This window comes from Silene latifolia, chromosome 7, assembly GCF_048544455.1.
Source record: "Silene latifolia isolate original U9 population chromosome 7, ASM4854445v1, whole genome shotgun sequence".
NCBI classification, from domain to species: Eukaryota; Viridiplantae; Streptophyta; class Magnoliopsida; order Caryophyllales; family Caryophyllaceae; genus Silene; species Silene latifolia.
This window is the reverse complement of record NC_133532.1, coordinates 115,183,030-115,286,080: the sequence shown is the minus strand read 5'-3', so window position 1 is coordinate 115,286,080 and position 103,051 is coordinate 115,183,030. Positions and strand designations below refer to the sequence as shown.

The window sequence follows — 103,051 nt, the reverse complement described above, 5'->3', positions numbered from 1 at the left end:
CTCCTTTTCCCTACCGGACCACCACCAACCCCTATCACTAGCGATCCCACCCACCACAGATACCACCCACCCCAATAGACGATAATTACAGGCACGACTGCACTAACAAACCACCCTTTACGCAGCCCCAATTAATTTCGATAACGTAAAAATTCTCGTACGGCCGCACACCACCATCTTCTCTATTCTCTCATGCATGTTAAAATTCATTAATTGAACAAAGTGACAAGACAATTTGATTGATATTAAATATCAAATTGACAAGGAATATGGATATTGTATTGGTAATCATTTTCATTTTCATATAGTTGAAGAAATACATACGTACTGCAATTTGCGTCAAATAAAACAATGAACTTGCGCACTGCAATCTGTCTAATATCAAGCAAATTAATGTCGTTTTTTTAATAAATCGAAGTAACAATTTGTCCAATAAGATCCATAATTGATGAACTTGAGTAAAATTTAATTAGGTTTTAGGAGAAAGGGGAAAGATAAAATTAAGGTTTCTTACTTGAGGGAAGGGTGGTGTTTGGAAACATTATGAAAAAAATTTATGTAAAAGAGTAAAAGTCGTATGTGAAAGAGTAACACCGTTGTAAAATCATTGGAAATTAATTCCCGTTTGGCAACCAAACGAGGCCTAAAATAATAGGATCCCACCTAAAATTTTGGTAGAATTGGTTAACTATTAGTATAGACCCCGTGCAATCTATGCACGGTATATATATAGTATTTTACTTTTTTTAGTGTATTATTTATATATTTTAAATTGATAATTCTTTTATTTTTCATGTTTCTTATCATTATATTTTGATTTGAAAAATTAAAATTAGATTTACTCAAATTAAAATCGTAAGAAATCGTGAATTGAGTATTTTAATGGAAGTTTTTCTTTTACCATTGATGGGGCATATTCTGCACCCGCTGACCAAGTCAACATATTGAGCAAGGTCAAAGATATCCACAAGCAAGTCAACGACTTAGACAAAATTTAACCGACGCACAGCCACGGCTGTCTCTTGGGTCCCGGCCGGGCAACCAACAAATGGGCACACATCCGCGAACTCATATCCAAGACCCCTCGGCGAGTCAACAGGGCCCGCCGGCCTGCCATGGGTCCCTCGGCCGAGGGTAGATCAGTCTTTCCACCTGCTAGCCACTTGGCCACTTGGCCACTACGTGACAAGAGGTGAAAGTCTATAAATACTCCTCAACTCTCATTGAGGAAAGGATCCACAATTTAACCTAAGAATCACTATTCATCTGGTAATATCTTCCTTATCTCTCTACAAAATACATTTCGCCAAGTAACGACTTATCTCTCTAAGTTTACTGACTTGAGCGTCGGAGTGAGTTCGCTCGGTCCAAAGCCGAGCCCTCGGTTTGTTCACTGTTTCAGGAGACCGAAAGGAGGATTCAACCAAGAGACGTCATTCTACAAGCACGGGTGGTAACAAATAACTGCTCTGGAATTACACCCGGAACAATTGGCGCCGTCTGTGGGGAAAGATACTAGAAGCTAGTCACATTCATTCCCAAACAAAAAAAAACACAAAACAAAAAACCCACCCAAAAAGCTAAGAAGATGTCGAAACAACAAGAGGTATTCGTGACTGACGAAACCGAATTCTACCAAGATGATACCGTCCACAATTCTGGAGTTGCGCAGCCCTCCACCGGCCGGGTAAGTCAACCGGAGTACGGGATGCCAATAATAGCAGATACGCCGCTGGCCGCCAACCAGGTCACCATCATGGGACATGTGGTTGATGCAAAGAAAAACGGCTACTCCCACCTAATTGGTAGTACGCCGGCTCACACCGTCACACCGACAAGAGCGGCGGAACCCGTCCGGAAGACCAGGGCCCGTAATGTGACTCCAAGAGACTTGAATGGAGCACCGGAAGAAGCCGGCCCCGTCAAGACGCCGGGAGCCCAAAGTGCTAGTGGTAGACCCGAGTCCTTCCCGCACTCACGGGAGGACGGCGTCGCCGCAAAGACCGACGAGGCATGCCCTGCAGGAGTGAAAGAAGTCCGACTCGCCGCAGTCGAGAAGGAGTCCGACTCACCGAGTCGAGAAGAAGCCCGACTCACCGTAGTCGGAGAAGAAGTCCTTCCCGCCACGGGGAGAGAAGCCGGACTAGGAATGCGAGGAGCCGATCGCCGCGTGTCGTTCGACACGTGGTCGACACCCCTCGGTGCCTACGTCCTTGAAACCGCCGCGCCAACCAAGCTAAAGTTGCCGGCGTTCACATACAAAGGGGATAGCGACCCCACCGACCATGCCGAGGCCTTTGAGTCGTACATGTCGGTGTGGGAACAACCCGATGAAGTCTTGTGCCGAGTCTTCCCAACGACCTTGCACGGATGGCTCGAGTTGGTACAAGGGGGCCGCCCGACGGCTCGGTATACTTGTTACGCCGACCTAAGGGACGCTTTTTAGCCCAAGACTCTTGCAATAAGAGAAGGGCCGTGGAGACATCGGATCTCCCGACTATCGGACGAGGGGAGCGAGTCTCTAAGCTATGTGAAGAGGTTCGACGCCAAGGTTCGAGATTCGAGAGTCAACCCCGAACTGGCGGCCTTCGCACTGATGAAAGGCCTCCTAAGGGGAGACTTAAAAAACGAGCTCATCAAGTACGGAGGCCTGGGCCTAGACGCCGCCAGGAAGATGGCCGATCAAGCCATAAAGGTGGAGGACTACCACAAAACCTGGGTAGGCCCCAGCGAGGCCGGGCACTCAGAGAGAAAGAGCCGCCGGGAGGACAACCCGGATGAAGGACGCCGTGACAATAATAGGTCACGGTCGACAGTCCGCCAGAAATGAGCTCGGCGGGCGCCGGGGAGTTCGGGAACGTACTACCGTGGCGGCATGATCACACCCCCCGGTCGTATCCGCCGCCGAGGTCTTCGCCCGAGCAAGAACGAGGGCCGAAGGGGAAAGGCCCCCTTAAGCCGAAGGAGACGGTGACACGAGCCAAGATCGTGAGTACCACGGCCACACCGGCACCTTATCGACAACCGCTGCATCATCAAGAATGCCATTGAAGAGCTGATCCGGAAGGGGAGCCTCGGCAAGTATGTTGCCAAAGGCCAAAAGACTGATGCCGGCGGTTCAAATAAGAAGTCCGTCTTTGAACGGATAGGAGTGATCCATGTTGTCATCGGCGGCAACGAGAACGGTGGGTCCGCTCATGGGCACAAACGACACCTGAACGAGCTGTATCAGGCCATCAAATTTGTGCCCAAAACAGCGGTCTCCGCTTCCAACATCCCCGACATGACTATTGGGAAGAAGGACTACGAGGGAGTCATCGCCCCTCACAAATACCCACTTGTAGTCAATTTGGACATATCCAACCACCTGGTCAAGAGGTGCCCGATTGACACAGCGCCTACACGAACATCATGTTCGGAGTGCTTTCTCAACCTCGGTCGAAGGTTGAAGACTTCACCCTGCGCACCAATCCGTTGTACGCTTTTTCCGGGGCCGGCCTGGTACCCCGGGTCGATCGGGGATCGCCCGGTGATGTTCGGCGAGGGGGGTGCGGCTAAGAATGTCCTAGCTGAGTTCGTGGTCATCGACGGCTCGTCCGCCTACAACGTTCTCATAGGCCGAGTCACTCTAAGCGAGGCCGACGCAGTGATGTCCATCCGGGCCCTGACACTGGTGTATGTCTCGGACCGGGGGGAAGCGCATAAGCTCGTCTCCAAGGACGAGAAGGACGAGGTGGTCAACGTCCAAATATCTGCCAGAGAATGCAACATGCAATCCCTCAAAGTGGCAAAGAAGTCAGAGAAAGGGAAAAGCCCATCCTTACAACAGGAGGGCGACCCCATGGATGCAACTGACGGCTAACTGGGAAGGTCCTTACAAGGTGGTCGAAGAAATAAGGCTGGGTACACACCAGCTGACAGACATGGAGGGTGCGCCTTTGATGAGCCATTAGGACACTGACGATCTCAAAAAAAAACTTTGTATAGCGGCGGAGGTGCCCGAGATAACTGTGGGCACCCCGACGCATGTTTATATCTAATGACGAATCGTCCAAGTTTTCCATCAAAGTGTTCATTTCCCCCCATAGTCACTATCAAGAAGCAGACGCCACGACAGTCACCCCAAGAAGTAGACGCTACGGCGAAATACCCCAAGAGGTAGACGCCGCAGCGAGCCACTCCAAGAGGTAGACGCCACGGCGAGTCACCATCAAGAAATAGACGCCATGGCGATCACCCCAAGAAGTAGACGCTACGACGAATACCCCAAGAGGTAGACGCCAGCAGCGATCACTCCAAGAGGTAGACGCCACGGCAGTCACTATAAGGAAGCAGGCGACACGGCAGTCACTACCAGCGCAGTTGATACTCGCGAAAACGATCAACATGCCTTAGAAACGTTAAACACAGTTGAGATACGCACCATAAACTGCCTCGGCCAGGCCGAGGCGGAAACAAAAGAAGCGCTCAATTAATAACGTAAGAAGACAACTCAGACGAAGACAAGAAAAGACCTCGGCCAAGCCAGAGGCAAAATAAGCAAGCTCTTATTAAAAGTGATAACAGGTTACAAGTGAGGAGAATACAGGCGACGGCCGTCCCCATAAGGATAAGCCAAAACACAACCTACCAAAGTTGTACAAAATACAAGGAAAAGGAAAGCAAAAGGTTACAGACATATCATTTGAAGCGCCAAAAGATGGCGGGGAGGAAAGGCTTAATAATTGGCTCCCCGAACACTAAAGCTATCCGAGACGCCGGGTGAGCCTCGATGACGACCGCCCGTCTCCCTATGCCTCAAGTTCTTTGCTTGTCATCAGCGGTGTTAGCGATCATCTTTGATGGGCGACCTAGAAGCCTGTCTTGGCCGCCTCGGCTTAAGCGGCCTCAACCTCGGCTTTCTTAGCGGCCTCGGCCTCGGCGGCCTCGGCTGCCTTCATCCTCTCGGCTTCCTCCTTGGCCGCCTTAGCCTTCTCAGCAAGCGCTGCCTTCTCCGCGGCCGCCTCTTCCTCCTTCTTCACCCTTACCTCCTCCTTGGCCTTCTCCTCCGCGGCTTTCTCCTTAGCTTCGAGCTTGTCGTCAAACAGCTCATCAAATTTGTCCCACGGAAAGGAGCCATCAAGAGGGAAGAGCTCCCCAATCACTTCCCCGGCGGCTTCTTCGGCCGGTCCCTTTATTGGGCGCACATGTTAGGGAGGATAACGGTTTGGAGCGTCTCAATGTCCTCCTCCCTTTGGGTGATGATAGCATCCTTGTTCCGAACCACCTTCCCCTGGGCCTGAAACATGCCCCTCCATTCGTCCCTCTGCGTGCGGTAAAGGTCGGCGTGCTTCTGAACAAGGTCACGCCCCTCCAAAGACTTAGCGGCTTCACCCGCACCTCGATCTTAGCTCTCTCAAAGAAGGACCTCCTTTTCGGCGTCCTCCCCCGAGTTTTCTCTCAAAGACGGACGCCTCTTCGACCTCGGCCTTGGCCCTCTTAGCCTTCTTGTTCGCCGCGTCGAGTTCAAGCCTTAGCCGCTCGAGCTGTGGGGCAGCTTCGGCCATGGTCTTCTCTTGCTCCACAATAAGAGCACCGGCCGAATCAGCCCACTTCGCCAGTAACCTGATCAAACTTAGGCCCTCCGACTTGATCTGGAGAGGGGTAGGCTTCGGGAAGGAGGTGACAACGGTGGCGTCTTGACCACTTGCCTGCGCAGTTTTCTCCTCAGCACGCCGTTCAATAGTGTGACCGGAAGACGGCAGCGGTTGATCTACAAAAATTCAATTAAAGCATCCGTGTCAATATACATGGACATACCGGAGAGCCTGTCATCAGGAACGCCTAATGAACCGGCTAAGTCTGAGTCACAGGATAGATCTGTACCATGCTTGGCCTTCTTGGGCGGAGGACGTGTTTCCTTCCTTCAGACGAGAGGGCGGAAGCATTAGCGCGGGCGGACTCTTTCCTCTTACGGACAAGGGGAGATCCCTCCGCATCGGAGTCCCCCTCATTGGTAATGTCAACAACCACCACCGTCTCCTTCTGGACTGAAGGGATGGGAGGTGGAACGGATGTCGCCGTCGTCGCCGCCGAAGACTTTGTTTTTCGCGTTCGGCGCGGCATGTTACTAGCAACCTTCGCCTGGGCCGCCTCCACATTCAAGCCTTTCAGCTGCTGATCCATGAGATCATTCGGCGACGTTCTGCGATCACGGGCTAGAGCCTTAGGATGCAAATCAGCAACGGTCTTATCCTTGTGCAGCCCCATTCTCCGGAGGATATCCTCAGACAGGTCCGGTCCAAAGTGGTCTGCAAAGGAAACAAAGCAAGAGTTAAGTAGAAGAAATAAATCAAAATTCAAGAAACAGAAACATTGAGAGCAGAGATGGGCATCACACCGACCCCACTCACCCTGCGCTAAGGCCGGTATGAGGCCGACATGGCAGAGCAGCTCATCCTGAAGAATGATATGCGTTGGGGGAATCCATCTTTTCGGCACCCCACTCTTATCCGCCTCAAAAAGCCTCATCGCCAGCTTCTCATTCGCAGTAAGAGGGACCTTGCTGGCGTCCATCTTAAGCTTTTTCCGGGTGACCCATTTGTCATGCTCCGCCTTAGTCTCGCACCGCAAATTAACTTGGTGCTGGAAGGACCGGCAAATGATAGTCATCCTAAGACCTCAACGTACACCCACCGATCTTTCCAGTCCTTGCAGGAGGAAAGCTTATCAACGGAGACGTAACCCGGCTCCGTCTGCACGCTATACCACCCAACGCGACCAGGAAACGACGGCCGAAGGTGATGAAGCCGACGGAATAAATTAACCATCGGGACCTCCCCCTTGAAGAGGCAGAGCCACACGAAGCCGACTATAGTCCTAATGGCCAACGGGTGCAGTTGGGCCACGACGACGTTCATGGCCCTAATGATGGCCATAACGTATTCATTCAGCGGAAAACCGGAGCCCGTACTCCAGTGCTGGATATACACGCCGATGCAACCCGGGGAGGGCAAGAGACGGCTCGACCCTCCTCGGGGATAACAATTTTGTATCCCCGCCGAAGTAGAAATGGCCCTCGAAAAGTGTCTCACCCGAACAATCGGCGAACTTATGGGTCCAAGCACGGTCGGGGCCGACCTTTACAGCGCCGCCGTGATCCATGACGCTCGCCTCCCTCATTAGGATGAGCCCTTTCAAAGATCATCACCGTCATCATCGTCGTCATCATCAACATCATCATCGTCCTCCCAATCCTCCAAAACTTTTGGATCGACTTCGGGAGAAGGAGACCTAGGGCCCCCAGACCTTATCGGGACGGCGTCTAGTATCTCCTCCTCATCAAGACGAGACGGGGAACTCCCCGGCGCAGGTTTACTAGGTCTGGCATCAGCAGAAGACATGTTTACAACAAAACTTACAAGTTAAAAAGAGAAAAATTTGTTTGTTTACCTTGAAGAAAAGCACTAGCCGAAGTAACGACTCTGAAGATTAGAAGAGAAAGAAGCCCTTGAAAGTTTAGAGAGAAGAAAATTTTAGAGAAAATGAAATTGGTGGCCAATTTCGGGGACTAACGCCTATTTATAGGGGAAAGCCCATGAAGAACGACTCAATCGTGGCACGACCCATGAAACGTCGACCAATCGGCGAACGTACACGTGTCGGACATGCAACCACGGAATGTCAATCGTTCTGCAACAGCTTGAACGTCAATCAATGCAAATGATGACCAATCGTCTTCAACACGCCCCTTCATATCTCTCTCGCCTATTCATCTTCCTCAACAAACTCCTAAAGTATCTGTTCTCCGCCGGCCACATGATCAACCAAGCTAGGTAGCACCGGCCGGGGGCAATCAAAAACAACCGGCACTCTCAACCCTGGTCTCGGCCAACGTCACTGTCTTGTCCACATCGGATGCCCTTTACACATCCATGTGGAGGGGGGATATGGTACGGCCTAAGCAGAACCACGCCGGGGCAGAAAAATTTTGTCTTCCGCAGAATATACGCTCAACATACATCGAAGCCCATACCACGGCATAGACTACGCTGGGGGCAAATTGATGGGGCATATTCTGCACCCGCTGACCAAGTCAACATATTGAGCAAGGTAAAAGATATCCACAAGCAAGTCAACGACTTAGACAAAATAAACCGACGCACTGTCGGCTGTCTCTTGGGTCCCGGCCGGGCAACCAACCAAATGGGGCACACATCCGCGAACTCATATCCAAGACCCCTCGGCGGCGAGTCAACAGGGCCCGCCGGCCTGCCATGGGTCCCTCGGCCGAGGGTAGATCAGTCTTTCCACCTGCTAGCCACTTGGCCACCTGGCCACTACGTGACAAGAGGTGAAAGTCTATAAATACTCCTCAACTCTCATTGAGGAAAGGATCCACAATTTAACCTAAGAATCACTATTCATCTGGTAATATCTTCCTTATCTCTCTACAAAATACATTTCGCCAAGTAACGACTTATCTCTCTAAGTTTACTGACTTGAGCGTCGGAGTGAGTTCGCTCGGTCCAAAGCCGAGCCCTCAGTTTGTTCACTGTTTCAGGAGACCGAAAGGAGGATTCAACCAAGAGACGTCATTCTACAAGCACGGGTGGTAACAAATAACTGCTCTGAAATTACACCCGGAACAACCATGTTTTTGTGTTATTTTATATACTCCATTCTATTCTAGATAAATGTCCCATTGTGTGAATGACACAAGAATTAAAGAGAAGAGTTCAGTTTTCCATTTCAATTTGTTTTGTTTGATATCAAAATACAATGGAGTGGAATATTAGAAATTAGTGATGTGTCGATTTAAAATCTATAGGTAATTACTCTATAAAAAAAATAGTGATGTGTCAATTCAATAAAATTCACTATATATATTGCGCATGCATTGCACAGATTTATACTAGTTTAAATGAAGAGTTGATTACTTGAATTTTTTTTCTTCTATTAATACACACGATAAATGTGCCATAAACAACTAGCCAAAAGGTGATTACTTGACCTTTAAGGGATGTGAGCCTAGGTAGCACGAATACTCCTACTCATAGGCAATTCTGAAGGAGGTGGAGGGGATTCACCAAAACCCCCTTTGTTTTTAAGAACAAATAGGTTTGAGTGCAGTAAAATATAATTATGTTTATGTTGTCTTACTGGTAAAGACTTTCATTCCCTTCCTCAAGACCCAGATTCGACTCTCCGTGTTCCGTATTTTGTAACTTGCAATTTATGCCTATTAAAAAATAATTACATAGACTAAATAATACTCCATACCGACTATAAACTAGATACTCCATACCGACTATATACTAGATACGATTATCATTTTAGGTTTTTTACGTTAACTTCGTATTGTAAAAGAAATAATAACTTCAGCTTTAGAAATATTTTTGTCCAAACTACAACCTCCATCGCCATAATCTTTCTCCAAACTACAACCTCCATCGCTATAATCTTTGCCCTAGCGCTACCTTAAGGTTTAGGGATTTGTTGTTTCCCGCATTCCCTAGGTTCAAATACTAAAATCGCCCGTGCTCCTACTAATCAGTCTTCTCGTGTTCGACACCGTGGGACACACAATTAGCGTGTCAGATACCTATAAACACAAGGAATGAGATGTCTAAAGACTAAAAGAGATTGATTAGAAGATGAGTTTGGGTGAGAATTAAAATGAATTAGGGGGCGTTTGGTACGGGAAAAGGTAAGAGAATGAAATCAAGAAAGGGTAAGAGAGGGAAATAAATGGGATCATCCATATTATACTTGGGTGTTTGGTTGACAATTAGAGGAAAAGGGAATTAAAATCCAGCATCCACCACCTCCACCACCATTACCCACCACCATTACCCACCACCTGCCAGGCTGCCACCATTATCTACACCGACACCACCACAAGTAGCGGCGCCAACGATCTTCCTCACGATACCCCACGACGAACCTAATCACCGCGCCTCACGCCCTCAACAAACACCACAATCCCGACCTCAAACACCTTATTCATTCTAAAAAATCCACCACAACCTTTCGAAAACCCCTCCCCCACCCCTTAAAACACCAGGTCTGGTGTGGCCGGCGTCGGGCGGTTGCAGTGGTGTGGCCGAGGAAGGTGTTGGTGGTGGTTGGTGGGGTGGGATAGTTACTGAAGGTGTTGGTGTGGTGTTTAGTGGTTGAGGTTATGGGGTAGTGTGGACATGCGGCGTCCCTGGTGGTGGTTGTGTCGGTAAGGTGGGTGTAGGGTGTAGGTGGTAGTGGTTAACAATGTGAGAGGGTGTGGTGGAAATAGGGAGTAAGAGGAAGAAGGGATTATGGGGTTATAGGCTTACCCGGGGGTAAGGATGAGAATGGTTTTGGGGGTAAGGGGGGTATGAGTTACCCTTTCTTTGTGTCAAACAAACAACAACAAAATGAATCAACCATTTTTATTCTCTTTCCCTTTCCTTATTCCCCCCAACCAAACGCCCCCTTATAGTTAAAGTCAAAATTTACCTTTAGTTATTTAAATTCAGTATTCAGTATCAAATATACATCGACAAAGTAAGATCGTGTTTTATTTATAACTATAAAATATATTATTTTGTTATATTTAAATAATGTATCCCGCATAAAATTTCATGTATCAATCTATTATACGTATGTATCCGTGTGTCATTTTACTTGAAAGTGAACTAACCAATACCAAAATTGAAATGAAGTTAACTTAAATAGTTAAACCAGTCTTCATCAATTCAAAAACAGTCGAGCCATTCCAGCGCCGCCCACTCCCCTTTCCTCGGCCGCCATGGAAGACCACCACCACCAACAACCTCTCCTCAACTACGAGCTCCGTCTCCTCCGCTGCACCCTCTCTCCACCACCGTCAAACACCGCCATCACCACCACCACCACCATCGCCGCCTACCTCCCTCTCATCGACGAAATAATCACTCTCATCGAAACCGGTCGCTACGTCGACGCTCTCTCCTCCACCGCCACTCGCTCCGTCTTCCGACTCGCTGACTCATTCGTCTCGTCTACTCCTACTCAGTTCTACGCCGAGTTAGACCGCGCTGTTGAATCGTTTTTAATTGATAGAGATGACGATAAGGTGTTTCTCGTTGTTTCCGTTGCGGTCGCGGCTCTTCTCGCTTTCTTGCAGTGTAATTTCACCGGGTGAGTAGCTTACGACACACTATACTACTAGTCATTATAGCTAGCATTTAACTTAAGACGGTTTTAAATGAGATTTTATGTCACGGAGTTAGTGTGAATTTGAATTGATCATTGTGTAGAATTTATTTGAATGTTGTAGGCCGGTGATTGAGCTGCCTTCGGTGCCGTTGCCGTGGTTGACTGTTAAGGCGGGAAGTGATTGGGAGGATTGGGCGCGAGTTCAATTGATGTCTGCTGGTTCTGATTTGTCCGCGAAATTCGAGCATTTACAGGTACTTGAAGAAAGTTTTGCTAGATTATACCTGATTTTTTTGGCTCATTTTGCTAGTTGTAGTTTTTTTCAGTCTATTTGAACTGTATAGTGAATGCAGATAACTGTGCCGTATAGTATACATGCCACTATATAGTGGTTAGCGAAAAAGCTAGATTAGTACGCTTTTGGAGTAGAGTTTTACAGTATGTACTAGGTGTTTTCCGATTGAGATAGCGAGGCTTTTGGAAGTCAAAATATACAAGGAGTGACTAACTTAAGATATATGACTGGTACCAGTGACTGAAATAGTTGGCTTTATATCATTGAGGCTGAGCTGGAATCACAAAATTATACTCCTAGCGTAGAAGACTGAACTAATTGGCATAGAAGACTGTCACCAAGATTTAATTCTATGAAGAAAAGTTGCATCGAAGACTATCACCGATATTTTAATTTTATGATGCAAAACTTTGTGCTTATATATTGAACGCTAGAATAGTTTTCAGTAAGGCACATTTGTCTTTTTCTAGTTCGAATAGGTTTTGAATAAGCTTTGGAGGTCTCCTTTACCATTCTGCATCTTCGGCAAGTCAAGAGGAAGAAAGAATACATAGTTGCCTTCGTATTTTGGAGGCTCAATTTTAATGCCAAAATAATAGTCTAGAAACGGAAATAATTGGCATAGATTATAGAAGATTGACACCAAGATTTAAGTTCCACGATAGAAAAGTTTGTGCTTGCATATTGAAAAACTAGATTGTTTCACAGTAAGGTTCTTGTATTGTCCTCTAGCTTTGAATAAACCTTTGGAGGTATTCGTATCCTTCCTCGTGGTGGACAGGGGTCACAGGGCTATAGGAAGATACAGGTATACAGTGATATTTTAAATAAATAGAAACAAGGCATTAGCTCAAGAGAAATAAAATATATTTTCTTGGGTAATGTTCAAGACTTGTCATCTGTCGATTTATTCTCGTATATTGTGTATTGTTAGACATTTCATTCATGACCAAATACTCTCCTATGATTAATGCTAATGCTTCATCACTTGCAGTTTCTAGTGTTTGCTAAGATCTTGCTCATGAAGACCAGAGATTTGTTATTTTGTGAAACTGCAATACATGGACTTGCAACTAGTACTTGGTGGTTGGCTAGGCTTATTCTTCTACAACAACATATTTTGGATGAATGCTGTTCTTCTTTATTTGATTTACTTCAAGTCTTCATGGCTGAATGCTTAAGTCGTTTTGGCGATGCGGAGAATGCAAGAAGCTATTGGGGTGCTTTGTTAGATGAAGATGAAGCTTTAACCATTGTATCAATGGTACAGTTGGAGGCTGGACTTGTCGAGCGTGCCTTTAAACGTGTTGACCATGCAAGGTAGGCTCTTGTCCATATTGCTTGTCTTTTACATTATACTGTATTGTTTTACATATTGCTTGTCTTTTGCATTATAATTACAGGCGATATTTTAAAGCAGCAGCATCAGCCGTGGGGTTCGATTTTTCTGTTAGTGGGGCTCTTGGTTACCGCACTGTCCACCAGGTAGTATTCTGGTGAGATATATTTTTTTTTCCGGATATCTGAAATGCTGCATCTCCTCTGAAAAATGGCTTTCTTATCTTCATATAGGTGGAGCCAAAGGCGCAGTGGGTGCTTGTTGCAAATAAAAGCTCATTGCCTACTGCTAGTCCTCCACTAGCAAATGGCTCTCAACAAACAGATCCCTGTAGTGATCCGAATACGCAACAAAATCATGAAGAAATGAACGAGATTTCAGATATTTTGATGGCTCCTAGAATTGTGGGTAGTGCTGATGAATCAAATGCTGTCTTGAATGTAAGTCAGAATGGTCATGCGTCCGGAGTAGCCTTAAAACTGAGTCAACAGGCAGTGATTCTCGCGGAATGCCTTTTACTAGAAGAAGGTGCTCAGTCAGATGAATTGCAAAGTAAGCTTTCTTTACACAGGTAGAGTATTAGTTTTTGTCAGTGGCAGCTAACTGTTAACTTTGTTGAAAATAAAAATTAGAAGATGCTAGTCTTATTGCAGTAGAAAGCTCTGGGATTCTTAAGGAGTATGTTCCCTTAATAAAAAAATGTTTATTATTATGAGACATGCTTGAATGTACTGTAATTTTTTGAAAATTTTTTCAAGATAGAACCCAAGAAGAGCATCTGAGGTCTAAAGATAATTATGGATAAGCAATTTAGCTCCTCTCAATTCTCTCCTTCCAATAATTGGATGCTACATAATCAAAGTAAAGTCTTATAGTTATGACCTACGCACATCCTTTTTGAAATCAGGTTAGTGTCTATTAAGGAGTAACAGCATCATGGTCAGTTGTAATCTTGATGTTTCAGGTCTATGGAGTGGCAGCATAATTTCTATTTATTGTTTAGTTGATCCTAATTCTTAATGTTTGTCCCTGTACCATGTCAATGTTTTGTGATTCAGGATGGGAAATGGCACCATATATCGAGACCATTGATTCTCAGCAGTCATCATGCTATAGTGTAAGTTCGACAAACTCGTGAAAACAATTTTTGTTACTTGCTATCTGTGTAGTTTAATCGTGACATATTGAACTGTGTAGTTTACTAGTCTTTGACTATTATTTTCCATACTATTGTCTAATTGCCTCAAGAAAAGAATCTATCATTAAGCACTGTTAAGGACTATGTGTCGTTGCTTTGTAAAGATGATTGAGAAATGCGGCTGCTATTTATTCTTTATGCAAGGCTATGGGATATAGCTTGTAACCCACAAAAAGTGAACATAGTTCATCATTCATGCAACAACTATAGCCAGAGACCAAGACAAGGCCATGACGATCGATTTTTAGATCAGAAATTGTTAAAAGATTCGATATTATGATTTCTCAAAACTTCATTTCTTAATTCTTATAACAATTACTGAGAATCTGTGTCCACTAGAATGTGCACTAAATGTGTTGTATGTGAATGACATATGTTTGGTTTATGGGAAAATATGTTGCAATTGATGAGGCGTTTTGGTTTTAGTGGCAGTTTCCTAATTTAGTTTAAGACAAAAAAAGCGCTGTAGTCTTTTGATAAGGAGGTAATGGACTCGGGAAAAGTGCTGTGGACACCTGTGAAATCACATAAACTGATAAAAGTATAAACGAGCATGAGCCAACCTTCTAAGGAGGAGAAAGAGGAGATTCTATCCTATAACAATTGGCTATAAAGGAGTAGCCTATTACTTTCTAAACTAATCAACTTTTTTTTCTTCTTTTTTCTAATCAATGTGGAATACTCACATGTGCCGATATGGACCCTCCATATTAGGGTTTCCCTTTCACATGTGAGGTCCCTTAGTAACGAGACTGGAATGACAAGTATAATCACACAGGCGCTACACCAGCTACATAAATGATCCATTGGAGTGGCAATCGATAATTCTCGTGATACATACCCTACAACAGGGGCACATATGGGCCCAATTTTGTTCATCAAACCAGTCATAGTTATCAGCTCTTACCATGTGAAATCACATAGAATGACTCTAGGCCACACACACGAGGAGGAGAAAGAGTCTACTTTATAAGTGTAAATGTGGTTTCACTCCAAACCAATTGGCTATAGGAGGAGTTGCTCGTTGGCTTATTAAGTGCAGATATGTTGATGTTTTTTTTAAAAAAATAGTTTATGGACTTATTGAGTTGCTTTTGTTGCAATTACTGAACTATCTATTGTTTCAGATTAAATTTTGCTGCAACGTCTTGCGCATAAGGTGGGAGTCCACCCGTAGTCGGACTAAGGAGCGTGCCTTGCTGTTGATGGACAAACAGGTAATATAAACATACTTCCCACACTAGTGTGTATCTTGTGTCTCAAGAGAATATATTTCTTTCTTTTTTTCTTTTTTTTTTTTTTTTTTAATTGAGGGTTGGCTATTTGATATATATAGTGTTTTTATTAATTTTTAAAAATTTATTTGTTCTTTTCGGATTTATTACACGTTTTTACCAACTTTCTTATATATTAATACTTTGGTTAACTTTTAAGGTATTCCGGACCCTTAAGTTTTACTTTGGTTTTCAAAGTCGTTTTAATCTTTATTCTCGTTTTAAATTCCAAGTTTTTATAAAAGAAATCCGGACTTCGATTTTAAAATCTATAAGTTTACCTTGACTTTTGTATTATGTTTCACACTTTCACTCCCCTTTTGTTTTTCATTTTTCCTTTTCTATATTTTCGCTTTTTGGAGGTGTGCGATCACCCATGGACGGTTCCAAAGGATGATTCATGTCTGCCGACCCCAAATCATTTTGGGATTAAGGCTCTGATGTTGTTGTTGTAATTGTGGGTTGGCTATTGAGCTAGTTTTTCTGTTGTAGAAAACCATTTAGTAATTCATTATACATTATGCTACTCTCTGTCCTCTTTGTTGCATGAGTGCATTATATGGTGTCGTTTCTTTTTCATCTTTTAATTTGCCTTACTGTTTCATGGTGAAAGTTGGAGAAGTAATGCTAGCTGGAAGTTGGTCTGGATTTTGAAAAGATGGCTGTATTGCCTCTAAGATTTAATTCTGTTATGGGCCGACTAATGTTTCTACAGTATGAGTAGGGCTGTAAACGAGTCACGATAGTTGAGCCAAGTGCAGATAGTTGAGCTTCAAAGGGGTTTGGGTTCTATATCCAAGGGTGGTTTGTTCAAGATTCCTTGTGTTTACTCTGGACTCTATTAAGCATCCAGGTGTTTTAGCTCGCCTGATTTAGTTAATTGAACAGAGCACCCTATCCGTTCTTTTTTTACTTCCCGTATCAATTTCTACATTTCTTACAAGTAGTATCAAAATCATAAGAAGTGCAAGTAGTCAACGGGATTTAATATCTTATAATCCGCTTTAAAAAATAAAATTTACGGTTAGTGGTCGTTTGAGAATGATTGATCATGACGTTGTCCTTAATGCTAATTTATTCGCAGTAGTCATATTCTTCTCATGACTTGTAAATGGTAAGACTGTAGGAGTTCCAGGGTTTCTTGTATTTCCCTGAATCACCTTCTTCCGTTTTAAAACTTGTTTAGCTTAAATGATCTAATCACCAAACTCCCTCCTTTCCTTGTTTGTATACATTATTACAGGTCAAAGATATTTATGAGCCGTCACCTCAGGTGCCAGAGAGGGTTTATTCGTGTTTTGGGGTTAATATTCCTGCTGTACCTTCTCTGAGAAAGTATGTCTATTTCTTATATTTCTGAATTTGATGTACTATACTTCTTAAGCCTGGTATAGAGTATTTAAAATTTTAAATTGGAGAGTAGCTTTGAAAATGGTCATGTTTAATTGTCATACTCTGTACTTGTCGATATTTATCTATTTTCTCTTCTGTTGTTCGTTCTTCAGGGAGTACGCTCAGCTTCTTGTTAGTCGCGGTTTGATTGGAGAGGCACTCAAAATATTTGAAGATCTAGAACTCTGGGATAGTCTGATATACTGCTACCGGTACTATGATGATGACCATCTTCCACTATTTTTGGTGATATTTTTACTCGATTATTTAAATCAATGAGTGATACTAAATGATATTTATATTGTAGCCTGTTAGAGAAGAAAGCTGTAGCAGTTGAATTAATTAAGACGCGGCTGTCGGAAGCTCCTAATGATCCAAAGTTATGGTATGTATCTCTCAATGTTGAAAAGCTCAGTTACAACATCAAGGGAATTTTTTTTGTTATTTGGCGGGGCTTGCTGTTTGCGTGACAAGGTTATGTATGATAAGAAAAAATAAAGTTATAATACCTTATTTATCCTAAAAGAGAAATTCGCTAGCATTTTCTGAGTTTTTATGGATATGAAGTTATACCATGTGCTTCTAGTTTCATAACAACCTTTCTTATGGGTAATGGATGATATTAATTAAAGGACACCAAAGGGATGGCAAACGTATACAAAAGGCGAAACAGATGCTCAAGCCCTTAAGCTCTAGTGAGTATTATTTGCAACAAAAATTAAATTCAATGGGAATTTCATGAACACTTGTAATGTTGCAAAGTTGTAATAAATGAATTCGCTTTCTCCTAAACTTTGAATACGAGCTGTGGCTGATACCTTCGGCTTTGGTGCCTAGGTTTGTCAGGTGTGCTATGTCATATTAAGGCTAGGAAAAGGGTCATGCTAGTAGTTGTGTACTCGAGTATTAACTAATGGGTGGAAAAGGTTGTGTTAGAAGGTGTTTTCCTTTGCTTATATACTCCTATGTTCAGATTTTACATTCTCAAATTTTCTCTCTTGCTTGTTGAGTATGGTTTTGTGAAACTTATCATTGTCTCCCTTTGGAGTAAGTTGGGTCCATACTTGAAAGGCTAAAGATCTACTGTCTACTTGGAAGAGAAGAATGAAAAAAGGTTGGGTTGCCGAAGTTTGGAAGACGGTTCCTTGGCTATTTGGTGGCGTACTTGGACTGAACGGAACAATCATAATTTTGATGATGTTGCCGCTATATACAAAAGTTCAAGTTTCAGTTTTCTAATAAGGAAAAATTACAAATAACCACCACGTATTTGCGTATTTTTACAAATTACCACCATGTATTTGTTTTTTTACAAATAACCCCCCAACTTAAGTGTATATTCCCCGATTACCACCGTATTTTTATCCCGAGCATGGTTATTCTTAATTTCCGACTTGTTAAGTGACAATTTAAATGAAATACCAAAATTGCCCTCATTTAATCACACTAACATAAAAAAAATTCCAAATCATCCACCCAAATAACACAACATTTTCCCAATTCAATTAAGAAACCCTAAATCCCCAAATTCATATAATAAATTTCCCCAATTCATTTGCTTCTCATTCCTCAATTCATTTCTCATTCCTCAATTCATTTGCTTCCGTTTTGTGTCATTTCACATCTTCATATCTTTTCTTCAATAATCAAAATAAAGCTGCTCCTCCATCAATTTAAACGAGGTGTATAAGCAAAACCAAATTGCTGGTGGTGCACGGCGGAGACGGGTTTGGTTCGTGGCCCGCTATGTTAATAACGGAGCAGCTCCAATCGAGAGAAGGTGACGGTCACCCGGTTGTCGTTTTCTAAGTTCGGTCGTTGGTTCAACGGAGCAGCTATGGTGTTCGGTTGAAGAAGTTGCTGGTTGTGCGTTGAATTGACGATGCCGAGACCGATGCCATCGAATTGGGATTTGCAAAAGAAGCAGGCCGTGCGTCGGATGTGATAATTCTTGGCAGCAGCAAAGTAGTTGCAGGCTATCAAAGGCGGCTGATTTCTGGTTCAGCTTTGGGTCAATTAAGGTGGAGCGAGTTGATTCTGATGTCGAGGTTTACTACTGGGCTCGTGGGTAGCAGTACCGTAGCACCGGGATCAGGTTGCTGCTAGACGTGGTCTGCCCAATTCATTGTGATTTGCCCTCATATAATGAATTGAGGAGTGATAAGCAAATGAATTGGGGAAGTTTATTATATGAATTTGGGGATTTAGGGTTTCTTAAGTGAATTGGGAAAATGTTGTGTTATTTGGGGGGATGATTTGGAATTTTTTTTATGTTAATGTGATTAAATGAGGGCAATTTTGGTATTTCGCCTAAATCGTCACTTAACAAGTCGAAAATTAAGAATAATCATGCTCGGGATAAAAATACGGTGGTAATCGGGGAGTATACACTTAAGTTGGGGGGTTATTTGTAAAAAAAACAAGGGTTATTCTACGCGGTAACCCTGTGTTTTTTTGAATTCTAGCTGGTAACCCTTCATTTTTCAACCACCCACATGGTAACCCTGAACTTATCAAAAAAAGTTCTCCGTGACCCCCAACTTTTATTCCGTTAAAAAACTACGTTAGTTTGCATGTTTATTGGGACTTGGGCTTGTTTTTTAGAGTTCAAATGCTTAAATGGCCAACTAACTATGGTCTTCTCAACTCAATTAAATAAATATACCCCAAATTTTCCTAACAAATAATTATATTCTAGGTGTGGTAAGACTTAAGAGTATAATTCATAATCTTTTTATTATCATTATTATTATTATCATCATTTTTATTGTTTAACAAAGAATATTAAAGTAGTAAAAATACCGATCCACATCTTACCTTTGTTTTTTTTTTTATAAAAATAATAATAATAATATAATATCAATTATAATCTAATATAATTTATAATAAAAACAAAAGTAAGATGTATTTCAATATATTTACTACTTTAATATTCTTTGTTAAGCAATAAAAATGATGATAATAATAAGAATGATAATAAAAATGTTATGAATTATACTCTTAACACACCTATAATATAATTATTTGTTAGCAAAATTCGTGGTTTATTTATTTTAATTGAGTTGAGAAAACCATAGTTACTTGGTCATTTAAGCATTTGAAGTATAAAAGACAAGCCCAAGTCTCGATAAACATTCAAACTAACGGAGTTTTTTAACGGAATAAAAGTTGAGGGTCATGGAGAACCTTTTTTCATAAGTTCAGGGTTACCATGTGGGTAGTTGAAAAACGAAGGGTTACCAGCTAGAATTCAGGAAAACACAGGGTTACTACGTAGAATAACCCAAAAAACAAATACGTCGTGGTAATTTGTAAAAATACGCAAATACGTGGTGGTTATTTGTAATTTTTCCTAATAACTATTGCATCTTTGGAGCCTTATCCTTCACCCGAATTGAAAATCGTCTTCTCTTTTTTTTTCCCCCTATGTAGATAAGATTACGCTTGATAGTTTGAGAGCATCCCTCATACAAAATTCAAGTTTCAATTTTTAAACTATTATATTTGGAGCCTTATCCTTCACACGAATTGAAAATCTTCTTTTTTTTTTGTAGAAAAGATTATGCTTGTTCGTTTGAAAGCTTAACCATCCATCTCTCATTGTGTATATGGGCGTTGCATTTAAGATGTCTTTTTGTATATGACCGTCACCCCCATTGTCCTTTTGTAGATGGGCGCCACCTCTATGATATCTTACTTATAAAAAAAAACATCTTGTAATCATTGAGACCAATTTTCTTGACATCAATGCACCAGCTATTTTTTGTATGTGCAAGTAACCCTAACGTTTAATTATGATTAACATAATTTGTTATGTTTATGGCTCATGTTTCTTTTCATTGTTTTTCTGCATTTTGTCAAATTCATAATGAAAATATTCTATTTGTTTGGCCTTTTGAATTAGATCAGTAGTTCATGAGATGCTCAATCCTTAGTTGTCGATTTTTTCCATTCTTCACTTCTTTTGATTGGTCTTTCTTATCAACTTGTCTATTTCACAGGTGCTCATTGGGTGATGTAACAAATGATGATGCTTGTTATGAGAAAGCTTTAGAGGTCTCAAATGATAGGTCTACACGAGCTAAGGTGCTTTCCATGACAACTCTTGATCCAACAACTTTTTTTCGCTCTATCACAGCATCACTTTCTCTATTAATATAGTGAACTTATGATTTAAATTAAATCATATTGTTATTATAATTCCCTGATAGCTGATAGCTGGTGGCTGTTCTTCTTCTTCCTTCAAAGGGAAATAAACTAGTGGTCAAGAAGTGAATGTGTTTGTGTCAGACTAAAATAGGTTGAAAGAAGATGGGACATAGTTTTAGTGTCCAGTACCAATTCTCTCATTACATGTAATGGCAATCTTCCTTCTATTTTTTGAGATTTCCCTAAATTTCTTGGCGCATCCAAGTTCATGTAGCTGTTGTTTGTTTATTGAATAACTCAATAATTTTTTCCCCATAACGTTTGTGTTACGTCTGCCTTAATTACCCTCTTACTCTCTTGGAGTTTTGTGGCTGCTTCCACCAAACTTTGCCTCAAGTAAAATCCAATCCTCTTCTCTGCCTGTCATTTCAAGTCTTCACTGGCATTTCTATCTTAGGTGATATTTGTAGATTTATGCACATTCTTGCTGATAGGCTGTCCCATTAATAGTCGCTCATGGGGGGTGATAATGAGTCGAGCAGGACACGAGCTTGGCCTTGCTCGACTTGAGCTCAATTGCTCATGAAGCAAAATTTGAGCTCGAGACGATCTCGCCCGAGTTTGAAAAAATTTAGATCATTCTCAAGCTTGGGAGCTTGAGCAGAGCCAACTCCTGCCTGTAGATAATTGTTTTTAAATTTTTGTTTTTTTTGTTTACTTTCCATATTTTCAAAAATAGAATTTGAAAACTATTAGAAAATATCGATTAAGAAATGAAGTGATTAGGGTGGAGGTGAAAGTGGCGCCAATAGAGGACAAGTTGATAAGATGACGGGGAATCGACTAAGATGGTTTGACCATGTGAGAAGGAGACCTATGGATGCATCATTTTGGAGGCTCGAAACTTCAGGAACAGAAAAGGTTGCAGTAGGGGTAGAGGGAGACCCAAAAAAGCTTGTTTGAAAGTGATTGAACATGATACGAGATTTCTTAGGATTGAAGAGTTTGTGATGACGGAGAGAGCACAGTGGAGGGAAATGATACATGTGGATTTTTTTTGTATATGTTCTTATTTGAACTATTTATCGTCTTTATCTTAACTTTATTTGTTTACTTTTGAGATTTATCAAACGTTTAACTTGAAAACTTCTTATATAATCATACTTTGTTGATTTTCCGAAACATTAGCTTTCTATTTTCAAAACTATTGTTATTGTATTTTCAAACCTATAAGTTTAACTTGACATTTTTATCGTGTGTCACTTCCCATTTTCTTTTCACTCTTCGCTTTCTATCTTTCGCATTTTGAGGTGTGCGATCACCCATTGACAGTTCTAAAGGATGATTCATGTCAGCCGACCCCAAATCATGTTCGGATTAAGGCTCTGTTGTTGTTGTTGTTGTTCTAGAAATCGAAAAATATTAGACAAATTAATGAGAACATTTGATACGGTGATACAAAGATATAATCATAATAAAATATTATTTTAAAATAAGAGCAAGATATTATCTATTAACACAAGCTCGAGCCGCGAGCGAGCTTTTCGAGTCGAGCCAAAGTTACTTGGCTTGACTCGTGAAGTTCTCGAGCCAAGCCGGGCTTTGACCGAGCCGAGCTCGAGCTCGAGCTGCTCGCAGGCTGTCTTGTCTCATTGTCAGCCCACTCAGTAACATTATGGACAATAGGATGAGACATGGGTGTAGTAGTTAGTAGATCTTATTCTGCCGCCTGCTATTTGCTATACTATTGTTGAGTGAGATTTTTTCTTTCTAAATGGTAGAGATCTCTTGCTCGAAGTGCATACAACAGAGGGGATTTTGAGAGGTCCAAAGTTCTATGGTACGACCTGTTACTAGTTCTTGTTGTTTTTTGTACTGAGATCTGGCTATTAGGCTCCCAAGATTATCATTCTCCAGCTTTGGTGACAATGTTTTCACACAGGGAATCAGCCATGGCTTTGAATACACTCTATCCAGATGGTTGGTTTGCTCTGGGATCTGCTGCATTAAAAGTAGGCCTTTTACATTCCGACTCCCCAATTTTTTTTTCTCGTCTTATAATTGCATGATAGGAATTTCACGTTTTTGTGATGTTTTATATCCTCCAAATCCTCGTGATATCATCTAGTGCTGCTTCCAATTATGCAGGCAAGAGATATCAACAAGGCAGTAGATGGTTTTACTCGGGCTGTTCAACTTGATCCTGATAATGGAGAGGCTTGGAATAATCTCGCCTGCCTGTATGAGCCTGTTGACCTAATTGTCTTTAATAGCTCAATTATTCATGATTTTAAATATCATCATTTTGTCTGTCTTGCTGTTTCCCTCTTGTCCAGTTTTGGGTTTTTTCTCCACTCTTGAATCATTATCCAATGTAAAAAGTACTGAAACACAATATACTGCTGATTATTAGTTTATCATTTGAGTTAGTATTATTTGGCTTACTCACCAATCACCACCACCTCAATAACAAAGCATACGTCCCAAAATAATTGGTGTTGGCTACCTTTAATCAGTATAAGGCATCAGTGCTAGACGTTAAATCAAATAAAAGGTAGAAATGGTAAGATTAGTAAATGAGAGTGCAGTAAAAGGCAAATGGAAAAATTGAGATTAAAAGCTATGTAAAATATTGAATAGGCAAGATAAGAGAAAGAAAAGCAGGAGAAAATAAAGGACAGGAAAAAAAGGAAATAACATGAGCAGAAAAAAGAAAACAATAGGAACTATAGTTTGAAGGTTAATAGAAAATAGTCATAAGGCATCCCTTGTTTCAGATGTGCCATGCTGTATTTCTAAATCTTTATCAAAGGTGATGGAAGAGGTATGGTGTGGTGGACACATAATGAGCTAACTAAAGCCCTTTTGCACATAAATGAGAAAGTAAAGGTTCTAGAGAAAACACACCTTCATGATTAAGAGCCGAATTTCGTTGTGGACTTAAGTATCATTTTGGCCCTTTGATAAGATTTGTGTTAAGGAACTGAACTTTTGCATTCCACATGAAGATCATATTGCTTTTGCCTTAAATGGTCTGCCTTTTGTTTGTATCCTTTGCAAACCTTCCTCCTTGTATTGCAATTGAAGCCTTCTGCACCTTTTCGTCTTTTATATTATTGGCCAAGGGGTTGGAATCCATCTATCTCTTTCTCTTCTAGCGACCACGGGAACGGAAGCGTTTAAACGGTTTCTTTTATTTACTCTTTAGTCTTTATAATCAACTCAACAATCAGATATCAAATTCTATCATCTCATCTTTGTTATCACAGTCGATAGTATTCTCATATACCCAAACTAGACTGTTGATTTTGGTAGGCGAGGCGATTCTAATGGCATGTAAGATATAGCAAGTTCAAAAGTATAACAAAGTTGGGGAGGCCAGATCAGTGGAGCGAAGAAAGGGGAATATTTTTAGTTTTGTACGAGCTCAATCAATATTTTTTTTTTTTTAAATTTCTCTCCTTAAATATGTTGAAATAAATCTCAAAAGACTCACTAAACTCTATGATTTACGGGCTTCTTATCTTGTGAAGTAGTAGCCACTCAATGCAATTTTTTACACGATTTTAATACTGGGTCATATGGAAACCACCTCTTTGTGTTGATAAATTACAAAGTTTTAAGTTTTAACTAAGGAGATTTATTGGGCTGTCAGAAACTCGTAATTCATACTGACAAATGACAAATTAAGAACAATGAGAAAATCGGATCTGTGAAAAGCCAAACGTTTTAGACTGTGATGACAGTTGAGAGATAATACATCTCTGTATACAATGCTGGCAGAATAGTACGTCTTTGGGGATTTCTGCATTCTGAAATCCTTGTGAGATGAGTAATTGCTAAATGGCTGTCGACATGTTTCTATCAGCCTGCCGCGTACCACCTTCCAGTTCTTAAAAAGTTTGATGTAATTTACTGTCGGGGGGAACCCTTGCTGACGCACAAATCACTACAGATTCTGTTAGCTTATTCTCTCAGCTTGTGTCTTGCTTAGAAGTTTCTGTTTCAGATTAAGACTTTTATTTTGCATGTGTATCAATCCATTTGAATCTCTGCCTACATTCTTATTATTTCGATCTGATATATGTATGTGTGCATTTCTGTTGGACTATTTATGCATTGTTTTGATGGGCGCTCTATCGTTAACAGACATATGATGAGAAATAAGAGTGAGGAGGCTTTCATCGCATTCAAGGAGGCGCTCAAGTTTAAGTGTGTCATTTGTATTTCTTTTGAACCCTCCCAAGCTGAGATTAAGTGTTCTTTTGCGCACAGCTTTTAGTGACTCCTGTCATTTAACTTCTTGTCAGGCGGAACAACTGGCAAATGTGGAAGAACTTTGGCCCAGTTGCGGCGGATGTTGGAAATCTTTTTGAGGTCAGCCCTTAAGAAGCCCTATATAACGCTCTCTGTAAAAAAAATTATACCAAGGTGGCATTATTAGCATCACATTCTTTCTGTTCATACGAGTCATACCAATGTGGCATTAATTAACATTACGTTCTTTCTGTTCATAAGAATCATACCAATGATATTCAGTGTGTTGAGAAATTAACAAATTAACGATCTTTTGATAGATAAGGTTCTGGCTTATTTTTGAAACATTCTGGTAACAATGGATTACATGTATCATTAACACTATGGATGAGATACTTCCATTATTTGAATTTAGTAGAGCAAAGTGTACTGTATAAAACTTCTGGTATATAATTAGGGACGAGACACAGGATCAGGAGATTCACGACCAAGTTATAAAGGTTGTGAAGGTTATCTGTCTTGCCACAAACGTTTGGAGACTGTGTCTGCTGAGTTTATTTCCAACGGCTGAGATAGGCCACAACTATTGATTCCGAGATCCAGGCCAAGACCGGGAATCTTACCTTGATTGAACTTGTTCCAAAACTATACGACTTAGATGTTCGGCGAAGTCAGTCATGTGTCCATTGATTGTAAAAAAATGTAAACCTGGGGTTTTTCACTGATGTTCAGTGTAGTCAGTCGTGTTGTCCATTGACTGCTTGTCCTGTAAACCTGGAGCTCTCACAGTGTTCGTGTAGCTAGTCATATAGTCTATTGACTGCTTTTTGATTAAGGACACCACCACTTCTGCTAGGGATTTTCGGGATAGGATCCCTTGATTCTCTTTCTGATGAGGTAGCCATATAGCATGTGAGTTGTTTTCTCGTGTCAGCTTTACATACAACGTATGTAACTTTGCCGAGAGCTGAGCTGCTAGGGTAAAAAATAATCTGTGCTGAAGAACAGTATCTCGTTTTGTTGTTAATTGGTAAAAGTAAGAGCAAACGCAAATGGAGGAGAATAATAATAAAAACTAGGCGTAAAAATACGCAAACTGAGTAGTAGTGCGCAATTGCGGATCACCAGCTATGGCTTGTACAGACGGCGCCTTAAAGCATTTTGTCTAGTGCATCAATGAGTATTGAGCCTGGGTGCCTCCGAGTTGTTCTTTGGTAAACTATAGATATTGAATGAAATTGGCTCTATCCTCTGACTGGCATATGATGCCAAATGTCTCAATGTTACACTGAACATGATGCGTTTGTTTTCGTTGCTTCCTTTTCTATTTCGTGTGAAGTACTCAAGTCTAATTAACTGTTCCTCTTTGCAGGCTGTGAAAGCAATACAAATGGTTTTGGATCTTAGTGGCAATAAGAGTTATGATGGAGAATTGGTGGAGAGATTGATGCAAGAAATGGAGAGGCGAGCTTTGTCTCAGGCTACAGCTACTACAGCAAGTGATACAAATTGTACTGCAGAGACAGCTTTGCAATCTGAGTTTTCAGAGTCAAGGGAAACTAAACTCTTGATGGAGTCGCTTGGGAAAATTCTTAAGCAGGTGTGTTAATCATTCTTGTTGCTTTCTGACTTTCTCTATTTGAAGTACTTTTAAGAGGCCAAATGCCCCAGAGATTTTCAAATATATTGGCATGACGAAACCTACTGTTGATCTCTACACTTGAGTAATTGAATTGAGTGGTCATTGGATGCAATTTATGACACAATTTTTACCATGGCTCATGCAGAAACAGTCTCTGTATTTAATTAACATAAGGGTAAGTATAGATGGAAAACGAGAGGACAAACATAGCCCAAATTCAATTGAATGAACAGATGGAGAGGATCTTCATTCTTTTCCTTGGCAACTTCTTAGAACAGTTCGTAAAATGAATGAGATGGAGGGGAATGTTCTAATGATGGGGGTAAAGGGTAAAACAGTGATAAATTGTATTGATGCAAGGAAAACTTCAATTTCTGCTGGAATATACTTTTTTTTGGCTGTATGTGGATTTTGATAACAACCTTAGCTCAGATATTTTCGAAAGAAGTAGGAGTCAGTGAGTCACTAGTCTCTTGTTCCAGGACATGGTGGAGAGATTGAAGAGGAGAAGGATGTTTTGAGAATTTAATACTTGGAAGGGAACAAAATAAAATAGAAACAGTGAAAGGCATTAACTTGTCATTTTCTGTCCGGTTTATTTTTCTTTTTTACGTGCTCTTATACCTATGATGATTTTCACTCCTCATGTTTTAGTTAGTAGTTGACATGCACCGAGTTTCCACTACAACAATGATAAATAACTTCAACAATGCAATCCGCAAAAGTTAATGGTCACCATGACTTCATCTTGTCTTTCTTTTACTTGTATGGAAACATTTAGAACTGCTAATTGGTTTCTAATTGCAGATTGTTCTGAATGTTGGAAGTGGAGATATGTGGGGCTTGTATGCTCGGTGGCATAAGCTTAGAGGAGATCCAAATATGTGTTTGGAGGCCCTGCAAAAACAAGTTAGATCATACCAGGTATCATATTAGATAATTTATTTTATTCCTGATTAGTTGTATTCACGCAGTGTTAGTTCTCCATTAAAATTATATATGAAGAAACTAATTTATGAAGAGCTTTTACTTTATGTGGCTTGTATCATCGTCCACTGTGTTACCCCAACTCTCCGACACGGGTGTCGTGTCTGACACGTGTCGAGTGTCGGATACGGCTATTTTGTGAGAATTTTTCAATTTTTTGGTCCAAAATGAAGTGTCGAAGTGTCGTGTCGGTATCGGACAGGTAGGTGTCGGACACCTGACACGGCAGCTAAGTGAAGTGTCGGAGTAACATAGACGTCCACGTCATTTGATGCTCTAGAATCATATGCAATATGCCAACCGCCAACCGCCAACCGGTGGAGTCTTTTAAGGAACTGGATCGTGTTTCTCTTTTGGTTGAAACTGCAACAGAAGGGGAGAGAGATGTGGAAGAGAGGGACAGAGGAAGGAGAGGGAGGCCTATTTAAACCTTATTACTGACTGGTTGCTTTAATTTCCAAATATGGTTCTTACAGTTCTTTTAAAAAATCCATACTATAAAATACTCGTAGTAGCAATGCTCAGTGGCCTCGCAAGTAGCGTAATGTTTTGTAAGTTTTCCAGCCGTATTGGATCTGTTGCTTAGTGTCTATTAAAGCAATCAGTACACGTCTATATGCCTGTGCGAGCAATAAAGATAGTGTCTGATCCATTATTCTCCTTGGAAAACTTTTTGACGGTGTGCGCCTGTTATCTCAGCTACTTGGGTTATGGTCATTACATAAGGGTGTGCGAGCAATTTCAGTATATTGCCTATATACTTCAAAACAATGCTTTAGCTGCTTAATCTTAAATGCGGGTGACTATTAAACTAAGGATTTGTAACTGGGCACATTTGGAAATGGTGTATGTAATAAAATAACTTAAGAGGATTTCTGATTGTAGTACTGTCCCCTTGGCCTCTTGGGTACCTTTTGTTATCCTTTTCTTACGATACATTTATAATTGCTCATTCCTTTTCTGGCTCCTTAGGGTTCGGAAGTTGGGAATGACATTACTCAGTTCAGAAAGTTTGCTCGTGCGTCATTGGACCTTTGTAACATGTATATTGAAATATCATCTTCAACTGGAAGTCGCAGAGAGCTCCATTCCGCAGACATGCATCTTCGTAACACAATCAAGCGGGTAACCTTTTCATCAGCTTAATCAAATAGAAGAATTAACTTTTTATGTGCAGAGGCGAGAGAGTATTTACTATTATATACCCTGCAGGCTATTACATTTTCCGACACAGAAGAGTACAAGGCCCTCCAAAGTTGCCTTGATCAAGTTGAGATAAGGCTTAAATCTGAATCACTGATGACAGCATCTGTGAATGGCTCATAAATACAGGTTCCATTTTTTAGAGGTACTTGACAGAAGTCCAGAACGTATATTCCTTCTAAATTGCTTCCATGAAGTTGCCGTTAGATTTAATTTCCAGCTGGACCAGCTCAGTAGCGATGCCTTTGAATGTCAATTTCATCTTTTGTACAGCTGCCAAAAGTAAATATAGTGTTCTACATACTTGGGAGTATGGCTCACTAGACCGTACTTGCATACTGCAATAAAAGACGTAAAATTACACACATTTTTATTATTGACATGTCTCTTAAGTCTTAAGTCTTAACTATGTGCTGGTTTTTTTTCCCAGGACACTCAGAAATGGCGAACATGACAAACTGTTTACATGTGAGTGAACAACCTATAGAAAGGGTCTCCGAGGTTTGAATCTCCTATTGCGAGGGGTTTAGAATGATTAATTCGAGCAGATGACCTCCTCTTCTATGTGTACATGATTTTGTAGCCTTGTAGGTTTTTATTTGGGTAATCATTTGTTTTGTTATCTGGTTTATTTATCACAAATTCTCATTATAGACGGGAGATATCCGTCTATAGTTATATACAGGCCAAATATCCACCCACTTTAAGGGTCCGTTTGGATACAATTTTAGGAGGGAAAGGGAGGGGAGGGGGAGTGAGGGGAGGTGAAGGGAGGGGAGAGAAGGGGAAGGCAAATGGAATGTGGGTGTTTGGATAACAAAAATTATGAAGGGAAATGGAAGGGGAGGAAGGAGGGAGATGAAGAATGGATGGAGGATTGAAGGATGGTGGTGGTATAATTAGAGTCCAAATAATGTTTTCTTTCCAAATCTTGTCACCCTTGGAAAGATTATAATTTGTTCTATAGGGAGGAAAATAAGTCCTCTCATTTCTCTCCCCTTCCATTTCCTTTCTCCCATATTTTTTATCCAAACAAAGGAAATTAAATCCCTCCCTTTCCCTCCCCTCCCCTTCTCTCCAATTCCTTCAATCCAAACGAACCCTAAGTGTAAGACAAACAATAAGTTGCATGGTGGAGCCCAAAAATGTCATCACTTTAAGCATATTTGACCCGTCTTTTACTTTAGACGGATATATCCGTCTATGGTGAGACTAATTGTTTATTTCTTTGTGTCTTTTGCGTTGGTTATCATGCTGTCTCCATCTGATATTAATGTTCGCATTTGACCTGATTAGTCAGTTGAGATTTCACCAGACTATAATTTCTCCAAATATTCAAAGCAACTATTTCTTATTGTACTCCCTCCGATTTTTAGGAATTGCTCTAGTTGATTAAAATACTCCTCACAATTCTTAAAGTAGGCCAATTTTAAAGAATCAGAGGTAGTAATATCTAAGAATTGTTGTAGCTATTGTACATCGATAACAAGGCAAGACACAGATATTCCTGCTCATAATCAATTAGACCTTACCTTCGTATGTCCTGATCATCTCTCTGTGGTCTCTGAAATGACTTCCCATGTCTGGAGGAAATCCAGAGATACATGGTCGGTTTTGAGGAAGGTGCATTAATTGAAATTAGAACCTTTAATTGATTATTAGACTAAACTAATCATGGATTAACTCCCTAGTTCCCCATTAATCCTAGTTAACACACTACTCACTAGTCATAATCATTAACATGCTAACAACAATAGCAAACACGTAAACTAAACTAGTCATGATTATTAAGACAAGTAATAAACAAACTAAGTGAAGGATTAACAAACGATAACGAAAGATTGAGAGATATACCACCTTAAGTAAGGAAAGGTGAACGTAAATAAAGAGAATCCTTAAATAAAGAAGACTAGTCACAAATCTTCAAATGTAAACCCAAGATATCCAAGAACTAAACTAATTAACAAGTAATGAAAGAGTGGTTATTGAAAATTTAATTTAATTTGAGGAATAATTAAAGACTAATCTAGACTAGGATTCTAATCTAATCTAAAGATGGTGCTAACTCAAAAGTATCCGGAGATCCCTCCCCAAATAAATAAATTACTAGTTTTCTTGCCCGTGCGTTGCACGGATATTAAAATAATGTGTGATAAATTTCACAATAAAATGGAATATAGACATATAGTACATCGTTCATGTCTAAGATTTTATGTATGACGCATGACCAACAAATAATTTTCGTTAACATAATATTGACATAAGAATAAAAGAATGTTTGGTTAATAAAATACTTTTTTTAGGAAAATAACCCAATAAGTTTATATATATGATACTTGGACTGATAGTTTTTAGAATTTGTTCATTAATACCATAATCAACTCAATGATGCAACAAATATCCTTCTTTCGAATAACAACCATAATTTAATCATTGCTGGATCAAATTTTAATTATGTAAAATCATTTAGAGGTAGTCAGAATGTTATATCTCCCGGTTTATAGCAATAGCCTTGGTCCCCCATCTTCTCATTTAAAACAAAATCTTTCACACAGACCTCTATTTTTATTCCCTATTCACACACATGATCTAAAACAATCTCACCCCTTGAAAGATCGATGTTTGTCTCCGAAATTTATCTCAAATTTATCCAACCAAGTGAAAAACTAAACTCCTACTTCTAGAAAAATTCACCATCCAATGGAAACTAACCCTTGCTTTTGACAATGTTTTTTTAGGAAAATAAAACCAATATGAAGTTTATATATATGATTCTTAGGACTCAGAGTTTTTAGATTTTGTTCATTGATACCTGTTTGTTTTTCAATTGGTCAAGGAAAACAATAATATCTACTTTGCATAATCAACTCAATGATGCAAAAAATCTCCTTCTTTAGATTAACAACCATAATTTAATCATTGTTGGGTCAGATGGTAGTTACGTAAAAACATTTAGAGGTAGTTAAATGTTATATCTCCTGGTCAAACTATAGACGTACCTTTGAATGTGAACCAAATTCCAACGCAATACTACATGGCTGAGGCTGTTTATGACACCCCTCTATAACAATAGTCTTGCCCCTCATCTTCTCATCTGAAACAAAATCCTTCACGCAGATCCCTATTTTTTTCCCTATTCACACACATGATCTAAAACAATCTCAACCCTTGAAAGATCGATTCTTGTCTTCGAAACTTCTCTCAAATTTATCCAACCAAGTGAAAAACTAAGCCCCTACTTCTAGAAAAATCCACAATCCAATAGAAACTAACCCTTGCTCTCGACAATGTTGTTAAAATTAAAATTTTACTTTAATTTGGATTGATGGGGTCAAGATTAAGTTTATCAGTATGATCTTTTGAGGATTCTTGTTATTATTCATGGTATCTATATGTTTTAATGCAAACGATATTTTGCGGATAAATAACCTTATTTATTATCACTATCCTCGTTAAACTCATCACCATCCGCAAATGCATCCTCCCTCCACCCCACTAATTTACCCGTAAAATAAAATATCGGCCACTATGATTAGTTCTTACTACTTGAAATAACCTCCAATCCACTACCATTATCACTACCTGTCTGTCACGTTTTACATCTAAGAAGTCATAAATCACATTCACCTCCATGAAACACCAATCTTTACTCCAAATGATATGTATCCTCGTCTCCCTTATCGAAGATAATTTATTTCTCCTTCAACAAAGAAAAGTTTAAGAAGCAATCTTCCCTCTTATCTCTCTCCCTTTCCCTTCCTAGTCTTTTTCTCGTCCCCTCCCCTACCTCCATTCCAGATACTCAAATAAAGTGTTTGGGTACTATGTTTATAAACTGAATAAGTTTGAATATTATATATATACACGAACTTTGCTATTTATTATTTCATTTTGCATAAATAAATCTTACTACCTCCATCTCATTTTTATTGTTCTTTTTTCTTCAAATTTTAGTAAGGAAAAATTTTAGTCAACCAACTCGTCGCAATCAACCTCATTCCCACTCGAAACAACTTTTAGCCCACTACTTAATCCCTTCGGTTCACACATAAAACAGTATAAAATGCAAAGTTTTCATCTCTCTCTTGAAAAGTTCATCTAACTAACAGAAAACTAACCGCTACTTTCCGAACTTCATCATTTTTACATCCCGTAAAGATCAAGTTGAACATGACAAAAAAATGCATAAACTTAGGTTTTCTCTGATAACGACAGATTGAACATTTTTTTTTAGCATTTTGAGAGTTTTTACACTATTTAAATGACAAATGTGCTATTTTGAGTGTTGATCATCGACATATTGAAATAGTAGATCGTGGTGTAATTTCCTGTTTTACATTATGACCTTTAATTAGTATATTATAAGAAAATAAAAATTGAGTTTTTTTTTTATCTCTGAGAAAATTAAAGATCAACCTTTATCTTTATCATATTTATAATTAATATTCTTCACTTAAAATATATAAATTTAAGCAAGTTCAAATAAGTTAGCTAAAAGTTATAAATCACAAATTGTACGAAGCAGTATAATCATTTTTTTAATTAATATGAAATAAATGTCATAAACTTCATGAGAATATTAATGCCCGGTAGAGAACTATAGAAGAGTTGACAAGTACGTGACCCCCTTTTAGGTTTAAATTTTTTCATTTATTTTTATATTTTTGCCTAAAGGTGGTTAAAGCATCGTATTATGCATGACGAATATGTCTCACCCTTCCTCAATTCGTATCTCTCCCTAAATTATAGTGATGGTGTGCCCAATTTACACAAAAGAAAATTTTATAGCATCAACAATAATTAGTTTGCTCCATATAATTGAATAGTACCATTTTTTTTATGCATGTAAATTTGTCAGAAGAAAAGGTTGAGAGAGACAATCTTCACTATGTTAGGGAAAGACTACTCTTACCCTTTTATGTGTTTATCATGACTTTTTTTTTAATGTTGATCGTTGCTTGAATTGAATCTTAACTTTATACATATTTCTATAATAAGTGTATCTAATTTACCTTCAAGCCTCATTAAAATCTATTTTATTACTCGTGGTACCATTTTTACTTTAACCTGTAAAACAATCACACAATAAAGTTTTTCAAAACATTTACTCATTTGTCATAATATGATATTTCGATTCGCATATTAGCAACAACTTTCTTTATATTTTAATATTCCTTGAAAAATAGATATCAAACTTTGTACTTATCAACAATTTGTGAATATCTTATTTAAATTTTGATTAATATGCTTTTATATAATGACAAATGAATGGTAAATAATATAATAATAAATTATCAATAGAAGTTGAAGTGTATTGTGAGAGAAATAACTTTAAAATTAGTAGGAGAAATACATATGACATTTGAAAAATAAACTTCGTATTATGTATAATTAAATATGACAATAGCAATAACAAAATACGTAGGGGCATATTTCAACGTTCATTTTACTCTTTAAATGTGTAAATTCCATGTAGCGTATTATGCATGCACATTTGTCACAACCCAGTTCGTCCTAGGGCATTTTAGCCTCATAATACCTCATTTTTTTCATCGGAAGTTGTTATAAAATTGGATATTATAAATATATCAAAGATTTTTTTTCCTTCTAATTTATTTAAAAGTGAACAAATACTAATGAATAATTTTTTAATATTAATAAATTATAGATAATTAATTTATTTCCTATTTCTAATAATAAAATTGTAAAATAATGAATTAATTCTCATTTTTAATAGGAAAATTATATTCCTAATTATAATAGAAAAGATTTAAATAATTATTATCTCCTAATTCTAATAGTATAATTAAGAAAAAAAAGCCTTAATGAATTGGTAATTTATTTCCTATTTCTAATAGGAAAATGGTAAAATAATTAATTAATTCTCATTTCTATTAGAAAAATTATATTCCTAATTATAATAGAAAAGTTGTAAATAATTAATTATCTCCTTATTCTAATGCTAATAGTAGAATTAGGAAAAAAAGCCTTTCCTAATTCTAATAGTATAATTAGGAAAAAAAGCCTTAATAAATTGGTAATTTATTTCCTATTTCTAATAGAAAAATGATAATATAATTAATTAATTCTCATTTCTAATAGAAAAATTATATTCTTAATTATAATAAAAAAATTGTAAATAATTAATTATCTCCTAATTCTAATGCTAATAGTATAATTAGAAAAAAAAGCCTCTTTTAGTTATATATATTGATTACATGACAAGGTACAAATAAGGATTACAAGGTTAGGTTAGAATGCGAAAGGCGAGAAAGCTGATGAGAGCTTCATCTTAGTTGAGATGGTCTTGACCCGGGCAAGATGGTGATGTCCCGATACTCAACCTGTTCGGTTAGAGCAGTATCTTCCTTTTTCTTGCTAAATTCTGATTCATAATCCGTGAGGATTCACCCTAACTTGTGGGGGCTAGGATGTGAACACCTCTAATCTTATATTATTGCTCTAAGGGTCATTGATCCTTGATCATCCCTTCATGCTAAGCCTTGTGCAGTTTTGACGTAGCTAATTCTTCCTTATTTGCACCAAATATGGGTAAAACCCGCTTCATTTGGCTCCTTTCCTATAAAAACATGCCAAATAGCACAAGATAACAAATAGGAAGCAAATAGCTACGATTATCTCCATGATTAACACTAATAACATGCAAAATCAGTTCGATAGAGGGGTTAAAAGTGAGTTAATTCAAACCGCATCACTTACTTCTATGAAAGAGTTAGGACCCAGCCCAACTAATACTCGTGGTACTTCTTATGAACATTGCTCACTGGGATCTATCTGAATTGCTCATCCAACGCAGCTTGGCTAACAAGGTTACCTATTCTAGCAGAAAAGTTAGATCTAAGAACACCAGTAGTTCAAGATGTTACCTAGGATGCTCTATAGATTGTTGAGTACACTGGTGCTAGGGTTCGTTGATGGTTGCATGTTACTCCTCCGAGGTCTAGCCAACTCCTATGGAATATATATGCAAGGTCATCTTCTTTTTGCTAGCTCATAGAATGAGGCTGGAAGTCCAACGTAGCTACTCTGCTTGTTGGGTGTCAGTTGAGGGGTGAACTATGGTAACACCCCTAAGAGATTGTGAGAAAATTGTTCCACATTGGGAAATTAAGGAGTTTATGATCTGTTTATAATAACTTCTACCCATCACATTAAGAACAAGACTATACGATTTTGGACTTAAGAAAGGATAATATAAGCCCAAAGGTGCACACCCATCTCATTGGGGTTTGTGTTCAATGGTTGAGTCGTATCTTTTGCCCGGTTTTTGTCCAACAATTTTTGTTGGAATTGAAAACATAAATTAATTAATTATTGTAAGTAAACAAGTTCCTCAAATAGTTTTTACCTTGAAATATTAAAGAATAAAAACTATTGTTGATTTTAAGTTTCAAGGTGATAATTGTCGCTGTAAAATTAATGAAATGGTAAAAACAATCTTGCACCAAAATGAATACTTATGATATACTCCCTCCGATCCAGACAAATGGTAACATAGGAAAAAAGTGGTTATTTAAGAAAAGGTGGAAAAGTGAGGGGAAAGTAGGAAAGTTTGATTGGGACCACATGGATTTAGGTGGATTAAATAAGTAGTTGGTGAGTGGGTGAATGAATAGTAAAGTTATTAATAGGTAGTGAATGTAAGGGTAATTTAGGCATTTTTCATGCCAAATATGGTATGTTACCATTGATGTGGTTCATCCATTTTAGGTAAGTGTTACCATCTGTTTGGATCGGAGGAAGTACTTGGTAATCGACTCTTACGTAACGTGTGGTTCATCGAGGAACTGGATTGACGCCATAAAATCCGATTCATATGAATTATTTTCCTATATACAAATTCACATGAATTTGGAAAACTCGTTTGGTTGTGTTATATGAGTTGAATTTTAGAGGAGTTGTCAAATACCTAGGGGGAGTGGGTAATTCAAGTCCCCTCATTATGTAGGCATTCAAAACTCGCGGGAATATTGAATACCTACATTTGGCCAAAAAATTGGCAACCAAACACCCTCCCTTTTTTTTACATTATGTGTTTTTATATTTCCGATGAATTAGGTAGGCAACTAAACAAAGTCTTATGATCTCTTCTAATGGTTCTATAGAGTGTTAGTGTACTCTAATCTAATATTGTTTTCTCTCATCACATTTAAATCTACTTTAACCTTTTGTATTCCTTTGTCAAATCATGTTTTCCCAAACCACAACTCTTGTATTTCTTCCAACCCCTATCTTTCCCAAGTTTTTGTCTCTTATTTCTCTTCCCCTTTAATATGTAGGCTGTTCCTTCATAATGTCTTTCCTAGTAAGTCAATCACTCTCATTTTTCTCTCTATTCTTATTTCCTCTCCTTTGTCGATGTCATGTCAAATTTAGATGTGTTTGAAACACGTGTTGGGTTTCGTGTATGACAAGCGATACGTTGGCGAGGTACCATGTCGGATTAACGCAACTTAACCTATAATTCGTCATCAGTCGCAAGCCAAAGAAGAAAACCAATAACCTTTACCATGTAGTACAATTGTTCGATGAATCTACTCATGATTTCTTGAACAGGATGAATCTACTCATGAGTTCTTGAACAAGTTTGATAAAGAGAAGTGTTAATCCCAATATGCAACTTAACAACAACTAACAATAGAGGTGTTCATCAAGGATTCCACAAGGATTTGGACATGTACTACTGACCAAGTGCCATTGATTAACATTCGAGGATGTGCAAGCTAAGAGAATGGCTGGAATCAAATTGGAGGAAAATGAATGCAGAAGTAGTACCTATGTTATAGGCAGAAGCTCGATGATAGAAGGAATATAGGTCAAAGCCTTACAAAAGACCATCCGTGAACAATGTTTCTACAAAGGCAGGCTGGAGAAACAACCCAAATTTACCAACCTTGCAAGCTTGCATAGGATACCCGGAATACATAAAGAAGATAGATCTTCATACAAGAAAGATCCCAGCAGGAGATGTGACTTCATGACTGATAAGTGCATTTGTATACATTTATTGATCTATTTAGCTTCTTTTTTGCGCTCTTTGGAGTCGTTTTATATGCCTTTTCCCCGCTTTTGATACTTTGGTAGTGCATGTTGGTTTTCTACAGGAAAAATATCTAAAGTATGCATTTATGAGAAGTTTTTGCTTAAATGGGGTTTAAAACCAAACTATTTATGCCAGGGTCCAGGGAGCATCCAAAATGCTCTGTTTTCCTCCGTTACGGCAAATTTTCGCAATCGCCGTGTGTGTCGTATGAAACGAGATAGATTCCGATACTTGTATAAATAGTTAATATGATGACGCTCGACATAATTGTACCGATTTTGGGCTCTTTCATTACCGTCGCGGCGACGTCGTAAATGCTTGTTCTGTTTTTCAATGGGTATATTATGATCGTATGGTGTGCTTGGTCATGACGTGAATAGCGATTTGTCGGTCGTCATGAATGACTTACGCATGGTATCATCGCTATGTTGGTGGTGGGGCTTTGGCAATTGGTTGTTGTTGGTTGTGCGTAGGTATTGGCGTGGTGCTGTAGTTTGGGAGTAGGGGAACTCGAGGGTAGTCGCTGTCTCGCACAGCGATAAGATATCTGACTATTAAAAAAAAAACACCAAATTGATGACATGGACCCATTTTTTGTAAATAGTTTCAAAGTAATACCATTTTGATAAATAGTTTGGGTTTAAACCCCATTTAAGCAAAAACTTCCATTTATGAGCCTTACCCAACACATTTGAAGATCCAGAGATGTTTGACTCGAGTTCCTGCTAAAGGATCTTGAGATGATGTTTAGAAGTGCCGGAAACTAGCGGGGTCATTGCTAAGGCTGGGTCGATCGACCTGTAGGCTGGGTCGATCGATTTGAGGGTTAGGTCGATCGACCTTGGCTCGTTTAGTCTTCAAATTTAGTTTATTTTAAGTTGTAATCTCGTTTAATTAGTGTTAGACATAAAAGGGGCGAGAGATCTAGACTACTAGTACGTTTATACATCTCAGTTTTTTAGAACTCTAATTACATTTCTTAGAACTCCTTTTCACTTTGCTAAGATTGGATTGAATCTTTTTACTCTTTCCTTGATTTTGTAATCTATCAATACTTGTTCTTTATTTCTTTTTCTTGCTTTCATCTATTCTCTCTTCCTTAATTTGTGTTTTATGTTTAATTGTTCAAATTGTTTTTTAGTTATGAATTCATCCGTATTGCTTTTATTATTATTATTATTATTATTATCGTTGTTGTTAATTCGATCATGAGTAGCTAATTTGTTATCCAGGGTCTAGGAAATTTATGGACTAATTAGGTTTGCATACGATTATTAAATTAATTGCCTAAGAGGTTCAAATGCGTCTAAACCCCATGTACGACAAGACCAAAATACTAGCATATTATTGTCTAAAAAAACCCACTAACAACATTTAAAGTAAGCAACATAGAGCGTAAGTTCACTAAATATTACTATTGTCTGGGGTGAGTAGTTAGTCAATCAACACTCCATCCATCTTTCTCGGCAGGAATTGTTGCAGGGGCCACCACTGGGTCTGGATGAACAGAAGTACCCGCACAAGTTGCAGCATTGTTAGACGTAGAATCAGTCTCATCATCAGAATCCTCCAACTCAAAGTCGCCCAAAATGCTCAGATCTGGCTTGCGCATAAAAGAATGGGCAAACATCCTCTCTTCCTCTTCTAAGTCCCAGGTCAGGTGCTTGCCATTCTGAAAGTCCTTTATACATTTGATCTTCGACTCCCAAGCAGCAAATGCGACAGCTTTGGCCAAAGTCTTCTTTAGTAGGAGCACCTGTTCTACGGTTACCTTCAGGTTTTCTAATAAAGAACAGTTGACTTCTTGTGTGCGTCTTAAGTGATCCTGAGTTGCCTTTTTCTTGTTAATAGAGGTTGTCAACTGGTTCTTCAACTCCGCATTCTTGGCATTCATGGCGGAAAATTTAGTCCGCATTCGCGTAATAACCTTACGAGAGTGCAAAGCTGATTGCATGGCCTGCATGAGAATCACCACACATAGAATGTTGATGAAATGACAAAAAAGTAGGAAATGATGTAAGGATTTCAGTAAAAGAAAATTCACCACAAAGAGATTTTCCACAGTCTGGTCTGCTACTTCAGGAGGAGCTTTTTGCTCCAGCGCAGATGCTGGACCAGGAAGGAGAAGTTGGCTGAGATGAGGCCAATTTGGAACATTCTCCGAGCAACCAAATCCGGCAGGAAATTGGATTAGGGTCGAGTCAAGAGACGCTGCATGAGTCACTGAAGTAGAGGGTTGCAATGTGGCCATAAGAGTCTCCTTAATAGGATTGAGAGAGGGCTCATTTTCCGTCTTTTCCCTCGAGCTAAGCTTAAGGAGGCTTCTTGCCGCCTTTCTCCTTCTTTGCTCCATAAGATATTCAACAGTGATCTGTGGCCTGACACTTTCTGTAAGGCAAGTAACACACCTCTATTACGTCACTCTAAAACAACCATACTGTGCTACATGGAATCTATGGCAAAGGCAAACTTTCACACGCCATTTTCTTTTGTGTTAGCAATAGGGAAAGGATTATTTTGTAGACGGTGATGAGAAAACAAACAAGGAAATGTCCTCTTATGAGCAGATATACCACATAACCATCTTAAAGATGTCCAATGGCTATAGTTTGATAGTGTTTTACCCCTTATTTATAACCTTTATTAGGCTTGTGTGTTTAAGTGGCTTAAAAGCTTATTTTGCTAATTAGTTACTTCCTCTATTAAATTTCACACTCACCATTTCTCTTTTACACATTTACCCCCAGACAAATTCTAACGTAACTATCTTCTATTTTTACACCAGTTACTCCTCTTTCATATACCACTTTTTCAAAGTTACTCCATTTTTTATTTTCAAAATTACTCTTTTAAATGTCAAAACTTAAAATTTTGATACCAGAATCCATTTCAGTTCGAATAAAAGAGGAATATTTCGGCCAATTTTTTTTCCCCTCAAATGTGATTTTTCTGACCAAAACACTTTTTTTTTAACACAAGGAGCTATTACGAACCCACTGCTTGGTTACCGTTTTGCTTAGTTTCATATGCTCAACCTTAACCTTCTTCATCATCATCTTCTTCTTATTTGCTTTTGAACTCCGCTTTTCTATTTCATTTCTTCATCTAACATCTTCATACATAAAATAGAGGTTTTTCATTGTGAATAATTTCAGATTCATAATGTTTGAGCAATTAATTTTTTGTTTTTAATGGAAAGTAGGTTTTTCATAAATATATTTATATATATGGTTTTATTCTTGAGCTAAAATTTAACTAAACTAAATGAAAACAATCAACTTTAAGTGAATCAAATTTCAACAATTTGAGAATTTCGATCGGACGGTTTCGAGTTTTAGCTAAAAAAATAAAATAAACAGTAATTGGTAATTAAAAAATGTAAATAAACGAATTATTGAACAAATCAATGAAAATTACGCCTTCCTATTCTCATTAACCTTCCATATTTCTTTTTTCTCCAATTCGGTTTACCTTCTCTATTTCTATTTTGGGGAAGTTTTGTGTGGTCCAAAATTAATTGAAGGGGGATAGTGTGTTTGTGTGATCTAAATTTAATTATACGTATGGTAGTGTGTTTTCCTTAATCCTTGTGTCAAAAAGAAATGGAAATGTTATTGCGAATAGGAGAGAATATGAATTACAATCATCATCTAACCCTAAGTTAAAAGACAAACTCGCCTAACTAAAGATGAATCAAAGGATCTGAAGAGGAATGACAAAATTGAAGTTGATGAACTTGAAAATGATCAAGTAAAATAAGAATTTCAGAAATAAAAATGTAAAGTGTTTATTAAAGAAAGGGCAACGATATCAAAATCTAAAGTTTTGACATTTAAAGGTTGTAATTATGGAAAAAAATTCGGAAAATGCACTTGGTACCCCTGAGATTTGAAACTTTGAACGAAATACCCAAACTCGTATTTACAAACTCGAAAAATGACAATTTTTGTTATTCAAATTGATCATCTTTTCAAAAACAACGATTTTAAAAAAAAATTATTGCATTTAGATCTCGTAGCTAGGAGTTATTGTATGTCAAAAAAATTTTGACCGAACAAATTTTGAGTGACCATATCTCTTGGTCACAAGTTTCAAACACGACAAATTTTTTATTTCCAATCGTAGTTCTCGAAAAGTTGATAGATTTGAAAAAAAAATCTTCATTTTCTGAACTCGTAGACACGATTTATGGACACATAAAGTTTTTCGGTTCACAAAATTGGTTATTTCATGCAAAAAGTCAAACATCGAGGGTACCACGTGAATTTTCTAAAAAGATTATAAAAGGAAGTAACTTTGAAAAAGTGTATATAAAAGAGAGTAATTGATAATTTTACTAAATAATATAAAAGTTTCATCCCCCTATAACTAAAAGAATAAGAGATCTTTAAGTTTTCCCGCCTAAATGAATTAGGCTATAAATGGGCTTCATAACATCATATATACAATTGGGTCATCCTGATTAATTTTGACTTATGCTATAAATGTGTTTCATAATATCATATCTACAAGTGCACCATAATGATTAATTTCATACATAAATAATTCTATACCATTTAAAAAAGGGGATAATATTTCTTTTTTAATTTGTATAGATATATTAATATGATATTCTTATTTTATGACATACATGAAATTGCACTAATTATATGTACAATGTGGTAGAAATATTTTTACTATTATTATTTTTAAAACTAAACATTACGGCCAAGAACATGTTTTTAGAAAACATTTTTTAATTAATTCTATTTTTCTATCTTTTGATACAAACGTACAGGTTGAGAGTATTCATAAATTGTTATTCCTTCTAAAAAGAAAAACTTATGACATATTTTTTCTTACTCTTTAACTTAATATATATTTTTGCTCCATACTATATGAAAACTTAAATTTTGATTATATTTTTTAATTGTTTATATAAAGGCTTTAGTAGATGTAATGATATAATTAAAAACAATATTTTTTTAAAACAAAGTTAATAAAATAATTTCGGTTTTCACAATCTTATACGGAGTAAAAATGTTGAACACTCTTTTTTCTAGCTCTTAACACAAAATATTATTAATAGTAAATTTTATAATTAAATTTCAAATGCAGTTAAATACCAATAGTATAATTGTTAAATTCTCAGTATTCCTATCTAAAAAACCACGCATTTGCGCGGGATCTCTACTAGTATTCATATTGTACTTAAAAAGATAAATCAAACAAGGTCATGCCTGTTCATATTTTCTCTTATATAATATATTTTGAAGAATATAAAATATTCTCTTCACTCGTGATAGTGTAAAAAAAGTGAATGATGTGTTTGCATATGAAGGGAGTAAAAGTTATTAGTTTTGTTACATTTCTTTTGAATAATCGTTATTTTCTTTGAATTGATTATGTTTATTGTTACTTAATTAGTATAGATTCTGTGCTACAGTACGGTATTTGTAGAAGGATGTGTGAGAGAAAGTTGCATTGGAAATGTTGTCATTATCAATTTAACATTTAATAAACCTATTTTTAAAGTCTTGTATTAAGACGTATGAATTATTATTTTGGGCCATCAATAATAGTTGAGAATTCATTTTTTTGTGTTTTTTTTATGGGATTTGGCATATATGGGACTATGGGAGCTATACAAAAGGTATTTTAGGAGCCTGATATTTTTGAAGAGGTTTACTTTAGAATGAGAATATTTTAAGAACCGTACATATTTTATCATGGAGAGATTTACATATTTGATTTATAGATTTTACATATTATAACCATTTTAATTAGTACCCCATTTAGTTTCGTACCTATTTTATTTATCTTTTTACAATTTTTCCATCACTTTTCAAGTGATCTCCCAATAAATTTATAGAAAGACCGTATTTTAATAAAAAAAATGATTTATAGAGAAAGTATGTAAAATAAAAGGGCGGAAAGTAGTTCTTGCTTTTACGATAATAAGAATTGATAAATGCATTGTTAGTATCCTATTCTATCTACTTGCCATTAATAAAGATATGCAGCCTTAATATCCTATGAGAACTACTTCCTCCATTCAACTCCACTCTACCACTTTGCTTTTTTACGTTCGTCAACGCGTGTTTTACGCGGTAAATATCGTTAGCTACGTATTTGCAAAAATTATAAAAGTTCGATATTTTTAATGTACTTGTAAAGACGAATTAAACAAGATCCCACATGAATATATTTTCACTTATGTATTGAGAGAAAATCGAGATTGAATGTGCACTTGTGAATAGTGTTGAAAATGGAAAGAGGTAGAGTGGAGTTGAATGGAGGAAGTAAGTTTTTTCATTGATGTTTTAGGCAATTAAAATAGGGGTTTTTCTAAATAGTAGAGTATATTTAGAGAATAAAAAAGGAATCAGTGGAGTCAATTAATAATAATGGGGTCCAATTTTATTAGTCAATACATACTTGAGCGGCAATTTCATGAGTTAATACACAACTAGTATAGCAACTCGTGCTACAACACGGTAATTTTATATAAAGGTTAATTCTATAGATTTAGTGTATTAATATTGTTTTAATAAATTGAATTTAATGTAAATGTACTTTTATATATAAAATGTAACCATAAGAAATATTTCATACATGGGGGTATAGTGATTGACGACTATATTATTATTAATTGTGTAGAATATTGTATTAGAAATATTCCATATATGGTTGACTAAAATATTTTGACTAAAATATATTAGAAAGGAAATATATTTTCTCTCATCCAAACCAAAGGTAACAGTTGCTTTATCACACTTGTCGAGGCACGTTTTGTAAGGTGAACATCTTTAGTTACACATTATTTAAAATTATAAAAATTTGATATTGTTATAGCATTCATGATGATAAATCAAACAAGATCTCACATGACTATATTTTGTCTTATAGATTAAGAATAATATCAAAGATTCCCTACGACCATGAATAGTGCAAAAAAGCAAGTGTTACCTTTGGTTTGGATGGGAGGGAGTATTAGAAGGGAATATTCTAGAAAGGAATATTCCGTATGGGGGGAAAGATGAGCGGAAAACTTGAGCGGGAATAACACAGCTGTGTTATTTTTTTGGTCTATAGAGGATTGAGCGGGATAAGGTAGGCGAAAAATTTAGAATTGTGTTAATCTTTTAGTATATAGGGGATTTCGTATAAGATAGGTTCGTGAATAAAAGTGAAAAATCATATACCAACTAGTTTGAATGCCCGTGCGTTGCAACGGGGTAATTAGCTTATTTATAATGCAAAAAAAAAGTTATAACGTTTAATGTTTACATTATATGTCTAATGATTTGTTTACATATTATTAAAATTATCTCTTTCAAAAAAATAAAAGATTAATATATATACGTGGTTAACTCTTATTTATAATTATATAATCACCCCAGCACCTTATACTAATCTTTCGATGTGGGACAATTCTACTATTTATAAGTAATATATTCACCAAACTTGGATTATGTTTCTGATGTAGGACAATTCTACTATTTGTACGTAGTATATATTCATCAAACCTCCATTGTTTTTCAATGTGGGACAAATTACATACTCAGAATTAGACCATCTTTTTTGCAATTAGTTCGACATCCAACCAGATCCCGAAGACTGAATACGGACAATTGCTACTCATTATATATAATAGGTATATTTAAATTTAATAATATGATCAAGTACTCTCCATTAATATTTGTACGCTGTTTTTCTTCAAACAAAATTTAACATAATTGAGATACGAAAATTTCCCGTGGTACCCCTTAATTTTGTTCGATTTTCCATGTTACCCCTACTTTTAAAAATCTGCCTATGGTACCCTTGAGGTTCCATTTTTTTGCCCATGGTACCTCCTAATATAAAGGCTGTTAAATGGACGTTAAGTTTGATGGCGTGACAATAAAATAACAATTAAAAAATAATATCCCCTTTATTGTTTTATTGGTACGGATAACTCTTTTTTAAATGCAAATTTAATTAACTATATCATTATAATATTGGAAATTTCTCATGGTAACCTTGAACTTTGATAGATTACACATGCTACCATGGACGTTTGTTTTCTATTTTTTTTACCATAATTAAATTATGTGTAAATGATAAGAACCTATACTCTAATGATAGAATATTTTTAACACAATTCTAATTATATTATTTAAACATAGTATATTTACCACACCTACATTATTTTTCAATATGTGACATATAAAATCCATAGGTAGAAAATATAATGATATATATGTAGAAACTTAAAATTAGGGGTATTATGTGTAATCTACCAAAATTCGAGGGTACAATGAAAAATTTCCGTTATAATATTTACCATTTTATCGCTCTTTCTCCCACCTAAAAAAATGTTACAACTTTAAAAATTTAACATTTAATTCAAGATTATATTTAAAGTCTCTTATATAATAAGTATACTTTGAGAGATTAAATATATTTGGGGTGATACCTAAGTTCCAAGGATAAATCCTATTTATAAGCATGGGATCACCTTATGATAATCTTGTGATGTGAGACAATTCAACTATTTATACGTAGTATATATTTATCACACCTACATTATTTTTCAATGTGAGACGAATAACATATTTAAAAGTACACCATATTTTTTGAACCTAATTCGACATCCAATCCGATTTAATAATAAGCAAATACTATACTATCAATTAATATTCATAAGTTTGTTTTCTATTTTTTTTATCATAATTAAAATATATGCAAATGATATGAACTTATACTCTAATAATAGAATTTTTTTTAATACAATTCTAATTATATTATTTAAACGTAGTATATTTACCACACCTACATTATTTTTCAATGTGTGACATATAAAATCTATAGGTAGAAAATAATGATATAAACTTTTAAGAGCTCTCTAAGACAATACTTAACAGACTCAAAATATTTTGGGTTATGACTTCTATTTATAATCATAAGATCACCCTGCTTTATGGTAATCTTCCGATGTGGGACAATTCTAATATATATACATAGTATATTCACCACACTTACATTACTTTTCAATGTAGGACAAATAACATACTAAGTACACCATTTTTTTTTGCACCTACTTTGACATCAACTCGATTTAATAATGAGAAAATACAATAGAATCTACACTCTAATGATAGCATTTTTTTGTCACCATCTAATTATATAATTTTCATACGATACTTTTTTGTCAAATGAAATATAAAGTTTTTATATCAAAATTATAAACATCACTTTAATATAGTATAGAAAATGTATATATATGAGACAATTCTATTATTTATACATAATATATTCACCACACCTACATTATTTTTCAATGTGGGACATATAACATACTAAAAAGTACATATCTTTTATATATAATTTTTTTGTGTTAATATCTACGTTTCAAGGATGCCTCCTATTTAAATTTCACCCTACTAAAAAGTACATATTTTTTATATACTAATCTTTCGATGTGAGATACATAATTTAATTATTTAGACGTAGTATGTTCATCATGCCTACATTATTGTATACGTATTATTTTTCTTTGAAGGTAAACCCACTTAGTCTTGATCGACGACCATTAGATAGGGATCTCTATATCGTACATATAACGACACATTAACGCTCTATTAGTGCATTCAGGAGACAACCATTAGTAAAATCTTTAGTTTTGTACTGTGTTAGGAGACAACCATTAGTAAAACTCTTTGTTTTGTATTGTGCTTTAACTTTGTGTATGTTGTAATGCTGTTCATTATAGGTTGCCTATGTGACACCAATATTAAGTGATTTTTGCTTCTCTTGTTCATGTTCTTAACTCTTTCCCTGAGTAGTTATCATCAATCTACACTATATTTTTTATATCATATCGTAGAGATAATAATAGCAAATCTTAAGAGAGCTCTTTAAAACAATATTTATGAGACTCCAAATTTTTTTGGGTTGATACATAAGTTCCAAATATGTCTCCTATTTATAATCATAGGAACACACTACCTTATACTAATCTTTCGATGTGGGACAATTCTACTATTTATATGTAGTATATTTCACCACACCTACTTATTTTCCAATGTGGGACAAAACATACTAAAAAGTACACAATTTTACATATTAAAAAGTACACCATCTTTAATATGTGCAAATAATATGAAATCTATACTCTAATGATAGCATTTTTTACCACAAAGCTAATTATATTATTTTCATAATTTTTTTAACGATATTTTTTTGCCAAATGAAATGTAAAAGTTTGATATAAAAATTAGAAATATCACTTGAATATAATTTAGGAAATATACATATTATAATAATTAAAAGATTCTCTACTTTATTTTTTACATCAAAAATTATACTTTCCTAAATTGATTTTTGATGATGTGGACGCTCTCAGATCGCTCGAAAAAACTCTCTTTTATATATATACTAGATTTAATGCCCGGGCGATGCCCGGGCCATTTGGTAGAGTCTTTATGAACTAAAGTGAAGTAAATGAAGCTTATTTGTACTAAATATGGCTAAATTAAGAGTTAATTTGTGAAAGGATATAGTTGAATTTAACTGAATGTAGTTGAAGTAAGAGCTTGAAAAAAGATGAGTTGAACTGAATGAAATCGAGCTGAACTTAACATAACTAAATGAAGTTGAGCTGAACAGAACATAACAAAATGAAGCTGAGCGAAATAAACTAAAAGTTAACATAAAAACCTTCTTTACTCCATACATGTTAAAACAATATAAAAACGCAATTGCTAAATCCAGCACATCATTTTGCACCATCAAACACCTATTGTCATATTCCACCATCAAACACCTAACATCATTCCCTTCATCAACACCATTAACAATCACCCTAAAAGACCAACCACTTCAACCACCGCATGACACCAATCGAGCCACCTTTGTCGACCATCACAATCTTCATATACTAACACATCTTCTGAAGAGGTAGGTTGAACCAGAGTTGTGCAAAGGAGCTAGTCATAAAAGTAAGTCATAGTAGTGCCTTAAAGCAAGAAAAAAGAATATAACTTCTGATGAGTCGGTTGTTTTATAGGTTTAAAGGATCGAATTGGCAGATTTAATGAGGCGAAAAGTTGTATTTTTCTGGTTTATTTGAATAATTATCGATGTCATTTGTAATTGAGTAATCGATGAAGTTTATGAGCAAGATCGAAATCAATATCGTTTCAAGAGATTGAAAAAAGCTTGGAGCTTGACAATGGAAAAGAAGTCGATTAAAGGAGATGAGGACACCCAAGGAGATGAACGTCGAAGTTCAGTAGGCACACACGAGTAACATGCAACTCATGTGCGAGTCGTACGTTATGAAGTTGCTCTTGTGTTCCTTGCATGAGGTGTGTTTAAACATTTGAATCGCGTGTGTGGGAGGAACACATACTTTTATTTTGCATAGGAGATTGAGGAAACACGTGATGATCTTATTTCATCACATTAATTTTTATTATTATTTTATTTAGTTCATTCCAATTACTATAATAGTTTGGATTTTCATATATAATTCAACTCACCCATCTTACTTACTATAGAAACTCTATCTTGATTTTTATTATTCATCTTTATCTTATACTTAGAAACTCTTATCCTTGAAAACCTAATTATTTTACATCTATTATGAGGAATTCGTAGCCATTGAAGCACTTTATATTCGAGAGGTGGTCGGCTGCATATGCTAAAAAAATCTCTCTCTAAAAACCTCTAAAAACCCTAACCCTAACCTTTAAGTTCATCAATTAGGGGCTACCGTCTACCAATTTTGGTGGAGGTAAGCCCCAATTTTTTCCGTTTTCCTTACTAAATATCTATTAATTATTAATTATATGCAAATAACTCTTGCCTCTCCTTTATTGGAGATTTGTCCTCGCCTTTGTGTGAGTTTGGTCCTCATCTTGTGTGAGATTCATCCCTCTATTTGAGAGGTTCAAGAATTATGTGGAAGATCAATGGTCTTATCTGTAGTCATATGGTGCTGCAATGGATATTGGATTATTGCTTACGATTTGTGAGATCGGACAAGATTCATCTCTTTCAAAACTTTATTATCAGATCTATGGATCCCCTCGCAGTTGGCTGTATGAAGAAACAGCGGTATTTTAGAGGGTGGTGTGCAGAAACGCTTTTATCTAGTAACGATCTTAGTTTTAGGAAGAGTTTGTCTTGCCTGTGTTTTACAAATTTGTATTCAATTAATTTTAATTTTTGTTGTAATTCTTGTATGACATATTGTTATTATTAATGAAATTGATCTTTTACTCAAAAAAAAAAAAAAAGCACTTTATATTCGATTATGAATTTGAAAATTCTAGTCCCTATCTTGATTGTTCTTAAATTGCTTTGTTTTTAATCTTGTGAATGTTTTTTTTTTTCAAGATTGGTAAGTAGTCAACTAGTTATCAATTTCATTGTTCTATTATTAGTTTAGTTAATTGAACATGATTTGTTAATAAGATTTACATTAGTAACAACTACGGGTTACTACTTAACATGATTCATTAAGATTGATACTTAGGAGCACTTAACATATAATTAAAGTACAATTGGATTGCATGTGCTATTTATCCCTTATTAAATTCTCTAATTATTATTGTTACTGTTAGATTAAACTTTTAACTACATTGTTAGGGTTGTTTAATTGTTAGGGCTATTTAAGAACTGGACACGTTTTAATTAGCTAATTGTTGCGTGCTTTATTTATACGTTTATTCTATCATTTTGCATGCATTTCTTTGCTATTTTGAGTACCGTAAGCTACTATTCTCCCTTGTTTTTTTTTTACTGTGTGTCATGAAGGTTATTAGCCCACGCGAGTGGAAATGAACCGAAAGTCGTCCCTAAAGTTGCATTCTAGATACTGATAGAGTTGAGCTCGGGAACCATTGCCTCGGGATGCGTGAAGACGAGAGGAAGCAAGCTCAAGTGAATAAGATGCTTGCTGATCCTGCTGGATAGTCGATCGATAGGTGCAAATGGTCGATCGACTAAGGTCGTCAAGTTCTGAGTGTTGATATGTTGGAAAGTCGATCGACTGCTTTCCATTGTCGATCGACTTGGTTTTTTATTAGGCCGAGTTGTTTAAGTTGTTAATCTAGGCCCACTAGTTGCTTGATTAATAATTTACTCCTCTTATTATTTAAGAGGGACTTAGTAAACATTATTAGGTCATCTCTTTCACTTTTAAACTTTAGTGCGCTTCTTTGCTCTTAATTTTCTGGATCTGGAAACTTTGTAATTCTCTCCTTTATTCATTAATTAATTAACCTTCATTCTTTCTTCAAATATCTTTTTTTTTTTTGCATCTCTTTTCTTATTTATTCTTGTTCTTTATTGTTTATGGTTAATTGTTATTCTTATTCATTCGTCATGTTTATTTTCATTGTCATGTTGATTATTGTTATTTCCATTATGATGAATATGCGTAGCTACTTTCTTTTGCTAGGATTTAAGGGAGCTTAGTTTTGAGACGGTTTTAACGAGATTGTTAGGGTTGTTGAATGGGTAAGGCTAGTTAAAAACGAGATATGTTTTAATTAGTCAATCTTAAGGAGAACTAAAATTTTATTATGTAGTCAAGATAATTAATTAGAATCAGATTCAATGATCAGTTAAATTAGTATTTAGTTATTGTAGATTTGTGCTTGATCCAAAACCTTCAAATCATTTGAATTCGTTCACTTTTGTTATTTGTTTTGTCTTAACTCTTTAGTCAAATAAACCAGCTAAATTTTCCTCTAAACTAGTTATTTTCCTTTGGACTCTTATACACACTAATTAATTTAGACCTTATAAATTTACTTTGATAGGCATATAACTTTTAGCGGGTCACATTTGTTAATTAAGTTGGCTTTAAGTAAGACCATTTTAAGTTTTTAACCCACTTACATAAGTTACAGTATTAGGTAATTTTTTTTTTACCAAAATAGGAAAAGTTTGTAGTAGTAAAGCATAATACTATAAACTAGATCTGTCAAACTCTGACCCGACTCGAAAACCGACCTTAACCCGACCCATAAATAACGCGCAAATAACCCAGTTTTTTCAACCCGAACCCGTAAATAGCGGGTCAAAACCTGACCCGTAAACGGTTGATCGTTAGGTCAAGGCAATATATCTTCCTTAAAATTGATAATGTCAAATAGGTATTGACTTATAAAATTTTAAGGAAAGATATGTATATATACGGAATGTCGCGTAATCACCTCGAGCCATATGCCACGTCATCACATCAAAGTGTGTGCCACGCAGTCACTTTCACCATATTACGTCGATCCGTTTTCTACGTCAACACTGCCATGTCATCATTTCGGGCGACATGCCACGTCATCACCTTGAAGTGTGTGCCATGCCATTACTTTCACCGTGTTACATCGAGCCGCATTCCATGTCGGCACTGGCACGTCATCACCTCGATCACATGCCACGTCACCACTTTGAAGTGTGTGCCATACCATCACTTTTATCGTATTACGTAGAACCGCACTCCACGTCAGCACTACCACCTCATGACCTTGGATCACATGCCACGTAATCATTGTCATCTTATTTGAGTCTCACTGTCGTATTTAGCGAGTTAATAAGGGTAATGATGATGATGACGAGGTGGTGATGGCAAGAATGGTGACAATTAAGTTGATTAAGACCAACAAGAGCAGAAAAAACGTTTAAATATTAGGAATTACGATATAAAAGAAGTTTTAAGAAATGACACAAAAAAATGTTGATCGACCCGTTTTTTTTACCCAAAACCCGTATCGACCCTCCATATAACGGTGTGATATTAAAAATATTAAGCAAAAATGTTTAATCATACTAATTTCATATATTAAACTAGATAATAATAAAAATTTAAGAATAATTATGTGTTTATAAGTAGAATTAAAGAAAATAATTTTTTTTAAAAAGGCGTTAATCTGACCCATTCTGATCCTAAACCCAACCCGAAACCCGTATAAACCCGACCCGTATAAACCATATTTTTCAAACCCAAAATAGACCTGACCCATATTTTATCCGAACCCAAAATGACCGAACTCGTAACCCGCCCGTTTGACTCGTTTGACAGGTCTACTATAGAGCAATAGACAAACCTGTAATGCATAGACTTTGTCGTGGGGGTGAATCTACTGGCTCAACGATACTCGACTTTCCTTTCATAAGTCTGTCTAAGTTGCTTTTTAGGGGAGACTGGAATGGAGCCGATCGTGAAGCTTTGCGTAGTGGTGAGATCGTAGACTTGGAGATGACATATACGTTGCAAAAATCAGGTGCCTCTCTCGACACCATTGTCGGTATATCAGCTTGTTTAAACTTCCTATGTCATTATTTAGATACATCATTGTTAATTCATCATACGTCAATTTATTACTTAAAATGTCAGCTAGCGTAATATCTGATGTGGTGAAATTCGCGATCTGAGTTCAAACCCACATCAATATTAGAATGCCCCTTGTAATCCCTTCACCTAAAAAAACTGATCAATTTCTACAGATAGAAAATCGACCTTTCTATATTATATTTGAGTAAATGCATCTCATATATGATCATAAACCGACCCGAGTTTTCGCCCATGTGTCTGGGCCAATTTTTTTTTTAAGTTATCTGTCTTAGAACACAGAAAATTAATTTTGTTGTCAATGTTGTCTGAAGTGTTTGTTTGGTTGCCATGTGAAAAATGAGTGAATTGAAAAATCCCATAATTTGGAAAAATGAAAGAAGTTTTGTTTCCTCAAATCATGTGATTTTCTTTTTCCCATAATTGACAACTCCTCCGTAATGGATGGAGGAATTTGATTCTTAAATTTCCCCTAAGAAAGCATCTCCATGGTTTCTTTAGGACTGCTTGAATATTTATAAAATCGCAAAAAGCAAAGTAGCTTACCATCGTGGAGTAGGGGAATAATTGATGTAGGCATGAAAGATTGTAGCTCTACCAAACTTACAGCTTGGTTTTAAAAAATAAAAATAAAAGAAAAAGTAAAATTTTTCATTGGAGGAAATTTTATTGTAGGACCCATGAAGTGAGAAAGTGTTGTAGCCAACCATTGGAGTGGTATGTAGTCGGAGAGCAAAATAGCTTAAAAAACCGAGTTGAAAAATTAAGCTACAATGCGTTGTAGGTGTCCATTGAAGATGTAAGTAATTAGAAACTCCCGCATGCCTTTAATTCCCATATGTCGACCAAACGATTTTTGAGCAATTTACATGTGGCTAATTCATGTGTTTTTCAAATTCATGAAAATTCAATTTCTCAGCAACAACCAAACGATACTAAGTAATATGAGTACATATTACCTGATAAGTCCACCTCTTGAAGCACCAAGGACTAAATTTTCAATGGCAGCGTAGCTGACATATTCTGATAAAGCTTTGGCGACATCCGTATCTCTAAGTACAATATCTAAAGAACGCATCTGATAAAACCCAGAAAAAACTAATAAACTCAATAATCTCTAAAATTATAAAACAAAATTTTAGAACACCCCAAGGTAAACGAAGTTCTAATACCACTACACACTCACATATGATGATGTTAACTATTAAACATAACTTCTATTTAAGATGACAGTACAGTATTCGTCTTAAACATAAAACGAGTCAAGTATAATAGATGAAACAAAAAAAATAATGTCTAGGGACTAACCAAAGATTGTTCTATATGTTCAAGTGAAAGCATATTTGACCCATTTTTAACTTAAGACGAATACATGATATTTCCGACTTAAGAGAGATTCATTACTGGTTATTAAATATGGGTATTTAAATTAATAATGGTAGGCTAGTTTTGCGCATCTTTTTCATTTGCATGCTCTAACCCAATATTTTTTATCTTCTTAAATTTGTTTGTTGTATCTTCTCTCTAATTTATCAATTTGTTAAGAGTATTTATGTTTTCCGTATTATAATAAATATGTAAGCTTGAAATCTGTAAAAAACTTACTTCACCCTTGCGATTGAAAAAGGAGCGGAATGCGAGGAACAATTCTTTTGTTTGCTTGTCAACAAACTGGATGTTTGGTGATGTTCCTTGACTTCTTGCAAGTGTAACATTATTACTCACTGCAGCAAAACAAAGAACAAAATTATTTGACAGAAAATTGCACATATTAGAAAGTGGATGCCTACAAGCTTGTACAACAAACCGTCTTGTGGTACTAAGCATGATGAGGGTAACTATTGTTGGTATTGATGCCTTGATAAAAGGCAAACCCATATTTTGGTTTGTTGAGTATCCCACATCGGTGGTGAACAACAAACTTATGGGATTTATATATCCCTTTGTCTTTGTATGGATAAGAGAATGGACCAAGGTGGGTTTTGTTGTGATTGTTGGGCCTGTGGGTTTGGGTCCAACATACGCGCGCGCGCCGGCCCGGCTCGAGCTTGAGCTCGGGTAGAGGCCCTGCGGGCCAAAGGCCCACTTTTATCTTTTTGGTCCTGCGTGTGTGTCTTTGTCCAGATTCATCTGGACTTGTGTGACAATCCAGTCAACCAGGCTGTTAGTGGGAGAGAGTCTTACTCCCACTATTCCGGGTTGAAGGCTGTGTTTTAGGAGATCATTTTGGCTCCTAAAACCGTCTGTTTTTGCTATAAATACAGCACTAGTCCTCAGTGATTTAGACAAACAATTTGACACACACTTCTTCTTTCTTTCTCTTTCTCTTCTCTGTTAAATTTCTGGGTACAGTTCTGATCAGTTCCAGGTCCGTCAGTATCGAGTGGGCGATTCTGAAGGGCAGCAGTAGTGTAATCCTTGGGGAACTACCGGTCATTGCTGATCGCCACCACGGTCGTACCGGAATAATAGTTTTCAAGGCAGTGGTTCCGCACCACGTCACTACCTTTCGCATATGGTATTTCTGGTCCTTCTCTAGTTACTGCATTTATTTTCCAACAATTTGAAAACTAATTATATTATTGCAATAGGTATGTCTGTTATTTCGAAAATTGTTCCCGAATTGGCGAAACTAGAGTCGTTGGATGGTCACAATTATAAGCGTTGGTCCCAGAAATTATTGATGTATTTTGAGCAGTTAGAAATTGATTATGTTTTATTTAATGACCCGCCTAAGCCTATCACCCCTACTGATGTTGAGACGACCCCTCCTGCTGCTAAAGATGTTAAGTCCAATGAAGAGAATATTGCAAAATTTGTGAAGGACAACAAAACTGCTAGGTGGCACATTTTGAATAATATGACAAACACCCTGTTCGACTTATTTGCCGTGAATAAGTCCGCTAAGTTTATTTGGGAGGCTTTAGAAACTAAGTATGGGGCTGATGATGCGGGGAAAAAGAAATATGTTGTGGGAAAATGGTTGAGAGTTCAAATGGATGACGGGAAACCTATCATGGATCAAGTCCATGTCTATGAAAACTTATGTGCTGATGTTGTGAATGAAGGAATGAAGGAATGAAACTTGATGATATCTTTGTAGCTAATGTTCTGCTAGAGAAATTCCCTCCCTCCTGGTCTGACTGCCGAAACCAACTTAAGCACAAAAAGAAAGACCTGTCCCTTAAGGAACTTATAGGACATATGAGGACTGAGGAGGCTAATCGCCTCAAAGACCTTCCCTGCTAGTCAATCGTGATTGTTCTGCTTTATTCTTTTTGTTAAAGCTAATCTGGTTGAGTCTGGTGGTTCGTCTTATGCTGAGAAATATAAGGGTAAGGGTAAGGCCAAGGTTGGTCAGGGTAAGAACCAGGGTCCTGCAAAGAAGAATGGTCCAGCGAAGCATACCAAACCGGTTCCTAAGATTCAGAAAGCTGCTAAGGGTCCTATTGTCTGCTATGTTTGTGGAAATCCTGGGCACAAAGCCTACCAATGTTCTGAGAAGAAATCTGCTGAGGCCAATGTTCTTGTGGTGATGATGTTATTGCAAACGTGGTTGTGGAAGCTAATCTGGTGGGTAATGTTCTTTGAATGGGTCTTGAATCTGGAGCTTCGAGACACCTCTGTCTTTGATAGGGGTTTATTTGCTTGAGTTCGAGGAAGTTCTTTGATGGGGAATGCGTCTACATGGGTAATTCTTCATCCGCAAAGATCACGAGCAAAGGCAAGATCTTTCTCAAACTCACCCCGGGGAAAACACTTGCTCTCAGTAATATTTTATTTGTACCCTCATTGCGTCGAAACCTTGTGTCTGGTGCCTTGTTAAACAAAGCTGGTTTGAAACTTATTTTTGAGACTGACAAGGTGGTAATGTCGCATAATGGGGAATGTGTGGGCAAGGGTTATCTGTCTGGGGGTCTTTTTGTATTGAACACTAATTCTGCTATTAATAATATTGCATCTTCTTCTGCTTATATCGCTGAGTCTATTGATGTTTGGCATGGTAGGTTAGGTCATGTGAATGTGGATTACATTAAAAAACTTAGAACTATGAGCTTAATTCCGAGTTTGACGAGTCAAGAATTCTCTAAATGTGCTTGCTGTGTTGAGGCTAAGTTTACAAAGAAGCCTAGTAAACCTGTGACTACTAGGAACACGAGTCTTCTTGAGTTAATTCACACCGACCTAGCTGACTTTAAAAATGTTGCAAGTAGAGGTGGCAAGAATTATTATGTTACGTTTATAGATGACTGTTCTAGATACACCCGTGTCTATTTGCTTAAGACTAAAGATGAAGCAGAACAATCTTTTATAAACTTTAAGAATGAAGTTGAGAACCAACTTGAGAAAAAATTAAAAGGGTAAGGTCGATAGAGGTGGTGAGTATAAATCCATTATCTAGCGACTTTTGTCTTTAAACGGTTTAATACATGAGACTAGTCCACCTTACTTACCCCAATCCAATGGTGTAGCTGAACGTAAAACTAGAACCTTAAAAGAAATGATGAATGCTATGCTTTTAAGTTCTGGTCTATCTAACGATATGTGGGGGGAAGCAATTCTTTCAGCTTGTCACATTCTTAACCGTGTACCTCATAAGAAAATTGACAAGACACCCTACGAGATTTGGAAGGGCTATCCTCCTAACCTGAGCTTCCTTAGGGTATGGGGGTGTTTGGCTAAAGTGGGTTTACCTGATTTTAGGAGACCTACCGTTGGATTTAAGACCTATGATTGTGTGTTTATAGGTTATGCTCAAAATAGCTCTGCTTTTAGATTTATGTCTTTAAGTGACCGCTCTATATCTGAGGCTAGAGATGCCGAATTTTTGAGCATGTTTTTCCTTTTCGAAAAACTGTTGTACCATCTCCTAGTTTATCTGTTGCATCTCCTAATTTGTCTTCACATGCTAGTACTAGCACTTCTATTGATGTTTCTGCTGAACCTAGAAGAAGTAAAAGACCTAGATGCCCAAAGAACTTTGGTGATGATTATGATACAACTATGTTGTCTGAACTTGGATACACTGTTTGTGCTAGTGATGAGTTTGTTTCAGCTTTTTTAATAGAAGATGACCCAAAAACTTATAGTGAGGCAATGAAATCCATTGATGCTAATTTTTGGAAAGATGCTATTAAAAGTGAACTCGACTCTATTGTGTCAAATCAAACTTGGGAGTTGACTGATTTACCTAAAGGTAGTAAACCCATTACAAGTAAATGGATCTTTAAAAAGGAAATGAGACCTGATGGTACAATAGAGAGGTTCAAAGCTAGACTTGTAGTTAGAGGCTTTACACAAAAGAAGGGTATTGATTATTTTGATACTTACTCTCCTGTGACCAAAATTTCGACTATTAGGACTCTTGTCGCCTTAGCTGCTATTCATAACCTTGTTATACATCAGATGGATGTTAAAACTGCTTTTTTGAATGGTGAACTAAGGGAAGTGATCTATATGTCTCAACCTGAAGGTTTTGTGATTGAGGGTCAAGAGAGTAAAGTGTGTAAACTGAACAAGTCACTTTACGGACTGAAACAAGCACCTAAACAGTGGTATGAGAAATTTAACAACACTTTGATAAGTAATGGCTATGTGGTTAACAATTCTGATTCATGTGTTTATTCAAAAATGATGGGATCTGATTGTGTAATTATATGCCTATATGTTGATTGTGACACCCCGCGATAAAGCGGAAAATATAACTAATAAATTAATGCGGAATTTAGTGAGATTTTAAAAACTTTTAAGTTACTAGTTAAAGATTAGCACGCGGGTGCCACTAACTAAATGAAACAGAACTACAATAGGCAACTTAGGTCATTACAACCCAAGTCTAGAAAGCGGGGAAAAGATATCCCACGAATAAACATATAAGGGGTTTCTAAACTAGAAACTAAGGTCCAAGGGTTTAGTTCTCGCTAGCCCACACGTCTTCCCCACATAAGCATCTTCACCACCTGTCATTCATGTAAACATGAACGCCACAGTCAGTGGGGAGTAACTCAAGGTTCTCCCAGCCACAATATGTCGAAAAGCAGGTAACAAACAACACTTAAACAAACATATTAATCATGCAACATAGGTGAACAATGAAGAATAAGGAGATATAATGAACAATCATGGTGAAACAGGCATAATACTTTCTTAGTAGAATAGACATGGTGCATGAGGATGAATATGCAATCAAGGGAATAGAATCACCAAGTCAACCCACTCATGTGGACACGACTCAACAAGTGTAAGACATATACTTAGTATGAACTCAAACAAGACAAACCCTCTAGACTCCAACCTCTTGGTAGGACGACGATCATAATACGGTCCTAGTCTAAACCTGGCCAGACTCTCGGGATGGACGACACCCGATTCGACACACGATACCAAATCGTATCTAAGACTCGAAACATGGTACACCTAACCGTGCCCGAAAGTCGAGTAACCCCAAATCGGAACCTTGTCACCTAACCGTGACCCCCGGTCCGAAGAGGCGGAAGGAAAAATAGCCCAACTCGGAAACAATGGCACCTAACCGTGACCCAATGTCCGAGGGCAAATAAATAAGGAATGTCAAGTAGTCACACAATGTAAAATGTCACACTTGAGTCACAATAGGAGTAAGAAAGATCATGCAAACATCATATGATACGGGACCATAAATGTCACATTCATACTCATGGCTTGCATCTCACCATGAGTACAGATGGGAACATTAATCCCAACGATCATATCGCAACTAGAGGGCTTATAGCTCACCCCTAGTATCCGATAGGACCAAGACTCTCACAACAGAACGATACAAGGCATTAACAAGAATATGACTCTTCACAAATAACCATTTAATGATAATGACTCATACTTGTCTTATATTAATAGATATTCTATTTTATAACTTAACATGCCAGTTAAATAAAATATAATAATTGATAATGGGTAATTTACGTTATATGAAAATTACGGAACAAATTACGACCAAGCTCAAATGACCCATTCATGAGCCCACTAAACACTATGAGGTTGGCCCGACACAATAAGCATGTCAAGCCCCAACAATGGAAACATGTGAAACCTAGCAAGCTAATCATATAAGGCCCAAATAAATAAACATGCCAAGCCCAATTATAAAATCATGACAAGCCCTATTAGAATGCCATACTACACCTATATGGCCCAAAAGCATATAATATAGAACAAGCCCAATTTGATACATTACTAAGTAATGAGACGAGTACATGAGCATATTTGAGACGGTAATTTAGATGATTAAATAATGGGGTTCCACAATTATAAAACATGAAAGGGAGGTATATAAATGAACAATGCTTTAACGGGTTGCGTTTTATAAAACACGAGACGGAAAGTTTATTATTTCAAATAAATCTCAAATAGCGCCAAAGCAACCTCAAGGTCCTCAACCCACAACTAGAAAGAGCCATTGAACGGTCCCACACCCGTCACCAAACCACCAGCCACCACAGCCCATAAACAGACCGCAAACACTACCCATAACCACCACCCACAGCTGCCAAACAGCCGTGAAGCCCCACCATAATCCGTGGTAAAGCACGGTCCAAGCTAGGCACTTTGATGCGAGAAGTTCAGGTATACACATGACGATAAAGAAGTGTACATGACAAGTATAAGGTCAGTCCCGACATACCACCATACCCGTCCCAAAAACAGATTCAATGATGCATTTAACCCGTCCCCAAACCTCGACATGTACTTGTCTCAAAACCCGCACAGGAAACCCGTCTCACCAATAGCGTCCTACTGTCCTAGAACCGACACCCTTAGTCACACCAGTCGCATGAACCATCCCCAACAACAGTCGCCTAAACTACAGAAAATCATGCTGAACACGGCTCCAAACAGAGTCCCCCAACCGTCTACCCGACTCGAAATTTCGACCGAACTCGAAACTGACATTGAAGGTAGCATTAGGACGGAAATGGTAAGACTCACATGAAACTAACACTAATCATTTCAACCATGAATAGACCGGAAAACAAGCGAAGAATATCGACTCATGTCGAGTAACCTATCACCGTTACCTTAACTCTTCAAATTCTCGGGTGAAAACGTCCAAGGCACGAGCTTTACTTCAGTCTTTGACTAGAAAGGAGGAAAAACGAGTAATATGGGTCACAAACCGAGTTTGTAATAAGAAGCCCATTTCGAAACTAAGCCAAAACATGAGCTTTCTTACCTAGAAATGAGGAGGAAGAAGAGAGGAAGCTAAAGGTGCAAGAATTATGTGATTTGGTTAAGAAATAAGGGAGGGATCTGCAAATGGAGCTCGCGAAAATGGTGGGTGTACGGGTTTGTGTTCTCTGTTGCTGCTGCTCTTGTTTCCAGGAAGAAGAAAGAAAGAAATGAAAGGAGGGAGTACGCAGGTGTGGGGTTGGGGACACGCACAAAACAAGACATCAACAATAATAATATATAATAATAATAATAATAATAATATATGATAATGATAATAGTAGATATTTTGAAGGTGGGGGAATGTGTTGTTGGTTTTTGATTGGTCCATATTAAATTAGGTACAACATGAAATGTGACAGACTAAAGTTTAGACGGAAATTGAGACGGGACTTATTATTATTATTACGGTCATTATTATTGTCACTAATATCATCCGACCAAGATACGTATATATATATTATTATATAAATTACGCCTCAAGAATATAATTTAGTAATACGTATTTTTATAAAAAATGAGCTTTTATATAATACGTTTATAAAATCGTGTTTGACATAAAATTAATTAAATTGAATAATTCAAAATTATAAAATAAAGTAGTCAAACGGTTTAATAAATTTTAAATGTCAAAATAGAAAATTCGCGGGTGTTACAATCACCCCACCTTTTAAAAAGTTTCGTCCTCGAAACTTGAAAGTAGAAATGAAAGGTTATAAAAATAAAATTGGACTTTTAAAGTTGGTAACCAAAACAATAAAAGGTTACTTATCGTAAGAATTATAATTCTTCCAAAAGTTTCAAATAAAATTTTCGACAGAACCTTATTCTCATCAAAGGAACGAAAGTGTTCTCGTTACGTATTCAAGAACATCACATTCCAAATCAAAGATAAGGTAAAAAGGCAAATCATGTGTATAAATTGAAAATCAAAATACTTTCAAAAACATTAATGAAGAGTTTTCAAAAGTATAAGTCTCATTCATGGAACGAAATTGCTCTTGTCGGCACACAAGAACGCCAACTTTCCAAGTCAAAGACAATTTAAACCAAAAACCACTCGCCGACAAGCGTAGAACAAGTTATCAAACGTCTCCAATAACAAGTTCTATCATCCGATCAACGTCAAAATCAAAAGAAAAAGGCAATCCACTCAAATTTTCTCTTGTAAAAGCCAAAATAGAAATGAAGACTTCTCATTTAAACTCAGCAGGGAATCAAATTCCTGAAAATATAACATTATACTTTGACAAAAATCATAAATAGATCAAAGTTTAACAGAAATTGGATAAAATTTTAAGAAATCACATGTTTAGCAATTAAAATCATGATAAAGTAGTCTATATTCCAAGAACAAACAGGAAACTAAACCAAATTTTCATTTTCAATCCTTTTAAAATGGGTAAGGTTTTGTAAAAGCAACACAAACTTTTAACAATGGAACAAAAATGGTAGCTTGAAAGTTTAGGCATTGTATAAAATGAAAGGCAATTTAGACAACATAAATACCAATTACGCTAAGAGAGTCCAAACCTAACTCATAAAAAGAGCTATGATGAATTTCATAGGGCAAGACTTGAAGTCAAAGTTACAAGGATGTAAAAGATAAGAGTTTTTATAGGTCACTAGCATCAAACTTAAGGGAGGAGCAAGATGAAGTGAGAAAGAGAGGTATGTACGGTAACGCTTATGGTCAAAGAAGAGGATGGATTAGACAACAAGGAAACGCCAGGTATTCAAACCTCAAATAACAACATCATCCAAACGATTAAAAAACTTCCTAGTAATAAAACTTATAATCACAACACTCTCAAGAATCTCCTCAAATCACTCATGTTACTTCATCTTAAGCTATTCCTTGAAACCAGGTACTCTACTATAAGTGTGATCTCATCACTTCAAACCCTCAAACATCTACAAAGGACTTCCACAAAACCAAGATCAAAACTACTTAAAAGAGTTACGCTCAAACTCAACTATCGACCACTATGAGGTCTCACTATGGTAAAATCCTAAATCGAAGATCATAATCCCAAGTTCTTTATATCTTCTAACATTCCAGATAAAATCTTATTCACACCCGAATTTACAAGCACAGATGATCACATTCCCCAAATTATAAAGATCACCAACCAAAAGATAAATAGGTATCTCATACGAATTTTCCTACTCAACCTAACTTAAGTTCTACTAATCCAACTTCGACGAAAACAAGACTCACAAAGAATCCTCAAGGAGCATCCCACTCACTCTACAACGTAGCCAACAATGCCATCACTCCACTAAGGAAACAAGAGTAATAACCAGGTTAGGAAAAGATAGGAAATTTCAAAGGGATACATGAACATGTCAAGACGTGAAATTAAGGGAGTCAAATGATAAAGATAACTAGTTAACACCAGTAAGAGATATTAGAATTAGGGAGGTATTCAAGACAAGGAAATGACAAGTGAACTTTTATACTTAAGAATTAAATCCAACCAAGGTACGAACGAAGGGAAGAAAAATGATTAATGGCACGAAAGAGGATTTTAAGGCTTAAACCAAAAGCTTTCTAAGACTTAAGGTTCTCTCTAACAAGGTCACGCCTATTAGGATATTATACCTCCATAACAAAACCACCAAATCCCAAAACAAGGGTCAAGGTAGAATAAACGCTTGCTTAAGGGTTGATAAATCGGTTAGATACCTCTTCCACCTATCTTATCACACATTAGGATTTCCCTAAGGCAAATCTACCACTCATGTATAAAAGCATCTCTTTATCTCAAGCACTCGACACAACCTCAATGTTTTAAAAACCAAAGAATGAATTAACGAAGACTTCTCAACAAAATTCTTAAGGAACAACTGACATCAAATCACATCACCAATCTATACGGGATCAATAACATCTAAAAATGGGTTTTCTCCCAAATTCATATCCTAAACTTATCTCATGTTTACTCCTAAGGTAACGACGCTCAACCTACTAAGCTTTCAAATCTCAAACATAAACAGCAAAGCCAAGTTCTATAACTTTAATCGCATAGGCAACTCATTCCTAACACAAAGAATCCACCAATCAATTATACTCACTTTGTCAAGGAACTAGGTATAGGAATCACCAAGTATGTCTCATCATGCTACCTAAGTCTTTCTAATATCACAACCTTTCAAAATCAGGGTCAAGGGTTAACCATAAACAAACTCCACAAAAGTCAAACTTTTCCAATCAAGGTCAACATCCTTCAAAAGAAAGAGTACTATTAAAAAGGCGTTAAGGAGAATTTAACAGAGAACAAAGGACAAGGTTAGGAAATACAAGAGTGACTTTCAAAGTAGAACAGAGGAGAGTTTAGAGAAAGGATAAGCACTAAGAGATAAGGAATAAGACAAGGTACACCAAGAATGAGAAACATCTTCGAGGAAGTAGAAGCATTCTTCAAAGTTGGGCAAATCCTCAATTTCTTGCAATAAGCACCAAATCTTGATCTTCTCGTAGGTAAGTCCACGGTCATTGATCCAAGGACACAACAATTATTAAATGACAAACAACAAACATGTTAGAACCTAACAAAGAGCAAACACACTACAGACTACCACCTTAGGTCCTTAAGTCTACCCATCTCTCATTCATTATTCAAGGTCAAGTTCACATTTAAATTTGGGGTACACGTGTGTGCGTCGGGAGCAACATATGCTCTGATACCAACTGTGACACCCCGCGATAAAGCGGAAAATATAACTAATAAATTAATGCGGAATTTAGTGAGATTTTAAAAACTTTTAAGTTACTAGTTAAAGATTAGCACGCGGGTGCCACTAACTAAATGAAACAGAACTACAATAGGCAACTTAGGTCATTACAACCCAAGTCTAGAAAGCGGGGAAAAGATATCCCACGAATAAATATATAAGGGGTTTCTAAACTAGAAACTAAGGTCCAAGGGTTTAGTTCTCGCTAGCCCACACGTCTTCCCCACATAAGCATCTTCACCACCTGTCATTCATGTAAACATGAACGCCACAGTCAGTGGGGAGTAACTCAAGGTTCTCCCAGCCACAATATGTCGAAAAGCAGGTAACAAACAACACTTAAACAAACATATTAATCATGCAACATAGGTGAACAATGAAGAATAAGGAGATATAATGAACAATCATGGTGAAACAGGCATAATACTTTCTTAGTAGAATAGACATGGTGCATGAGGATGAATATGCAATCAAGGGAATAGAATCACCAAGTCAACCCACTCATGTGGACACGACTCAACAAGTGTAAGACATATACTTAGTATGAACTCAAACAAGACAAACCCTCTAGACTCCAACCTCTTGGTAGGACGACGATCATAATACGGTCCTAGTCTAAACCTGGCCAGACTCTCGGGATGGACGACACCCGATTCGACACACGATACCAAATCGTATCTAAGACTCGAAACATGGTACACCTAACCGTGCCCGAAAGTCGAGTAACCCCAAATCGGAACCTTGTCACCTAACCGTGACCCCCGGTCCGAAGAGGCGGAAGGAAAAATAGCCCAACTCGGAAACAATGGCACCTAACCGTGACCCAATGTCCGAGGGCAAATAAATAAGGAATGTCAAGTAGTCACACAATGTAAAATGTCACACTTGAGTCACAATAGGAGTAAGAAAGATCATGCAAACATCATATGATACGGGACCATAAATGTCACATTCATACTCATGGCTTGCATCTCACCATGAGTACAGATGGGAACATTAATCCCAACGATCATATCGCAACTAGAGGGCTTATAGCTCACCCCTAGTATCCGATAGGACCAAGACTCTCACAACAGAACGATACAAGGCATTAACAAGAATATGACTCTTCACAAATAACCATTTAATGATAATGACTCATACTTGTCTTATATTAATAGATATTCTATTTTATAACTTAACATGCCAGTTAAATAAAATATAATAATTGATAATGGGTAATTTACGTTATATGAAAATTACGGAACAAATTACGACCAAGCTCAAATGACCCATTCATGAGCCCACTAAACACTATGAGGTTGGCCCGACACAATAAGCATGTCAAGCCCCAACAATGGAAACATGTGAAACCTAGCAAGCTAATCATATAAGGCCCAAATAAATAAACATGCCAAGCCCAATTATAAAATCATGACAAGCCCTATTAGAATGCCATACTACACCTATATGGCTCAAAAGCATATAATATAGAACAAGCCCAATTTGACACATTACTAAGTAATGAGACGAGTACATGAGCATATTTGAGACGGTAATTTAGATGATTAAATAATGGGGTTCCACAATTATAAAACATGAAAGGGAGGTATATAAATGAACAATGCTTTAACGGGTTGCGTTTTATAAAACACGAGACGGAAAGTTTATTATTTCAAATAAATCTCAAATAGCGCCAAAGCAACCTCAAGGTCCTCAACCCACAACTAGAAAGAGCCATTGAACGGTCCCACACCCGTCACCAAACCACCAGCCACCACAGCCCATAAACAGACCGCAAACACTACCCATAACCACCACCCACAGCTGCCAAACAGCCGTGAAGCCCCACCATAATCCGTGGTAAAGCACGGTCCAAGCTAGGCACTTTGATGCGAGAAGTTCAGGTATACACATGACGATAAAGAAGTGTACATGGCAAGTATAAGGTCAGTCCCGACATACCACCATACCCGTCCCAAAAACAGATTCAATGATGCATTTAACCCGTCCCCAAACCTCGACATGTACTTGTCTCAAAACCCGCACAGGAAACCCGTCTCACCAATAGCGTCCTACTGTCCTAGAACCGACACCCTTAGTCACACCAGTCGCATGAACCATCCCCAACAACAGTCGCCTAAACTACAGAAAATCATGCTGAACACGGCTCCAAACAGAGTCCCCCAACCGTCTACCCGACTCGAAATTTCGACCGAACTCGAAACTGACATTGAAGGTAGCATTAGGACGGAAATGGTAAGACTCACATGAAACTAACACTAATCATTTCAACCATGAATAGACCGGAAAACAAGCAGTAAGAATATCGACTCATGTCGAGTAACCTATCACCGTTACCTTAACTCTTCAAATTCTCGGGTGAAAACGTCCAAGGCACGAGCTTTACTTCAGTCTTCGACTAGAAAGGAGGAAAAACGAGTAATATGGGTCACAAACCGAGTTTGTAATAAGAAGCCCATTTCGAAACTAAGCCAAAACATGAGCTTTCTTACCTAGAAATGAGGAGGAAGAAGAGAGGAAGCTAAAGGTGCAAGAATTATGTGATTTGGTTAAGAAATAAGGGAGGGATCTGCAAATGGAGCTCGCGAAAATGGTGGGTGTACGGGTTTGTGTTCTCTGTTGCTGCTGCTCTTGTTTCCAGGAAGAAGAAAGAAAGAAATGAAAGGAGGGAGTACGCAGGTGTGGGGTTGGGGACACGCACAAAACAAGACATCAACAATAATAATATATAATAATAATAATAATAATAATAATATATGATAATGATAATAGTAGATATTTTGAAGGTGGGGGAATGTGTTGTTGGTTTTTGATTGGTCCATATTAAATTAGGTACAACATGAAATGTGACAGACTAAAGTTTAGACGGAAATTGAGACGGGACTTATTATTATTATTACGGTCATTATTATTGTCACTAATATCATCCGACCAAGATACGTATATATATATTATTATATAAATTACGCCTCAAGAATATAATTTAGTAATACGTATTTTTATAAAAAATGAGCTTTTATATAATACGTTTATAAAATCGTGTTTGACATAAAATTAATTAAATTGAATAATTCAAAATTATAAAATAAAGTAGTCAAACGGTTTAATAAATTTTAAATGTCAAAATAGAAAATTCGCGGGTGTTACATTGATGACATGTTAATACTTGGTAATAATTTGGAGGTGATAATTAGAACCAAAGAATTTTTGTCATCACAATTTTAGATGAAGGACTTAGGAGAAGCTGGTGTTATCCTAGGAGTTAAGGTCATCCGAAACCCCAATGAAATCTGTCTAAGTCAATCTCATTATGTTGAAAAAGTGTTGAAAAAGTTTAACTGCTTTGATGTTGTGCCTGCTAGAACACCCTATGATTCTAGTATACATTTGTGTAAAAACTCGGGTATTGATGTTTCCCAAGAAGAGTATGCTAAAATCCTAGGTAGTGTGATGTTTCTTATGAACTGTACTCGACCAGATATTGCATATGCAGTTAGTAGACTGAGTCGTTATACACATAACCCTAACATTGAACACTGGAATGCTATTCGTCGCTTGTTAAAATACCTAAGAGGAACAGTTGATCTGTGTTTGCATTATGGTAAATTTCCTGCTGTGTTAGAAGGATATTGTGATGCAAATTGGGTTGCAGGTAACGATGAGATTTGTTCTACTAGTGGTTATGTCTTCACCATGGGTGGAGGTGCCATATCGTGGAAGTCTTCTAAACAGACTTGTATAGCACGCTCTACCATGGAGTCGGAGTTCATAGCTCTTGAGTTGGCAGGACAAGAAGCTGAGTGGTTGAAAAACCTATTGGCTGATGTACCAGTATGGGGAGGACGGCTTACTCCGGTCTCCATGCTGTGTGACTCGAAAGCTGCTATTGGCGTTTCAAAGAATAGTGTCTATAATGAGAAAAAGAGACACATGCGAATAAGGCACGCTGCAGTTAAACAACTCCTTGAGAACGGAGTGATTACTGTGGACTATGTGAAGTCCGAAAGTAATCTTGCTGATCCCTTTACTAAGGGGCTGACTAAGAGATTAGTCGTTGACACGTCGAGGGGAATGGGGCTTAGGTCCGTGAGTCAAGATTGATATTTGACTAGGCCCAAAGTCTCTATTCCTATGGTGTAGTATGATTCATAGCCTTTATGGTGGTGCTTTTGAGACGCACTTGATGAATTATACACCAGGTTGGACTTATGTCCTTAATGGCTCGTGTGAGAAGTGCTAACTGGGAAGAACTTGAGCCACCTACGTAGGTGTGATGATCTCAAGACTATGAGAAGTCTTGTGAACACATCTATTAGTACCAAGGTAACGCATAAGCTCTAAAGAGCGCGTTGCACTCTGAAATCGCGGAACGATCAATTCGAAGGTATGATATGTGCTGTGGGGGGTATCGACTGAAGCTCAGTTAGGAATTCAAATCGCAAGATATTCTCTCGCTGTAAGTAAGTTGTTTCCTCACTTCACTAAAGTGTCAATTCAAATCGAAAGATATTGATACCTAAGTATCCAATCCTTCCTTACTCATAAATTTCTTTCCTTTTCTCTTAGCCATCTGTGGGGGATTGTTGGTATTGATGCCTTGATAAAAGGAAAACCCATATTTTGGTTTGTTGAGTATCCCACATCGGTGGTGAACAATAAACTTATGGGATTTATATATCCCTTTGTCTTTGTATGGATAAGAGAATGGACCAAGGTGGGTTTTGTTGTGGTTGTTGGGCCTGTGGGTTTAGGTCCAACACACACGCGCGCGCGCGCCGGCTCGGCCCGGCTCGAGCTCGGGCTCGGGTTTGGGCTTGGGTAGAGCCCCTACGGGGCGGGCCAAAGACCCACTTTTATCTTTTTGGTCCTGCGTGTGTGTCTTTGTCTAGATTCATCTGGACTTGTGTGACAATCCAGTCAACCAGGTGTCTTTGTCCAGATTCATCTGGACTTGTGTGACAATCCAGTCAACCAGGCTGTTAGTGGGAGAGAGTCTTACTCTCACTATTCCGGGTTGAAGGCTGCGTTTTAGGAGATCGTTTTGGCTCCTAAAACCGTCTGTTTTTGCTATAAATACAGCACCAGCCCTCAGTGATTTAGACATACAATTCGACACACACTTCTTCTTTCTTTCTCTTTCTCTTCTCTGTTAAATTTCTGGGTACAGTTCTGATCAGTTCCAGGTCCGTCAGTATCGAGTGGGCGATTCTGAAGGGCAGCAGTAGTGTAATCCATTGGGAACTACCGGTCATTGATGATCGCCACCACGGTCGTACCGGAATAATAGTTTTCAAGGCAGTGGTTCCGCACCACGTCACTACCTTTCGCATATGGTATTTCTGGTCCTTCTCTAGTTACTGCATTTATTTTCCAACAATTATCACGAATCGTGATAGCGTACTACGACGATGTTTATCGTGGATTGTTTTTTATCGGCTAATATGGTCATATGAGAACAAAATCGGGAGGATTGTTATTTGCCGATGTTTCGTTATTTTATATGCTTTTACCCCCTTTATTCCCGTGCCTTTCTTGTATTCTATGCGTTCTTTGGAGCGATTTTTGGGAACTAATGCTCTTTTCTAGTGTCTTTTTACATGGTTATATAGGAAAAGGGTAGTTTGGGGACATTTTATCTACTCTTGTGACGGATATGGAGGAACAACATTGATTGGATCGAGCTGGATTATGCCGAGTTAGCTCGTTAATGATATTGGAGATGTTTTGGTTTGCTTTGGGACCCCGTATTTGATGCTTGTTGGACATGATCGAGTTGTGAGTTAATTTGCATGGTTCCAAGTGAAGTCCCATGGGACTTGATGGGTCCCTATCATAACATCTCACGACAATCCCACTACTGATATCTAAAAGAGAAGATAGATGTTCCCGAGTTTGGGACGAAACGTTCCCGTGTGAGGGACATGACATTCCTAAGTTTGGGACAATCGCTCCCAACTATGGGACTTGCATAATAACTTATTTTGAAGTTGCTGTTTCACGTACAAAAGCAACGTTACTATGGATTTTTTTAGGTTATGCTATTATTTATTAGGAAACTTAGAACACATCTAAAAAACTCTCTCAAAAACCCTTTTCTTTGTATTCTCTAAAATCGATGTGGACTTTAATCATTCAATTAATCTTTGTTCGATATTTCTATCTCTCCTTTAATTATGTCTTTTAATTACTATTCTCTTATTATTGTTATTGTTCCTTTAATCATGCGTAGCTAATTTATATCTAGGATTAAGGGAAATTTATGTTGATTGAATTAGGGGAAATTATAATTATGCTTTGTTAATTAATCTCTATTGCTTTATTACTTGTATTCATTGTCTTTCAATTAGTTTGAGATGTTGAACTAATTGACTGTTTAGGAACCCAAAACCTAAGATCGAAAGCCTGGTTAAGGGTAAACTACAAGTATAAAGTAGAGTAATCTGATAGTAGTGATCGCACATCGGATTTGTTCTAAGGTTGACATTAGATCTGACCAGACGTGTCTTTAACCTAAATAGTTAAATTGATAAATGACTTAGTAATTAATTCGTTCTTCCCTTGCATAGTGTACCCGGTCACCCTATACTTCCTTATTTATTGTTAAGTCTCATTAGATAGTAACAAACAATCAATCAAATCGTCACCTTAATAATTTAGAATCATTCATAGTAATTTGCAATATTCGACCATCTCTCTGTGGATTCGACCCTTCTTACCGCTAGCTATTTGTTAGTAGTAATTTAGGATTATATTTGATTTGGTGATACGACTTTAGCCGATCATTTGCCTTCTCACAATCGATTAAACTAATATATATCGTGTGAGGTCGGAGGGTAGGTGGATGAGTCAAATATGTAATACTTTAAGGGGGTGGTTGGTTAAAACTTTTGGAATAGATTGGAATGATTTTAGTCAATTCCAATTTTTCATTGGATCATTTTGGAATGGAGTTAGATACCTGATAGATTTTAACTTCATTCCAACCCCTTGGAATCTCATACCCACATCTCACTCCAAGTTTCCAACTCCGTTCCATCCAACACATTATTATTCTCATTCGCGGATTGAACCAAACAACATTAAACATTAAACATGTATGGCCTGGGGTTCTAACTCCATACATCATTGGAGTTAGAATCCATTTCATTCAATTTCTAATGTTTGAATCAAACGACCCTAAGTGAATGTAAAAAGAGAAGGTAAATACCAATTTCTAAATAAAGTAACACTCATTTTCCTGAACGTATGAGTCTAAGAAGATCCCTTATTTTAGTGGGTCTTTGATTTGTAAACACATCAAACGCCTTAATAGACTTCAGTTATAGACAGAAAGCCTATAATGACAACATAGTGCAGGTAAATAACATATTAGAAAAACCCACTAGCACTCGGAGCTAGGAACTCTATATCGACTGAATGGCCGATGCCTCACATATTGGTAAAAAAAATAACACATCGCACATTTCAAAAATTATGATATCATCTAGTCATACAATGTAACTACGTAAAATATCCAACTGCATGACATATGGGTGACCAAATTAATGAAAATGTTGGTGATTTAAGTGTAATTATCGGTCGTTTAAATGTAGTCGAGATTTGTGTAAAGTGTAGTAACTATACGACATTATAATATGAGTTCGAGAGTGCGGAGTGCACACTTATATAGAAATGTTCGTATCGTTACCGAATTTTTTCAACAAAGGAATATTTGTTTGCACCGTTTCGCTTTTGGATGATTTGTGTGCTATGATGAGAAATGATGAAGTTGTTTATGGCATTGAAAGATGTTTTGTGTCAAAAGTGAAGCACTATGTTCTTTCATTGAAAGGTTGTGTCTTGTCACTAAAAGGATAAGTGAAGCATTGTGCCCTTTCATTGAAAGGTTGTATTTTTTCATTAAAAGGACGCGTTATTTAATTCAAAGGACATGTCTTTTGGTCAAACCATCACACCTCTTCATTCTTTATATAAGAGATGTTGAGAGATATTGATGTTGAAAATAATAATAATCTTCTTGCACATTTTGCTACAATAAAATCAATATAAAAACTCAAAATAATTCTTTGTTTCTAAGCTTAAGAAATGAAATGACGTATTTGTTTTATCCTGCTAGAAATCCCGTGTAACCCAAGGCTATAAGGGTCAGAATATTGATCTCTAAGGAAAGCGGTATCCGTGATTCAAATATTATCCATGTATATCTTACGTTTACATCATAGAATGCCCCCCGTTGTCCACAATAATCTTAAGTTTGATTATGTCAAGTAATTGTGCAACCTTAATTTATTATAACATTGGTACCGTAATCTGTTTATGTGTGAATCATCAATACTTTATATATAATCTGGAAACTAAGGAACTTCAATGTAATTAAATACATCTATACAAATTAATTATACTATATTGTTTTAATTGGTAGCGTTGTGTGATAGACCTGATCAAGGAACTTCAATGTAAATATTATATATTTTTGGTTGAAGTATAAATTTAGAGAACACCAGAATATGGTAATTTTTCTTAAAATTAACATGTACCACTTATTGCATTAATTAGTATAAAGATGTTAATTATCTAACATACACAAATATAATATAATATAAGTATGTTATATTTTGGAAACTATTAAAAGGTAAATAAATCAAGGTAGATTTTCAAAAAAAAAAAAGAAATCCATAATTATTTTGATTTGATTTAATACATATATGTAATATATTTATATAAATATATAAGCCTCTTAAAATTGCATACCTAAATAGTAAAAGTAATTCTGTTAGTAGTGAAAAAAAATTGTAGTAACATTGGATATAATAATATGATAGTAATCAATAGTTTGAATAGTCAAAGTAACAATATTAGCAGCAAACGGGAGTAGTGAAAGTAATAGGAATAACAACGGGAGTAGTGAAATTATCAATACTAATTCGACAGTAGTGAAAGTAACAATAATTACGTAACAATAATTATGGCGGGAGTAGTAAAAGTAACAGTAGTAATAACGAATATAATAAAAGTAACAATACTAACAACAAAAGAAATTATATATATGAACAATTAGCTAACCAATCGATTTAAGTAAAATATTAATAGCGGGAGTAGTGAATTTGTCTCATAATTTATTTCATCGTAAATTTAAAATATGTCATAGAAAAATATATTATTGATAAATTTATGAGTTATACAACTTCGACGTAGTTTTATTTAATTGAAATTAAATTTTAATGCTAAATAGAGGAATCCCGGGCGGGGCCGGACACCAATCTTATCTTTATTAATTTAGAAGACAATACTCAATCCAGAGCGTGCCACGTCATTAATTCAACCTTTTTTTTTTGAAGTACATGTTATGGTGGAACCCGTTAGTGTGCAATGTATTTATTTCTTCAGAATTCTGGCTATACAAACATGCGGCAAATTCCGTCTTAGAACAAATACTATGAAATAATACTATGAAATACTTTTATACATTCCGAATAAATGAAACTAATGGCATATAAGCGAAATTAATTACAAATCGGAATAAATGAAACTAATTACAAATAAATGAATTACATAATTTAAAAAAAATAAATAAATAATACTCCGTCCCATCCACTCTTTTCTTCCCCTTTGAAGTGGGCACGGGGATTAAGGGTGGGGACTATAATATTGATAAAAATATGAGTGGGGTTTAGTAATTGGGGAGAGGTATGTATAATTAGGATTAAATATTAATAAAGGAGATGGGTGAGGTTTGGTTATTGGAGAGAAATAGGAATAATTAGAATTAAATATTAATAAAGGATATGGTGGAGTTTGATGAGTGGAAAGAGGTAGGAGTATAATAATAATAAAAACTTTCCCAAAAAGGAAAGAGGAAGAAAACCTGAATAATCCGTTTTAGGAAATAGGGAAGAAAAGATCGGATGGGAGGGAGTAATAAAATTACATAATTACGAGAAGGAATTAAATTTAATTACGGGATTGAATTACATATAATGCGAATAAATTACATGCATAATTTTTAAAAACTAGATAGTACGATATATTTTTTTTAAAAAAATATCCTTTGTTATTTCCTCTTAAACCATTACATTTGAACACATATTTATAACAAGTTTAAACATTAATTATGTAGATCGCTGATTTAGACCAACTAGATAAGTACAATAGAAATGTAAAAAAAAAAAAAAATACATCCAAAAACATTAATAGCGGCCCAAATACATACCCGTGCAATTTTGCACGGGTTTAAAACTAGTACTAGTGTTATAGTAAAAGGAAAGTAAAGATCAAATTGACAATTGATACAACGCCAAGAAACGGAAGATGATACACATACACATTGTGTACAAAATTTTTGTACACAAACCAATAACTACTTGACACGTGGCAAACCATAGTTTGTTAGGTTAGATTAATTTAGGGTTAGTTTAGTCATTTTGCAAATGTAGTTAACTAATTTATGGTTAGTTTTTTTTATGGATAGTTTTTTTTATGGTTAGTTTTTTTAAATGGTTATTTTTTTTATGGTTTTTTTTTATATTTCATTTATTTTTATAAATTCCCAATTTAGATTCAACGATTTTAGGGATTGATTAAAGGGATTTAGGAATTACTTTGTTTTTTCTGATTTAGTAATTTTTTTTTTATAATTGAGTGATTTTTCGAAAAAAACGTAATTATTTGAACCCTAATTTTATTTGATTAATCAATTTCTAATTGAATTCTATTAATAAAATTAATGAATCCTTATACAAATAATCAAAATCGTTCAACAGAAAGTAAGCCAAATTGATAAATGCTTATACAAATAATAAAATTGATGAATCCTTATACAAAATCAATTCCTAATTAAATTCTATTAATAAAATTGATGAACCATAATTCAATTAATCAGCAAATCGTTCAATCAATTGATGATGAACCCTAATTCAATTCCTGAAATTGGTTTGATGTAGTGTTGATGGGTAATATTTTAGTCGTATTTTACCCCTCATTTATACCTTAAATTACTAATTTATAATAATTAGTCGTATTAGTTAAATTTAATAATTAGTCGTATTAGTTAAATTTAATCAACCACCCGTCATCCATCTCCACCGTGCCATGTCCCCCTCTGCCCTCTGTTCACGGCAGCAACAACATCGCCATTCATCTCCATCATTTCAATCACACGTCAAACGCTCCTCCGTCACCATCAACCTTCACACATGAGCAGCTACCATGGCTGATTTCCGACATCAATCAATCCATCAACAACATTAACAACCACCAATCACCAATTGACCCAAACCAAGGAATCAATTCATTCCATGCCGGTTTACCGGCATCAGCTCCTACACCGGCGGCCGACGGCCCGGCAGAGGATCCTTCGCTCTTTTGATCTGTCCTTTTCCCCTCCCCCTTTTTGTTTAGTTTATATCGTGTCTTTTGTTTAGTATATAAGTCGTGTCTTTTGGGCAATTAGAGGAGGATTATTAGGATTATTAAAAAAAAAACGAATAAAACTAGGGTTAGTCCAATTACACGATTTCAATTATAGTTCATCATCAATTGTATGATCGATTTTTCTGTTTAAGTGAATTATGGCTAAATTAGGGCTAGATTTGAAAAACTCAAATTAGGAGGAAAATGTTGAGCGATTTAGATTTATTGTATACGGGATCATCAATTTAATTAATAGAATTAAATTAGGGGAGAAATGTTTGACGAAACTCATTAATATGATCCCTAATTCAATTTTTGGATGAACCCTAATTTAGTCGAACCTATTTAAAATTCGGGTTTCTTTAATATGATGCAAAATTTTGATTGATGCAAAAGTTAGTCAGATGTAATTGAATATATATGATAATTAGATTTCGCTGAAATTGATTTAATGGAATAATAAATAATTCTATTTTTAATTAATTGACTAAATTTAAATTAAAACAAAATAAATCAAATAAGGAAATAAAACTAACCATAAATTAATTAATTATATATGCAAAATGACTAACTTAACCCTAAATTAATCTAACCTAGCTAACTATGGTTTGCCACGTGTCACGTAGCTATTGGTTTGTGTACAAAAATTTTATACACCATGTGTATGTGTAGCCTTTTCCCCAAGGAAACGTTACATTAACAAGATAAGAAGCTAAGAAGATAACGAGCTATTATATGAATATCGAGTTCACTAAATATGAAAACCAAAGAAAGAAGATCGAAGGTAGTTTAGATAATTAGTCTCTTGTTTGATCTTGTTAATGAGTCAATTCTATCAAGCCAACTATAACGTAAGTTTGTTCTAATGTTATACTATTGTGTTATAATGTTGGTAAAACTGTACGAATTAAGTCTTTTAATTTTTTAATAAATTTCGAATTTTTTTAATTGTTTATTTGGATTAATTTTTTTAAATAAAATAATATTTCAAATCTCCATAATTATATGTGAATTGTCTTTTTTATATACGTAATTTATTTTTGCAGTACAATTTTTACTCAACTCAGTACTTTTTACATACTATTTTCCATTTGCATACCCTTAATTAAAAAAAACTCTAAACCTAATTCTTCTAGTTACTAACCTCACAACCTTTTCAATTCAATCAAATTTCTTTAACTAGGAATGATCATTTGAATCTAAATTATATATTTCTTTCTTTAATCGCAAATTATTAACAAGTGAATATTTTATAATGGTATATTTAACATTTGATTGTTTTATTTAGGGTTTGTGGTTATTTAATGTTGTTTGCTATTGCTGGGATGGCAACGTTGGTGGTCTGGCCATGTAGTTGGAGGAGGGCAGGGAAACGGCAGCCCGGGGATGGAATGTATGGTGGTCGGGTGGTCTGAGAAGGGGTGATTAATTGATTATTAGCTTCGATAACGAAATCTTCGACAAGATGTTGATGTACGCATTGTCGTTTGATTATAACAAAGTCTATTACGCATTATCATTTGATCATAACAAAGTCTATCACCAATGATTACAATGATCATCGGCAAATTATTTTGACAGATTAAGATAGAGACAAGTAGTGTATGTGGGAGATGAAGAAAGGTAAGAGGGAAAATGAGGGAGAAAATGAGAGGGTTAAAATTGTCAAAAGTGTATTGTAATGAGTAAAAAGCGTACTGCGATGTAATTTTTAATTTCCATATTGTTAGGGAATATATTTGATTCTCCTTATTCTAAAGAATATATATTTTATAGACATGGAATAAATATTACATGAGAGATTTTATGTCTCACTTCTTACTTATAGTACTATATAATTTTTTAGTGATTAATTAATTAATTATTTGGGATAAAATCTTTTCATAAAGATCTATATTTTATATTCTTTATTAATTATTCACATATGAAAAGATATTATAACAAATATATGAAGAATATTTTCGGATATAATATGACATTATTTCCTTCAAAATAATGTTATATTATATAGTGTCGTATTTCCAAAAAAAATAACAAAAATCTTGAAAATATTTGGCTACTCTTAGCCGTGTATTACTCATATATTCCCGATTTATTGTCAAATATTTTGGTCAATTTTAATTGATAATTATTTCTTTTAATAAGTGTAGGGGTGGCCAACTCAAGTCCCACATTGGAGAAGAAGACAAGTATTTCGTTGTTTATAAGAGAAACACCATTCCTTTAGTATGAGTATTTGTGGGAAGGAGTCCAAGAACAAATCCGTGCGAGCTTGGCGCAAAGCGGACAATATCATACTAATGTGACGGAGTGGTGGAGGCAGAAGTCCCAACAAGTGCTATAAGAGGTGATGGTTCGGCTGAGTTCAGTGTGTGGTGGAGTCCAAGGTAGTGAATTGCATTTGCCAGTGTGGATGAGTGCCCTCGGTGTGACCTCGCGACTGGAGACCTGTGGGTGCCTTGGGTCAAAAGTCTTCCTGATAATGTGCTGATCAGGCGGCGTGTGCCGTTGGGTGATAACGGCGGTCCTAGATGGACAGATAATATAGTTGGAGAGGAGGATGTAATACTCCACTGACCAAGACGTTATTCGGGTGGGATACCCCCTTGAAGAGGCTCATTGATAGGCTTGAAATATGACTAGTACTTAAACGGATTAAAAGTACTACTCATATCAACAAAGTGCACTCTCTTTTCTGGTTATCCATGCAAAGAACTCCATAGATAAATGTGTGCTTGATTGGGAGTAGTCTTAGGATGAATGACCTTCTGGGAAAGTTCTCGGGATGCGCATGAGTGAGGACAAAATGTGCTGGAAAGGACCCGTGTTGATCTACGCGTCATATACACAGCCTGCGAGCTACCGTGAGTGACCTCTCTCGACTCTGGGTTTGGGCCGGGATGTTACAAGTGGTATCAGAGCAACCCTGCTGCTGTGTCGTGAGCCTGTGGTTATGAGTACCCGAGTCACCCACATAACGGGGAGGATTCTTGGCTTGCCTGCGGTCAGATGTTGTCAGGCGCAATGAGGACGTTGCGTTCTTCAAGTGGGGATGTGGAATACCCCACTGAATCGAAGACGTTATTCTAGTAGGGTATCCCCTTGAAAAGGTCTATTGATATTCTTAAAATCTGACTAGTGCTTGAAGGGATTGAAAGTACTACTCATATCAACAAAGTTCACTTTCTTTTTTGGTTATCCATGCAAATACCTCCACAGTTAAACCTGCTTGACTCGAACTAGTCTTAGGATGGGTGACCTCTTAGGAAAGTGCTTGGAATGCGCATGAGTGAGGACAAAATGTGCTGGACAAGAGGCCGTGTTGATCTGTGGATAGGGATGGCAATTATGACCCAAACCGAACCGAACCCGAATCGAACCGAAGGAAAAAATTCGATCCAAACCCACTCTTTAAAAACTCATTCCCGATCCACTATTTAAAAACCCAAATCCATATCCACTATTGGAAAACCCGAACCAAATCCAAACCCGATCCATTCATACCCGAACCCGATCCAAGTGGATATTATTGAAAATTTAGGCTTTACTAACCTTGAAATTTAAATTTTCTTATATAAAATTAAATTTTTATGTAGTCAAATCAAGTTTCGTATTGGGTTTTGGATTATGTAGTGGATCGGGTATGGATTTGGAGCGGGTATGGGTTTGAAAAAAGTATAATGGATCGGGTATGGATTTTAAAATTTTGGATATGGATCGGGTATGGATATGGATCTGTGATCCAATAAGTAAGTGGATCGAATTTGGATCTAGCAAAACCCGATCCAACCCGACCCATTGCCATCCCTATCTGTGGACCATGTACACAGCCTGGCGAACTACCGTGAGTGACTGTTCCGGACCCTGAGTCTGGGCTGGGGTATTACAGAGGACGTGTTGTGGTCCTTGATTTGACGAGTGGATTGTTGTGGTGGCCAACCCAAGTCCTACATTAGAGAAGAAGAGAAGTATTGCCTTGTTTATAAGAAACTCGTCATTCCTTTAGTATGTGGCCTTTTGGCAAGGAGCCCAAAAACAAATTCATGCGAGTTTGACCCAAAGCAGACAATATCATATTAATGTGACGGAGTGATGGAGGCGGCAGTCCCAACAATAAGATATTTTTTATTCTGAGAATATAGTTCCTCCGATCCACACCAAAGGTAACATAGGGAAAAATGAAGTATTTAAGAAAACGTGGAAAAAGTAATGGTAAAGAGGGAAAAAATAGGCGAGCCATGTAATTGTGGGTTTAATTGTGGGATGGTTTGTGGTGTATGTAATGACATTTTGTGTAAATATGAAATGAGTATAAGGACAACTTTGTAATGTTCTGGGCCAAATAAGATGTATTATCTTTGGTGTGGATCGTCTACTTTAGGTAAGTGTTATCTTTAGTGTGGATCGGAGGGAGTACTTTCTTAATATATAAACAACTAATTTTCTCCATAAATACCTTTTATAGAGATCATTTTCAGGTTGAACTTTTCGCGAGCATTTTTGTGAAGTAATGTTTTTATTGAGTTTTAATAATGATTGTAAAGCAAAAAATTTACAAACATTTTATTTGAAAACACGTATTTGATAGACTTACTTGTTATTGAAATATGGGTATTTAAATTAGGGTTATTTAACAGGAATAATCCAAACTATAGCTCATCTTCTCGTAATAATCCGAACATTAGTTTAACTCAAAATAAACCATGCTATTGCCCTCATTAGCTCATATTGCACTTAGGTAATTATTCACCTGCAAGAACCGGTAATCCATCAGGTCAATCCTTTCTTTCTTGTTAACCTCCTTCATCCTCCTCTATTAAGTATTAACAATAAACCTCCTTCTATCTCCTCCATCAACACTAAACCTCATCACCAACCACCAGCCCACCACTACTCCAGTACCTTCAACCAAGCCAACACTATTACTCCACCAACGTTCACCACCACGGCCGTCACTAATCCTCCCGCTCTTATTTCTCTTCCTCTCTTTCACAAAACCCTTAATTGCAAGATTGCTTTGACGCAGAATTCATCCGACCGCTTAAGGAGTGGATGTAGACGGTTGTGGTGGTGATATTGGGATCGATAGGGACTAGCCTACCTTATTCGGGTCCGAGCGAGATTATTACTATATGGCAATTTGATTGATTAAAATCCAAGGTACTCAGTTATTGTGCCATCTTTATGATGTTGATTGTTGAGAAACAATGTGATATACACAAAGGAAAAAAAACCCAGAAAAGTAAGTGAGATTGACGAAAATATTGCAGAAACGGATTTGAAGATGAAGAAGAAAAAGAAAGGATGCTAAGAAGAAAAAAAAATGCAGAAATGGGTATTGAAATTGAAATCGATGATGGGGATCTCATGAAAGAACAGGAGAAGCTAAGGATGGAAGTCGTTGAAATTAATTGTAATGTACAATAGCTGAAATTAATTCATTTTTGTTGCCATTATTGATGTCGTCAATCAATATTAGCTCTGTTGCCCTTGTCGTGGTTCAAATGTTGAATCTGTGGCATTTACCTCGACAGATGGCTGTGGTATTGGAGGTTGATGTATATGGTTGTGTTGGTGGTGGCTGTGATGTAGGCATCGTCTTTGGTCAGTAAGTTGGGGGTAGATGATAGTGAGTGAATTGTAAAAGTTGTGCTGTTGGCGATATGGTGAGGAGGGAGGACTGAGGAATAAGGGTTGGGTGGGTTTAAGGTGAAAATAAGGGAAGGTGACTCGGTTAATAGGTAGCCGGTTACCGAGTTCAATACAAGAGAACATAGGCAATAGTACGGTGTATTTTGAGTTAAAATGAAGTTCGGATTATTATGAGAAGACGACTAATAGTTTGGATTATTCCTGTCAAATAACCCTTTAAATTAACAATGGCGGGCTATCTAGTTTTGTGTATCTTTTCATTTGCATGCTCTAAGCCTCTAACCTAATATTTTTGATCTTCTTAAATTTATTTGTTGTATCTTCTAAATATGTAAGCTCAAAATCTTTAAAAAAAACTTACACCATTGCGATTGCAAAAGTAGCGTGATAAGAGGAATAGTTGTTTTGTTTGCTTGTTAGCATGCTTGAAGTTTGGTGATGTTCCTTGACTTCTTGTGAGTGTAACATCATTACTCACTGCCGGAAAATAAAGAACAAAATTATTTCCGTAAAAAATGCGCAGATTAATTTATCATGGATCGTGATTATACCTGGCAAACAGATCGGGTCGTATTGGGTTCGTGTTCGTGTCACATGTAAACGGGTCACAAACCCTTCAACTCAAACCCGACCTATTTAAATCTCGTGTCGTGTTCGTGTTGACCCACTTACATAAATGGGTCACGAAGCCTCAACCCTAACCCGTTAATTTCGTGTCGGGTTCGTGTCGTGTTTTCGTGTCATGTCAATATCTAAAAAGTATAAATACATTTATGTGAAAGATGATAAAAAAAGTTAGGATTAATTTAGTAAACAGGTCATTCTTGTCGGGTTCGTGTTTAGAGAGCTCAACCCAAACCCGACCCTATTAAATATCGTGTCGTATTCGTGTCGACCCACTTACATAAATGGGTCATTTGGCTTCAACCCAAACCCGTTAATTTCGTGTCGGGTTCGTGTCGTGTTTTTGTGTCGTGTCAATGTTTGCCAGCTCTAATCGTAATAGCGTAATATGACGTTGTTTATCGTGGATTGTTTTTTATCGGCAATATGGTCATATAAGGACATGAGGTGCAGCATGAGAACTGCAATAATTGTTATCCACTTTCTCTTTTCAACCTTCTCTCCAATCTTTTTCCTTTACCCTCTCACAATCACCTAAAATAAAATTTATCGTGTGGGGTATGAAGACAAGTGGATAAGGTAAATATATACGAGTAATACTTTAAGCGAATGTGAAAGAGAAGGTAGATTGATAAGTAGTATTTTGGTACCATTTTACCTACCATTTATACCTTTCGTCAACTCGATTTTCTGTACTTTTATTGAACTAAAGCTCATTTTATTAACTAATTAGATATTATTAATTTTATTATATTTATTACAAATAATTTATAAATAATTGTTATATTTCCGAGAATTAGATATTGCCTTTTGTTTACTTAACTAGTATAGATCTCGCACATAAATACGCGGTATATAGAGTTTTTACATTTTAATGTATTATTTATAGATTTTAAATTATTGACGCGTCATTAATTCCATATTTCACCCGTTTTATTGTAATATGAAAAACAACTAGTCTTGCTTGTGACGAGCTAATCCCGTCACAAGCTTGTGACCTCTCACAAAAAGAGAGAGGGGACAAGGTGGGCACCCCCCATGTGTTTCTCACTCACCTCTCAATGGACATTTTGTGAGAAGAAACGGTATCCGTCACAAGACTTATTAAGAGAATTGACTGAAGCCATGAAATGTGAATTTTAATGATTTTTTTTAGAAAACTAATGATTCATATTTATATTTTTTACCAAATAATTTTGATTAATTTATTGTTAGTAATTTATAATTTTTAGATTTATATCAGTTTTGTTTTATTATTTTAATTAGACAAATGTAATTTAGAGTTTAGAGAAGATTTTATAGTGATTAAAAGATTAAAAGATCATATTTTAATAAAAAAATAATAATTTACTAAAATATAATTTTATTTCCTTATTTAAGTAGATTTCTTTTGGAGGAAAAAGTTTTGAGAAATTTTATTCTCTTAGTATATAGAAGATGTCTATAGAAAACCAAGTTCAAAAGAAAAGAAACATAAAGGATCGTGAAACGGAGGAATAAGCGAGACGAGTTTGTGTAATTGACAGAGGCAAATGAAATAACAATCAAAGTCAGCCTTTGACTACAACAAGTGACTTGCACAAGTCCTAAGTCCCCTATGCTATTCGATTTCTCACAAAAACAGGGCACCGATTCATCAATCACCAACACAAGACCACCGTGCCCAGCAGTTTATGCTCGGTGCCGGCCTAGGCACTGGCCGCCGGCCAACCGGCATACAACACACACCAACTCATCTCGCATAACTCTTGCTGCTCTCTGCCGGCCACCCGGCTCCCATTACAAAATCACGCAAGCCCCTCTCATTGCTCTGGTGTTCTCGGTGCCGCCCCCTGCCCGGCAGCGGGCTACTCGGCTCTTGACCCCTGCTGCGCAATTCACCAATTTCACCCTCCATTGTCTCCGCTGCCAAATCAATCGACCAACACACATGCTCTCATCACCTCCACCTCCACCGTGCATCAGCCACCAACACAACCGTGTACCACCACCTGCTCTCGAATCACGGCCGAAGCCGCAACACCAACTCGAAGCGAGCAGACCCAACTCCGCTGCAACCTCGTCGGACCTCGAAAAGTAGTGGCCCCCACTGAACCGAATCCGTCTTATTGCCTCCAACACATCGCAGACCACCAGCGAATCAGCGATCTGATTTTGCTTTAATACTCTGTTTTAATTGATGGAGCAGCGTTTTTTTATAAGGAAGAAAAGAAATAAGGATTTAAATGGAATTTTTTTCTAAAATGGGGTTGAAAACCAAACAAATTATCAAAATAGGGTTAGTTTTAAAGTAATTATCCAAAATGGGTCCACGTCAGCAGGAAGCTAGCCTCGGATTGAAGTCGCTCTCCCCCTAAGCGACTACATCCTAGATGCATGAAAATAAAGTTGCTTTTAAGAGCCACCGATTTTAGCGATTATAAGTCAAATCGCTGTGTGAGCCAGCGACTTCAGGAGAGCTGCTAGTATTTTCAAAAAAAAAATTGCATAACAAAAATGCACTTTTACAGAATCAAACCCGGATCACATCAACATTATCCTTGAACTCCTCCCACTACACCAAGATAACAGTTATGTTTAAGATTTGCACTAAATTTTAAATATTGTTTCCAAAAACGTAGCTGCTGCTGCTTAATTTGACATAAATTATCAAGCGCTTAAATAAACAATATAGTACGTATGCTGTAGTGGTTTGAGTTAGACAGTTAATATATTGGCGGCAGCGAGGGTTCGAACCTTTCTAACATACATTTTGGCTTTTTTTTTTCCATAAATATTGTAATCGCTCAATGGGTGAGCGACTTTATCTCTAGTCGCCTGCTGGCATAGCGACTTGGGTCACAATCTCCAACCCTTAAAATGACTAATATTAACTTGTTGCCCGAAATGTAGTCGCTTAAGAGGCGAGCGACTTGAATCCGAAGCTAGCTTCGGTGCTGACGTGGACCCATTTTGGGTAATTACTTTGAAACTTGCCCCATTTTGTTTATTTCTTTGGTTTTCAACCCCATTTTAGAAAAAAATTCATTTAAATGACGATACTGCCCTCGCTCTTCACAGGAAAGAAAGCTCAACCCATTTCATTTAAGTGAGGGTATTTTTGTTATTTCCATACCTTTTTTTTAGAGGGGATATGAATTATGTATAAAAGGCTTTGTATTACTCCCCCTTATTCTCTATGTTCTTCTACAATTATTTTCGGGTAGAATGTAGAATTTAGTGGGAGTATGATATTCCACTAGTTAATTTAGGGTATTAATTTAGTTATCAAATTATTCCAAGTACTAATCTTTTGTAATTCACTTTGAAGATACTTTCTGTTAGGAATTTGTGCCTTGAATTTATGTCGAAGACGGAATAAACTGAGTGTAAGAAGAAAATAAGCAAACACTAAGGAGTAAGTGTGAAACGTGCGAGTCGAGTCGCTCAAGGTTGAGTTCGTGCCCTGCTGCTACGTACATATGTTTAGGAAGTTGGTGGAATCTTGGTTTCCTATTATCTTAAGCATAGGTTGTTACGTGATTCCTTTTTTGTGGGTAGTAACTTTGCATTGGCTTTTACGGTAATTAGTGCTTTTTTGTGGGTTGTATAAATATATAAAGACCCAAGTTTTATTCTAGGTTAATTAAGAGAGATATTTGAGAGCACAATAAAGAAGGTCGTTTTGTGAGGTTCCTTCTGAAGAAGAAAACTCAGTTTGTTCCGGGCTCTATTATTGGTGTTCGTCTGTCTTTGAAGATCGAAGGAGTTTGTTCAGATCTTGGTAGGCCTCAAGATTATTTGTCCTTCGTCTTATTGGGGTAGTCTCTTTTGTTCCTTTTGAGACTACTATATTTGTTGGTAGAATAGGGTATACTTTTGGCTCATATTGAGCGCGTGTGTACCGGTCTCATCGTTGTACTATTTTCTCCACATAGTGAAATTTGATCTCCTCGCGGGGTGGACGTAGCCGTTATTTCTTGGTGAACCACGTAAATCTTTGTGTCAACTTTATTTACATTCGTTATTTATTGTTCTTATCGCCTTATCAATTAACTATTTGGGTAGCGTGCGCCTCCGTTACAACAATTGGCACCAGAGCTAAGGTTCGATTTGGGATCGCTTCCCGCGTTAGTTGTGTTTTAGGGGTTATTTGGGTTTCTTGATTTTCGGTGAAAAGATGTCTCGAATGTTTTGAATGTTGAAAAGTTCACCGAGAAATAGTTTTGGGCCGTGGCGATTAAAGATGAGAGCTTTGCTTAGACAAAAAGGCGTCGGTCCGTTATCTCAAAGGCAAATTCGGCGGTAGTTAAATCGATGCGGCAAAAAGAAAGATCGAGATGTAGTCTTGGAGGAGAAGGCTCATTCTTTAATTACGTTATGTTTATCGATGATGTTATGGTTGAGGTTGCCGATGAGGAAACTGCTATAGGTTTGTGGTTGAAGTTGGAATCTTTGTATATGACAAAGACTCTAACCAACAAGTTGCTTCTTAAGCAGCGTTTGTTTGGTCTTCGTATGCAAGAAGGTACGTCTCTCAAGGACCATCTAGACCGTCTTAATGTTGGGGTTGGTGTCCTTAACAGTTAGTGCAAGGACTTACAAACCTCTAAAAGGATCAAAGGGCATACTTTGGTATTATTATCAGTTGATCCACGCTTATCAATAACGGTTGGCTTGCTAGATAAGTTTGACGTTATTGTCATACGGATGGCGGTGATCAACTGGTCCCTAAAAGTCACACCTATAGGATACGTTTGAGAGACGTGATGGTATGAAAATACAGTCATGTAGATGCCAATTTTGACTAACCATTAGTTCGAGTCATTTGACTAGTAATTAGTCAAATATGTGATGTTGAGATATTATATTTAATACGGATTAAATATCATGGGCTAAGGCGAATTAACCAGTTAATTCGTAAAATTAAATATAAACGATTTATATTTAATTAATGTATATTGAATATAATTATACAATATCGTCTTTGTCGGACATGTATTAATACTTCAACTAACCCGAGTTATTAGTTGATGTTTTAATAGCCGATAACCGATGACGATTTATAAAAACCGCGTCATATACATTTAGTCATTTGGGTACGGACTACGAGTTAAAATGAAGAGGAAATGGAAAAGCCCATTACCTCCCCATGGACTCGGTTTGGCCGAGATTAGGAGAACAAAAGGGAGAGCTTCTCCTCCCTTCTAACCTAATCATCATTAGTGAAAAATAATTAGGGTTTCGAAGAGCATTCTTCTCTGTAGAAACCGAGATCTCACATCTCAAGAAAACTCACATCAGTTCTCCCAATATTGCAAGGCAATCGGAGAACATCATCTAGCACAAGGGCATATCTCGGACAAGTCTTGGGTGCAACAATTAGGAGGAAATCTCTGTTGATTTACGTTCTTACGCCGCACTATAAAGGACCCGAGGTTATTTCTAATCTTTATCGTTTCCTTGTTATTTTGTTTTATGACTATAAATTACATATGAAATTTGCGTTATAGTCCTACAATTAAAGGGTAGTATACGGATATTAACCCACAAGTGGTATCAGAGCGAGGCCACGTAATTTTTCCTATGTAATTTTCATTAAACGAAATGAATCGATGATTTTTTGTTTAAAAATTTTGTCTCGGCAGCCAATTTTTACACGGCAGAAATTTATTTTTTTTCTGTTGTTGCTGCGTTTTTGGTTGCATTGGGAACCGTGTCCTGTTTACACGGTTGCTCTTGTTGTTGTTTTGTCTTGAAAACCGTGCCGTTTCATGTTTTACACTACTGCTTTTGTTTTCAATTTTCATATTGTTTTTACATGTTGTTATTTTATACGGAGATTATAGCAACATGTCAAGTTTTTGTCAATTGTTAAATTTGTTTTGATGCGTTTTGATCAAAATTGCAATTGATTTTGTCTCGACAAACTGTTTTCACGAGGGTTTTGAAGTTTCAGCCATGTTTGCATTCGATCGAGCGTATTTCTACTCGATCGAGTGCTATTTCTGTCTTGTTTTTGTTCGATCGAGTCCTGTTGTACTCGATCGACCCTTTAAAACCCTCTTTGCTTGATCGAGTTGTCCTCGTACTTTCGATCGAGCAGCTTTGCTGATAAAAGTACTCGATCGACCACCAGTTTAGTCGATCGAGCACCTTCTGTTTGGCAATCCTCTCGATCGACTTGCAGTTCAGTCGATCGAGCCCTTTCGTTCCTCGATCGAGCACCTGTGTCCCTGGATCGAGGGATTTCTGTTTTGACAGCTTTGAAAATTTATTCCTTTTGCTTTAAATTTTCGTTTGGCCTTAATATGTACATTATACGGATATTGTACACTCGCTATGATTGTGAAACGGTTCACCACGTACCATTAAGTTATTTTAAAGCATATTTAAAGTAACGGACTGTATTTGATTAAAATTAAATGATAGAAGCGGTTTTATCACATGAATTTTAATCATTAAAAGGTGGTTTGGATAAATTTAACATAATTACGGAATTATGTCACGAATGAATTTGTTTTTAGTTGATGCATCTATTTTCGTTAATTATGAATGCCTTGAATGCCTTTTATTACGTATTTATTTATTTTGCAATCAGTTGTAACTTAGTGTGGCCTTAGTAGAACGTGTTACCGTAATGATGGAACACGGTCTTGGTTGTATTTTGAGATCTCGTATCTCCGTTTTGGATTTTTCACTTGTAATTACAGTTTTTATTAGAATGTAATTAGGTTTATATTTTGTAATTTTAATTGTAATTTTTGAGAAGACCAAAGACGGAGACCAGATGCTCACTCCCGCTACATGGATCAAGATGGAACAACAAGACAAGCTTCTTGGGTCCAACGGTGGATTCCAAAGTTGTATTTTGTTCTTTTTATTAGGATAGGCCACACTAGGAATTTATTTACGTATTGCATTCTTTTATTTATTTTTCGTAACGATAGTATGCATCATTTTCCGCCTAAAAACCAAACCACCTAATAATTGCATGAAAACTGACACATATAGAGGTCACGAGTTCGTTTTCATTGACATTCTCATGTCACACGTTTTAAAGCCATCATCCAAATAAATTCATTCACGACAGACGCTAGTTATTCGTTCACTTAAAATGAATTATAATTTTGTTGATGGGATCTTCCTCGTATAAACTAAAATTGAGAACGGTCTTTATAGGTCAAACTCCAATGAGTCCCTTCTTCGTCGGTAGGCATAATATGACCCCTTCTACGTCGGGTAAGTTGGAACCGATTGACCTATTTTATCTCAACACTATGGTCACTCGTACGATCCTGTGATCATGGTGGACTATAGATAGGATTTACAGAAATCTATCGACCGAGAGTTCTTACGGAAGAATTAGCTAAACAGTTGGCTTATCAATTTACGGAAATTGAGTCTTGGGATCACTTGTATCATTCTTGAGGGAGATCAATTATGCAAGTGCGAGAGTCTACATGTTAAAATGAATTTTAAAATACTTACTAAATCACCTCGATGAGTTGCTTATTTCGTTTTGTTTTTCTTTCTTTTTCGGTGTAGATCACGATTTTAAATCGCTAAACAACAAATGGCTGGTTCTCACAAAACCCAATGCCAAGTGCCACATTGGACCGTGAGTCCTGGCTTCGGATCTTCATGAATCGGATGAATCGGTCTACTCGATCAAGAATGATGGATCCAACTTCGCGGACCGGGAAGCGGCATTACGGAATGTCTGCTGCTGACGACGGGAAGCTCAAATATCTATTAGAGCCCATCCCTAAGCAAACCCAGTCCCACGGCTAGAGTGCTTTGAAATCACCAAGTTTAATGATTTCTGTATGGAAGCGGGTGCGATTAAAAACGTACTCATTTTTGCAATGGAACCCAATTTGCGAAAGCGCTTCATAGCCCATGGTGCAAACAAGATTTTCACCACGCTCACTAAGGAATTCTCGAAAGCACCGAGAATCGTGACCTATGAGCATACCACTCGCTTCTTTGATGCGAGACTCGAAAGGGCCAACCTGGTTAGCCCACACATTCTCAGCATGATTGAGAATGTCGAGAAACTGGAGACCTTTAACTGTAACATCAGCGAGAACATTGTTATCGACCGCATTCTTCACTCACTCCACGATGGTTATTCGCAATTTAGAGCGAATTACTATATGAATGATTTGAAGAAAACTCCGCATGAACTACACTCCCTCCTCGTACATACCGAGAAGGACATGAAGTTCAGTGAGAGCATGAAACAGGATGTTCTCGTTGTGTCAAATAAAGGAAAGGGTAAGGGCAAAGCTCAGGCAAACCTAGCAGTAGGTAAGGCGAAGTTCAAGAAGTCGGGTTCAGGTAAGAGTGGGCCTGGTGAGTCGAGCACCTCATCAGGCGTGACAAAGAGCAAGAATGAAAACATGGAATGCCATCATTGCCACAAGACTGGGCATTGGAGACGCACATGTCCTGTTTATCATGAGGACTTAAAGGCAGGTCGTGTTAAACCTGTTGGTATGTCTTCCTCTTCTTCTACTTTTATTCATATGATTGAGATTAACCACGCAAGTTACGGAACTTGGGTACTTGATACTGGTTGTGGTTCTCATCTGTGTAATCATGTGCAGGGGCTCCGAAACATCGAACCCCTCGTAAAGGGTGAGGTGGACCTGCGTGTTGGGAATGGAGCAAGAGTAGCTGCCATCTCCAAGGGGACATATGTGATCCAGCTTCCTAGCGGATTTGAGTTGTCATTATATGACTGTTATTATGTTCCTAGTCTTTCGAAAAACATTATTTCAGTTTCTGCACTTGATAAACTTGGTTTTTCATTTGTAATAGAAAATAATTCTTGCATTTTCTCATTACACAATATGATTTACGGCAAGGCAGTCTCCATGAACGGAATTTATGTTTTAGATCAGACCAATGAAATATTACACGTAATGAATAAAAAGTTAAAGGTTGGTGACAAAGATCAAACGTATCTATGACACTGCCGTATGGGACACATAAATGAGAAACGCGTAAAACAGCTCATTAAACATGGAGCGATCTCGGCCTTTGATTTTCAATCATTTGGCACGTGTGAATCATGTCTCATCGGCAAGATGACTCGGATTTCCTTCAAAGGTGTTGGAATGCGCGCTGACCTATCGGGGCTCATACACACGGATGTATGTGGACCTATGTCAATCACCGCACGAGAAGGCTATAGGTATTTCATCACTTTCACGGACGATTTAAGTAGATATGGCTATGTCTACTTAATGAAGCACAAAAGTGAATCCTTTGAGAAATTCAAAGAATACCAGAATAGGGTACAGAACCTATTAGGTAGGAAGATTAAAACACTGCGTTCGGATCGTGGTGGCGAGTATCTTTCTCACGAGTTTGATCAACACCTCAAAGACGTGGATTGCCCTACGATTAACTCCACCGGAACACCTCAATTGAATGGTGTGTCCGAACGGAGAAATCGAACACTACTTGATATGGTTCGATCCATGATGAGTCACACGGTTTTACCCGATTCATTATGGGGTTATGCTCTTTGTCACCGCTCTAATACTTAACCGAAGTCCGTCTAAAGTCATTGACAAGACTCCATATGAACTATGGAAGGGAACGGTCCCTAACTTGTCCTTTATACGGGTTTGGGGCTGCGAGGCTTATGTCAAGTGGAGACACGAGGATAAGCTCGGCCCGCGTTCGGTCAAGACATACTTTATAGGTTATCCTAAAGGAACGCTTGGTCATTACTTCTATTCGCCAACCGAACAACGCGTTTTTGTTGCGGCTAGTGCGACATTCTTAGAAAAGGAATTTCTCGAGAATGCAAAGAGTGATAGAACCTTCGACCTGTCGGAGATTCCAGAACCAAACACCGAGCAACCATTGGAGGAACCTATTCCTTCAATCCCGGCTGCGGTGAATATTCCTGAGGAACCTAGGAGGTCGGGAAGAGTCTCTATTCCTCCAGACAGATACATTGGTATGGTCGAGGAACATGATATAGACGACGTTCTACTCTTAACGAGTAGTGAACCCGCAACCTATAAAGGTGCCATGACTAGTTCTGACTCGAAGCTATGGCTTGAGGCCATGCAATCCGAAATGGACTCCATGTATGAGAACAACGTGTGGGATCTTGTTGACTTACCTGCTAAGGTTCGTCCCCTTCAATGCAAATGGCTTTACAAGATAAAGCATTCTGTGGAAGGTCAACAAGATATCTACAAAGCACGACTAGTTGCTAAAGGTTTCACCCAAGTGCCAGGTTTGCACTACGATGAGATTTTTGCACCCGTAGTCATGCTGCGTTCCATTCGGATTATCTTAGCGATCGCCGCTTTTCATGACTATGAAATTTGGCAGATGGATGTGAAAACCGCCTTCTTAAACGGCTTTTTGGAGGAAGAGTTGTACATGGTACAACCCGAAGGTTTCATCGATCCACAACATCCTAAGAAAGTATGCAAACTTAAGCGTTCCATTTATGGACTTAAGCAAGCATCTCGGAGTTGGAATCATCGCTTCGACCAAGTGATAAAAGAAAATGGATTTACTCGATCGGTCGAGGAACCATGTTTATATATCAAGTCGAGTGGGAGCAAGATTGTCTTCCTAATATTGTATGTTGACGACATACTCCTGATTGGGAATGACATACCTCTCTTAACTTCGGTGAAAGTATGGTTGAAAAACCATTTCCAGATGAAAGATCTGGGAGAGGCACAAAGAATTCTGGGCATCCGTATCTATCGAGATAGATCACGAAGGATGCTATCTCTCAGTCAGGAGTCTTACATAGACAAAGTCCTGGAGAGATTCAGCATGACTAACTCCAAGAAGGGGTTCCTTCCTATGGCTCCAGGGGTGCATTTGAGCAAGTCTCAGGCACCAGAGACACCGGAAGAGAAAGAGCGCATGACACGGATTCCTTATGCTTCGGCAATAGGATCAATCATGTATGCCATGATATGCACACGTCCGGACGTGGCATATGCATTGAGTATGACAAGTCGATTCCAACAGCATCCAGGTGAACCACATTGGCTGGCTGTCAAGAACATTCTTAAGTACCTACGGAGGACTAAAGATTGGGCATTGACTTATGGAGGCGAACAAAAGCTATGCGCAACCGGTTACGCAGATGCTAGCTTCCAAACGGATCGAGATGACTCGAAATCTCATTCTGGATTCGTTTTTACTCCTAATGGCGCTGCATTCAGCTGGAAGAGTTCGAAACAAACTGTTACAATGATTCTACGACCGAGTCCGAGTACTATGCCGCGTCCGAAGCTACAAAGGAAGCGATATGGATGCGTCAATTCTTACATGGGCTATCTGTAGTGCCTAGTTCGAATGACCCGATCACCATCTATTGCGACAATAGTGGTGCCATCTTCCAAGCTAAGGAGCCAAAGTCTAGCAACAAGTCTAGACATGTACAACGGAAAGCTCATCTAATCCGGGATTACGTGGAGCAAAAGACAGTAGTGATAGAAAAGATTGCTACAGATGATAACATAGCAGATCCTCTCACTAAAGCATTACGACAAGATAAGCATGAAGGGCATGTTAATTCCATGGGAATTAAACGTGTTCCTAAGTTGTAGTACTCTTTTATGGATCGATTCATCCTCTCTTGTACTCTGTTTACATCATCGTTTTGATATTTTATATATATATTTTGTTTTTTCATGTGGAATTGTACGACAATTCAAACACCACAAAGTGAACTGAACAAACATCATATCTTTTTAGTCCTTAATTGCCCACATGAGCTGATAACTCTGGCAATTATTTTGTGACGTTGGTTGATGGTGGGTTCAACTAGCCATAAGTCAACCGGTTGACTGACCAATCACAGAGGCGATTTATACGGATATTTCGTAGGACACTATTGTGACATCGACGTGGAGTCCTAAATGTTTTATAACATTCGATGCCCGGTCGTGGATAGGACCTCCATGGTGATCCTAAAAGTCGATTCTTTTGACTATCGACTGTCTCTTGAGACTAAGGCATTTTGGGTGACTTTGGTTTCTTTCTCACGGTCATCCGTAAAGGGGGCCAAGTAGATTTTTTCTTGGTCATTTCATGTTGTGCTTAGATCGGAAGGAGTCGAGTTGAAGGAAATATTCAGCCTTTATCAGTACTCGATATTTCTCGGGGCCACTCGAGGAGTCAGAATCGAAATGCATGGCCATGCTCGGATACGGATTCGTTTTATCAGTTAAGTTACTCTCTAGTCGGGGAAACCACTCTTGATACATATCGATTGTAAAATACGACCTTTGTGGATCCGGATCTGCAAATTGTTTTACATTGAGTGGGAGAAATTTTAAATGAATATGAGGATCGGTTATCGCACATACACTTGTACGGACAAGTGGGAGTTTGTTGGAGCTTGTGTCCTCCAGTTAGTGCGGATAACGTCATTGCACATGCACTTGTACGGACAAGTGGGAGCTTGTTGGGGTTGGTGTCCTTAACGATTAGTGCAAGGACTTACAAACCTCTAAAAGGATCAAAGGGCATACTTTGGTATTATTATCAGTTGATCCACGCTTATCAATAACGGTTGGCTTGCTAGATAAGTTTGACGTTATTGTCATACAGATGGCGGTGATCAACTGGTCCCTAAAAGTCACACCTATAGGATACGTTTGAGAGACGTGACAGTATGAAAATACAGTCATGTAGATGCCAATTTTGACTAACCGATTAATAAAGTCATTTGACTAGTAATTAGTCAAATATGTGATGTTGAGATATTATATTTAATACGGATTAAATATCATGGGCTAAGCGAATTAACTTGATTAATTCGTAAAATTAAATATAAACGATTTATATTTAATTAATGTATATTGAATATAATTATACAATATCGTCTTTGTCGGACATGTATTAATACTTCAACTAACCCGAGTTATTAGTTGATGTTTTAATAGCCGATAACCGATGACGATTTATAAAAACCGCGTCATATACATTTAGTCATTTGGGTACGGACTACGAGTTAAAATGAAGAGGAAATGGAAAAGCCCATTACCTCCCCATGGACTCGGTTTGGCCGAGATTAGGAGAACAAAAGGGAGAGCTTCTCCTCCCTTCTAACCTAATCATCATTAGTGAAAAATAATTAGGGTTTCGGAAGAGCATTCTTCTCTGTAGAAACCGAGATCTCACATCTCAAGAAAACTCACATCAGTTCTCCCAATATTGCAAGGCAATCGGAGAACATCATCTAGCACAAGGGCATATCTCGGACAAGTCTTGGGTGCAACAATTAGGAGGAAATCTCTGTTGATTTCTGTTCTTTACGCCGCACTATAAAGGACCCGAGGTTATTTCTAATCTTTATCGTTTCCTTGTTATTTTGTTTTATGACTATAAATTACATATGAAATTTGCGTTATAGTCCTACAATTAAAGGGTAGTATACGGATATTAACCCACACTTAACTCTATTTTACTTGATTTACGTAATTTAGATGTTAAGGTAGATGATGAGGATGCTGCCTTGATTTTGTTAGTTTCTTTGCCAAATTCGTTTGAGACTTTTGTGGAGTCTTTTGTTGTTGGTAAAGATTCTTTGACTCTAGAGGAAGTGAGGTCAGCGCTTCACACTAGGGATTTGCGCCGAGTAGCGTCAGGTGGTGTTGTAGACAGTAGTCCTGTAGGGCTTATTGTTAATTCGGAGGGTTCTAGTAAGGGTAAATCCAAGTCTAAGGGTCCTCGTAAGAATGTCTCGCATGCATCGCAAAGAACCGTGGTCATTGGAAAAATCGGTGTCCTAAGTTGAAGGAAGTCGGTGTTTCGCATTTTGCACAAAAGGTTACTAAATACGATTCGAGGAAGATTATGCTCTCGTTGTTGATGTTGTTCCACGTTCTTCGGATAGTTGGATTTTGGATACGGGATGCGTTTATCACATGTGTCCTTTCAGGGAATGGTTTACTTCTTATGAAGCTTCACATGGGGTTAATGTTGCCATGGGTGACGGGTCTATCTGTGAGGTGCTTGGAGTTGGTACTGTTCAGGTTAGGACATGTGATGGTGTTGTTGTCTTCCTAGAAGGTGTTAGGCATGTTCCAGATTTGAAGAGAAATCTTGTATCACTTGGGATGTTAGTTGACCAGGGCTACAGTTTTCAAGGTGATGGTGGATCTTTGTGTGTTGGTAAGGGTTCTTCTGTTACTTGGAGAGGTGTTAAGGAAGGAACTATTTATGTCCTTCAAGGCACTGTGCTGACTGTTGGAGCATCAGGTAATCATTCTTCTGTCTCTCTCGAGTCTAAGTTGGGGCATATGCAACTTGGATATGTGAATGATACTTTGAAGCACATCCAGTTTGGATCACTTGGGTCACTTGGTGATATTCTGGATAATTCGGGTTTGGATAGCTTTAGTGAGAATGTTAGTGTTGACAGTAAGGTGGAGTCTATTCCGGTACAAGTCAAACTACAGGGTTCTCAAGACAAGCTATCTACTTTTGTCTCTGCGCCTCAATGAGGCGGTCTGCGCCCCAAGAGGTGGGGCGGTTTGGGGCTCCAGGTGGAGCTGTTTGTGGCTCTTGAAAGAGAGCCGTTTGGGACCTCATAAGGGGTCATTTGGAACTTCGACGGAAGTTTATTCTTTGGAGCTTTTGGGTTGGACTATCTTGTCTAACAATTTGTACCTTTGATGGAGGTAATTTGTGCTCGCTTGGAATATTGTTTTTGTTTTGGTTTCGACTTGAGTTTTGTTGCCTTGGTGTAGGCATTTTTGTGGTGGTCATGACACCTAGTATACTCAAGTGAGACATTTGTTTTGTTCATGGCGTTTGTGTTTCTTTTGGGACAGTTTGGTACGACGGTACATTTAGCCATGTAGTTTTGGAGGAGATTTTGTTTGGAGTCTAGTGTGTGTTGCTTTGGTACACCGTTCCATCATAGTGACATTTGGTATCTCATATATTTGTGTTGGCGTTTGGTAGCTTTTGTCCTCTTCGGAGTTTGCTACATTTGGCCTTCCTCTTGGTATGAAGATATGTTGGGTACTTAGTACAATTGGTAGTTTCAGCTTACTACATTGGGTACTTCGTATGTTGGTCACATTTGTTGCACACTTGGTTCGTTTGTCTGTTTTGGGAGTTGTGTTCAAGTCAAAGTGGAGACTACCGGGACAGGTAGTGACTTGAGGATAGACTCTATTGAAGCTGATTTGGGTTTGGTTCGTTTTTGGGTAATTCAAGTCAAGGTGAAGATTTGTTAGGAATTTGTGCCTTGAATTTGTGTCGAAGACGGAATAAACTGAGTGTAAGAAGAAAATAAGCAAACACTAAGGAGTAAGTGTGAAACGTGCGAGTCGAGTCACTCAAGGTTGAGTTCGTGCCCTGCTGCTACGTACATATGTTTAGGAAGTTGGTGGAATCTTGGTTTCCTATTATCTTAAGCATAGGTTGTTACGTGATTCCTTTTTTGTGGGTAGTAACTTTGCATTGGCTTTTACGGTAATTAGTGCTTGTTTTATATTAGGAAATTAGCTTAATTTCCTAATAGTTTATTTCTTATTAGTCTAGATATTTTATCTTGGGTGGAATAAATATATAAAGACCCAAGTTTTATTCTAGGTTAATTAAGAGAGATATTTGAGAGCACAATAAAGAGGGTCGTTTTGTGAGGTTCCTTCTGAAGAAGAAAACTCAGTTTGTTCCGGGCTCTATTATTGGTGTTCGTCTGTCTTTGAAGATCGGAGGAGTTTGTTCAGATCTTGGTAGGCCTCAAGATTATTTGTCCTTCGTCTTATTGGGGTAGTCTCTTTTGTTCCTTTTGAGACTACTATATTTGTTGGTAGAATAGGGTATACTTTTGGCTCATATTGAGCGCGTGTGTACCGGTCTACTGTTGTACTATTTTCTCCACATAGTGAAATTTGATCTCCTCGCAGGGTGGACGTAGCCAGTTATTTTACTGGTGAACCACGTAAATCTTTGTGTCAACTTTATTTACATTCGTTATTTATTGTTCTTATCGCCTTATCAATTAACTATTTGGGTAACGGTACGCCTCCGTTACAACATTTTCATTTGCCCATTTTAATTCAAGTTTGGTATAATTTCTCAATCTCTGTTTATCTTCTTGTTTTTATTATTTGTTGTTTTCATAGATCTAGTGTTTAATTTCATTAAAGTTCTCAACTTTGTTAGTTTAATTATGTTGATTTCATGTTTAATGTTAGTGGATAGATTAATTATTGTTAATTTAGTTATGTTAGAGTAGTTTAATAGTTAGGGTTTGGGGGTTTGTCTTGAAAAGTTAGAGTCTTGAATTTGGTAATTATTTAAATGGTGGTTAGTTTGATTATTATGGTTATTAGTCTTGTGACGCTAATGATAATCAGTGCACTTAATTAAGCCGACGAGAAATCCTAGGTTTGATTAGTTTAATTACTTCACTATGATTGTTAAGTTAATGTCATGATAATGAGTTAATGTATTAATTGGGTATTTAATTGGTAGTTTGGAAGAACGGTAATTTGAGACCCTAATCGACAATAATCACCTTACTTAATGTATTAATTGGTTGTTTGAAAGAATGTTAATTAATGATATGTTTCCCTTTTCTTAGACCGAGACTTGACTACATGACGACCCCCCCCCCCCTCTCTACCACCACCACCACCACCACCACCCCTAACTTCCTTAATTTATCGTTTTATATCTATTCTAGTTATTCATTTCTCATTTCATTAGCTTAGTCACTTTTAGAATATTTTTAACATTCAATCTTGTTTTCGACTAAACTAGAACTAAATCGAGACTTGTAGCCTAACCTCACCATCCTTGTGATCGATACCCTACTTTCCTACTACATAGTTTGGTTGTACGGTTAATTTGTTCGATAGGTTTGCGCGACAAAAAGCACTATCATAGATAACTAGATATTAATTCCCAGTAAAGTACTCCCTTTGGCTTGGTTATATGTTTACCTTTAGTTTTGGCACGAAAACAAAGGAAAGAGGAGATGACCAATAACTATTTAATGACAAGTTGACTAATCAAATTGTTCCTTAAAAGCATTCTAAAAAAAAGTAAAAAATTGACTGATAACCCCCAAAACAGAATAGATTAACAAATGACAGGACATAGGGAGTAACATTCATTTCCATGAACGTATGAGTCTAAGAAGATCGTATATCCCTTGTTTTAGTGGATTTTTTATCCGTAAACACATCGAACACCTTAATAGAAGTCATTTATATGAGTAAGGTGGTGTTTGACCAAGCTTGAAGTCAAAAACTGGTTATCGACCCCAAAAAGTAGAAGTAGATATTTTCTACTTCTCATTCTACTTTACACAAAAGCACCGAAAACCCCAATTATTTCCCCCTTTGCCAAAAACCCCTAATTATTTGCGCCTATTTTTTTGCCTCCAGGAAACCTCTACCCCTTATATACTGTATAATGGCCAAACAACCAAAATTTTATAAGAAATAGTTTTTACAAAAGTATGCCCGAACAACCAATTTTTTTCCAAAAAGTAGCTTATGAATAAACCCCTTTTAAAAACGAAAAGCTAGTTTACATAAGTAAAGCCAAACAACACCTAAGTCTTAATACGATTGTCGATGATGATACGGTTGTCGATACAACCTTGGGTTCGATGGGCTCTTGCAAATTACGAGTCATTTTATTCGTTTTTATTCAAGTTAATAAGATGAGATTTATTATCCTATTTAGTTCTAGTTTATGGCAATTTATTAAGGCTTTTATTAGCTATTATTAGAGTCCTTAATTAGCTAAGTTTATTACCATTCATTAGGGGATTATGTAAGGCCAAAACGGCTGTTTTGATAGGCTACTTATAGCCATCATTTGTTTGCTAATGAATTATTCAGAAAAAGATAAGAAAAATCACAAGCTTGCTTGTTAGCAAACAAATCCCGTTTTATTCAAGTGCGTCTTTGAATATTAACTTGTTCGATCTCAATAGGTCTTGAGTTCGTTCACCATTGATAAGTTATAGATCTAACTTGTCAAATATCGCTTCCGCATTTTAATTCGTATCAAGTCTCATGTGAAACTTTTTTTACTAATAAAACGTTGTAAAATCATGTATTAAAAGACGTTAATATTATCATTATGGAAAAGTAGTGGTGGTTAGGGAAATAATTTTATTGGTTACTTAGGTAAAATATAACTTGGTTTTATAATACACTTATAAAAACGGTTTTATATAAGAATTATTGCAATTATATAGACAATAAGTCTATAAGGACAACATATATATTGCCTGTAAATAACATACTCCATTAGAAAATATCAGCACTCTAAGCTAAAAACTCTTATATCGGTAGATACGTCTCATATTGGTCGAAATATACTACGAGTATGAGGTGAAATATATCTGTATGTTCTCCAAATTTTGTCAAACGTTTAGATTTTGCGCATTCAACGAGAGCTATGTAAAATTTTGTCGAAATATAACTCAGTGTACATTTCAAAGGTAACCGTTTAACCAATGCTTCCGGTATCGATTTTGAGCCTTTTGCACTAAGAAAAATTATGATATCATCTAGCGTATAATGTAAATTAAAATACCTATCCCAAAGAATATAAAAATTAAACAAATTATAGATAAGAAGGGACTAGTTATTGCATATTTGCTAGAAAATAGTTAAAGCAATGTCATTTATTACTCGAAAGAGAAGGGCAACCAGGAAGACGAACCTCGAAAAGAAGGATCGACAATGACATGAATTAATACGATAGGGCGACCATCGGAAATAAGGTTGTCAATAGCCCATCTAAGAGCATATTGGCAGTTTTTATCTTTGTCTATGGCCACTGCCACCACCCCATTTGAGCTTGTCTTTTGTACTGCTTTTCCTTTTGTTGTAAACATCTTTTCTTCTTCCGCCTTCCTTCCTTTGCCGTTTCTCTTTTTTTTTTTTTATCTGTTTTTCTTTTATAAATATCGGTTTTTATAATCTCAAGATCGATTTCTTTGATTATATATTTACACCACACGTCCACAAGATTTATCTATACTTTAAGAACATTGTTATATTCAAACATGTTTTGTAAGTTCCTTAACATATTTTGAGAATAAGGTTTGCTATAGTAGAAACAATAGATGTAACATGAAATTTTGTGCATGTTCTTCACCCATTTTTTATTCCATGTTTAGCGGTCACTCACTCAAATTTTGTTATATATAGTTAATAAATTTGTACATATTTTCATATTAATTATATACAATGGGAAAAATTTATAAATATTTCTTCATAATATAATTTTGTGCATACTTCCTTCGTTCTTTTTTTTTTCTTCTTCTTCTCATTTATCTAATATGTGTGAGGAGTATTTTATTGAGGTGGAAAGAAAATAGAAGAATGGAGAAAGTAACGACGTGTACATCAATACATCATCTTCATGAACAGAGTAGTAGACTTGACAAAATAGATAGACCTGAAATCACGACTGACGAGACACAAACCTCATTGGAATACATAAAGAGCCACCGGGAGCACCCTTAAAGACTTGAACTAGAATCGACCAAGTTCATTATCAATTTCACTTGCTTCTTTTACACACAACGTACATAATTTAGCCTTGTAACTTCCCTATATCACGTTAGATTGTTAACCGCCATGAAATCATCTCAACAAAAAGCTTAAACTGATGGTTGGAATCCCAAGATCGATATAATATTCTAGCATTAACACACATATGAATCAAATACATAATCTCCGACGTCTTATTTATGTTAATCATTAATTTTGCATGAGATTAACTATTTGCATGTATTTACCATTAACAATGCAAACTTAGTGTTCAAATTGTTTATAGTCATCTATATCTATAAATTTATAAATAATATTAAAACGCAAATTGATGGCCTAATTTACAAGAATTCTACATTTTCTAGCCTATTATGATGTCACCTCACATGCATGTGAAATTACTAAACTAGTCATTCTACATTATATATAAATTAACTAAAATGCATAACAAAAATGTCATTTTATCTATCTTAAATTAGTTGTCTACATTAAATAGTTCATGACTTAAAAAATTCCAAGAGTGATGTAAGCTCTACAAATCACATATAAATTTCATATTTTATAATTGAACGTGTTAATGACTTGATGAAGATTTTTCAAACCAAATTTTTTAAAGCT

The 103,051-nt window shown here is 37.1% G+C and overlaps 2 protein-coding genes and 2 long non-coding RNA genes across 4 annotated transcripts; 1 reads left to right on the top strand and 3 right to left on the bottom strand.

Annotated features, from left to right (window-relative positions):
• Nucleotides 1–10,670: 10,670 nt before the first annotated feature.
• LOC141592626 (uncharacterized) lies at nucleotides 10,671–29,512 on the top strand. The gene is made up of 21 exons (XM_074413368.1): nucleotides 10,671–11,136; nucleotides 11,276–11,408; nucleotides 12,444–12,769; nucleotides 12,853–12,934; nucleotides 13,022–13,340; nucleotides 13,847–13,905; nucleotides 15,114–15,203; nucleotides 16,504–16,595; nucleotides 16,766–16,864; nucleotides 16,960–17,037; nucleotides 20,654–20,738; nucleotides 22,583–22,641; nucleotides 22,744–22,813; nucleotides 22,950–23,041; nucleotides 24,951–25,013; nucleotides 25,112–25,178; nucleotides 26,431–26,658; nucleotides 27,508–27,624; nucleotides 28,660–28,812; nucleotides 28,900–29,035; nucleotides 29,321–29,512. The coding sequence occupies exons 1-20, from the start codon at nucleotides 10,766–10,768 to the stop codon at nucleotides 29,011–29,013; spliced, it is 2,697 nt and encodes an 898-aa protein (XP_074269469.1). The 5' UTR covers nucleotides 10,671–10,765; the 3' UTR covers nucleotides 29,014–29,035; nucleotides 29,321–29,512.
• Nucleotides 29,513–39,203: 9,691 nt separating this feature from the next.
• Nucleotides 39,204–101,992, bottom strand: LOC141592630 (uncharacterized). Its single transcript, XM_074413370.1, has 6 exons — nucleotides 101,598–101,992; nucleotides 54,885–55,003; nucleotides 54,239–54,357; nucleotides 53,035–53,258; nucleotides 39,999–40,342; nucleotides 39,204–39,911 (listed from the first exon to the last, which is right to left on the bottom strand). Exons 1-6 carry the CDS (start codon nucleotides 101,770–101,772, stop codon nucleotides 39,393–39,395), a joined length of 1,500 nt encoding a protein of 499 aa, XP_074269471.1. The 5' UTR covers nucleotides 101,773–101,992; the 3' UTR covers nucleotides 39,204–39,392.
• On the bottom strand, nucleotides 59,057–61,676 carry LOC141591259 (uncharacterized). The gene is made up of 3 exons (XR_012520767.1): nucleotides 61,489–61,676; nucleotides 61,334–61,394; nucleotides 59,057–59,239 (listed from the first exon to the last, which is right to left on the bottom strand). It is a non-coding gene; the product is annotated as an uncharacterized LOC141591259 (long non-coding RNA).
• LOC141591258 (uncharacterized) lies at nucleotides 65,380–67,894 on the bottom strand. The gene is made up of 3 exons (XR_012520766.1): nucleotides 67,718–67,894; nucleotides 67,563–67,623; nucleotides 65,380–65,466 (listed from the first exon to the last, which is right to left on the bottom strand). It is a non-coding gene; the product is annotated as an uncharacterized LOC141591258 (long non-coding RNA).
• Nucleotides 101,993–103,051: the final 1,059 nt, after the last annotated feature.

What these genes read in the sequence shown, in the direction of transcription:
- LOC141592626 (XM_074413368.1), top strand. Translation starts at nt 10,766, where the DNA reads ATGGAAGACCACCACCACCAACAACCTCTCCTCAACTACGAGCTCCGT. An exon ending in TCAGTCAGATGAATTGCAAA is followed by an intron (nt 13,341 to 13,846) that starts GTAAGCTTTCTT and finishes TTTGTGATTCAG; the next exon opens with GATGGGAAATGGCACCATAT. An exon ending in AGCAGTCATCATGCTATAGT is followed by an intron (nt 13,906 to 15,113) that starts GTAAGTTCGACA and finishes CTATTGTTTCAG; the next exon opens with ATTAAATTTTGCTGCAACGT.
- LOC141592630 (XM_074413370.1), bottom strand. Translation starts at nt 101,772, where the DNA reads ATGTTTACAACAAAAGGAAAAGCAGTACAAAAGACAAGCTCAAATGGG. An exon ending in TGTCGATCCTTCTTTTCGAG is followed by an intron (nt 55,004 to 101,597) that starts GTTCGTCTTCCT and finishes GTTTTGCTGCAG; the next exon opens with TGAGTAATAATGTTACACTT. An exon ending in TCAAGAGGTGGACTTATCAG is followed by an intron (nt 53,259 to 54,238) that starts GTAATATGTACT and finishes ATAATGACATAG; the next exon opens with GAAGTTTAAACAAGCTGATA.